This window comes from Diplotaxodon limnothrissa, linkage group LG6 (genome assembly GCF_057381915.1).
Source record: "Diplotaxodon limnothrissa isolate DT_005_m linkage group LG6, D_limnothrissa_male_GT1.1, whole genome shotgun sequence".
NCBI lineage: Eukaryota > Metazoa > Chordata > Actinopteri > Cichliformes > Cichlidae > Diplotaxodon > Diplotaxodon limnothrissa.
This window is the reverse complement of record NC_140601.1, coordinates 20,802,367-20,933,607: the sequence shown is the minus strand read 5'-3', so window position 1 is coordinate 20,933,607 and position 131,241 is coordinate 20,802,367. Positions and strand designations below refer to the sequence as shown.

The following is a 131,241-nucleotide window of genomic DNA, read 5'->3' as shown; positions in this document are numbered from 1 at the left end:
CCAAATTGCCTTTACATCCCTGTTCTCACATTATTTCAGTATAACTGATGGGACCAAATACCACAGTCCTTGTTCCATGCAGATTTTATCTAAAGTAAACAAGAGACTCTAGCAGCCCTACTTGGACAAATGAGGGCATATTAAAGTTACAGGAATGAAACTGTATGAAAACAAGCTGTTGTATAACAGAACTGCTGTCCACACTGGGGTGCACCTTAACTTTATGTACGTAATGTAGGAAGGAGTAAGAGCAGCACATTTTAAAAAAAGTTCATTTTGAGATTAAAGTTGAAATGGGCAGATTACAGTTATTGTTTCAATTCAAACAACTGACACAATTCCTATACCCTCAACAAATTTCCTTGTGTAGATCAGTTAGTGAAACAACTTGATCAGCTGTGTTATTGTGTATTCAGATACAACATACATCGTCCTTATTGCACAAGGGTGTAAACATCAGTATTCTTGCATCTGTTCATTGCACAATTTCCTGGATGCCCTTATACTCATTACCACACTGTGTTTACGCGTTAAAAGAGCAATAACTTCCTTGCTACTAAAACTGATTCTGAAGTATGATTTCACTAACTCATGTTGTATAATAGATTACTATTTTGAGTAATGACCCCAACACTGAATACAACCTTTGCCATTGTCTGCCATCTTTGCTCTACACCTAGTTTCCCAGTACTCCTGTCTACTTTCTTCATCTCCCTCACTATCCCGCTTTTTCTTTGTTAACCTTTGTTCTTTGAATATTTTTCTTTGTAGAGCACCAAACATCTTGCTGCCAGTTTCCCTCAGCCCTGCAGCTGTCATCTGCTAACTCTTCGCTACTCCTCAGAGGCTGTCGCAACTCCTTCATGAACTCTGTGTGACATTCTTACTTCCTCAACATTCACCATTTAATCCTTGGCTCAGCCTTCACTTGTTTCCATTTCTTGATTTCTAAAGCCATGTGACAGCCTACCATCCACAGCCTAGCCACATTCTCCCCCGACACCACCTTCCAGTCTCCTCTGCCTTTCAGGTTGCACCTTCTGCAACAGATATATGGTGCTATGCATTTACTGCCTTCCTGATTTCTATTTTTTTAAACCAAGGAGATTCTGTTTTTAGTATTGGGTTTGCATACTCTGTTTTCTTCCCATCTACTGGAGAGAGAGAGAGAGAGAGAGAGAGAGAGAGAGAGAGAGAGAGAGAGGAAGTGCAGTTGCAAAGGTCTTAAGCAAACCCTCAAATCTTTATAAAACAGAAAGTTGACACAGTGGTTTAGTGAAATATGTTTAAACAGCCACACTACAGTCAGTGACCAGAGCTGTGGTCCACCATTGCAGAGAAGAAGACAGGACAAACACATCCTGCAGTGTTAAATGAAAAAGAATGAGGTCTGGCTTCCTGTCAGGCTCAGGAAGTCTCACAATATCCGAGCATTGTCTTTTATTCAGTTCAGCAGCTTCTTTGTTGCATGTTTTTCAATGACGTCCACAGAAATGTTCACAACCTGCTCAAGAATCAAACATGCACAGGTTTCGTGTTAGCCTAGATTCTCTCGGTTAAGTGATGTCTGGCTGGGTGGTTGGCATCAATCGATATTTAATTAGCAAGTAATTAATTATCAAAAAAAGCAAGAATGACCCTACCAATTAATCCAGATTGTCTAATAAATCAAAAAAGCTATGGCAAGTACAATTTTCTGTCAATATTACTGTCTTAATTAGGGATGGAAATCGAGAACCAGTTCTTCTAGAAAACTGGTTCCCAGTAGTCCAATTCCTTGGAATTGTTCACCTGCCTATCGATCAGGCTTATTGGTTCTTGCGCTCGCACTACAATCAACCGATATCAGTTCACGTGTCAGAGGAAGAAAAAAGTAACACCGTCTAGTGTGGGCATGGACATTTAATTTATTTTTATTGCACAAAAAGACAAGATAAATGGCAAAGTGCAAAACTGCATCCAGGACAGAAATAACCGCATTATGCTGCTGACACTAACTTCAGTACTTTGCAAGCATCAGCCAAGATAGCATGCTAATGCTAAGCTAGCCAAGAACCCAGAGTGAAAGCTGAGTGAATGCCGATCCCAGCTGCCAGACCCTGAACCTTGACAGGTAACAAGAAGATGAGCAGTTAAGCTGCAGCTTCACTTTCTACCTGTTTATGTTTCTAATCAAAATCCCTGTGGCCCTTTTTGGTGTTGGTCTTCTTTTTCTTTTGGTGTGTGGTCAGCTTTGTATTCTACTACGAGAAAGATGTTAGAGACGTGTGTCCTCATTAGGTATTTGTGTTGGTGTGTATAACCTTAGCCTCAGGTTATATTGTTAAATGGTGATTATGAGTCAGTGGGTTTCAGCTGTTTTACAGAGTAACAGGAAAGTAACGTAATGAGTAGTAAAATGAATTACTTTTTCCTGGCAGTAATTAAGTAACGTACAGCTTTAGTTTTGAGAAAAGTGTTCTGGGTAATATGTGCAGTAATTACTTTTTTGAGTAACACTGATCACAGCAAAGTGAGGAAATACCTCAACAAACATGCACAAATATTTGACCCACAGCAACAATTAATTTGCATGAATGTAATTTAAGTTTATAAGTCTGAATATTTGTAACAAATTATACATAATTATTATTTTTAGTTATTCGGTTTAGTAACATGAACGAAGTGGGCTTATTTGTGTAAACAAACAAAATGATCACGTGAGAAGTTTCAGTTTTGTAAAATCTCCAGTGAAAGCGAATTTATTAACACAGGATATATATGAAACTTTAACAATGGCAGTTCATTCATACACTGGGACACACGAAAAACGAATTCAGTTTGAATAAAATGTTATTTATATGGCACCAAACCACAACACGTTGCTTTATATTGTAAGAAAAATCCCTACAATAATACCAATTAATAAAGACTAAACAAAACCAAAAACCTAAGTATGCCCATGATTCAGTAGCTTGTACAAACCCCTTTAGCAGCAGTAGCTTGACATAATCATTCTCTGTATGACTTTGTCAGTCTGTCACATCATTGTGGAGAAATTTTGGAAGTTGCTTCAGTTTCTTGAGGTTTGCAAAAATTTGTTCATGCACAGCTCTCTTAACAGCTCAGCATTTCAGGTAGATTGTGGTCTGGACTGTGACTGGTCTCAGTGCTACACCTTCATTCCTTTCTTACTCAGCCATTATGTTGCAGATTTGCTGCTGTGCTTGAGATCATTGTCCTGTTGCATGAGCAAGTTTGAGTCAAACTTTAAATGTCAGGCAGATGGCCTCACATTTGACTCTGGAATATTTTAGTATACAGATGAGTTCAAAGTCCACTCAGTGACTGCAAGTGTTGGGTAGATAGCTTGTACTGGAAGGACTGTAAGGTGCTTGTTCAGGTTTGCAGCTACCACTCCCCGGAGTGTCGGCCAGAACACTGCTCAAGGCCCGGATGAATGTTCAGAAGGGAGACAATGAAGACACCGAGGATAGTGCAGACTCTTATATTGACTTCACACAGTTGAAGGTAACAGGGATTGTCAGAGGAGCAGGTATTGCATACAGGTTTAGGTGCGTGGGCATGGGTGTGTGTGTGTGTGTGGTCTGTTGCTCATTAACGCACACTTCTCACGGAATAACCAATTCTCTGCCGGTAATCTGGAGCAGAAAAGCTCAGGTGCTTTGCCCACGTTTCTCCCTGGACATAGTCTCTCATACAAAGCGGTGGGGTGACCTCTACTGGCCACTCTAAAAACTACAGGTGAACTAACAACTGAACAGAATAAAACCATAACTACGGGGCCTTTTGTACAGCAAGGTTCCCAGGTCCTGTGACTACAAAACAAGCCAAAGCAGCTTTACAAATCTAAGCTGTGCTTCATGATGTTTTTAGATAGAAGAAGCTTTATCCTGGCAAAACCTTCAAACAACCTTCATACCTGTTCAGAGTTTTTCTAATTGTCCTAAAGTTTAATACAGTGGAACCCTGACTTACGAATACCCCGTTTCACGAAAAATTCAAGTTACGAAGGCACTGAACGGCAATATTTTTGCCTGCCTGCCGCCAAGATGCGGTTTGTGATACATGTGGCAAGAAAGTGAGGTGTTGTGGCGACACCATTTACCTCGTCAAACACCTCAGAGTAAATCATATCACAGAATATGACAAGCGTATGTTGAGGCGAACTAAAGACGAGGAGGGGGACAGGTGCTGCTAGGGCGAGACAGACGACTCTCGAGGAGTCCTTTAGTGCTGCAGGCAGGCAACATGCTCAAATGGCGCACAACTTCAGTTTTCTGTATGATAATTCTGCATTATTAAGTGATAAGAACAAGTAATCTGACGTCCTGTAATCATTATGAAGCTATAATTTGAGATACAATAAAAGATACAGTAAAAAAAAAAAGTTTTTGTACAGAGTATCGGTATCGGATCAGTATCGCCGATACCACCCTGAATTATACTTGGTATCGGGTCGGAAAGAAAATCAGTGGTATCGCACATCACTACTGAATGCCACTTACCCTAATCAGTAAGGGCGTATTTAGTTTAGTCCTGTGAATCATACATTAAAGTTTTCCTGAAAGTCGTTTATGTTGTAATATACATATATTAAATATAATATACAATCATTTTCCAGAATTGCATTAAAGAATTATTGTATTTCCATTGTTGAATACTTGGAGGTACACCAGAAGCAACTGTACCAAACCTTTATTCTGACCTTATCGACACATATCGGCTTTTTTCATTCCCATCACTCATTTCCTATAATCATTTTAAAGGCATGCAAACCCTAACAAGAAATAATAAACACATACTGTATATATATTTCAAGTATGCTGTACATTTTTCTAGCGTGCATAAAGAAAATAAAAACTGAGTTTATAATTCATAATATATGACAGAAGCAGAAAACTGTATTTGACTATATTTTGACACAATACTGCAATACTGCAATTCACCACAATCTGCCAAATAAAGACCTAAAAAAAGGTGTATGAATAATCAAAGCAATATTGCAGATTATAAAACCCAGAAAACTCTGAATGATAACTGTTTTTGCTAAACAGCTAAAGAAACAGAAGATAAGGCTGCAAGCACTGATACAAGCCACAGGGTGGCGACAACAGCTGGAGGAGACCTGAAGACATGGGAAAAAAGCATATTATTATTATTATTATTATTATTATTATTATTATTATTATTATTACAAAAATAATCATTAATAATAATAGTTTACCTGTCTCGCTCTGCAACAGCTGTGGTAGTCTCCTGACCTACTGACATCCTGGATTGATAAAGGAGAGAAAATACTTTAAGTAAAATCTACTGACACGTGGTTTTATTTAAACCACACTCAACCCCAGTGGAGATGTGGAGAGCAATCCTCACATTTTAAAATCCTCTTTTTGCTACTTTTCACATCACTTAATTTTACATCATGCTTTCCAGAGTTTATAAAAGCTTTGATAAGCTGAGTATTCCCCAGTTATTACTGTGTACTTACAGCAATAACAACCACTAAGTTATAACAGAGTAACAGACTGTTTCAGACACCAATATTTCCCTCTTTTGATTTATGGGGCTTAAGTATTTTAGTATATGCAACTAGAACTTTTTTTTTTCAAATACATAAAAAACATATTTATATATTTAACATCACACTGAAAGATACATTTGTAGTTCTAAGTTTAATTTCTGTAGAACTAATAAAAAAAAATTCACTTTACTTGAGAGAATATGAATCTTACCGTGAAAAGATGTAACAGTTGTGTGAGCTTTTCAGTCCCGACTGTTTCAAATCAATCTCAAGGTATTCGTCACCATCCGATGTAGTTTTTGTTTTCACTTGTTCCACAGTGAAAACTTCTGCTGGAGATAAGAGTATTTCATCCTGTTCTTGACCGCACACATAGTCTTTCAGGTTGACAAAGAAGCAAGAAGTGAGATGTAAAATAGTACTCTCATTGACATGTTTAGGTCTCTTTAGCTCTTCATAGTCTGAATAAGCTAAAGTGAAACTTGTAAATCTCACTGTGGAGCCTTTCTGTGGTTGGTTTTTACCATCTTGAAAAACATAAAAGTTCTTGCACTCCTTTGGCTTCAGCAGCCTCATGGAGTCCATCAGCAGGAAATGAAGAGACTTGAGGTTGAAGTGGTCTTCATAGATGCTAACATTTCCACCCATTGTCTCTATTGCTTTGTTCAGTGTTTGTATGAACGATTTATCCTCATTAATATAGACTGAAAGTGCAGCACTATGCTCTTTTCGTCCTTGAGGGATCTGCTTTGAACACTCAATACTTTTATTCCATGCTTTCTGAAATCCTTCACTGTTATTTAGTTCTTGTTTTAACACATCTGACTCGATGAACTTCTTCATGGCCTCTTCACGGCATCCATAGTACAGATCATCCACAACATTTGTGGTCTTTTGGACATCCAGTAGTCTTGTTTCCTTCGCGGTCACCTAATTGATATATCACATTTAAAAAGACATTTAAAAAGACATTTTTAAATGTATAATTTTTTAACCTTCTAATATTTGTTTGAATTATGATTCTTACTTTGTAATAGACAGCTATAAAAATTATTGCAGCAAGAAGCATTCTTCTTTTCTGCCCCATTTTTCTGCCTCTTCGTCTACAGACTGCAAGAAACCACTGCAGGATCAAATGCGGATAGAAAAAAGTTCTTTAACACTTTACACAGTCCAGAAACATGGAACTGACAAGATGTGAATGATCAATTATTTGTTTAGTTTCCTTTGAATATGACAACTTCAAAGTGTTAATGTTGAAAAGGCTGAAAGGCACATACCTGAAACAAGGAGAGTAAACTTGCCTTAGCACCTCACAAAAAAGGGTGCAACAAACTGCAGGGAAGCCACAAGCACAGCAGGCTCCAGGAAATTTGGAAAATATATATTATGCAGCAGTAAGTGTCATAGTAATCCAGAAGTTAATAAATTGCTTGTAACTGCATACGGTAAAGTTTGAACAGGATGTGAAACTCGTGATCATGGGCCTCATAACGAGAGCAACAGGAAACAAAACAGAGTGAAAGAGCGTTGAGACTGTAAGTGAGGTGTGAACATTACTGCCTTAGAGGGGGATGAAGTTAACTGTCACTGTTGCATGATAACATACTTTGCTTATGCAGACAGTGCGTGTTCAGCCCTTTAAAATAGTGAAGCCTGTGTGCTTCCAATTTGAGATCTACCGGACTGCGCTTTGGGTGGTGTCGTGTGGATCTACCACATATATGTGCTTAATAAATAATTGTTGTTGACCGGACCTGCTCTGAGTATTTGTTGTTTATTCTCAGCCCATCATAAAAGAATCGGGACAGAAATGAAATACATTATCTTACTATGCAGTTCTTTAGTCTTTCCTGTGTTAGGAAGTAACTTCTCACTGGAATACCTGATATCCAGTCATCCTGCTTTATCCACTGAGTTCCTGTAACCTTGTTCAGATTTGTTTTATAACCAGAGAAATCGCCACAGCGCTGTGAAAAAGTACTTCCCTTTCCTGAGTTTTTCTTCTGTGTGTGTGTGTCTTTTTCTCACACTTACATGTTTCAGATCATCAAATAACTTTTAACAATTCTGTTTTCAAGGATTCAAGGAAGCTTTATTGTCATTCTCATCGCATGTTTACATGAGATGGAACGAAATTACATACCCACAGGTTTTCCACAGGTTTTCCATAAAAACAACAGAATGACAGGTAATAAAATAGTACCAAATAGTAATAAAATAATACAAATAAGTAATAAATAATACAGATAAGTAATAGAATAATACAAATTAAGTAAAGTGCAACAACCTGAGTAACAGTATAAAGTATAGAAGTGTAGGTATAAGTATTTTAGCAGCAAAGTATCTGTAGTGATTACACCACAGTAGCAGTTTCTTGTCCATTATGTATTGAGATGTCTCACAGCTTCTGGAATGAAGCCGTTTCTCAGTCTGGGGGTTTTGCATTTAATGGTGGTTTTGTTTTGAAACAATGATTCCATATAAAAGAAAAGAAAAGCAAAGTTATCCAGCCTACTGTGTAAAAAAGGTTATTGCTCCCTAAAGCTAATAACTGGTTGTGACACCCCTGGCAGCAAGAGCTGCACACAAGCATTTGGCAATGAGGCCTTCACATCTTTATGGATGAATTTTATCCCACTCTTTTTTGCAAAATTGTTTTAATTCAGTCACATTTGACAATTTCAAATCATGAACAGACTTTTTAGGACGTTCCAAAGTGTCTCGGCTTATTTCAAGTCCAGATATTGACTTGGCCACTCCAAACCCTGTTTTGATGAGCCATTCAGAGATGGACTTGCTAGTATGTTTCCAATCATTGCACTGCTGCATAACCTGAGCTCTTGAACGTCAGGGCATAAACTGATGGCCGGTCATGCTTCTTCAGAATTTTTTGGTAGAGAGCAGAATTCATTCATCCATCAAGTCGTGCAGGTCCTGCATCCTGACACAAGGATGGATGAATCCATTGTTTTATATCCAATTCTGACCCTAGCATCCAAATGTTGCACCAGAAATCAAGATTTGTTAGAGCAGGCAATGTTTTTCAATTCAATTCAATTTTATACAGCGCCGAATCACAACAACAGCCACCTCAAGATGATTTATATTGTAAGTTAGACCCTACAATAATACATACAGACAAAATCCCAACAATCATATGACCCCTATGATTAAGCACTTTGGCGACAGTGAGAAGGAAAAACTCCCTTTTTAACAGGAAGAAACCTCCAGCAGAACCAGTCTCAGGGAGGGGCGGCCATCTACCGCGACTGGATGGGGTCAGAGAAGGAAGACAGGACAAAGTCATGCTGTGGAAGAGAGCCAGAGATTGTAAAATACTACCCAATCTACTTATTGTTGCCTTCCTATCAGCTGGAGACAGTCTGGCTATTCTCATCTGACCTCAAAACACTTTCACTCAGAGAACCGCTGCTCACTGGGTTACACAGTTTTGTGCAGGAAAATCCCAGCAGACCAGCACTATCTGCAATATTCAGACCACGTTCAGTCACTTGGACTTTATCAGGTTGTTTTCACCATGACTACATATCTAAATGCTTTGAGTTGGTGCCATGTGATTGGATTATTAGACATTTGTATTAACAAGCTAAGTATATCTAATAAAGTGGCCATAATGGCTTTGTTCGCCTTATGGTGATGGATACATCACACCCAGTATTTCCCACCACAAACAACGCTTACCTTTTATAGAGAGGACTACATGTTTTTGTGCACTTAAGTGCAGCCTCACCCAAGGCCACTTCAGAAGAACCTACAGCCATGTTTTTGGACACAGACAAGCCTCGGCAGCAGATCCCAACCCTTCCAACCACTGTACCACCACAGCAGCCAGGCGGACTGGTATCTTTTCATACAAAGACAAGACAAAGGGGATTTCTGAAATTCCAAATTATTTGGTTTTTATTTGAAAGGTGTATAAAGGTAAATCAAACTCAGAGTGCATGTAATGTAATGTAAAAGAATAAAAGCAGCAATCCCGCAGTAATTTAAAAATACAATAATTCCCTGATCTGAGTTTTGAACAACAAAGAAAAAAAAAAAAAACAGCTTTCAGTGGCTTTCACTTCATTCCCTTTTTGAAGAGGAAAAAAAAGTCTGTGAATTTGGAATCATGTGGAATCAGTGAGGTAGAGAAACCCGAAGTTAATGTGCTGATAAAAAACAGGCTAAAATAATTCAGCAAAATGCACAAAAACACACATCATTGATATTATTTCCCAAATTTAACCACTTTTCATAGTTTAAAAAAAAAAAGAAAGATTGTTGAGGTGACCCAACAAGTGCTAAATCAATGAGTCTAAATGTGCAAATAGATCCCTTTTGTGCAGCGGAGAGTTTTCTTATCGTCACAGTAAATCCTCTTTAACAACTGTGCTGTTTGTAGTCAGACTGGACTGTTGCATTGAGGATGGGGGTGTTGGTGAACTCCACAGTGCACGCTTTAGAGCCGCAGAGAGCCCCTTCAAGCTCCAGGACGGTCACATTGTTTGGTGCAGCTGTACTGAGGATGTTAGCAGGGACAAAAAGTGTCATCTGAGGCCCTCGAGTCGGCCAGTAACGTCCTACATTAAAGCCGTTTATCCAGATCTGTCCCTGAAAAACACAAAATCACAAAGACAAGCTACTTAGCCCATTTTTCATCAAAATAAAATTAAATAATTAACAAAAATTAAAAATATCTTGGGTATCTATCTAGATGTCAAAGGTCTAATACACCACCTGGTCCTAAAAAATTGTACACAATAATTTCATTTACCAGGATGCAACTAAAAATGAATATTCAGTCTGTATACAGTCACATAAACACATGTACTTTGAGGTCAAACTGTCACCTTCTATCCAGCAGACCCTCTAAAACCAAAAATATTAAATGCATAAGAACATTCAGCAGAGAAAAGCAAAACCTGTCTTTTGACAAGTTAGCACCAGTGCGTGCTATAAAACATGTCACATGCCTTTCTCCAACTGCTCAGCTTGATGTAGGTGTCCTGAGGGAGGTCTGGGATGCCGTCGGGTATCACGAAGCTTCCCCCGTAGAAAGCTGGAGGGGAGAAATCAGCTGGCTGAGGTGGATCAAAAAGTGCAGGCTCTTTTTCTCCGAGGAGGCCCTTCATGACTGCTTCATCAATACTGAGACTGTACATGGTCCAGTCGGTGAGAAGGTCCGCCCCCAGGGTCAGATTAGACACCAAGCCCTGTGATAAGAGAAGAGAAGATCTCACGGGACTGTTTTTTTAAACAGCTAACAATAATAATAATAATAATAATAGATAAACAGAAAATAGTTTTGTTTGTGTGTCAATTATTATGTTTTATTATCTGATCTCTGATTGATGAAACTCTGAAGAACCAAAAAAAACCCTACATGAACCTCTGGACAATTTTTACAAAAGTGACCAAATTCCGCATGACCATAGACCTGGGATACTTACACAAACACTAAAATGTCCAAAGGACAAACATCAGCACGACATGTTGTAGCACAGAAACAAACCTTGAAATCGTTGATCTGTTTTCCGTAGTTTACTCGGCCCATGTTCTCCACCAGTATGTCCACCTGACTTCGAGCCTTCCCGGTTACATTGATGCTTAAGACTTTATCCCTTTCAAGAATTCCTACAGCCAGCTTGAGAAGAAATAAAAAAAAAATCTGTAAAAAAAATCCAGATTATAGCAGAAATAATCACATTTTCTTGATCAGTGCAAAGCAGTTTTTGGGGAAAAAGTGGAGATTATATCAAGTTTAAAAGCTTAACCTGTTTTGTTTACTAATCTATCTTATTATACTACCTGTAGTTTTAGACTTAAATGAAAATGTAAGAAAGATTAAGAACCACGAGGAGGTAACGGAAATGGCACTTTTAAAATATTATTTTCAAAATAATAATAACAAAAAACCCCACACCAAGTATCACATCTGAAAAAGATTTTAAAGGAAATTTGAGGGAAAACTAAACATCTAGAGCTCCTTTTTCTTTTCTTTTAATTTTAGTTCTTTTGAGATGAAGGAAGAAGAATCCAGATGCAAAAAAAATAAATAAAAAAAATAAAACCTACTCAGTGAAAAAGGAGAGAATGATTTAAAGGTCTAATATATATATTAGGGGTGCAACGATATTCGTATCGATATTGAACCGTTCGATACAGTGCTTTCGGTTCGGTACGCATATGTATCGAACAATACAAAATTTTTGATTTATTTTATCAACTTTCCTTCTGACGATGCTGTCTGTGTTGAAGCTCAGTGAATCTGCGTTCGACTACTCCGCCTAGGCTCGACAGTGCAGCCTAGGCGGAGTAGTCGAACGCAGATTCACTGAGCGCTCAACACAGACAGCATCGTCAGAAGGAAGAGCGCAGGGCATTCAGATCTGGCGTTTGGAATTATTTTGGTTTTCATGTGACGTATGACCCTGAAGGTAAGCGAGTCATGGACTAAAGTAAAACAGTATGTTTGCCATGCAATGCTCAATTACATGGGTGGGAGCTAGTGTGTTAGCGCAGTTAGCTCGTTAACATGTTGGCCATCTAGCCCCATGCACGGGGCGATCGGCGGTAGCTCGTTAACGGAGATTTGCCGTGTTGTGGCGTTAAGGTCATTTCAACGAGATTAACCTGAAAGCACTAGTGGGAACACAACGAATATGACTCGACATTTACGCCGACATCATCCTAGTGCAAAGACAAGTGGAAGCAGAAAAAAACAAGCAAGCATGCTACTAACTTTAGCCGAGTCATTTAGACAGCTGTTGGCACATGATTCTCCTTATGTGTTTAATATGCTGCTGAGAATATAGCCCAGAAGAAGCGGATAGTATAGCTTTTATTTTGGAAAGAGCCATTTCTCTGTAATAAACTCTCTTTTCCAAAGATGAGTGATTCCTCAATCAGATACAGGGCTCGCAATATCGCTAGCCCGACGTCCCGGGGCTAGCGATCTTTTCAGTCGGGCTACCAAAATCTATCTCTTCCCTGCCCGTCGGGCTATTGTAGGAAAAATATATGTCAATGCTTTTGCATTCTTTCAGAAATGTAGCTGGGTAATTATGTCATTGGCATCGGTGAGCCACTGTCAATATGTGACATATTGAAATCGCGTTTGAATTTGCGCTTGTTTTTTTGCTTTCACTTTGCAATCGTGCGAACTGTGTATAGAGAGCGACAGCACTGATCTGTGAGTGATGATAATTTGTGCACCAATTCCTCTGACATCGTCTTATTAATTGTTAGCTTACTATGCAAACATGACAAGTGAAATCTCCCGCAGCAAGCTTAAACATGTGAGAGGTTGATCGCGCAGAGAATCGCTGAGCTTATGTAAGTGCGCGTGTAAAAGCAGCAGGATATATATTTGACTACGATGACCTGGATGACTGAGAACCTTCACAGACAGATATATATTTTAGTTCTGCTGAGCCAAATAAGACAGGTCAGGGTGAAGAAGTGACAGCCAAAGAAAAGCTTACCACAAAACGGAGAAGTTATGACAAATCAGACTATAAGGCAAAAAGAAAGTGCAGCTTTATGGTTTTATGGACAAAAGAATTTCTGTGGCTGCAATATGACGAGCTAAATAACCAGGGCTGCACATAAGTGGTCCGCAGGTGCGCATTCGCTGTCAAAATAAAAAACACGCACAAGGGTTAGGGTTAAATTTAAAAACTGTACTTTTGAGTTAAAATATATATTTATAATTTTAATAAATGACAAATTAAAAATGCATGAACATTTTTTTTGTATCGAAAAAATATCGAACCGTGACACCAAAGTATCGAACCGAAAATTTTGTGTATCGTTGCACCCCTAATATATATATATATATATATACACACACACACACATACATATATATACACATATATATAGCCCACCGATGCCTTCTTGTTCCAGTAGCCCACTTTTCGTCAGGGTGCCCTGGTTCCTCAACACCTGACGCGGACCTTGTTGATCCGGGCGACGTCCGAGCCGGCATGCCTTCATATTTATCTGTCTCGCTCATGTCTGCGGTAGGCTTGCTTAGCATAGGGGGTCTAGCCTTAGGACCCTTACTGGATACAGACGCCCCAGGCAGGAATCGAACTTGCGATCCTCTGTTCCAAAGGCGTGTAGTCTAACCACTACGCTATCCAGCTGCTTGAAACCTGTATCCCCCGTAGTCGGTTACCAAGATTACGTGAAGTACCCTCAGAAGGTCTGCTAGATGATGTTAATGCAGCACTACGGACGATACCTACAACCACGATTACCGACACTAACAAGCTGATCTACAATACGGCAGCAGTGATCAGTGAGATGCTTGGCTACAAGTTGAACAGCCACAAGGGGCAGTACCCTCCATGGAGAAGGAGGCTAGAGGGCAAGATCAAAGTAGGAGGGAGGTTAGCCAACTAACGGAATTGCAGAAAGGTGCGACACAGAAGGTGCATAAGAAATACAGCAAGCTGTCCATACCTGAGGCCTTGGAAACTGCCAAGCAAAGACTCACAGCCTTGGCCAGCCGCTTGAGGAGGTACACCAGAGAGATAGAAGGCAGGAGAATAAACCAGCTGTTCTCCACAGAACCAGCAAAGGTGTACTCTCAGTGGCAAGGGAACAATAATAATAATAATAAGAGAACAGCACCACCAAGGCTGGAGACGGAGCAATACTGGAAGAGCATATGGGAGAAGGACGCAACCCATAACGGCAATGCTCAGTGGCTAGTGGATCTGAGGGCAGACCACAGCGACCTCCCTGAACAGGGTCCAGTAACCATCACAGTGGCAGATATCCAAGAAAGGGTCTCCAGTATGAAGAGTTGGACAGCACCAGGGCCCGACATGGTTCACGCCTACTGGCTGAAGAAGCTGACTGCACTCCACGAGCGTCTGGCAGCACAAATGAACCAGCTGCTAGTTAACGGGAGACACCCGGAATGGCTAACCGAAGGTCGGACGGTCCTGATCCCCAAGGACCCCAAGAAGGGACCGGTCCCCTCCAACTACCGACCAATAACCTGCCTCAGTACTACATGGAAGCTCCTGTCAGGCATCATATCGGCTAAGATGAACAGGCACATGGGTCAATACATGAGCGGGACACAGAAAGGGATTGGCAAGAATACCAGAGGCGCAAAACACTAGCTACTGGTAGACAGAACAGTCAGCCGAGATGCAAGACCAGACTGACCAACCTGTGCACTGCCTGGATTGATTACAAGAAGACCTATGACTCAATGCACCACAGCTGGATACTGGAATGCTTAGGGTCCCATTGATCTTGTACAATTCTAAGAGCCTTTATCAGGAACTCAATGGGGATGTGGCGTACAACACTAGAGGCCAACTCCAAGCCCATAGTACAAGTCACCATCAAGTGCGGGATCTACCAAGGAGATGCTCTGTCCCCACTGCTGTTCTGCATAGGCCTGAACCCCCTCAGTGAGATCATTAACAAGACTGGCTACGGATACCGACTACGGAACGGAGCAGTTGTCAGCCACCTCCTGTACATGGATGACATCAAGCTGTACGCCAAGAGTGAACGAGACATCGATTCACTGATCCACACTACCAGGCTATACAGCAATGACATTGGAATGTCATTCGGACTGGAGAAGTGTAGTCGGATGGTAACAAAGAGAGGGAAGGTAGTCATAACTGAGGGGATTGAACTACCAGAAGGCAACATTGCAGACATAGAGGACAGTTACAAGTACCTGGGGATCCCGCAGGCGAATGGGAACCATGAAGAGGCCGCTAGAAAGGCTGCAACCACCAAGTACCTGCAGAGGGTCAGGCAAGTCCTGAGGAGTCAGCTGAATGGTAAGAACAAGATCCGGGCCATCAACACGTACGCCCTGCCCGTGATCAGGTACCCTGCTGGGGTAATAGGCTGGCCAAAGGAGGAGATAGAAGCCACTGACATAAAGACAAGAAAGCTCCTTACCATGCATGGAGGGTTTCACCCCAAGTCCAGCACCCTGAGGCTGTACGCTAAGCGGAAGGAAGGGGGCCGGGGACTGGTGAGTGTCAGCACCACAGTCCAGGATGAGACAACGAACATCCAAGAATACATTGGGAAGATGGCCCCAACTGACCGAGTGCTCAGTGAATACCTCAGGCAGCAGAAACCCAAGAAAGAGGAGGGAGACAAGGAACCATCATGGAAGGACAGGCCCCTGCACGGTATGTACCACCGGCAGATAGAGGAGGTGGCTGATATCCAGAAATCCTACCAGTGGCTGGACAAAGCTGGACTGAAAGACAGCACAGAGGCACTAATCATGGCAGCACAAGAACAAGCTCTGAGCACAAGTTCCATAGAGGCTGGGGTCTATCACACCAGGCAAGACCCCAGGTGCAGGCTGTGTAAAGATGCCCCAGAGACAATCCAGCACATAACAGCAGGGTGCAAGATGCTAGCAGGCAAGGCATACATGGAACGCCATAACCAAGTGGCCGGCATAGTGTACAGGAACATCTGTGCCGAGTATAACCTGGAAGTCCCGAGGTCAAAATGGGAGATGCCCCCAAGGGTGGTGGAGAATGACCGAGCTAAGATCCTGTGGGACTTCCAGATACAGACGGACAAAATGGTGGTGGCTAACCAACCGGACATAGTGGTGGTAGACAAACAGAAGAAGACAGCCGTAGTGATCGATGTAGCGGTTCCAAATGACAGCAACATCAGGAAGAAGGAACACGAGAAGCTGGAGAAATACCAAGGGCTCAGAGAAGAGCTCGAGAGGATGTGGAGGGTGAAGGTAACGGTGGTCCCCGTGGTAATCGGAGCACTAGGTGCGGTGACTCCCAAGCTAGGCGAGTGGCTCCAGCAGATCCCGGGAATAACATCGGAGATCTCTGTCCAGAAGAGCGCAGTCCTGGGAACAGCTAAGATACTGCGCAGGACCCTCAAGCTCCCAGGCCTCTGGTGGAGGACCCGAGCTTGAAGGATAAACCGCCCGCAGGGGCGTGCTGGGTGCTTCAACTGTGAGAGACAGAATGTGAAAAAAAAAATCCATGAATTCACATGGTAGGATTTGTAAAGAATTTATTCGTAAATCAGGGTGGAAAATAAGTATTTGGTCACCTCAAACATGGAAAATCTCTGGCTCTCACAGACCTGTAACGTCTTCTGTAAGACGCTTTTCTGTCCCCCACTCGTTACCTGTATGAATGGCACCTGTTTGAACTCATCATCTGTATAAAAGACACCTGTCCACAGCCTCAAACAGTCAGACTCCAAACTCTGCCATGGCCAAGACCAAAGAGCTTTCGAAGGACACCAGGAAAAGTATTGTAGACCTGCACCAGACTGGGAAGAGTAAATCTACAATAGGCAAGCAGCTTGGTGTGAAAAAAATCAACTGTGGGAGCAATCATCAGAAAATGGAAGACATACAAGACCACTGATAATGTCCCTCGATCTGGGGCTCCACGCAAGATCTCATCCCGTGGGGTCAAAATGATCATGAGAACGGTGAGCAAAGATCCCAGAACCACACGGGGGGACCTGGTGAATGACCTGCAGAGAGCTGGGACCAAAGTAACAAAGGTCACCATCAGTAACACACTACAACGGCAGGGAATCAAATCCCGCAGTGCCAGACGTGTTCCGCTGCTGAAGCCAGTGCATGTCCAGGCCCGTCTGAAGTTTGCCAGAGAGCACATGGATGATACAGCAGAGGATTGGGAGAATGTCATGTGGTCAGATGAAACCAAAGTAGAACTTTTTGGTATAAACTCAACTCGTCGTGTTTGGAGGAAGAAGAACACTGAGTTGCATCCCAAGAACACCATACCTACTGTGAAGCATGGGGGTGGAAACATCATGCTATGGGGCTGTTTTTCTGCCAAGGGGACAGGACGACTGATCCGTGTTAAGGACAGAATGAATGGAGCCATGTATCGTGAGATTTTGAGCCAAAACCTCCTTCCATCAGTGAGAACTTTGAAGATGAAACGAGGCTGGGTCTTCCAACATGACAATGATCCAAAACACACCGCCCGGGCAACAAAGGAGTGGCTCCGTAAGAAGCATTTGAAAGTCCTGGAGTGGCCTAGCCAGTCTCCAGACCTCAACCCCATAGAAAATCTGTGGCGGGAGTTGAAAGTCCGTGTTGCTCGGCGACAGCCCCAAAACATCACTGCTCTCAAGAAGATCTGCATGGAGGAATGGGCCAAAATACCAGCTACTGTGTGTGCAAACCTGGTAAAGACCTATAGTAAACGTTTGACCTCTGTTATTGCCAACAAAGGTTATGTTACAAAGTATTGAGTTGTATTTGTGTTATTGACCAAATACTTATTTTCCACCCTGATTTACGAATAAATTCTTTACAAATCCTACCATGTGGATTCATGGATTTTTTTTTTCCACATTCTGTCTCTCACAGTTGAAGTGTACCTCTGGTGCAAATTACTGACCTCTGTCATCATTTTAGGTGGGGGAACTTGCACAATCGGTGGCTGACTAAATACTTTTTTGCCCCACTGTGTGTGTGTGTGTGTGTGTATATATATATATATATATATATATATATATATATATATATATATACTTAACACACTGTTTGCTGCTACAACTACACATGTTTCTTTTCCAAATATTTATTTATAAGTGACTTATGTATGTATGTATGTATATATATGTATATATTGTACTATTCTTAGTTAGCGTATTGTCTGTCTTGTCTTAATGTTGGTTTAAAATGGAGCACTGTAACAAAAAATAATTTCCCCCAGGGATCAATAAAGTATTCTGATTCTGATTCTGATATATAAAATATTTATAAATATATAAATATATATATATAAATAAAGTTCAGTTAATAAACTGAACTAATAAAGACGAAATGACTTTATTAGTTCTACCTTAATTGTGGAATATCTCTTTTTTATTTATCCTGCTGTTGTTTGGCAGTAAAGTGTGCCGTCCTTGTCGTGTCATTGTATGCGGTTGTACTTTGTGCTTATTGCAGATCAGTTCTTTTCAGTGTTTCATTTCTGTTTTCATCTTTTGTAACATATCCAGCTGCATCTTTAATGATTTTATTATGATTTTTTTTTCTTGTTTTATCCACAGCGGTTACTGCAAAAAAAATTATGGGTTTTGATGCAAAAGACATCGAAGTTTGTTAATGAATAAATAAGTGACTTACTAAACATGAACACAGGAGCCTAATCAAAAAAAACAAGACAACAACTTAATGAAAGCAAAAGTTGTGTAAGTTTAATGATGCATACGTTTGGCTTCCACCGAAATATTTAAGAACAACAGCTAGTCTAAACTTGAACTGACTGAGCGAACTGTGATAAAGTCTGGCTTCATATGAAGAAGAACCTCCACCTAACATCTGATACTCACCCCGTCCACTGACACGTATGCTCTGTCATGGACCCCATTCAGTGGAGATGACAGTGGAGTTGGTGTGGTGCAGTCCATGGGCAGGATGGTCCTATAGAGCATAAAACCAAAAGCCTAGAGGAGCATAAGAGACTCGTTAATGACAGTACAAAGTTATTATTGCTGATAAAACGGGAAAAACGGAACAATTACTGGTACCTGATTCAAGTCGATGAAAGTCTGAGGATGGATGCTTCTGACAGGGCCAGAGAGAGACAGTACGTCTAGGGCATCCGACACGGTCTGGAGCTGCAGGTGGCACAAGGTCAAACTTTAATCTTTAATTTTCATCAGTCCATAAGCTTCATTATCCATTTTTTAATAAAGCAATGTGAAAATCATTATTAAAGTGCTAAAAAAGTAGCTGTTTGTCAGAGATTTACAGTTAACAAACAGTCAGGTGAATAAACAACACTGAGACACTCGAGATAGTTAACGTGCTGCACGGGTGAATCTCAGACAGAGCGACACCACGAACTGCAGCATTCGTTTATTTTTATAGGTTACATCGTCAATATGCAAATATAATCACATTTCCTGTTACGCAGGTCCTGATGCTGTCTGTGTGTAAGCTGTGTGTGTGTGTGTGTGTGTGTGTGTGTGTGTGTGTGTGTGTGTGTGTGTGTGTGTGTGTGTGTGTGTGTTACAAAGTGTGTGTGCTAATAATGTCACAGGGTGAGCTTCCTGTTTCTGCAGAGTTGGTACATTGTGTCTGGTGAAATATGTGAACATAAGTATAACATAACATTTGAAGCATAATCCAATAAAACAGTAAAAACTAGGGCTGAACGATTATGGAAAATAATCTAATTGCGATTTTTTTGCCCCAATATTGCGATTGCGATGCGATATGCGATTATTTTTTAAGGTATTTGTCTTCTGTATTATTAAACAAAGACAAGCAATACATCATATAGTATGGCCAATACTATATTACATTAATTTTAAACTGTTCTTTCCTGGAAGACAGACCTCTGTTATGATGACATGAGGTGATGCATGAATTGATGACTGACATTTTTATTTAACTTCTTCAATCACAACAGTATATTTGAACATACACAATAGTTTATTTTTAGCTTACAAACATCTGAGCATAAAGTGCTGACAAGGAACCCTGGTGTAAACATTAAAATGAAAGTCAGTACAATGTGCAGATTGCAGAAATATACATAAACAAAATCAGTGGCTTTACCACACTCAGTTTTTCGACATCTGTGAACTACTAGACAGTCATTCAATTAAAAAATAATATTAAATAAATAAAAAATACACACATCTTACTGATCTCTGCAGTCAGTAACATTACACATAAAGTGCAAACATAATAGCAATTGTATAAACACACACACAAACACGCCTTTAAAATTTAAAGGCGTGAAATTGGACGGTCTAGTTCTGATTAGCGTCACCGCTGTCTCGGTGGAGTTTAATAAACTCGGCCGTCTGCTTCTTGCTATCTAAAATATAACCAGACACTGGCGTAAATTCTCGACTGTCTCATACTTCTGTTTAATAAGTTTTCTGTTTGACGTTTAGTCAGCTGTGTGAAAACCAAGGAGGAACCCACCCGGGGGATTAATAAAGTTTTATTTTATCTAATCTAATAACTTTAATCTCAGCCAAACCGATTTACTCACGAACAAACAAAACACTGAAAAAAGCCCAACAATAACATTTTTAGGTTGTCTAAGTGACTTATATATTACGTTTAACCCGAGCAGCGAAACTCCGCGGTGATCTGAAAATGATGTGCCGGGAGTTGTGCCGTTCTCGGCCGCATCAGTAACCCTCGAGCTCCCGGCTAGCTGTCGAGCTGGTGGGTAGCAGACGCCTCTGAAAACGTCGAAGCACTTTTGCAAATATGGGATATCTTGATAAACCGAGCAGATATTTGATGTTTACACAACTACTTTCTCGCCTGAAAATATGTTAAAAGTTTATTTTGTGACCCAGAAAGATTAGTATGAGTAATTTTAAAACTTAGTAGCGGCCGCCATTGCTGGAAACTGGAGTTTGGCTGGGCCGCGCTATGAATTCTGGGATATGGTAGTAATTTGGACAGCCTTCGGCGCGTCGCTGTGACGTAATCGGTCTACAAATGCGGCCTCAGGAGGATGCAGCCCATGAATTGTATAATATAATCGCAGTATAATCGCAGCCTTTGCGGTTAGAAAATTGCACTTGATCATGTCGCGATATTATCGCAAATGCGATATATCGTTCAGCCCTAGTAAAAACTCTATAACACTGTTTTAATGACTTTATTAAAGGTGATGAGTATCACCCACCTTCTTCATTGTTACGGCACCATACGCATACTTTGGAGTTGTTGGTGGTATCGGCCCTTCTGGTACCTTACTGTACTGTTGGAAAAATGCAAGTTTGTCAAAATGGCTTATACAAGAAAACCATACTCAAAAGAAACAATGAATTACTTATTGTAACTACAGTTAGCGTATGCTAATGAAATGCTGCCACAGTGTTTTATTACCTTCACAGATATTAGACACTGTAAAAGTAGAAGCTTACGCTTGTTCGTACCATTTTGATCACCTCTCGGATGGCAAAATATTTCTCTGTGAGGTCTCCGGCTTCTGTGAGCGGAGCATCGTAGTCATAGCTTGTAGGCTGTGCAGCGTATGGCATATTGGCCCCTGAGGGTATTAAGTGACAGTCAGACAAAAGGCAGTGTTTTGTCAGAAGTCATGTGAAACAATCATCATCTCAGCAGATCAGTTTGTCAAAGTGGACTCACCATTCCAGTATCCAAAGTTGGTTCCTCCTATGAACATGTACCTGTGTGAGGAAGAAGGAAGGTGAGTACCGGTATATAAGCTAAAATATGCACCTGCTGTATTTGCAAATGTAGAGCAATTAGCTAGTATCCAATTATTTTACATAGCAATGTGTATATTCTTACAATAATTTAGCCCATTTCAATCACTGTTTGCCATAGTTGCAAACTCAAGATGGAAATGTTCAAGTGTGGATTTAAGATCAGACTCATTATTAATCACACACTACACAGAGTAATAATGTTTTACAGATCTGCTTCTTTTCACCTGCTCCCTGTAGATGTCACCTAAGAAGCTCATATGCCTCTTTGTTACCGTTATTCACAACTGTGTTGTCAAAGGAGATGTCTTTTTTTTTTTTATTGTAGAAGAAACATTTGGCTGAAACTTTTTGATCACACCACCCTGACACACTGTGGAAATGTAGAATGGTGTATAAACACAAGAGAATGAAAAAGGTAAATGAAGGAGAAATGCAAAGTGCATTATGGGATTGGGTGGTAGATCGGTACCAAAGATTTTTGTCACTTAAGCCTGTTGCAAGGTTGTTGCTAGGAACAGCTAATTTAATGTTTGTGTGGCAGTTGTAAAATTAAAACGATACAATACCAGTGCATAAATCATTTTAGCATCTTGCTAAGTGGCTGCTAAGCAACATGATGCTGCCATAATGTCTGATAGATAAGAACCTTCTATCATTTACCTGTGCACCATGTTTGGCCAATCACTGTATTAGGTGGCAGTTGTAGCAGTGGATTGATCCCTGGAGGCATCACTTCACCAATACATTTCTAGCTTTAGATGATACAGCCCTTCACTGTCTCTAACAATCAGTCTCTGAGATCCATAAACTCACAAGTTGACGTTTGCTCCCATGAGCAGCATCTCGCTGAGGACCTTAGCCACTCGAGTGGGCGACACAACCGAGTGATGTGATCCCCAGTGGTCCAGCCATCCAGTGTAAAATTCAGAGTTCACCTGTGAATTAAAAACAGCACCGTGAGCACCTAAAGAGAAAACGTACCATGCTGTGAGAACATTGTGAGGGCGACCCTTACCAAAGGCCCGTGAGGTTGAACTTGTCTCTGTGCTTTAAAGGCAGCAGTAACATTAGCACCTAGCAAAAGGAAGAGACAATAATAATCATGCATTTGTTTTTGCTACTTCCCTGTGAATGACTAATGAAATGTGACAAGGAGTCAGTGCAGAAAAAAAACAAGAAGTTTTCAGCTTAGAGTGTTCACCTCACTCTGCATTTTACCATTGACAGATACCTACCCGGCCCAAAATCCACAGTGGCATAGAGGTCTTGTATTGAGCCACACTTGAGGTAGCCCAGCCCAGCCCCATCTGTAGTGAACAGCACCACCTCATCACCCAGGTAAGAGCGGAACAGCTTGGACAGGTGACGCATGTAGTTGTAGTCACAGGCAAAGTAACTGCCGTATTCATTCTCCACCTATCAAACAGGTATGTAATGATGATGTAAAACATAACAACAGCAGCTAAAGCAGGTACAAATCCAAACACCAGGAAAGTACTGGACTCACCTGAACAGTGATGATCGGACCACCATTCTGATAGAGATACGGCTTTATCATAGGCAGCAACTTCCCCATCCATTTATCCACTGCTGCGATGTAGTCTGGAATACACAAATGACTCTGTTGCGAATTGTGCTGTATATACAATTTCTACTGGTTACATTACCATTTGCTTTTGTTTCTCACCTGAATCTGTAGAGCGCAGTACGATGTCTTTCTTTTTGAGAAGCCAGGCAGGCAGACCACCCTGGTTGGCAGAAATACACAAAAATAGATAACGTGAAATAAAGTCCAGTGAAACTTAAACAGCAGAAATATAACTTGCAATTCATACTAATATTAAGAAATTTTTGCTAAATGCATGTTTAAAGCTTTGAGGCATGGCATAGCATAGAAACTCAGTTTCTATTCGTTGCTAAAAAAGACAATTACTATGGGGACCACAGAGTATGTATTGCAGTAGAGGTTAATTATGAGGCGTGATGGGTTTCTGGGAATGTTATGATGCTTTGCACCAAAGGTTGGGAAGCTTTGCAATTCGGTTCATCCAGAGGGAAATATAAAATTTTACAGCGGTGTTCCGGGTCCCGAGAGGATCAACTCAACACTTGAAATTTGTTACTTATCCTTTTATCCATCAATTATTCATCAACAGTTTCTGACCAAACATTTAAATAAAAAGAAAATCACTGCTATCTGATTCATAAATTTCTGCAGATTTCAGATGAAGATGATACTAAACTGCACAGTGCTTCTGTTATAACAGCATGACTTTGCAGCCTGGATGATGAACAGGCTTGACTGCCTTCCAGACTTCTCACCATCTAAAAGCATTTAGCTTTAGTAAACCAAAAATACTGCAAAGAAGACCCCCAGGGCTGTTGAGCAGCTAGATCTGATATGAAACAAGAGCAGGACAATAGTCCTCTCCCTAAAGTTGGTCACATCAGTTCCCACATGTTTAGAGACTGTAGTTAAAAGAACAAGGGATGCTACAGAGTGGTAAACATGGCCCATCCACAACCTTTTTGAGGCATATTGATAACCTTCAAATCCAAAATTACCTTTTTTGTGCTCAACTGTGAATAAAAACATCACCAAATCACTGCACTATCCGGTTGTTAAGTCTGACGTCACTAGCAGTGTCTGGACCTAAACTCCGCTGCAGGTCCATATATCAAACGATCACTATGGCATTACTGAGAGTTGAAAAACTGTCTAAAGTCTTTCATCTTTAATAAAATGATCAGCGTTCTGCTCTACCAGGTGTAACAATTGAGTTTAACATCCAGGCATCCATGAAAACGGAATTTATGACATTTAACGGAGTTAGAAGTTAGCAGGGAGTTAGCTCGCTAGCTTCTATCTAAATACAATATAGCATGTCCTGACTGCGGGGTTTTGGAAACAAATTAAAACGTACAGCTCTGTTATCACTTCCAACATAAATGAAGACAGAAAACTAAACAGCAGTGACGTTTGTAGGGTTACTGAAGTTGGGCTAGCTGGTATATAATGATGTGCTACGTGACCGCTAGCGACACAGCTATGTTAGCATAATATAAACAAGCTAACTTTTTTTCCACTCGATAAAAGTTAACGTGAGTGTTCACGGTGGTCAGGAACAAATGTAATCGCATGGCAGGATGCTGTAAAAGGACCAAACTTCAGCCAGGAGAACAACTGAGATAATCCATCCACAATACGAGGTTAGTCATTCATATACTGCTGCATGGGCTGGGCTGTAGTTACATCCTAAGGTTTTAAAAACTGAGCTTAAATAAATGATTAGTGGTAATAAAAGCCGAGGGAGGTCAACAGTGATCACTGACTGTTTTTTGAGATTAAATAGAAGAAAATACATAACATTAAACATGTTAACAACACAAAAGGCATATTAAACGCAGACTACTTTAGGCCCGGAAGTAGGATTCGTCACGTCATCACTTAACGACCGGATACACGGCGTCCCAGCTTTTTTGGAAACGACTGTGTAGATGACCAGGTAAGAAGCGGTTAAGGCTGATGGAGGGATTAGACTCTCCACATTATTAATAAAAGGCAAGTGCATGTTTTAAGTGTCCTGTAATAGTTTATTATAAAAACACAGTCAACAAACACTTTCACTCACCATGTCCCACTCTGCACATATGTACGGTCCTGGCCGGAGGATGACCAGCAAACCGATGTCCTGCGCCAGCTTAAGGAAATGCTCCAAATCTCTGTCTCCACTGAAGTTGTACAAGCCTGGAAGCGCTTCATGGTAGTTCCAGGGAATGTACCTGCAAAGTGACTGAAACGTCAGTGTCATCCAAACAAACAGGAAACCTGTCAGATGTGTTTGTGCTTTCATTAACATGAAGCTTTAAATCAAATCATACATCCTTAGTTCTATAACTATTTTGTCATGATTGCGCCATAAATTAATTTGGATTCACTAACATGTAATCTATTTACAGTTTAGTTTATAGAGCATCATAGTGCTAAGATTATGTGTTTGTTTGCATCAACAGAGCAAAACTGCCACAGTTATTAACTTATAAGCTGAGTTCATTCGCTTCAGTTTCCACATCAGTTCCACAGATATGTGAAGATTACAGAGAGTGAGAGGAAGTAAGCCTACGTCTGGATGGCGTTCAGGCCTGCCATGTACATCTTGAGCAGCCGATCTTTCCAGTAGACTCTGGGTATCCTGTTATAATGGATACTTCCTGATATGTATTGAAACTTCTCCCCATCTTTACGGAAGCAGTCATGCTGGTAGTCCACAGTGAATGAAGGAGATTCCCCGAGCTGCAGACAGATCACAACACAACAGATTCACATCTGAATCTTTTTTCCCCTTTTTTTTTTTCATATTTGTCACACTTAGATGTTTCATATCATTTTACAATTAGACATGGATAACCCAGCCACATACAAAATATTCATTTTAAATGATCATTTAATTTCTTAAGGGAAAAAAGTCATCTAAACCTACCTGGCGCTGTGTGAAAAAAGCTATTGCTCCCTAAACATAACTGGTTGGGCCAATCTTAGCACTAACAGCTATAATCAAGCATTTGCGATACCTGGCAACATCACTGTGGAGGAATTCGGCCCGCTCTCCTTTACAAAATTGTTTTAAATCACACACATTGGAGGATTTTCGAGCATGAACAGCCTGTTTAGGGTTGTGCCAAAGACTCTCAGTCGGACTGAAGTCCAAACTTTGACTTAGCTCAACAAAAGAAACCTTCATTTCTTTTTGTTGAGCCATTCAGAATTACTGGTGTGTTTCAGATCACTGTTCTGCTATGTAACTCCGGTGAGCTCGAGCTTCAGATATTCTCCTTCAGAATTTGCTGGTTGAGAGCAGAATTCATGTTTCTGTCAATTACAGCAAGTTGTTCAGGGTCTGAAGCAGCAAATCAGCCCCAGAACATAACAATAACACCACCATGTTTGACTGCTGGTATTATGTTCTTTTTATGCAGACCTTCCAAAAAGTTCAGATTTTGTGTCATCAATCCACAGAATATTTCCCCCAAAGTCTCGGGGATCATCAACATGGTTTTTCAAATGTGTGCCTTTGTGTTCTATGTGTTGGTGGTTTTCTCCTTGAACTCTCCCATGGATGCCATTTTTGCCCAGTCTCTTTCTTATTTATGGGGCGATCGTGGCTCAAGAGTTGGGAGTTCGCCTTGTAATCGGAAGGTTGTCAGTTCGAGCCCCGGCTTGGACAGTCTTGGTCGTTGTGTCCTTGGGCAAGACACTTCACCCGTTGCTTACTGGTGGTGCTCAGTGGCGCCAGTGTTCGGCAGCCTCGCCTCTGTCAGTGCACCCCAGGGTGGCTGTGTAGCTTGCCATCACCAGTGCGTGAATGTGTGGATGATTGGATGTGTAAAGCACTTTGGGGTCCTTAGGGACTATTAAAGCGCTATACAAATACAGGCCATTTTATTTCTTATTCTTGAATCATGAACTTCACTGAGGAAAGTGAGACCTGCAGTTCATTTGATCTTGTTCTGGGTTCTTCTGCGACCCCCTTCATGAGCTGCTGATGCGAGGCCGTACACTCCTGGGAAAGTTCACCACTGTTCCACGTTTTCTCCTTTTGTGAATAAAGGCTCTCACAGTGCTTCACTGGAGTTTATGTGTTTCTTTAGATTGTCCCATGATGTGTTACTTTTGGAGATTGTCAGACTGGTTCTGTTTAAGTGATTTCTTGAATCAGCAGGCCTGGCAGTAATCAGGCTTAAGTGTGGCTAATGAGTCTGTGTATATTCATAATTTGAGAACGAAGGACATTAACTTTTTCACATAGTGCCAGGTACATGTGGATAACTTTTGTTTGTTTGTTAAAAAAATGAAATGATCAGTTAAAAACTACATTTTGTATTTACTCAGCTTATCTTTGTCTAACATTACAAATGTGTTTAATGATCTGAAACATGTACGTGTGACAAATATGCCAAAATATAAGCAAACCAGGAAGCGCTGTTTCTTAGCACTGTATATTGCAGTGGTCATAATTTAGCAAGTTCGTGTTTTTATGGCACAGGGCTGACATCTCAGGTGATCTCAGGATGTCTCAGTAAAAGATGTCTCATTAAGATCCTGTAGTTATCCCAACATGGTTTTAAATGTTTCAGCTCTGCTAGACATTCCAGTGTAACCTATCGACCATTCATCTTTATAGTCTAAAACTCTGACAAACAACAACCGATACATGAGCCTGACACTACTGATGTTAAAAACCTTTATGATCTCACATCACAGCACCCAATTTCATGTTCGTGTAATGAGGCTGCAGAGTATGCACCAGACAAGTTTAAAACTTTATCTTTAAAAGCGTAGTCTACTCACTGATCGTCCAAAGAGCATCAGCAGAAGCAGCACGCTGCCAGTTTTGAGCACCAACATGATTACGAGTCTTCTCAGGAGTCCTGCTGCTCTGTTTCAGGCTCGGAGCGCATCCAAAGTTACCAAAACATGCAGAATTTATCTGAACACGGTCGGCGACAGACCTTACGTCCCTGGATCTACTGCGCGTGAGTCGTTTCATTTGGGCTCGCGGAAGTGAAATCATGTGATATGCTGGTGGAGTGTGGACGCTTTTATATCAGCAGAGGGCAGTGTTGAGCTTTTTATTCAAAGGGTTTGAAATAATGACAGTCACTGTTTTGAACTATGGGATAGAAGCCCTTTTTTTAAATGTACAATCTGACAGTATAGAGTAAAAATACAATATACAGCAGAAGGAAATATGGGTAAGAGAACGACAATGTATTAAATCCGCAATATTTTTATGTCTGGAAATCATGAGAGAGGTGAGGAACAGATGGTCTGGACCTGTGCGGAGGAGGGACAATGAATATACTGGATGAAGGATGTTGAATAAGGAGCTGCCAGGCAGGAGGAAAAGAGGACGTCCTAGTTTTATTTATTTATTTTTATTATTATTTTTTAAAATATTATTATTATTGTGCCGTATGGTGGCGTATGGACGCTTTTAAGCCAGCAGGTGGCAGTGTTGGGCCTTTTATTTAAGGCACTGAAGACGTTTTTTTTTTTTTTTTTTTAATATTCACAATGTAACATTTTACTTTAAAAGGTGTGTCAAGTAAGCTGTTTCATTTGGACTGTGTGTGTGTGTGTGTGTGTGTGTGTGTGTGTGTGTGTGTGTGTGTGTGTGTGTGTGTGTGTGTGTGTGTGTGTGTCTTTTAGTTACCTGCATTTTTCTCTACTAAGTAAAACCCAAGCAGATGAACCTATGAGGGACACTGTGGGGTGGCCTACAGATACTTGGCCTTGTCCTCGGTGTGAGCAGGGACACTGTGTGAGAAAACTGTTTGGATGTGGTTTAACTAGAGATAAGAATGTGGAGATAAAGACTTTGTGCAAGTTTTTGAGAATTTTGTTAAAAAATAAAAACAGTGGAGGTTCACCTCTGACAGGTGAGATCCCACCCTGAAAAACTTTAGAACAAAGTCAGGCAGTACAGTCACGAGTTCTTGGCCCTAAAGTTTTTACACCAATTGGTCAGGCACAGTCTAATTCTACTTAAAGCTTCGATCTTATCGCAGTTAAAACAAAATATTGAATTCTTTATAAGCAATATAATTATATAGAAGGCTGATGAGCCTATGAGCGGTGGGATGGCCATGTGTGTGGAGGGAAAACAAGTTCAGGTTCCCCTGTGATGGGCAAGATTCCCCTACAAAACAACACCCATGAACACTTGAAAACACTTGGCCTGTTTTCTGCTGTGAGCAGTAACATGTGCAACAGTCTATCTTCTGGGACCTTGCAAAAAAAAATAAAAAATAAAAAGCTTTCAAATTTACAGCAGATAGAAGTGAGAGGGGGCAGAGCTGTGCTATTTAAGAAGGCTTTGGTACGCTTTGACGTGGATTGACTTTATTGATGCCCGGGGCTTGGAGTGGCAACTTCTAATATGCTTTTTTCAGGTGATGCATCCTTATGCTGAAAAATACTGACAGTTAGTGTACCAGAGACTTGGATCAAATACAATTATTAAATTAAATTACAATTACAACAGCAAATTAAATTACAACAAGCAAACCTGTCTCAGTGTTCCTGTCAGTACCTGGTTAATAATCGATTAACATGCCCTTTATGGTTGGATTAGACAGAAAGGAAGCTTTGGGAAGGTCTAAAAAGGTGAAAGGTCAAATCATGTCATAGTTTCCTGTCCTCCAGGTGCAGTTCTGTTGTCTAGCTCTATAAGTTGCATGCATGTTCTTTTCCAGGAGTCGGTGTGGTCGAGGGAAGACTCAAGCAGGCAAACCTGTTTCGCATTTCCACTTACTGACAGCACTTTCCTGTCCCAATTCCTCAGTCTCATCGGAGACTCCTCTGTTCTGGAAGGTTAACTGCAAGCCTTACCCTCCCAGTTCCTATGGAAATACTTGTCTGAATCCATGTTTTGGTAACACTTACCTGAGGGAAGTCCTGGTCCTTGGAAAACTGCTTGTGAACATTGTGTGCTGTTGCACATTCCTGAAACTGTTCACTGAAACCTGTTAAATGGTTCAGCTGTCTCCCGTCACTGTGGATCTTGGGTAACACCTAAACACTAACACACTTTGCCAGGATAGTGATGAAGTCACTCTGGCATTAAAGTCAGACTCTTCCATCAGGGTCTGAAGGGTGACTAAATGTAATCACATCAATGAAGGAAGAGGATTTTTAGTTAAGAAAAAATGTTTTCACATCTCCCACAGTTAAGGCTCGGCTAAGGTTAAATGGCATGACTGAGGTCTCAGTTTTAATATCTGCTTCTAATAACTTCTGGTATTTATACCTGTCATAACTGCACTATGAAATATAAAAATACAACAAATCAAAAAAGGGGGTTGCAAGCTTTACTACTTGCATGGGTGTGATGTGATGAATCCAAACAAAGCCCTATTCCTTCTTTTTAAACTAAATTTGCTGCCCTTAAGGAAAAAAAAGTGTAAAATTGTTAGCTTATTTAACTTATTCAGTTGCATTTCTGAAAATTAAATCAGTAATAAGTTTGTAAATCGGGATCAGGTTGAGATCAGTGAAGCGCAAACTGATTCTGAGGGTTCAAATCTTTAAGGACCTCTACTGGTCTTTTTGGCCTCAACCCAAAAAGCTCAAAAAGGCCTCACAGCAGCTACTTACATTACTGAGGTTTACATGACATTTGATTTGAAATCCCCCTGTTTTAAATTTAGTAAAATATGAAACAAATTAAAGTTTACATATGAAGTCGGCCTATGAGGTTCTTCAGCCTTCATCAAATACTTTGACCACTTTCCTCTTGTTTGTATTTTAGCGTCATTTCAGGATCTTTCTCTCTGTGTTCTGTGGTTCACTTCCAGCAACCTCGCCTTAATAAGACATGCAACCAAAGACACTGACTTCTCAAATTTGATTGTGGCTGTAAAGAAAGAAGACACCCAAAATCCAAGTGTGTTTAATTAGTGTATATGTGAACTGTGACAAGCTAAATTCACTCACTATCTAACTCTAGAGGTATCTCTGAGACTGACTCACTGATGGAGCTAACTAAGCTACACATTGATGGTGTCACATTTATATGAGCATTATTACAAAGAGCAAACACCACAGTTTTCATGATAAAAGCTAAAGCCAAACAATGGCGCTCCTTAGAGGAAGTTCAAATTTGTAGTTTGCCCTCCAGAACTGGAGGTGGCGGTAATGTGAAGCCATGTTGTTTATCGTCGACACCGGAAATAACGCGACGTACACAACGCTGGGAGAGCTCACACGTGGAAACAGAAGTACGGTTTAGTAATGAGCTGTTACTTTATTTAAAAATATGCCAAAAAGAGGAAAACCCGTGTCAGAAGAGAAAGCCGCCGATGAGGCGGAACCGGGAGCGGAGCAGGTCCAGGAACCACCGGCGGAGGGCAGACGGACCCGCAGCGGCCGCACGTTCCGGACTCCAGCACCGGTGCTCGGCTCTGAAGCCCCGGTGAGGACTCCCAGCCGGAGGAGCAGGAGGTCAGTCCTCCAGGAGCTACCGGTAGAGGTGGAGGAAACAAATACAGAGGAGAAACCTGTGAGTCCGGCCGAGGACAGGTCCAGCATGCCAGCGGAACCAGAGCCCTGTCCCGGGGCAGAGCAGCCGACACCGGAACCAGCTGAGCCACAGACAGTGACTCCAGCGGCGGATACAGAAAACAAATCCACAGTTAACGGCAGCGGAGACGCTCCTCTGTCCAGACCTGTTCCAGCAGAGCCGGTCCCGAAGAAGCCTCACCTAGCTCCCAGTGAGAAGCCCCGCCCGGCCATTCCTCTGGGAAAACCGAAATCTGGAAGAGTGTGGAAGGACCGGAGCAAGGCGAGGTGAGGACGATTATTATTATTATTATAATAAAGTACTGTATGTGAATGAAAAGTACGTACATGGCAGTTAATGAGGATGGTGATGAGAGTTCTTGGTAATAAGGTTTCGTTTATAATGAGATGTCTTGTACAGATCGCCCTAAAGTTTGTTGGTAAAACTTTAGTGTGAACTTTTTTTGTCTTCTAAGGTTTTCAGCTTTAGTGAGAGACAAACAATTGTGCTCCTCTTGGGAAAAGAAGATGGAGGCCAAGCGGGAGAAGGCACTGGTGAAGCAGTATTCTTTGCAGCTTAAGGATGAGAAAGCTCGGCAGAAGGAGGTAAGGAGGCAGGCTGTGTGAGTGATGCAGGTCTGCTTGACCATTGTGTTGTCAACGCTTTGCACCTCACTTGTTTTTGTGTTTTTGCCTGTTTTAATAGGAAAAGAGGAAAAGAAGAGAAGAAAACTTAAAACGTCGAGAAGAGAACGAACGCAAAGCTGAGATTGTTCAAGTGGTATGTCGACTTGTCTCCAGCTAAAAGAAATACTGGCATATTCTTCAGTCCCTCGTGTGTCAATGCTTTCTCGGTTTATTGTAATATTCCAATCAGCTCATATTTGACTTTTATGTCTCATTTGTTTCTCAGATCCGGAATACGTCAAAGATCAAGAGGATGAAGAAGAAACATCTCAGAAAGATTGAGAAGCGAGACACGCTGGCTCTGCTGCAGAAGTCACAGAAGCAGAGCGGCAAACCCACAAAGAAACAGAAGAACTCTGACCAAGATTTAACTTAAAGTCCAGAAATAAATGTGATAAAATTTATCTGTTCTGGATTTTGACTCATTCTTGTCTTCCACTCATTTATTTATTAAAACTTCACTGAGGCTGAGGGGGAGCACTGGTGGCTGACAGTATTTTTATATCACTACAAACTCATTTCAGTGCAACTATAATAATGCTGGTTTTATATTTGTGAAACTGTGTTTGATGATTAATGGGCTGTGAACTGATGGTTTATTCAGAACTTCAGAAATGGGAGTCTGAGATCATTTATGAGCAGATTGTCCTCCAAAAGTACATTTTTGAACTATAAAAGCATCGCGTTCTTAAGATTTAAAGTCTTGCTAGTACTGAGTTTGACCCCCTTTTTGCCTTCAGAGCTGTTTTAATTCATGGCGTAGATTCAACAAGCTGCTTGAAACATTTCGTCAGAGATTTTGGTCCATATCATTGTCATGTCCTGTGGGACGCAGCCATCTGAAGATAGGTGCACTGTAGTTTTTTTTTTTTTTTTTTTAAAAGAGTCCAATTCAATCAAAAGATTTTTCTTTGTGTCTGGAGTTTTTGTTCTGGAGGAAGAAGATCTAACATGTTTTTCTCCAGACAGCCTAAGAAAAATAGAAGTTGTTTAAGTGCAGTTAAAAAATGATTATATGAATAAAGCAGAATCATCCTGCTGTAAGAGATGATGTCCACTGGATGAGTCTGTGGGACTTTTCTTCTAACCTTGGTCGTGACACGTTAACGTCACCAGTAAGTATGCATACACAAGACATGGCTTTAGCATGTTGAACACACGCCCTGCTTCTCTTCACCTGCGACCAACCCGATTCCTTTGTAATCTGTCAATAATCTCACAATCCTGGAGATGCACGCATGAACAAAGCAGTTTGTTAAACTTAGGTGACTGCTGTGAAAGGAATGGCCATCCTTCAAAGGTGTCTCTTTCATGTCATTCCTCATGTCTGCCATTCACAGTATAAAAGACGGGAAGAACTCACAGCTTGAGGCGAAGTTGCTCATCTGAGGTGCAAGAAGACTCGGCACTGAGACAAGTTCGCAACTGAGCTGAGAGAAATTAAAATACAGGAGTGTTGTAAGTAACACACTTTTAATAGGTTGTTCAGCTTTCTCTTTTAGACCGTTTGCTTGTTAGACAGTAATGTTTAAAGTCAAAATATTACAATTTTCCTTTTGGTTTTCAGGCATTACAGAGATCAAAAATGCTTCTGACCATTCTGATACAGATCCTGATCATCGGCGAGTAAAACACAGTTTCTCATTTATTCTCTTTCTGTCTCATACGGATGTTTTACTCATCAATCAGCAGCATCAGCAAATGCCCAGACAAATTCCACTGTAAATTCAACCGCTCCCACCTTTGCCACTGCCACGACTGCAACAAACATGACAAGCACAATCAGCACCGCTACTGCGAACAACACTGCAACAACATCTAACAGCACTTCAAGCAACGCCGCGGTGGCCTCTCCCACTGGGATCATGTTCATGAGCAGTCTGGCTGTGTGCTACTTCACTGTCTCACTCTTTAAGCGCCTCCTTCCTGTTTAGCTTCTTCTTGTGTTGCCTTCATCTGATCTTTGTTATTCACAGAGAGGCATCGCACACAATGTATCCTTAAATATCAAACAGTGTAATCATGACATGAAGCACTTCTGTTGACAGGTTTTAAGATCTAGGTGATGCAAAGTGGTCACGTTTTAATAAAAGTGATCAAACCGAAAGTTTGTTGTTCTTTTCTCTTCCTTACTTTAAATATATGTTGAAATGACCTTTTTGATCACTTTGACTCAGATGGAGTTATAACACTGTAATAAAAAATCTTATTATTTCCTGAAATAATTCTGAAAATCGATTTTTATGTAATTGACATAAAGTAAGGAAGTCTACCTTCGATTATCTGAATTCAAGAAGAAAATAAATCAGATCATGGAGTCTTTTGAAGCAGATTTTAAAAACAGGATAGACAGTGGAAGACCGATCAATAGTGTGATCCCAACAAAACCGGGACATGAGGTAAAGTGGGCCATCTTATCGCTTTAAAATTCAACAGAGAGTAATTGCAAACCATTTCAAACTGTTGCCAAAGCAACACTGGACGTTCAGCATTTAATTGATTTTGGTCTGAGGTGGCTGAGAGGACCAGGCCTAGTCCTCGATTTCACATGAGTGGGCTGATGTATCTATGCTAACTTGTCAGTTTTAGGGTTGATAATTAAAAAAGACAAACAAACATCTATCTATCAAGTAATACATCATAATCTATGTCAGGACAGCCCCTTGTTAAATAAAATACTGATATTATACTGATAAACTGCATTTTACGAAAAAGCATTTTTAGACACTGGACCAGTTTCCCATCATGGGTCAGATCAAATGAGTCGTCTATTGGAGTTTTCACAGATATTCTGATGGTTTCTCTTCTTAAAAACAATATAAAATATTTGCTAGCACTTTATAATAATGTCACACTATTAAGTATTAAATAAGGTATTAGCAAGTGCTTAGTTCATCTTTTACAGAGCATTACTCCTCCTTAGTGTGTCATTTATAAATATATAATCATAATGATGTATCTGTATTTATAAATGTCATCATAAATGATGAATGAAGCTCTTACTAGCACTTTACTAATATATTACTAGTGCTTAATAGCGTGACATCATTATAAAGTGCTAACTAATATTTATAGATTTTAAGTTTGTGGGTGCTAGTTTGTATGTCGTATGACCCAAATTCAAACGCTCACTAAAATGTGCACACAAGACATGAGTTCACAGTCAGATAAAAGGGAGAGGCTGAAATAGGAATGCTGACATAAAAGTGATTGGTGTTGAAGTAAAGTAGCATTACACTAGCATTAGGATAACAATGTCCTCAAACTTGAGACCATTTTACAGGGTGACAAAAACAAGCCACACCAGTACTTTCTCAGCCTGTTCTCTCTGTCAGTTATTAACATGTGTATGAGCCACTGTTTACTGAAACAGACACAAAACAGACTGAGTGTGCTGTGCCCTGATGAAGGGTTTCTAACATGAGTTAAAACCAGCTGCTGTGTCGAAATGCCGTGTGGCCAGATGTTACTGAGTGCTCCCATTTGTTTAAGTAGAAACAACCTTATAGTAGCCACGACAACAGTGGATGAGTCCTGAGGACGAGAGGCTGGGGACAGGTTAATTGAATTTTGACATCATCCCTTGATGCAATAAATGCATATATTCTTACTGACAGGTAAAAATATTCAATTTAAAGCACAAAGTGAGACTGTTAGAGTGTCCCTGGCTGTAACAGTGGTTGGGAACATTTTCCACTGTATTTCAAATAAAAGGACACCTACGAAGGGTACTGTAAGTCCAAGTCTTATGCACTCAAACCACTTTTAAAAACCATGCAAATCAATATTGAAATTAATATTTTAGATAGACTGAAGGCCACTATATTAGGTAAACCTGTTCAGCTGCTCATAAACCCAAATATCTCATCAGCCAGTCATGTGGCAGTGACTCCGTGCATTTAGGCATATAGACATGGTCTAGGTGACCTGCTGATGTTCAATCTGAGCATGAGAATGAGGAAGAAAGGGGATTTAAGTGACCTTGAATGTGGCATAATGCTGGGGCCAGAGTATTTGTAGTCTGATTATTGTAGTAATCTGAGTATTTCAGAAACCAATGATGTGCTGGGATTTTCCTGCACAACCATCTCTAGGATTCACAGAGAAGATTCTCACAAGCAACAGTAACTCCAATAACTTAATTGGATATGCCTAGAAGCATCTCTGAATGCAAAACACGTTGATCCTTGAAGCAGATGGACATACCGGGTGCCACAACTAAGGACAGGAAACTGAAGCTACCATTCACACGGGCTCACCAAAATTGGGCAACAGAAAATTGGAAAAATGTTGTCTGGTCTGATGACTCTCGATAACTGCTGAAACATTTGGATGGCAGGGTTAGAATTTGGTGTAAACAACATAAAAGCATGGATCCAGCTTACCTTGTGTCAATGGTTCAGGCTGGTGTTGGTTTAGTGATGCGGGGGATATTTTCTTGGCACCAGCTGAGCATCATTTAAACACCACAGACTACCTGAGTATTGACCATGTCCATCCCTTTGTGGCCCGGTGTGTAGTACCCATGTGTGTGGAAGAAAAATGTTTGCAGCCACATCAAAAAAATGTATCAATTTTGTCAAAACTTGTTATTAAAATTGTCCTGCTTCCTTTCATATGCAGGAAGAATCCTACTGGGCATGCCCAGTGTCATGATTCTAGTTTATTTCTTTTTGGAGAAAATAAAAGTGTTACAGTTGCCTCTCGTCTGTCCTGCTCAACAACCAGGACCGCATCCACCTGCAATACCAGGAAGTATGCAGTCAGCAAAAAATTATTATATTGTAACTGAAAATGCAGTTTAAACATTTGAGTATTTAACCAGAAGGTGGCGCTGGTGCATCATATTTACTGGCAAACAGTCCCAACAAGGAGTAAATGATATCAGTGAAGAAAAAAAAACCCCAAAGACTTAAGCAGAGGTGGCCTTAATTTTCTGAAGCCATTGTCAGTCACCAGGATAACAGTGGAACATAATTTTTATTTATATGTATAATTTTGATTTAATTCAAATCAGGTTTATTTATATAGCATCAAATCACAATAACAGTCGCTTCAAGGTGGTTTAAACTGTGGGGTAAAAATCTCTAAAATATTCTGGAGAAAAATTTAGACAACTAAGCATGAGCAAGTTTGTGGATTTAACAGGAAGCCAATACAGAGAATTTCTAGTGTCACAGTATAGTTTTGGATCAACAGAAGGCTTTCAGGGAACTTTTAGAACACCCTGCTAATACTGAGTTACATCAGTCCAGCCAAGAGGTACTGAATGCATCTTGAGACAGGACATACAAACATTATTTTTCCTGAGTTGTCAATTTAGTGATACATTTTGACTACATCTGGAAGAGGAAAAGACAAAACACAACAAACATCCTTCCAAAACTTGGAAACTTTATTTACAGTTCAACTCAAGTCACATGCAACATTTTCTTGAAATGAATACCCATGAAATTAGCAAAAAACAAGAAAAAAAAAAGCATATTATTTTCTCCAAAATAACAATATACAAAAATAGAGCTTACAAATACTGACTGTCTCCAAAAATATTCTGGCTGCAGAATTCTTAGTTTTACAAACAAATGTCTGTGAAAGTCCACAAACGTAATCAGTGTTAACAAAAAAGAGGCAAGAGGGTGTGTTCAGGTACGCTGCTCAAGCTGGGAGGTGGGAGGATTTGTTTGGACATTTAAAATAAAAACGGGGGGAGGGGGGGAGTATTGGTGGGTAAGGAGGTCACTACTGGAGCAGTGGTGAAATAAATAGCACACCATACAAACAAGAAGAAAGTTCACTTCAGGGCGTCAGTGATAGAGATTTCAAAATAAAATTAAATGGTCTGGTCGCTAAAATCAACCACGGAAATGTAACGCAACCCTCATCTGAAAGGAAAAGGTAACAACTTGACTCTTTTATGAATAAAACTGAGTCTGTCACATTCCCCCATCAAACGCCTTGCCCTAAAGGGACAATAATAAAAGTGGCTTGTGAGGCCGTCATTCGGAAGCTCTCCACTCACAATACGAGTAGATTCTCGGTGTAAAACTGTGCTCCTGACTGTCGTCTATTTATAGCCCGAGGTAACTCAGGAGCGGCGCTGATGTCAACGGTGATTTCAGCGGTGGGAAGTCGTTCATTACTATATTCATGACTGGCTCAGCTTCCAGCCTCTTCTGCTCACAGCCTCACAGAAACTCCCTCGTATCTCTTTGCTCGATCAATCTGATTCACCGTGGGTTGGCGCGCTCTCTTTTAGCGGGATCGGGACGGCACGCGGGAAGGAAAAAAAAAATCAGGTGGAAGGTGTTTTACAATCGAGCAACATTTAAGATAGAGCAGACTGCGGGGAAGTGTCAGCTGCCGTTCAGTTTACAGGAAGGAGCTTTTTCTTCTTTGTGCACCGTGTGTAAATACACTATTTACGTTACTAGCATCTACATACATCTAACAGTGGTGAAACAAAGTGGCAACTTGACTACGCAAAATAGCACATTTTCACATTAAATCTCTCCTTTTTCTCCTGAAACATACATTCAAAGACAAATCCACTAGCAGGAACAAAGCATTAAGACTTGTGTTATTACCAGCGTCTATCGGGGGACAATGGAAGAAAGATAAAGTGAAGATCTGGGATTAATAGAAGTGCAGAAAAACAGTCACAGCCTTTTTGTAACCGAAACCGAGAAGAGAGAAGGCAACAAATTCTGCCCGTCACACGCTGCAGGATTTGATGCTGCTTCATTTGTTCAACATAAAACTCTTTTGAAGTGGAGATGTTGTCTGATACACGCCCTGCTCACCTAGTGTCCTAATAAGTCTGTTTGGGATTGGCCAATACGTTTCAATCAGCCTTAACATTTTTATGTAGCACCGTGCTGCTTCCATGCAGGAGGAGTGACCGTCACACAAGACAGAAAAATAACCCTGTTTTTGTTCTTATTTAATGTCCACAGAGGTCAACACTGCGGTGTGTGTGGCCTGACATTCAGATCAAAGCAACAATGGAAGAAGCATCGTCCACGTATTGTGAACCTCAACCTTTGTGTAATAATTGAGAAAGAAAGCAGCCAGAAAACAGAACAATCAGTTAGCATGTTAGCCCTGACAGAAAGCTCACTTTTTGTAGTGGGGGCTCATTTTTTGTTGCTGTTGTTTGTGCTTCTAAAAAAGGTAACACACAGCTGTTACTGAATATCACACATCATTGATAAAATGACTATCTCTAATTCATCTCAGAGTGATGAAGCTTTTTTCTTTTAGCCCAACAACATATTAATAGGAGACAAAAACAAAAACACAAAGGTCAGGGGTTCAGGGTTAATGTATGTGTGGCACGAAACAAAAGCACCCTGTACTATACAGAGAGAGGCGAGGGGCGAAAGCGCCAGAATACCACGGCCAAAAAGCTGAACCTGTGTGCGCGTGTGTGAATGAAACTGCTGCTTCATTACAACCTGCTGACTGCTACCTCTGTGGGTGGGGGCCAGAGGGGGGTTCGCGGCTCGAGCCCCTCCCAATGTATGTGTGGAAATGTTGCCTGAAAGCTATGCTGAGTCCACTAACTCGTTCTCTCTATGAAGCTGTACCGAGATATCACAATAAATATATATATATATATATATATATATATATATATATATATATATATATATATATATATATTTTAAAAAAGCATAAATACTAGAGCGGAAGCAAAAACAAATTGAGCGGTAAAAGCAGCGTGCTTAAACTCAGAAGTCATTCAGATTCAGATTCAGAGGGACGTGCGGTGATATTTCGAGTGACGCCGACTCGACCGTATGACACTTTGTTTCTGTGAAATGTTTGCGAAGACGAGTCTCTGCGGCACCCGCGCAGCTCGGCTTCAATGAAATAAAAACGCTGCGAAGCAAAGCGCAACATCTGTGTTAGTTGGGAAACGTCTGAGTGCTTGATTACTTCCGTTGGGTCTGTTTAACTGTTTAAAGATTAAGCATCAGTGCATACACACCAACACAATTTGAGGTTAAAACAGTGGGCACTGTGAAATGTTGATTTCCTGTGACTGATCCCAACTGTGAGTAATGCCTGGATTGTGGAGGGCTGACAGTATCCACACATGGCTGATGCTATAATTTGTTCACTGCATCATCTTTATGTGTTTGAATCCTTACAAAAAAGGAGAACTGTAACATTATGAATGAGTAATGATGTGGGAACAAATTCTTCATGTTTCAACTGAATTGTGTGCGTGTGGGTTGTGTGCGTGTAAAAACCTTTCACATTCAGTCAGACATAAAGTCGAGGATACTTTGACTTCGGTTTCTTGTGTGTGTGTGCAGCACAAACTAAACAAACTTTCCAAATTTTCCCTTTCTGATGTGTATGTACATTTTGTTTGTTAACAAAAAAAAAATCCAAAATGACCTAACCCTGGTTTATTTGTACTGTACATGGAAATGAGCGTTAATGATAAAATATATTGACCTTGGGACTACGAGCCACATGCAAATTCAGGTTTGCCTTTCTCATAAAGTGCTTGTTAAATAAAAGAAAAACTATTGAGATTTTAGTGTACTGTAGTTCTTTTGTCTTTTCCTTCTTCCTCCTGGTCTTTCGCTGGTGTCCCCAGAAAAGTGCTTTGGTTGTGAAAAAGTTATCGACCGTCTCGGTCGAAAAGGAAAACTTCTTCGTTATCAGCTCTTCTTCATTGTCCGTGAAAATAAAAATACATGAAAACACATGACTCTCAGTTAGAGCAGATGTCAGGAAATCCTTTTGTGAACCGATGCAAAAAGATACGAGAGGTGGCGATGGCGGCAGATTCGCAGCTTTTGTGTAGATCTGAGCATTAGCTCCAGTTTCTCCAGTCTGTCCACGCACTCATACCAAAAGTGTACCTGTACAGGTAAGAGCATGAGTGTCGGGATGCGTGTGTTTGTAGTGTACTGTGAAGGAGGCCGTCAGTCTGCTACACCAAGTTCTCAATACCAGGCAAAGACTGCTCTATCTGCACAGGAGGGTCTGTGCTGCCGGCCTGCTGGGCGAGCTGCAAGACGGGCATGTTGCACAGCGGGCACACTTTCCTCACCTCCAGCCACTTAATGAGGCACCTGAAGGAAAGAAAAAGCACAGCGCTTATAGTTAAAGGCAGGGATGAAAGAAGTGAGTGATTCAGAGGGTACAGGAAATATAGGATAGCAGCTTGTAAGCAGGAAAAAGCATCAAAATCAGAATCAGCTTTATTGATTATTATGGGTTCACATACACGGAGATGGGCTCCGGTTAGCTCTTAGCTCTCAATGTACGTAACGGAATTGATAACTGACAACAGCAATACGTATGGCATATTTATATTTACATGTGCAGTGGTGCCACAATGTTGTAATAAATTATGGAATAAACAAAATGTGGTATGTTTAAATCAATTTAGAGAATGTGCCATGACAGTTTTTCCACCAGTGGGCGCTAATAAATCGCATGATGTAGCCGTTAAAACATTTGCTTTACGGCAGCGGTCCCCAACCTTTTTTGCGCCACGGACTGGTTTATGCCTGACAATATTTTCACGGACAGGCCTTTAAGGTGTCACGGATAAATACAACAAAATAAAACTAGAACCGGTACCGAAAAAAAGAAGATTTATTCATAACACACATGAAAAGATCCAGGAAAACAGAGTTAACGATAAAAACGATAACAAAATAACGCTGAAAACCGATAAAAACCCTGAAAACCACACATTTCACACCTGAGCCTCAACTCTCGCGGCCCGGTACCGGTCCGAGGCCTGGGGGTTGGGGACCGCTGCTTTACGGGGGTTACACTTCTTTATTAAATCTACCCCATAGGGTACGTCATAACCACAGACCCCTTTGATGGAAACGAGATGGTAACGAAGTATGAAGAACTATGAAGAAATGCACTGACACTTTTGTAAACAAATAAAAACAAGACAAAATTTCTCTGGAGAGACGAGATCCAATCAGAATTAATCTCCTGCAGTAAGGTTAGACGCACACGTTTGATCAGCCCCCCCATTTTTTAAAACCTAAAACTAGACCAAAACTACAAGAATTTAGATGCCTAAATTATGACTAAAACTAAGTATGAATTAAAGACTTGCACATGAGTCTCAGGAGGGGTCACAAGTTAGTGATGTTTTACATGATAAATTACATCTGGAAGACCATCTGGTATAAAATCTATCCCAAATTTAAACAAACAAACAAACAAACAAAAAAAACCCACGCAGAGTGGAAAATAAAGGGGGCAAATAAATATAAACCTCATATACCAAAGACAACTTTTTTTTCTGGGTTTATCCTAAAATATTTGTGTCTGCATGTTCTCCACATGCTTGCGCGGCTTTCTATCCGGTTGTTCAGTCTGACGTCACTAGCAGTGTCTGGACCTAAACTCCGCTGCAGGTCCATATATCAAACGATCACTGTGGCATTACTGAGAGTTGAAAAACTGTCTAAAGTCTTTCATCTTTAATAAAATGATCAGCGTTCTGCGCTACCAGGTGTAACAATTGAGTTTAACATCCAGGCATCCATGAAAACGGAATTTATGACATTTAACGGAGTTAGAAGTTAGCAGGGAGTTAGCTCGCTAGCTTCTATCTAAATACAATATAGCATGTCCTGACTGCGGGGTTTTGGAAACAAATTAAAACGTACAGCTCTGTTATCACTTCCAGCATAAATGAAGACGGAAAACTAAACAGCAGTGACGTTTGTAGGGTTACTGAAGTTGGGCTAGCTGGTATATAATGATGTGCTAGCGACACAGCTATGTTAGCATAATATAAACAAGCTAACTTTTTTTCCACTCGATAAAAGTTAACGTGAGTGTTCTCAGTGGTCAGGAACAAATGTAATTGCATGGCAGGATGCTGTAAAAGGACCAAACTTCAGCCAGGAGAACAACTGAGATAATCCATCCACAATACGAGGTTAGTCAGTCATATACTGCTGCATGGGCTGGGCTGTAGTTACTTCCTAAGGTTTTAAAAACTGAGCTTAAATAAATGATTAGTGGTAATAAAAGCCGAGGGAGGTCAACAGTGATCACTGACTGTTTTAGGAGTTTTTTGAGATTAAATAGAAGAAAATACATAACATTAAACATGTTAACAACACAAAAGCCATATTAAACGCAGGCTACTTTAGACCCGGAAGTAGGATTCGTCGCGTCATCACTGAACAACCGGATAGGAGTTTTATTTCCACCTGGCCTAATGGGGGCGCCCTTTTAAAAGCGTTCTTTGCCACAAGTTTCATCTCATAAGTAAATACGTGTTTTGTTTCTCAGTCTTTTGGTCATTACCCAGAGCTCATAATAATAATTAAGTGGTCAAATGTAGATCACCAGAGGTTTGGCTTTCTGTCTTCCAGTGGCTGTGTTCAAGAGGAAAATATGAAACATATATCAGCTCATTAACCAGCAAAAAAAACAACACATACATTTGCAAACCGTCGCACATCTATTCCTAGAGCCGCTCAGACCCAAGTGTAGCCAAAATCCTCATAAAGAGACAGCCAGGTGAGAGGAGATTTATTTCCAGCTCTCAGAGTGCAACACTTTAAGCCGTTAATAACCACAAACAACATCTACAACTGTATGTACACATCCACAAATCTTGATACAGATTTTGATTACATGCAAGGATCAAGACAAACATATCTCTAAATTCACAAATAATTCTGCACTTGCATGACTCACTAGCACTTCTTTTATTTTATTTCTTTTTCATTAACCAAACATTCACTGGAACCCTATTTTTCTTGTATAATTTGCCTCTCTTCTCATCATTTGTAAAAAGATCTACCCAGCAATACCCTCCTCAATAAACCTTTTCCTCTGCACAGCGGCATGCCTTTCCTTACCTTGCACTAGAGCAGAGCAGTGTGTATATATAGAGGTGAGAGGTCACTACTCTTGCAGCAACTGCAGAGAAAAACTAGGCCAAGGGAGGCATCGTGCTGTTATAATGAACTCAGTTGAAGTAGGAGGCCATGGAGGGAGGTGTGGGACAAACAGGCTGAAGCAATCCAACATGTCATCTGCAGTTCCCAATTCATAAACACTGGGCTTTAGTTTAGTGTCCCAAAAACATGCAACTCTGAGGCATTTGTTATTGTTGGCTTCCACACAAACGCAACAAGCTTGACAATAATTGTTCACCCTAAGTCTCTGAAATTGCAGAACATCTAGCGATTTGTATTTACTATACCTAAAAAGTGGGAAAATCAATGGAAATACACCATCCAGATAAAGAAATCTTTAATGACTTGTTTGTCCTTGACTGGATGTGTACAAACGTGTGTGTCTGTGTGTGCTTGTGCATGTCAATAAGACCGTGTACTTACTTCCTATGAAAGGCGTGTTTGCATGGACAAATCCCCAGCTCATCTTTCTGTTTGAACTCCTCCAAGCACACTGCACAAATCTGAAAGAGATCGGGGGAGTTAGGAGGTGCTTTCTGTATAAAGCCATGCATCATTTTAGCTTTGTGTTAGTGAAAAGAACAAACACACACACACAAAAAAAAACTTTTACCAACAACACCAAAAACTTAACAAAAACCCACCCCAGAACAGCCTGAAAAAAACCCCAAAACCACGGAAAAAAGTCCAACTGACCAACTATGCCTGTTGTATAACTCTGATGCAACACTCATGGGGACTTGTTCCGTTCGCGGCCAAGAGGCCACACATTACAGTAGTTTTGGTTTTCCCCTTTTCAACAGGAAAGCAATCAACACTGTAATGCAGATGGTGAGAGATTATCAGTTCATTTCTGGAGTCGTAAGTTAGAAAAGCTGAGAGATCTTCAGATCTGGTTTGAATGAAACAAGAAAGCATACTAAAGCCCACACTATGACTACAATTCAAGACTTTAAACTCGATTGTAAGACAGTAACCATTTCTGGGCAGTTCAGCTCAAGTTCCCTGAAAAAAAAGTCCTTGTCAGGGTCATTGAGAAATTCCCGATGAGCAGGATGTGGATGCCATTTTGGTTTAAACAAAAACACTTTCAACTAGCGTAACAGGTCACCTTATAGTTTTAGCTAACTGTTGTGGTTGTGTGGAATTCTTGGAAATTAGGAAGTGAAACATGTGGGGATGGAAAAAATAATATTCCACTGATCCGTTCACCCCTCCACCGCCTGCAAATTCTATTTTGGTGGCTTTAGATGAGCGTGATGATGAGCCCTTGGCCTTTAACTGGGTTAAGAATAGATCCTGGGTTCGTAATGTTGTCACAATCGATTGCAGTAATATTATGATAGCCTATTATGAGCAACACTGGCTCAATCATCCCCTTCCCCCTGACTTTGAGTAACTGCAGGCCTTTCATCAAAGAAACAATGCAGCCCTTTCATGTAGTCGCTGGAATTCAGCGCTCATCAAAATTCCCCTATGAGAGACCCAGCAGAGAACGTTATTTCTAAAACTCCTACACTGTAGGAGTTTTAGAAATAACGTTCTCTGCTGGACCTACAGCATCCATCCATCTATACATTTTCTTCCACCAATCCGATTCAAAGTTGCAGAGTTACTATAGCCTATCCCATCTGTCATAGGGTGGAAGGCAGGCAATTAGTTTTCCCCCATACAATACTGAGTTTAAATTAACTGGCAACTCAAGAAAGCATTGTTAAACCCAGATTTATCTTCATTACAACTGCTTGGGAAGGCTAGGAGAGCTTCCTAGCCTTCTTGGTAGTCTTGGTAATGTGGCCAGACTAATTTAAAAACGGTTGCCATTACTCCCCAACTGTTTTACATGGATTACGACTTTTCTGCACTTAGAGTAACAGGTTTTCTTCACTTCACCCATCTCTTTTTTGCTTCATTTCATACATATGGAAGGGAACAGACATAAGTATATTACTCCAGAAATAGAAAACTAGACTCTGAAATCACATTAGCTTCTGTCTATTTTCTCTCTTTTTTGTGTTTGATCAATGTAGCTGACTGACACGCACGCTCATTTTAAATTTGTGCAGAAGTGCAAGCATTGAGCGATGCCTGTGCATGACCGTCGGTGACGCAGGTCTTATTATGATGGAGATGCTGACGCGAATCTATGGTGGGGCAAATTATACAGTTCACAAACACCCAAGAACCACACGGCACACTAAGCGCTATTTGACGTGCTACTTATTTCAGGCATGCTGGCTACATTTGATCAATTCAGATGCAGATGGATTTCTCTTCCAGTAAGAAGAGTGCTCTCTCAATTTAATGTTGCTTGAAACAAATTAAAATGAGAAGTATCCTGCAAGAGTCATCGTTCCCAACCGTTCCTATAACTTGCAGCAAATCTTACTACCTATCCATGCCATCAATGGCCAGCTGGGATGATTTCACAGTGGAGGTAAAGTCTAGGGAAGTATTGTGAACTCTGAAATAGATAAACTGTTGGTCTATGAAGCCAATTTTCATACAGCCTTTACAGTAGAAGCTTTTAATGAGGGGCTCACTGGCTATTCAAACTCGACGACATTTTCTCTCTAACTTCTATTTTACAAGTGCTGAATGGATGACTGTGGATGAAAAGAACAGTATGGGGGGCTTTAGCTTCCACTCCTGAGGAGTTTTGGACACACAACACTTCTCTGTTAAGATGTCTGCTTTGGTCTCTTGATTGGTGAATAGATCAGTGTTCTTGTTTTTCTCAGTGCCTTTTTCTGTGGCGTCACCCTCACGGCTTAGATGTGACACTGTCGGCCAACTTTTGACAGAACCTATTTTTTCACTGTTAAGTGGATTAATCCTGCAAGCTTCCAAAAACTGTACAAAAAAACCCCAAAAGACACTCTACCCTCTTGTTGATTTTATTGAAGCAAGAACAGTACATGAATGCCAAGCAATGCTCTGCACGTACAAATTTACCAGACAAAGAGCGTTCTTCATTCAACTCAGCCAAGCAACAGAAAGAGATCAAATTAACAGGTAGAGAAAAAGACCATCCGAGGATCAGCGTAATGCTTAAAACGAAATTGTGAGAAAGAGCAGACGTGTGAAGGACTCCGATCTCCTCATCTCTAGTGATGAGAACATGTTGCCTAGCACGCTGGGACCACAAACTGTAATTACCACCCACAGTCTTACCACTTTCTACTGTGTAAAGAGGTACTAAGAGGAACATTAATACCAAGAGTTTCACAGTTTCCCCATCTGCAGACGTTTACTTTCATTTCAATCTCTGCATGTACACTTTTTAAAATTAAAAGTTTAGAGGAAGCTGAAGTTTATGATGATGCACTTACATTAAAATCAGGTTACTAACCTTTAGCCATCATTTTTTAACAGGAACACACAACATGTAACATACAGTTAAAAAAGATTTTTTTTAAAAAGCTCCACCAATGTGTAAAAGAAACAAAACACTCGCCAAAACCCATCAGTGACAAACAAAATGACGCTATAATGTATTAGATGTATTCTTTGAATTTAATGCAGCAAACATCTCTAAAAGAAAAGAAAAAAAAAAAGCAAAATAAACTCCTCACAAAGCAAAACGAACCCTTACAATGCCAAATATTTGCTACATGAGTTTATGATACCTCCATATTATCAATCTAATTCTATTTTTTTAAAGATACAATGTAAACAATAACTTGCCCAAATTCCAAATAACACAAATTAATTAATTTCGTATTTGTCAGAAACTTCAATAAACACTCTAGTTTCAAATAATTTTACTTTTCTGGGCTTTTACACGGTTAAAACAACTGAATGTTTACAATAGGCAGTTGCTGCCACTTGCTAACTGTATTCTTGCATACATATTCCCAGGCTATTCATCCAGCTCAACATCAATAACTCTCAACATATGACCAACAACCATATCAAACTGATAAAGCAAATTACACAGCACTAGATAAGATGAATGAAAGATAAAGATATGAAATCATTACCTCTGCCCTACATAGATAGGAAAATGCAACCACAGCAAATAGACACAGTGTTATGTATTGCACTGCTGGAACATGACAGGCATATTTCATGCAGGTCTCAAAGCGTGACTTTTAGTTTTTTTTTAATCAAAGTCATTCAGCACTGATGTGTTTGTGCAGCTTTTCCTATTTTAAAAACGTCCCAAAAACAACACGATACACTTGGGAGTTGGGGGGAGGGTTTCCAAGCATCTGGTATATTTTTAGATGTGTGCACTTGTTTATAACTACAAATACACACACACACAAAAAAAAAAAGTCTGAGAAGACACAGAAGCATGAACTTCATGTGATGCTATTACGACAGCCACTCTTTACATAAAACCGACATAACATGTAAGACTGGGATCAAAGCCATGCTAAAAACAGCACCAGCTTAGGATGGTGCTGTTCAAGTTACAGACTTATATAAACACTCAGTGGGTTCCATATTACACTGCTATGCTATATATATAAAAGACCAAATCCACGTAGCTTAGGCTGTGCTCATTTCCACCGGGTAATCCTGTGAGCCTGGAACTGGGTCAGCCTTGTGTGCATATATATTATTGTCCTTAAACACAGCTTGGTTACTCTGTCACGCGCTTCATTCACACGACACTTTGTGATGCTTTCTCCCTCGATTCCTAATAACATAAATAAAACCCCGAAGCCTGATGGGACAGCAGGAAATTCCAGCACGGCTGATGAGAAAATATGGCCATGCCTGTGCCAAAGCACACACGAAGATGCTATTTGTTGACATTTCATTTTCGCTGCTCTGTTAAAAGGCTGTCCGCAAGAAGCGATGCAGCTTTACTTCTGCGTTTGTAATTTTCCAACCACACTGAGCTGACACCGAGCATTACATAATAATAACAGGGAGGACGTTAATGCCTTAACTACACCTTTTCACATGACAATGAGTGAAGACACATGTTGAATGTTGGATGACAAACAGTGCGTATCAGTCATCACTGTTGTCAAACCAAATCTTAACAAACCCTGTTCAAACACGGTGAACGTCTGTTCGCGATGTTTATTGCATAACATCTTTGCGGACGTCGCACTCGTTTTACATTGTGGGCCACATAGGGATCACTTTGATGTTAATCCCAGAGATATCTTAATATAAAAAAGACATGCAATTCCAACAGCATGTGTCAGTTTCTCTACACGATAAAAAAATAAATGTTTGAAATTACAGATAAAGTTTTAGTTAAAAGACTAAAATCTCTGCCCTCCTTCACTTGTTCCAAAGCCATCCAGTTGGCCAGATTGGAGTCTTTGCCAGGCCAATTCTAGCCCCTGGATCTTATGTTTGATACCTCTGCTCTAAACTTTTTTTGTAACATTAAATTGTTGCTTCACAGGCCCAGAGCTCTGGACTTTGTTTTAAATTAAATGACGACCCAGGACATCTCCTATGCAAGTACAAAACTAAGAGGATGAGATTTAAAAACCTGAATAAAAACACACGGTGGGGCTACAGCTAAGACGTTTGTGACTGACAGGTTTAAAATTGACAGAGAAAAGTGTCTGCTGCTGATACTGCGTGACAAACTGTTGCAGTAGACGCAGCAAGCCTTGACAGTGATGCCTGATATTAGCCAACGAAACAGAAAAGCACTTACCTCATGCAAATTTAGCTCTTTGACTTTTTCCTTCTGAATGACCTAAAGGTGCAACAACAGAAGAAGAACCATTAGTTAGATTAACACTGTATGAGAATAATTATAACCAGTTCCTGAACAGAAACATCACAATATTATACACTAAAATGTGTGATTAACAATCAGAGAGACACAACGCACAAAACATGTGTTTATATTCTGTGATGCCATGTTTGGATGCTTTTTGCATGCTGGTAATACGCAGTATTACATAATGTAAGTTTGTTAACACCTTCCATCTCTCTTTCTTTCTTTACACGCTATTATCTGCTCACATCTTTCACATAACCGTGACTTTTCCGGAAGTGCTGGACGTGCACGCGTGCTTACAAAAAACACAAACCCTTTAAAATTCTTGCTGCTGCCTAAGGAGTCAGCAATGGGAATTTTAAATGATGGCCAATGCACAGCTGATATAAACTAGACACTGCAATGATACTTCATTTCTGCGGTGCATTTAGCTACAGATGATTTCCTATCTCTGAAGTAAGTGTGTGTGTGTGTGTGTGTGTGTGTGTGTGTGTGTGTGTGCGCGCTTTTTCTTACTTGTTTGTAAGCATATAGCTCTTTGTGCGCCTGGTGCCGTAACCTGGGGAGAAGTAAAGACAAAACACCTTTTTGATTAATAATTGGCCTCCTTCACTTGACTCTATAACACAGAAACAATCCACATGTCCTGAAAATTTTTTTTCCTAGAGTCAGTCTACTCTAGTTTATCAGCAGGGGTGCTTTAATTAAAATGATAAACACTGTCATAACTTGGTGTACATAACTAGTTCAGAAATTATTTCGCTAAGAGACAGAGCAGTGCGCAACCATGAGATATGTTTGGGTTGTGCATTTTTCTCGTGAGTGCACGAGTCCTGCTTCTGGCAAGCTTCACCCCCTCACACAGGGTAAGTAAAATATTTCTAAAGCAACATGTTTTTAAATCTTTTTGACTAGCAATGCAGAAGCTGAGAGCAGGGAAGAGAGCCTGGAGAGCTGGAGGTATGCAATGGAGAGGAGAAAGAGTAAAGGCAGCAGAAGCGAGACAGAATACACGTGTGTGAATGAGAGGGCAAGTGCAGGAAAGGAGACCATGCAAGGATGAAAGGCAGTGAAGGTCGATGAGTTTAAATACATGGGGTCAACCATCCAAAGAAACAGACAATGGATAAGAGAGGTGAAGAAGAGAGTGCAGACACGGAGATGTAGTGAGACCTACTATGATGTATGATTTAGAGACGGTGGCACGGACAAAAAGACAGGAGGCTAAGCTGAAGATGCTAAGTTTTTCACTGGGAATGACCAGCAGGGATTAGAAACGGGTACATCAGAGTTTGGACACAAAGTTGAAGCAGCAAAGCCGAGATGGTTTGTTGCAAAGGAGGGCTAATGGATATATTCATAAAAGGGTGTTGAAGATGGAGCTGCCAGGCAGGAGGAAAAGAGGAAGATCACAGAAGTTCATGGATGAGCAACAGAGGACATGCAGAGGGTTGATGGAGGCAGACGAGTCGCTGTGGCGACCCCTAAAGGGAGCAGCCGAAAGGAAAGAAAGAAGACGATGAAGGAGAACGCAGTAGTAAGCAAATTACATATTAACAGATACTCTTGGTTTCCTGTCAAAACAAGCACTGAACCTAAGGTAAAATATCAACTCACATCACCAAAAACACAGCGGATCATACATTAAAAGCATTACTGCAGGTTCCTGAGGCACTCTATAAAAGCACAACAAGAGTACCGGTCGATACAACCCGAGTTTAAGCTACAAAAAACATTCAGACAACAGGAAGAACACTGGATAAGAGGTTCTAGGTACTGAGAGGCAGAATAGCATATGCAAAAACAAACAAACAAATAAATAAATGAAATAAAAAATTAGGGAAGGAAAAAAAGAGCAAAAGAGATAGGAAAAATTCATAGGTTTGTAAGATTTACCTCCATTACAAGTAACCTTAACCTCTCGCAGCAGAGTGAGAGGGATCTGTAAAACAAGCAGCACAGTCTAGGAGAGAAACTGACATTTTGAAAGAGGTCAGCAGGTAAAGGTGCAGAGACTCCCAGGGGTAGGGGACAAGATCATGGGAGGGTGGGTCATAGGTGACTGATGGGGGGGAGGGAGGGGGGGGTGCTCATTAGCCCACAAGTACAATGTAAAAGTGGGCAAAAGTGGGAGAATACTTAATATGAGAACCAGGTGCCAAATAGGATAGAATTACGCTGCAGTCAGTGCCACCTACATAAAAACATGTATCATCTGCCCTGTGGTATCATGAGCACGTAATGAATATTATAAACTGCAGTGATGACTAACAGATTCAAATATACTTGCCGCATTTGTTCAGTGCTCCTTTTCCACATTACAGAAACACCCAATACTTAAGACTCTTTGAATGTTTGTGCAAACTGAACTGCATATTTTGCACCTGTGTGTGTATGGATTAGAGACTCGCTGAGAGATGTGGTTGCGTTTCTCTGTGAGAGTCTGCCTTCTGTCAAAATGTATCTGCGAGTATATGTCTGCTGGAATCTTGCGAGTGAACTCTAACGTGTTACTTCATCTCTCCTTTCTCGCCCCTGCCGGTGATGCTTTACTGCACAGAAACCTTAAGATTCCCCCTTCATGGTGGTGTGAGCCGTGTCCACAGAGCTCCACAAAGTATTTCCCAAATATGGAGCAATCGTGTCATTTTTTTTAAATTATCGGACACCATGAGAAAATTTATACATATACTCATAACTGATTCACCCTTTGGGAGACTGCATCTTTAGAAGTCTTTTTATGGAGCCAAAATCGCTCATTTGCATTTAGAGAGTGAACCTGGCAATGTCAGCTTTTAGTACTGAATCATGGGACTGCATCAAAGTCATTAAGTGTCTCTTTACAGTTAGATGAGGAATTGTAAGGACACAAGAGGAGTTAATCTACTTACCATTTGCCCTGCAAGACAGGACATGACAAGACGGCGAGGGGAGAAATTTTTGAGCAACTGCTGCTTCTCACTGTTTTAGATAAAAAACGCTGGGCATTATTTGTGTTCAGTCTGCTGCTGCTAGGATAAAACCCGTGTTGCAACAGCAGCCGGGACAATTTGATTAGGCCAGTCGGCTTACAAAAGGAGCTAGCAAGGGAATGAAATCATGTCCACACTAATACGTTTTCATTTTAAAAAGCAAAACTTTCTGGATGTTTATAGCTAGTGTCCACATGGCCCTGACTCCTACAGCAAAGTTCTGAAAATGCTGCTGGACACATCTTAGCTTGTGCTTTTTTATTATTCAAACTAGGAGCGCCGCAGATCAAACACAGTTTAATGTCAAGTCCAGCTAATTAGGATCTTTTAGCTAACGGCCCTGCTAGGTCATTCCTAGAATAGCTTAGTGTGTGGGATAGGGCTGTTCGATATAACGATATATATCGGATGACGATATAAAAACGTCTATCGTTTCATTTTACGCTATCGTTTGTTTCGTGGTGTCGCAAAATAAACTGTTTATGGCAATATTTTTTTATCGTTTTGATGGTCACTGTAGTGGCTATATTAATTTCTTAAAGTTTTCTCTTTCTCTTATATTTTATATAACCAGTGTTGGGGAGTAACGGAATAAATGTACCGCCATTACGTATTTAAAATACAGAATATGAGTAACTGTATTCCGTTACAGTTACCGTTTAAAAAGGTGGTATTTAGAATACAGTTACTTTGTTGAAATAAATGGATTACACGGCGGTATTTTCCTGTTTCATATTGTGGCGGGTCAGGACTGTTTGGGTTTTGTTTGACAGCTACGTTCTGTTGTTCCAGGCGGCAGCGTTACGGTTGCCATGGTGACGCAGTCTCTCTGCAACTGTGTGTTTCCTGGGTGAGAGAGCGCTTTTTTGTTGTTGTTGTTGTGCTAAGCTAATAGGCCTAATGAATGTAGCCTTATGGCAGTGTAGTCCGTGCTGCAGGGAGAATGGACTGCCATACCAGTTATGTGTCTGTGAGCGCGAGGAGGGAGAAAAATGTGAGTGGAAAAGTACGAGCTGTCACCGAGCAGAAACAATAATAACCACTTCAGCCAAGAAGAGTGCCTGACGAGCCCAGTTGTAAGTTAACTATTAAGACTCGACTGTACACCGTGTTCGTGTTTTCCTCCGATACAATAAGTTCCGTTGGAGCAGCCTTTCAACGCCTCTCTCTGTCTCTATTTTTCGGCTACGAGCCCGACACGGAACCAACGTATTAGTCAGAGGTCCCTTTACTACGGTTCGGAGCCACGGACCTTCAGTAATAGTAATAAATCACACAGCAACAGTACATTCATGCAGTTGTAAAAAGCATGATAATATATCCAAAGTAATCCTAAGTATGCAGAATACGTTACTCTCATTGAGTAACGTAACGGAATACATTACAAAATACATTTTGGGGCATGTATTCTGTAATCTGTAGTGGAATACATTTTAAAAGTAACCTTCCCAACACTGTATATAACCACACTACGGACGGACAAGCGCCTGTTTTTATGCGTTGTCGTTAGCAACAACGACGGTAAAACCATCGCGTGTCCGCTTGTTTATGTTCCACATAAACCTTTCACAATAAAGCTCAAGATCCTGTTGAGACTTTTCAAAATAAACTGAATCACGTGAAAGAGCAGATTATTTACGGATGAGAAGTAAAAAAGAGCCAGCAGGTGCTAAAAAAATAAACCTTAGACTCAAACGTTAGAACAGGCAACCCGCAGCACGCCGTGTAATAAATACAAAGAAAACGGCGGCCGGTACAACTTATGTCTAAAAATGTATCGTTTCATGCATCGGTTAAAACACTCGACTCCGGGTAAAGGACGCGCAGCTGGAAACACTTCCCGCAAGTCGAGCTGCCCGAGATTCACAGAATTTACAGAAAATGTTACATTTTTGTGATTTATATCGTTATCTGGACGATAAAATTCTTATATATCGGGATATGAGATTTTGGTCATATCGCACAGCCCTTGCTGGGGATGTTTTAAACTCCCCAAAAGAAACATCCTGTTTTGTTCTTCTGTTAAATGAACATTACGCTGTCTCTTCACATTACAGACAAGCGGGACTTGCCATGCTCCAACATTACTGCTATCTTTCTATTAACTAGCTACAGCCGCTAACTCAATGATAACTTAACGGAAAAGACATGTGGCTGTGTGGTAACATTTAACTGTGTGCACTGGCCTGGTTAATATGTACGTTAACAGTTGGATACTTGTCAGTGTCTCAGCTGCTTTGCCAAGTCTGTTGCGTTGCTGTGGCTGCGTGTCCGTGAAGATCGCACCATTAGGATGATTGCAAACGAGTATCTAAATTTTGGTACTAAATGCTATAGTAAGAATTGGCCTCATCTGGACAGCCAGACACGCATTTGGAAGCAGTTAGTATTTGCTGTCCTCTACCTCATGACCTTCTCTAGAGAACAAAAAGACATCAGCCCTGGCTAACTGGACACTTCAACATGGATTATGAATCACAACACGTTCACGCCACTTCTGTCAACACAAACAGTTATGCGATGTACGCTTTTAACCATTTCAGTAAGTCCAGAGATGGTTTTCGTAACGTTACTAAACAGATGAGTGTTCATCTGTTTAGGGATGGTTTTTTGTCAAAAGCAGCGTATCAAAATGAAAACGTATTAGTGTAGATGTAGCTGGTAAGTAGCAATCTCTGAATTTTCCTTTAAAGGAAATAATTACACTAAAGATGCTGTGCTTACAAAGGGGCTTAAAAAAAAGATTAGTTACAAGCAACATGTTTAAACACCAGTGGAAGTTTAATGCATATCCTAAAGGTTTAGGTTAGGTTAAGTGGCAATAAAGCAGCAAATAAATAAATGAATAAAAAAAGTTATTACTAGTTTCTTTGACATGTAGTGCCATGATCATCATAATGTATCAAAAAACCACTTTGGATATCAGCCATTTTTAAATATTTTTTAAGATATCAAATTGTTATATATGTATATCAGAGAAACTTTCTCCAAACTGTGCTGTTGAAACATTTTCCCCCACTTGTGAGAAAACTATTAGCAAATGCTTATTAACACACATTTCTCAAAAAAAGGAAGAAAACAAGAGCTTTTTTCTTTCCCCACAAAATCTCAGCCTAAAGTGACAAGTGCCATACAGTATGTTGTTAAAGGCTACAAGGTCATGTTATGTAACCAGCTCGCACGTATGCACAAGCATTTCCATGTTTCTGAATTACTAGTTATAAAGAACTCATTAACATTAAGCCATTTTCAGTACTCAACATCTCCTCACATTATGCAAAAATATGGACAGAGCTAAAGTGAAACAGTACAAGGGGAATTCTGAATGAATGTGAGGCAAACAGACCTAGAGAAAGAGCTATCGTGCCGTTGCATAATGACAGTTTTCAAGTGTCAGATGAGCACTGGCGCTGATGGTTTGGTGGTCAAGTGGTACGCTGTGTTCTAAATCACCATCGTCTTCGAAAACAAGCTTCACACAACCTCTTCTGGACAGAGCTGTGTGAATTACAAATGTGCGCGCAAATTCCAAGCCTGCTGGGGCTGATTTACAGGAATGGGAGAGTAATGATTGGAATTTGCTTCCTAATTTGCACATGTAAATGAATTTGTATAGGCAAATCTGGGAGCCTTCTCAGGTTAACTGATTTACAAATACCAACACAAAAATCAATAAATAATGAATGTATTAAAAAAAATACAACAATGTGTCTCTTTAAATGATTAATAAATGTTTGTATCTTCCATCCTAGCTTTTCAGAGACCACATGCGGTACTAGCACCAGATTAATCTTATGCACACACTAATGTTGCCTGTATGACACTTTATGCCACAAACCCGCATGGCAAAGCAACCATTTCTCTCTCACACACAGACACATTATAAAAATTCCAATCCTCCGCTGATACCAAGCTAAAGTCTGCATGACTCTTACCTTATTAAGTAGCAGCAGAAGAGGAGGCTGAGGATGAAGACAAAGATGGCTGTCCCAAACACCACAATGTAGATGTTAAGGGGAAGGTTCTGGAACCCTATATTTGGCATCCTGAAACTGTAGTGTGGGAAATCGGAGCTCATGGATAGCCTGGATGGAAAGACACAAATGGACATAAGTACTTCCAGACACCAACACAGTCCACAGAAAGAAAACCCCTTTGTACCAGTAAGAAAACTAAATGACTCTAAGGAGCTGGAGCTGAGGGCATGTCATCATTTTAGAAGTGCTGCTTAACTGTAATACCATATATCTACAAGTGTTACAATTAGTTAACCTTGATGAAGTGATGTAAAATACAATGTAATGATAAAACACGGGTTAACTGGGACTTGTTGTCCAAAGACTAAAACCATCCTGCATGAAGGTAAACTTAAACCTCAGAATCTGCAATGAAAACAAACAGCAGGGCAATGATGCAACGAGTAATAAAGGGCAACTCAGAAAGCACAACTGTGACATTATAGCATTCACGACCTCTTGGTATCGAACCACTAAAGCTTTGTTTCTACCAAAACAAGGCAAGAGAACAGAGAAAATTGTTTATTTATGTAATTTATATAATTTAAAAAGAGTGTAAACACATGTGCAGGCAACTTTTGTTTAATATTTTCTTCCATGTTTGTACTTCTGATAAACTTAATCCATCAAATCCAAGGAACACTAACAAGGATAAACTGGCCAAGTGCTCTTACTCAACTTATGAAAAAGGACAAGACTGGGCATGTCTGAGCCTACCCACAGAAGATGAGGAGGGGGGACCGGAATAACTTTTGCTCCTTTTGGACCCGTGTCTTGTGCTCCTCCCTCTTCCCTAAAGGCTTCATTCCTGTACACTTCCCGAGTGGAAAGTTTTGGAGGTTTTACTGAGGCCATTAACAATCCCCTGCTCACTGTATAACTGTCCACCCCCCTCCCCCAAAAAAAGCTTTCTATTACATAACAGAGTCACCTCCATATGGTGGGCACTTTCTTAGCTTTATTTCGAGGCGCTTCTACATGACATTACTCCAGCTGGTATTAGCAATCATGATAGCTGCCTTGCTCCAGAGCTGCAAGTCATCCATACATAAACGTGGTTGGCACAGCGTCTCTTTCTAGCTTTACACAAGAGCAATGCAAGGCACATGGTTTATGATACAGGAGAAGTAAAGGACCTGATGTTCTCCTAACAAATGTTTCAGTGGCTCAGCATGACTTTGAAACTGTCAGATTACAAAAAGACTGTAAAAGCTACGAGGACCGAGATTTATCCCTTAAATATAAAGAGCTCTGAGTGAACTGAGCACATGGAGTCACCAGTTTAAAGGGGGGTGAAACGGGAAAAATGTCCCAAATATTAGGCACAACAGCCAGGTCAAGCTTGAGTAGTATCTCAGAGGAAACTGAGCCCAAATTGTATGTGTAAGTATCACATCCCAGAGGATGGAATCCGGCGTTTAAGATAAGCATAGCTTAGATAAGGAATGAAGCTAGCGTGCTGTCTTCAGAAGAGAGGCTATTGAACTCAAAAGCTAACTGAGTTTTTTGTTTGTTTTTTCCTCCAAAGACACTTTGAAAAGACAATTGCTGACTCAGAATAGAAATGAAATTCTTGTGACTTTAACAACAGTTTCCTCTGCTGGCCTGCAAAACATTGTGGTGCATGTAGAGATCAGAGTATTACATGAACATCAGGGAAAGTCTATTATATTCAATTTCAAATATCCTAAACTCATAGGGCTCCCAGTGGCCCCGTGAGTTTAATCATTCATGAACGAGCAGCAAAAAAGACATTTCAGTTTAGAATTTTGCCAGCTAACTGAAGCTTGGTAGCCTCGCATGTGCAAAACTCAAGCCCCAAGCTCAACTGTCTTCTTCACAAACAAAGTCCAGGCAACTATGCTCTTGTTATCCGATAACAAACATGCCTCTGTGCTGCGTACCTTTGATACAATGTGAGAAGCACCTCCAGAAACACCTCCAAAACTTGAAAACAAAACACACACTTTCATTTACAAGATTAGTCCTCTGTTGCAATCTTGCGTCAGTTCACACAGTTAGAATAATTTCTTCGAGTAGTTCAAGCTACCAAGTTACACAACTACATGTTAATGAAATTATCTCCAGACTGCATCACTTATATTTTTGTTAAATATAGAATAAAGAAACTCACATATACATACCCTATTGGTGCTTTCATGCTGAAGAGCAGAAAAGTGTGCATCTATCTGTAACACAGGCCTTTACAAAGTGCCATGCTGTGTCCTTGAGAGCCTTTTCACTGAGTGCATCTGTTTGGATCATATCTGCGCCCTGTTCATAAAGGCTCCCTGCCAAACTCGAGCCCCTCTCTGCTCTCCGACTCTTTTTGGCTTCTCTGTATTAACAAGAGCTGAGCCGAAACTGAAGTTTTGGGGCCAATTCCGACTTACAAACTGTAGAGATGGAAGGTTGGAGACACGGCTCAACTCCAAACCGCATTGTGACGCATGCTCTGTTATTTGTGAGACTCTTGTAAACAAAGGAGCCAAAGTTGGCAAACTACTGTAACTACTGTAAGACACAGTTCCTTTATCTGCATTCAAGTTCAAAGAAAAAAAAAAGCTTCTGTCTGACATATCAGGCCAATATTGGTCAACATTGTCCAACCAACACAGCCGCAGCATCATACCCGAGCTTAACTAACCACAGAAACATGCTGCGCAAACACCTCTGGAGAAATCTGAGTGCGACACACTGACAAACCTGTTCCTCATAGTAGATAATTAGGACAGAGGTCTTCAGCACAATCTGGAAAAACAGACGCTGGAAAATTGGAATAAAACTAAAACACTACAGTTTGGAAAACTAGTATTTAGTCGTATTATATATTTTTATATGTCTAGTATTATTTTTTATTATTAAGTTTTTAAATGTCATTCATAAAGAGTGGCATTTTGTCAATGGGGAACAGTTTAAATACAATAATGAGTTTCCACAGTTCCACAGTTCTTAAATATCGCAAAGTAAACAAAAGCACATAAACTGACATGTGACCCAAGCGCTGAACTTTAACTCTGTTTCTCTGAAATCCAGCACAGATATGGTTTTATTGCTTGCTATATGAGAGACACGTAGGTCAGGGATCTGGTTACTGGGATGTGTCTATTAGGTATGCTGGTCACGGCTAATACGATCACACTGAAAGATAGGTTTAAGAAGTCTTTTGCCCTAAACCATGAGGCTGTGTCTTTCACTCTGTGCAGCATCCCTTCAGTATCAAGATTCGCTGACTGACAGGGTCGTGGGTACATCAAGATCTTGAAATATAACCCCCTTGCAGTCAACAACTTACATACCTCCAATTTTGTTTGTGTGTGTGTGTGTGTGCGCGTGAGGGGGAGCGGCATCACGTTGTCAAACACAGGAGAGTATTAGAAAAGGAGCCAGTGTGAACTGGGTGATATAAATTATTCTTTTTGTATTAAATGTATCTGCTCTCCTCATTCCTCCCTTTCTTTCACCACCTGCCTGTCTCCCTCAGACATTTTTACACGGCCTCACCCTATTACGTAACCAGCAACAAGGCTATGCACACTGCAGATGCATTGGAAATGAAGATGAGTGGGAAAATCTTCACATTCCTTGTGCATGGCTTTGTGAGACATGATTGAAGAAAAACAAAGCAAAAGTAATTATTCTATTTTCATCAAGAGTAAAATAGAAAGGAATTCGTGCAAAGTACAAATGAGGAAAACATGACTTTTGATGTTCACCTTTTGTCTGACCTCTGATATTTTATTGTCCAGATTCATGTGCGATGGGACTAGAAAGAGTTACTCCACACTGAGCTCCTATATGTGGGTTTCCTAATGATAACAGCATATTCTTGCACAGAGTTTATTTCAAGAAGTTGCATGATCCACACGACCAACCACAATTCTTCAGTTTAATGTCACATCTTGGGGATGAATACACACAGGAAGAGGCATGACAAGCAAAGGAATTCCTCATAAAATGTTCACAACTGAACACTGAAATGTCCAGTATTTTGCGTTAATGCTGAACACACGTAAGCTTGTGACACGTGTCACAAGCAGCAGAATCACGCATCGCTATCGTCAAGCGGTTACATACACGACTATTTTAGCGTAACTGACTGCACAATGCCCAAAGTACAGTGCCGCAGCACAATGACTAAAGGACACAAAGGATACATTTTGCCTGCCGAATCATGGGATTAAAAAAACAAACAAAACAACAACATTATCGGGGTGTATCTGCAGAATTTGTTGTTTTTGTGTCAGCAGGATGTACTTAAACACAATACACAGGGCACATAACATCACGAATGTCAGCAGCAGACTGTAAAAACAACAACCATGTAATACGTGACAAGAGGAACAATAGCTAGGTTTCATTTGACGTAGACGTGACGTCGACGTAAAGCGCGAAATTTGACTGGCGGTCGGAAGTGAAAAAGATAAGCGCAAAATCACAGACAGACAGTACGCAAAATGCCTATGTCCTGTTGTGTTTACGGATGCTCCAGTAGGTCGACCAGAGAAACTGATAAACGGTATTTTAGGGTACCAAAAATAGCCCAACGAAGAGGAGAAAAATGGAAAATTCTAACCGAAAAACGTAGGAAAAAATGGATTTTAAATTTACGTTTACAGTCGGGAGGAGCAGAGTCTGCCAATGCCCGTGTCTGCAGCGACCACTTCGTCAGAGGTAATGTTATGTTTGCAAACGAACTTATTAGCATTAGGTTGTCGTTAAATTCTCGTTTACTTAGTGCTTTTAAGTTAGTAGTCTAATATTGACTTGATTGGGACTATAGGCTGCCCAAGTGCTTTGGATGACGAAGAGTCGGAGGACTGGGCTCCGACGGTCAATCTCGGCTACGAACGAAAACCCAGATCGGAATCAGTTCTCAAATGAGAGAAAAGAATGAAGCTTAAGGCAGAACAGCATCGATGTGCAGAGGCGATTTTGGATATGCAACAGACGGCTGAGAGCCCGGATTTGAGCCTAGTGACAGTGGAGAACAGGCTACTAACCCTGCCATACAATTGCAATGAGCTGCAATCACTTCTCCATCCTCCTTTGCAATTACCCAAGTCTTCAGAGGTGTCTCGTTAGACCGCTGAGAATGGTTTACCTTGAAACAAACAACTGTCACTCTAACGAAGTCCTAAGGATGTGGCATGTTTGTTGACGTTAAAGCCGCTACCGCTAACTGTTAGCGTGTTTAAGATAAAGCAATATAAGAACAAACACTCACCCTTGCAAACACCAAACTGTATCCATCACGGAGACGTTCTGTTCCAAGGTTGTGGACCCACCCGCTGACAAAAAAATTGTACGCCTCCAGACTCTTGAAAGCTTTCATTTGCTGCCTAGTGTAGTAAGAAGTCTGGAGGACCAAGTAGTTGGTGATATCCACAGCCTCGATAGTAGGCAAATCCTTTACTTCTGTGGTGTATTCGGACATTTTCAAAGAATACGGATCACGTCCGATATATTTTTTAACTATCTGTTTATATCTCTCCCGAGAAACGGGGTCTAAAGTTGCACAATAGCTGCTCTCCTGACTCTCCACAGTGTCCTCCATGTTTACTTCCGCCCTCCACTCAAAAATCGCGCTGCCTCCGCACGTCATCAGAACCACGTGACCGCAACCCAACTATTACACGCAAATTAAACTTGTGCGTCAGATCTACGTCGTAACTTACACCATAAGTGCAACCCCACCTAACCCTACGCCGCAACCTTCTACGTAACCTGGTGTGCACCTCCCAATAAATGTAACTACAATCGAGTCCATGGTTTGTTTGTTTTTTACATTGTGTTATGGTTATACAAACATAGTAAAATTATAAAGCGAGCACTGATAAAGCCAGCCAGCACGTGCAGAACATTTCCCTAACCAGAGAAAACTGAAAAACGTAACTCAGATTGTTTCCACAGTTTTATATAATGAAGATAAACATGTGTTGCCTAACTTACTGGGAAGTCTCCAATCAATTTTCTACAAAAGCAAGTCATCATAAGGACACGTGAAAAAAAAAAAAAAAAATCAATGAAACTTCAGATATTTGTGTACATTTGTAGTCTGTGTTTGTTTTGTTCCTACCTACAACTGAGCCTGATTCTGATTTGATCACAAACTTTCAACTCCGTTTAATTTGAAGCAACAGCTCTCCTTAGACCCGAGACAAAAACAAGCCGGAAAAAATAATGGGAGAGCTGTTGCTTCCCATTTGTCGGAACACTGTGCTTCTCCTGGGGATAACATCAACTTCCTAACTAAGAGAGGAGCAAAGACAATGTCTCAGACTGCACTTTTTCATCTCTGCTGGCAGGCAGTTTCAACTTTTAAACTATTTCATAACTTTTTTGGGATTTTTTTTAACTGACTGCAGCCCATGAAGAAACTTTTCCAGTAAGCCAGTGACTCATGATTTATCTGTGCAACAGACTGAAAGCAAAACAATGTTATGCAGTTGTTTCACACTGTAAAACATTCACATCTACTTGAGTCTGATAGGTCAGCCTGATAGAAAAATCTACACGTACGTTAAACCCACTAAAACAAACCAGATGACAATGTAGCCACTACAGAATAAAGTCCTTATAAGAACGTTAAAAAGGGTCACCCTTGGATACAGACCTAATGTTTTCAATGAACAACCCAGGATAGGAACCTTCCCTTTCCATTCGCTCATTACCACACCTCCTGATGAGCATTGTGTAACTTATTAATGATATAACTCACTGTTTGTAAACCTTAAACGTAAAGGACACACCCCGCCTCCACCACCCACAATCCTGCCTTGAACTTCTGATCAATAGAAGCTGAACCTTTTTGAACGAGTACCACATGATCCCTCTATGTTTCTACTTTCTTTTGTCCAGCAGCTGGTGAGTTTTACTGCTACTGGGTTCCAAAGAGGAAGAAGTAGTTAAAACCTTAACAAATTAAAAAAAAACGTTACCTATATAAATAAACACCAAACTGCTTTTAAAACAACGCCTAAACTTTTAAATCTGTTGTACAGTTTCTTATTATCAGCCGTCAGCATTATAATACACAAGATGCTGTATGAAGAGAAGTGGAAATTTCCACTAGCAGCCATGAACGGCCATGAGGTTTGCACATCTGAAACTTAATATGCCAAAGGGCAGCAACAAACACCAGGGCCTCACAGGCAGAGTAAGGGGCTCTTTAAAATGTGCTGGCAGCGAAAAGTGAAATGTCTGCACTCACATGACACTTCACTTACATATCATATTTTCAGCAGTTTAATGTTCAGATAACTGAATCTAAACACAGCTGATCCTTATGCCTTAAGACAAGAGTATGATACAAGCCTCAGCGTGAGAGAAGAAAGCTTTTAAACAGTAATTCAATGAAAAAGATGGATTATGTTTTGCATGCAGCAGATAAAGACATGGTTGTGCATCTTACTATTTACTTTTGGCTAGCAGTGCCCACAAACGCTTGCTTTTCCAAAGTTGGACCAGGTTCTACAATAAGTAGGTCACTGTAGCTGTAAATCTAGTTATGGAGACGTGGGAGACAGGGTTGTCAACGGGGGCGAGCTCATAGCAACTGATGACACCTAACAGAACTGCATGCGCACTTATACATTCAGAAACATGCATGAAATCCACACATATAACAAGCAGTCTTCGTCATCATTAAGTTTCCCTAGAAAGTGTTAACTGTAAGGCTCCTTTTCTAGTGCCGGAAATGTTGAGTATACTTTGTCACTAGCAAAGACGCCGCCCCTCATTTGCTGATCGGCTGTTCGATACGGTGTTAGCCTTACTTTTTAATCTACTTGTGCATATTTACCGACTCAACACATGTGAATCAGTGAGGAGGGCGTTTTTACAATAGGTAACCAGTCATTTGTAGACTCCTCAAAATAAATCACTCTTTATTAATTTTATCTCCCTGCAACAGAGACAGAAAGCCAGGAACAGTTTTATAAAAGGAAGTCATTAAAGAGACACTGGGGACTGGTGTGATTACTTAATAATAATAGATGAAACATGAATGCAGTAGTACAGGATTTTGAGGATTTTCTGGCATGTCCCAGTTCAAAAGCCAAAACGTTTACAAACCACAACTTTTAACCATCATTAACCAAAAAGAAAAAAAGTCTGCAGCATCAACAACCTCGTATTCACTCGACTTTCATATTCATATTTTTTCCCTGCTTGTCTGTACTCTACCTGCCTTGCCTCCACACCACAGCTTTAGAACCACTGGTGTAGTATACGGAAGGGCTGTATTTGCAGTAGGCTAATTAGAGTTTTATGATGTCAGTACAGCCTGTTCCCATCCCGCCAGCATTAATTACTGCATATTTGTCAAAGCTAGTGGCTCAGTCAGGTACAAGGTGGCCTTGGAAATCTTTGCTCCTGAAACACTGGGTCAAAGCACGAGTGAATCAGAGTGGTCACTCCCACCTCATCGTTTGTCACATCTTAAACTGAACCAAGCGGCTGTCAGTGCTGAAATATAAACAGCAAAATTAAAAGGCCTTGACAATTTGTTACAAGAAAACCAAATTTAACTATAACTTCAAGCCACAAGTGAGACAAAGGCTCATAGTAGAGGTGTCATGAGCGGGGAAATAACCTACAGAGAGCAAAACCACTTGTGTACCAGGCTGTACATGGGCGTCTGTAGTCTATAGGGATTGACTCCCTTTTGGCACCAGCAACAAATGGCCATTTGAAGCTTGGCATGTTTTGGCACTTGTGCTTTGGCTTAATGTTCAAACCCCAAAGGCTCACTTGTTTACAAGTTTCTTTGAGCGTTCTTTCACTTTCACTAGTCTACCACGCTGTAATTCACTCCTGTAATCGCAAAGATTAGAGTTTACCTTTATGGTTTTTTTCTCTATGGTGTTTTGCGTGCGGTGATAAGTTGTTATTTTTCACTCGGTTTAGTCTCGATAGTGTTGCTTCTAAATGAGAAAATCTGCTGCCTACTTCATGCTAACTTTTAGAGTATGTTTTTTGAGGCTATATTCAAGCCATACTTGAACATTTGATTGATTTCTCTTCCTTTTTAACCATTTTTGTCTGTCTCCGTCTCCATGAGCTCATCATCGTTCCTCAGTGGACTTTCACAGTAACACAAGACGACACAAATACGAGAAAACTGACACACACAGCTGCCTCATAGCACTCTTGCCCCTGTGCTTCTCTGCAGTTTCTTTTTTCACCCTCCTTTCAGCACTCCCTGCCACCTCATTAACCAGTTTCCATTTGACTGTCAAAGTTTTACTTTCTTTTCTGCTCTTCATTTTATTTGCAACTTCTCGGCTGTTTATTTGCCTTCTAAAAAGCAGCATGATCGCTGAACAGGCTCGTGGTTAAATTGTAGCAAGCAGCGTCCTTTTACAACTACCTACTTTAGGGAAATGGGACCCTTGGATGTGCAAAGTGCAGGGTCACAGCTAGTATAAATAACCTGTAGTCATGTGAGGGTGAGTAAGTCAAGTAGAAACATGAAAACAAGCTGAAGTCATATCAATTCTTAGCGTTATCTGCTATTGACCCACAGGGAATCAACAACCAGCCTATGTCAAGTGCAACTTTTGTAAAGAAAACAAGCTGTAAAACTAGTCAGTTAACCCATAGTTAGTATCAGTGAGTCCATACATAAGTGAATTTAGTACTTAGCACTTAAGTACTTAGTTGAGGCCAAGAGCCACAAGTGAATGATCAGTGGGTGAAATCTAAGCATTAGATGATTTTCAAAGGGGATCATAAGTATCTCTCTTCACCATATACTCACTAATAGAAACCCTATATTTTGGTTTATTTACTATAATTAAATTGGTTATCATTTGTGAAGGCTTATTGTGATACAGATACATATGAGCACAGGAGCGTACACAAGGATTTGTGGATCAATTACATCTCAAGTGCTGCAGCCATCAAGCTTGTATTTCCAGATCAGAGAATATTTGGAACATGTTGGACAGGCTTTAAGCATACACCATGAATTTGTTAAGTCACTAGTCTATTTAACCTTTCCCTTAAGCATTAGAGCACTTGTGGGATGTGTGTGTGTGTGTGTGTGTGTGGGGGGGGGCCTTCCCAGCTTAATATGACAATGCTCATTTCCTGTGAAACAGGACAATTACACAAGAAGCATTAACACACTGTAAGGAAGCATTTAGCAAGTTGACTGGAGTATAACTACTTGCTTCAATTCAATTCAATTCTATTTGTATAGCACCATGTCACCCCAACAGTTGCGTCAAAGTGCTTTGTATTTTGAGGTAGAGACTCTACAAAAATACAAAGAAAACCCCAACAATCATATGACTCCCTACAAGCAAGTGCTTTGGTGAAAGTGGGATGGAAAAACTCCCCTTTAACAGGAAGAAACCTCGAGCAAAACCAGGCTCAGGAAGAGGCGCCATCTGCCGCTACCGGTCGAGGATGAGCGGATGAAGACAGGACAAAGGCATGGAAGAAAGGCAGAGATTAATATTAACAAACAATTAAATGCAGATGTGTGTAGACACATAGTAGGTGAAAAAGGTGACTGAAGAAGAAGTACTAAAGGCATCATGGGAATCCTCCAGCAGCCTAGACCTATTGCAGCGTAACTAAGAGATCACAGGTGGATGTTTTTGTATCTGTGACATAGAGCTGGGCGATATATCGAGTTTTTAAAAAATATCGATATATTTTTATACGAGATATAAGATGTGACAATATCCTTTATATCGATATAGTCTATGTTACGTTATAATTATACTTGCGGAGCCGCAAGTTTGCCTCTCTTTCGTCCACTTTCGTCTTTACGCAACGTTACTCGGCCTCGCCTCTCCTTCACTGAACACAACTCCCCCTCCTCCCCCATCGCTTCACCTGCAGGAAGCGACAAGATGGACACGGCAAATCCGTTAACGAGTTACTGCGCATCGCCCCGTGCGTGGGGCTGGACGGCGTCAACGTGTTAGCTAGCTAACCACGCTAACGAGCTAACCACGCTAACGCCATGCAGCCCAGAGGTGCTGCACGGACTAAAATCCTTTCATTTTCTCAAAAGTTGACAGCGCGCCTTATGTATGAATTCTGGTTGTGCTTGATGGCCGCGCACCGATTTTATGTGGAACACGGCGCTCAGCAATCTGTCAAAAAATGTTTTAGTACGACTTTGGTAAGCTACGGAGCTGCAGCGCTTGATGGATTGTCGGAGCACTACGGCTGAGCCTCGCGGAGTGATACGTACTGTGCTTCAACGTAATATTACCCTACTGTGTATAAGGACCATAAATGGCACCTGTTAAGAGACGTGGTTGCGAAGCGGATTTCAAACTCCAGGTTGTCAGTCACGCAGTACAAGTTGGGAACAGAGCAGCTGTGAAATCTGTCCTTGTTATAGTGCTCGTCTTTTAGTTTACATTTTGACTGCACATATGTGAGCTTTTTGTTATGCACAAAAACAACATTGTTTTCTTTTATTTATGGAGCATTATTATTTAATAAATGCTCATAATTTATTTTTGAGTAAATTTTATGTACATCTGCTCTATGTTAATAAAAGTGCCTGTGTGACATCTGGGACACAGCTTTGACTAAGAACTCTCTTTTTGTTCTTACTTTATGGCTTTAAAAAAAAGATATATCGAGATATATATCTTATATCGCCATCCAGCTAAAAAATATCGAGATATGAATTTTGGGTCATATCGCCCAGCCCTACTGTGACACAGCTTTGCCTAGTTTTTCTGAGTATCTAACAAGTCTTCAAAGAAGGCATTAAAAAAGCAGAACGGCCATTATTGATGCTCTGTCAGACAGTGAAGTAAGAGGAAGCCCAACCCCTTACTGTTACAGACATCCAGTGTTGCATCACCAGGTGCCCTTGAGGAAAAAAAACAGCCCACTTTTTAAGTAAACAGGCATGGACTTCACTCCTTCCCTCATGGAAAATTTCTGTGTAATCGGTTGCACCATCAATTCATTTCCTCTAACTAACACTATTTTTCATAGACTTACAAGCTATTACCATCATGGACTGTTCGCTGCCTGCTCTCACTGAATATTCACTTACATTTTTTGGTAGTAAACTTTTGTTACAATGTTTTCTTTTCTTTTTGATGGCTGAAACTGCACAGAATCAAACATGCTACTTCGAATGCTTGAAGGCTGTTAAAATAAGCTTTATTAAATGGATTTCACATTTATGAGCAGGTTAGTGTTAATGTACAACCAATCCACTTGAAGACTGAGTGATTGCTAATGCTACTATCTTTATCAATACGCTAGATATAGGCATTATACATACGTAACCCAATTATTACATTGTACAAATTAAATATCCCTGCTTGCCTTACTTGTAGAGGAAAGAAAAAATTGGGGGGGGGGGGGACTGCCAAGCCATTTTTACTCAGTTTTGTACGTATCATTCAGTCACATGCACCAACCTGTCATTAGTACTGGTGGATAACGTCTAAACTTTTGGAACAAGCCATTTAATTACTTCATAGCCCAAAGTCACAAAGCAACAGTTCATACAGCGTGCACAAGGACTCTATTCTTAGACCCCTGAACGTCAGGGAACAGTTGAAATATAAACTGTTCAATGCTGCGACTGCATGTTTTCTTTTCCTAGAATGAGTGGGTGATTACAGCGTTGAATGTGTGATTACACTTTACATTGTCTCGAATTGTCTACTTCACAGCTGAGACCACAGCTGCAAGTCAGGTTTGCAAGAGTCAGTGCAATACTGCAACATTGCATCTAGAGTTCACAAACGAGTTCAGCACAAAGACAGCATAACACTTTTTTTTTGGCCACAATCACCTATGAGATGCTGAACCATTTACGTAACCCATGTTAAACACACTGTAATAGCAGAAAAAAGTTAAAAATATTGTTTAATATTAAAATAAAGTATAATATATTGCTCATTAATCTTTTTGGAATATGTAGATAAACAAATCATTGCCTTAACGTCTTGGAAATTCACACTATTTTTCCTCAGTTATAATCAAAATGTAGAGTCATATGTGGGTGACCAGATACCAAAAAAATTTGTGTTTGTGTGGGGCCGTGCTGCCAGGTAGACTGATATTTTCATACTGAACTTAAAAATAAAAATACATATACTCTGCAGGATGCCAGATATGCACCTAAAGGCAAAATAAATTACATCTGAAAGCTACTTATCCAACTCTCTTGATGAGTAAAAACAATAAGCCTAAAAGGGGGAGTTGAAGTTTGCTCTTATTGTCTCATACTCTTTATATTATGTGCATTGTCTGTATTTTCAGCTGCTTTTCTGTCTGCTGATCATCACTGGAGCTCAGCAGGGATGCACCCATCAATCGTTGTGCTTTTTTAAAGCCATATCTGATGATTTTGATCATTTATGTGTCACTTCAGGCCACATTTTCCTCTGTGTGAAATTGAAGAAAAACTGTATTTCCCACTGTCGTTTCATTTTCTTTGAAGTAGTTTCTGTTACATTCATTTCTGGTGAATTCTTTCCCTGATGGGCACAGATAGGCTCAGACAGGCTAACCTCTACTTGAACATAGTAAAAAGCCTTCCCTGCTTTCTTCACATGCATTAAAAGCCAGACTTTAGAAAACTGCAAGTACTGCAGAGCCAGGAAAAATTTAGGACACTGTCTCAACATGTGGAACAAAGGTGACAAGGCAATAAAATGCTGTGCAGTCCCACATAATGAGGGGCATCTGGTCACGCCCCTGTTACAGGGCCAATAACTGTGCTGCTGTGAGAAGTCGGTGCAAAGCGAGCATGATCTCTCCCAATAAAGGTGGGCTTGGGCCTCATTTTTGATCACACCACGATGATTCATGAAAACGCAAACTAAATGAACATGCCATCTAAACAGCCTCATAAACTACTACAAGCTACACCCACTTGCACTGATTAACGTGTCGGATGCTTTTTCACACCGTGTTATCAGTGTTGCCGGAAACACTGGCTACCACGCGAGGGTTATTACTATCCACGATACAGCGAAGAAGTGGGTTTACGATTAACCTGCGGTGGGTGAGGGGAGAGGGAGACCACTGCGATAAGCACAAAGTGGGAATTTCATAGAGATAGGAGGACATCTCTGAGCTACTTTACTTTGGGTCAGCCGTTGAGCTCAGATAGACAGATAATGTTTTATGTATTGTTATCCACACGAGGCTGGGATCTCTGTGGTGTAACTGAGCCATTCATTATATGGTTGTTGCTCATTAAAGAACAGGAGACCAGTTGGGCGTGGGCTCCCAAGCTAGTAGCCGTCAGGCTAACCTTAGCTTCAAATGACATAGCATTACTTAACGTGAGCAGCCCCCCTCCACCCCCTTTCTTTTACTACTGAAAAACCATTTAAGTTCACTTACACAAATTCATGAACATTCAGTCATTTCCCTGAAACATTTTAAGTTGTTTTATAATAACTTGAAGAGTAATTTAGTGCAATACTGTTAGTTTTGGCTGGTTTTGAACTTAAATTGGGAGCATCAGTGCTTTTTACCAAGTTGGGCTCATTGGATGTTAACAGTTGACAGTAAGCTAGCAGCTACAGATAACAGGTTAATTAAAATAAAAAGAAAGTACTATCAACTCACCAGCGATCCCCCCAGCAGCCCCAGTAGTAGCCGTGCTTTTCTACAACGTGCTTCTTCTAATAGGCTTTAAAGAAAAGGCGACAAGTCGATCCAAACCGAAACTCGTCCTGGCAGCAAAGAGCCGTCTTATCTCTGCGTTACCAAATCCCCGCTGTAGGGCGACGATCTCATCACACAACCCCCCCGGCCTGCGGTGTTCACGACTCCTGGCTGTTGTGGTTATCACGATTCTTGATTCATTTGATTCAAAATCAGCGATGAGTAAGAGAGCAGCTTGCAGTGGCGAATAACTGTCTCAGAGGCGGGCGGTCTTAGTTTTTTTCCAGAGAAAAAGAGCGCTTATGGGAGTGGTAACCGAGCTTGGCAGTCTGCACGGTTCGCACGTAGTCGTTTGTTAGCCCACTACCACAATTAGCATATAGATCCCACCTCCTCCTGCTAGTCGGATCAGTGTGCACAGACCGAGACGGGCAACGCCACTGGAGGTTTTGAGGACAGCCTGTACGAGGGGAGTGATGCTAGGGATGGAGGGAGGGGGGATGCTGCACATGATGGTCACGTAGCTGATTGCAAAGCTGCACTCACAAATAATGGTTGGAGTCAGAACCGATGCTAGTTCTCTAAATGTTCATAGGTTTCATAGAAGTGCAGTCATTTCCTGATTTATCGACATAAATATCTTCTGAATTAACTAGGTTTTATGTTTTCTAAATATTTTCTTGTAAAAACAGAATATCGTCTCCAACTAAGTTCTGTTTTAATGTTTTAAAGTATTTCTATTCCCAAAGAGCAAACAATTACTTGAAAACTTTAATACAGTTTTTCTTGGTTCTCTCGGTGTTCTTGGTGAATTACTAAATTCAGTTGTAATAACAACACTTTGAGTTTTGTAACAAAACTTGTAATGGTTGAGTAAACTTCAAATACATATTACAAAATTGTTTTAGCTCCGGTCAAGCAATAATATCTCCATTTCTGTACATTCTGTAACCATAATGACAAAAAAGTAAACCTACACTTATTTTAAATTATTATTTATTGGCTTTGGTTTATTTTATACTGAGTATTATATGCATTGTAGTTCATTATATACTGCATGTAACAACTTTCAAAGCTTACTAGGTCACAAAACATTGGAAAGACCTTACATGAATTATATATCTCTTTACATGTTAGCCTGAATTTTAAATAACTAATGAACCGTATTATAGTGCACATTTGCTTTTAGCTACAACATATTTATTTCCTTTTGCTGTTTTAGTGCCCACAGGTGATATTATTATGTGTGTTTTACTTTGATTTGGTTGTGGAGGTTGTGCTCAGATCCTCAAGGTAGGGTTAGACTTAAAAGAATTTAAAGTAAAAATGTCCACATGGCCTCATATGATCAGTCTTTATAATCTGATCGTCGATTAGTTCTTTCAGCGTTTTACTCTTACAGGGATGAAACTGAAGCTTACTAGCCTGCATTTTATTTACTGAGCACAGCTGGCTCACAGATTTTTGAAGTATTTAAGTACCTTAAAGTGAGAGCTAAATAAATGCTCATCACTACAGATGAGGGTATGAGTCATAGCGTATATACTTAACATATTTCATTAAAAGCATACAAAGTTACTGAGTGAAAATCCATTAATTTACATGCTACTAACATGTTTAACTATAGTGACTCAACTGTTACCATGTTAAAGAAGCAGACACCCTTCAGTATTATTTAATGTTATTCAAACCTACAATTGTTTGTAATCTATCTCTAAATATCTAAAAGAAACAACTATTATTAGTCATCAAACCATCCAACATTATACTTTATTAGAAGGTGAAATGTTAGTAGTTCAATATAATATATACATCCTAAATATTTTTCACCATTGCTAGCCTAAAACATTTACATAGGATTCATTATTTTAAGAAGCAAATCAAAAAGACAGAATAATTTTTTTGCTGTTAAGAACCAGCACAGGTTCTAAAGTGAACCCTTGTTTTAAGGGTGGTTGTAAGCAGACATTGTTTATTCATGTCTGCAGTAGTGAACTGCATGCTCGGGTTTTTCTCAGATTTAAAAATAAATGTGGTTCTTGTCCTTTTTTTTTAGTGAGGGCAGAGAAGCAGAGCCGTAACTGGCAGTAATATCTTAAAATCACCTAATTTGGAGATCAGTGCCTAATTTTAGGTTCATTTTTACCGCACAGAAAGGCAAGTGGGGATTTTCTCTGAAATCAGTTTTATTTTAATGAAATCTAAAATGATAATAATACATGACAGAGCTTTAGAGACATTTTGGTAGGTGATTCATGCTTCATCAGATTACTAACCTCTTGATTTCCTTTGCTGCTAAAGCACTGACAAGCAAAACTTGTTGCAAGGGCTCTTCTTTCTTTGTTCATTTATTTTTATAGCAAGTCTCATCCTTTCTTATCAGCCAATGTTCGGCCTGAGGTCCTCAGATAAGATCATCTTTGAAAACTACTTTTTAAAAGATTCTTTTTAGCAGTTAGTCTATGTTTGTGTTTCCTTCTATATTTAGCATATTGCAGATGTTCAGTTTTTATCTTGTTCCTCTTACCCTGGTTTATGAAGTCAGTTTATGAGTTTTATCTACATATCTCTGTTCTGTTTGTTCAAATTGATTTTTTTTTTCATTTTATGGCAAATACCAGATTTGATTATTAAACTTGAGCACATAAAACTAAACAAAATATGTCAAATTTAAGGTTTGTTTGTTTGTTTTTTACATATAAAAGTATATGTATTTGCAGGCTAAGAATTATTTATCCACCCACAGGTGACAAAATGCTGTCATTGGCAGAAAAATGAAATTTAAACACAGCAAAAGAAAATTTGTTACTTTAACTGTAACTCATTCTACACTCTTATGGTATTAACAAGACTATCGTTATCGTCATTGCAATTTGCCATTCATTCACAGTAGTAACGGAGTTAAAGGTTGTGGGAGGTTGGCATGTTACTTCTGCTGAAACTCGTTGCCAGCTCCTGACACACATTTCAGCACTTCCTTCCAAGAAATATGAACACCGTATCCAGGAAGCCACACTTTGGCCACCCAGCCCGGCACTTCATTTCCTTTGAAACTAGTGGAAGAGCACGACCATTCCCCGATGCACATCACCATGAGCGCATGTCAATGAGGTGCCAATGACAGGGCCGCATTGTGAGATAGGAGCAGAGTGGGAGTGCCATGTGACACTCCTGAATGGGCTGCCGGGGGTTGGCTGGGGGAGGAGGATGGCAGCATCCACAAAAGCCCATTGAAGGATTGCAGACTAGGTACAAGTCTGGCACTGGTCCTCCTTCCCTTCCATGGGACAGCAGGAGGAGGCTGCTGCTTGGTACTGCCTGAATGGTGGGATTATTTCGGAAGAATTGGAGAGAGGAGGTTTATTATCACCGTATTACACTTCCTCCAGTATGTCGATGACCATTATGCCCAGATCTGCATATACACTACTGTCTTGTGTGCTTCACCAGCATAGAAAAGACTGTTGTGTTAACGTATTTTCAGCAGTAAATGGCCCATAATGTGAGCCATGCACACACACTTGCATACATCCACCCTGTACCAAGGGCTTAAGTAACTGTGACACTCCTGTAAGTCTACTTTTAGCCATAAAATCACTTTGTTCAATCACCATAAACTGATATGTATGTTTAATGGCTTGTAAAACATGCCTGAAGTTTGATATATTTTTTGTGAAAAAGTACATTTACCATGGTTTACTATGTCTAATGATCCTGGTAGTGTTTGTAAAACGAAAGCTTGCATAGAGGAAATAATAGTATAGTAAATAATATAGTAACTAATGGTTAATGGTCTGCCATTTATATAGTGCCTTTCTAGTCAAACTGAGCACTCAAAGTACTTTTTACTACAAGTGTCATTCACCCAGCCACACGCATGTTTCATGCAGCACTTTTATATGTGCCTAAGCACTTTGTCTAACATTCACACTCTCACTCCGATGGATTCAGTATCTTCAGGTCTACTTGGTGTGCAGAAAATCATAGCAAATCTCAAATCTACTGTAGCAGCGGGAACTATGACATATTATGGAGTTTGCAGATTGCCACAGCTTTTTGGATAATTAAGAATGAAAACCAGAGTTAAGTATCAACAAAAAACAAAACAGATTTATTACAGTACGTGAAGCCTTTATATATTTTTCAAAGGTTTTCATCCTGTTTTATTTCTTGAGGTTACAGGAATCTATCACAATCCACAAGTCCAGTCCAGGGCAGAGAAACATACCTTTGCTTGGTGTAACTTGTGACTGGTCCTCATGGCAGTCTTATTAATGCATATTTGCTTCCCTCCAGTGGAGATGATGGTGAATTACACAGGACCCAACATATTTCACATGTGAAGACGCTGTACATCCACTGCACAGAAAGACTGTCATGCTGACTGTACGTGAGAAAAATACAAACAGGAAAACACCAATTATTATCTGACATAATACCACCTTTCAGAAAGGGATCAAGACAAACTGTAAAAACACAGGCTAATTAAATTTCAAGGGTTTATCATATAGCATATATGATATATGATAAAAAAAGACCGTTTAAAGTAAGGCAGCACTGGTTGATAGCGGATTAAAAGCAACAGTAAACAGATAAGCCGTAAGGCCCAGTTGTATCCCAGATACAGTGCATTAAAAACTTAATGTGTAGTTTTGACTCTTAGAGAAAGTAAGCAGACCCGTCCACATGTTATGCTTCATAACAGATCAGCACGATTGGTGCTGTGCTTTACTGTATAAACCAAAAACATTTAAGACATTTAAAGTCAATGTGAGAAAAGAATGGGGCAAACTAACTGTGTTAAATTAATAAAAAGCCAAAGTTCAGTATGATGTCACTTCATTGTGCTTTTATTCTTACCAGCAATTACAGTGCCAGTGACACTTTAACACAAGGGAAGCTGGGACTTTTACACAGAGAAAGTCATCTCAAACATACCAGAAGGAAGGTTAGAAAACATCAGTAGGAAACATGAAAGAAATGTTAAAGTTATTGGACGGATTTATCCACAGCAATGCTGAACTTTGCCTGTAGAGGGCAGAGTTGTGGTTTTTAGGCTGTGCTGCACTCAAAAAATGGGAAACCTGAAGGATTTAGTTTATGTTGGATCTAAAATATTTTTGAGAACATTAATGCAGTATTTCTATATTTCTGTGTTTGAGGACAGACCATATTTTCTGTCCTCAAACTGAAATACTAATAAAAAAAATATAATTTTTGTGTCCTAAAATGCTTCAGTTAAAACAGCCACGTGTTATATGTTACATACTGTTGCCCTTGCCCTCTGACATTATAACTTGCTGCATGTATCCTTTTAGAGGATGAAAGTGGGTGTGATGTATTCATTCAAAGGTGCTGCTGTCACTCCGTGTTTACATTTCAGAGACAAGTTGTTCTTGTACTTGTGCAAGTACAGTTGCCCTGCCCGCTTGGGTGTGTTAGCACTATACAGTCTTGTCGTTTACATGCGTAGATATTAAAATGCAAAACTTAGAGCAGCAATAAAATAGTTAATTTATACATGCAGTTTAAAAAATGTGCAGAATATAAACAGATGCCTGTATTTATGTAGCATATTGTCCATGGTAGCAACAGGAAAATGAATGTTGCTGTATTTTAATGGGATATAGTCTCAAGATGTTAATAATAATACTTTGGTATTTCTTAAGCAAAACAAACATAATTCATTTGAACTCAGAATTTCACCAAAAAAAATTGCATTCCTGCTACTTTGATGTAAATAAATATGGTAAAAATTTGATATCTTCTTTCCATAAATGATTTATCTAGTGAAAATAGACGGTTTGTAGTTGTATTAAAGGTTTTCAGCAGTGTCAGTTGTGCTTTACCATCACTGGCATCATTGATAGTATACTGTATGTTAGTTGCTGGGCTGTCAGCTACCTCACAAAACAAGTGAATCGAGTCTCACCAGCTGTCATTAAGGATGCCTGAGGCTAGGGTGGGGGGATTCCCATTCCTGCCACTCCCCACTGGCCGTAAATAAATAAAATAGAAAAGATTAACAAGAGGAGCCCACAGAGAGTGTATAGTGCTCCTATTGGGAAAACCAATGTGTTTGGCACAGCAACGCATTTTGCTGTGCCAGCAAGCAGGACGGTGTTTAAAAAAATGAAATAAAATAAAGGATGCCTGGGGAGCAACTGAACTTAAACTATGATAGGATGAAAACTGTGCCTTCTTTTTCAGCATCCCAAACTTGCCCTAATGGACTGTGATTTGGTGACAGTGGAGGACATCTGAGTACTTATCATACTGGAAGCAGCCAGCAGAAGATGGGTAAACTGTGGTCCTGAAGGGATGGACGTGATCAGCTCCAAGCAGTTGACCATTCACATTTGACCTCTGGCATCGATGAGGCATTTTTACCCATTAGAACTGCGGCTCACTGGATAATTTCTATTTTTTTCCAGGCTATTCCGTGTAAACCATAGAGATGGTTGTGTGGGAAAATCCTAGTAGACCAGCAGTTTCTGAAATGGTGTGTTTACACCATACATCATGCCACATTCAAAGTCACTTAAATCACCTTTGTTTCTCATTCTCATGCTCAGTTTGAACATCAGCAGGTTGCCTTGACTACGTCTACATGGTCAAATGCATTGAGATACCGCTATATAATCCTATTTTATATGAGGTTTTAAAATGTGTTGTGGCTCTTTAATAACGCTGTTATTGTCCAACTTTAACCTCTTAGGAGTCCACCTTCTTTTCATTAAAAGTTTGTGCTGCTGTGCAGATCACCCATGTTCAAGACTTTGTTTACAAAGCCGACGAGCTGTGATTAAAAACTTGAAGAACATGCAGCATGTGAGAGAGTCAGCATCTCCTGCAGTTTCTGTGACATTTAGAATCAGCAAGGTTGTTCAGCTGCAGTGCGTGTTTTGTAACAAGAGAGGCCTACAGTCAAATAACTCCCCCAGTGCTCCCAGTGGGATACACATAGCAGAGTGGCTTGTAACGAGGCAGCATATCCAGTGACAAACACAGCAAACACAGCCCAGATGAAAACAACAGTGTGTTTGTTGACCTCACGTGGATCAAAGAATGAAGGAGGGCGAGTACTAGCGATGCACAACTGTAGCTGTAATCCTTCTGTCCATTTTCTCTTGCTTAACCAATTCAGGCTCGGGAGGGGGGCTGAAGACTATGCCAGCTGTCATAGGACGAAAGACAGGGTACAGAACAGCCTGTAGCAGGGCTAACAGATAGAGACAGGCAATCATTCACACCTACGGCCAATTTAGAATTGCCAGTTAACTCATGCATGGATTGTGGGAGGGAGCCAGAAAGCCCAGAGAGAGCCCACACAGGCATGGAGAGAACATGCAGCCTCCACACAGAAAAGCCCCAGCTGGCCATGGATTCAAACGCAGCACCTTCTTGCTGTGAGGCGACAATGCTAACCGGCATTTGTAGCTATGAGTTAAATCTAATTCAGAGCCTGCAATCTATTTTTTGCATGGCTTCATTTTGAACATGTTAAAATACAATAACAACAACAATAATTACAATAATAAATTTAATAAGTTCAAAAAGGAGTAGGAAGCAACATGTGCTTATTTAATCCCACCAACTTTCTACAATTCAGTAACTACTAATCATTACATTTGTTTCCTTGTTTATGCCCTATCCTATCACAAATCCTTCTTTTCAATTTGTTACATTTATTTGGCTTTAATTCCAAGTAACATGCCAAGAGATAAACAAATATATAATCACATACAAAAGTATGCACACACATATACATACACATACATGTCCATACACACACATATGTCAGAACACTCAGTTTCCTCACTGAGCCTGTTCCTTGGCTTCATTTAACTTTTGAGTGTGGTAAATTTAATTCCCCCCTTAAATTGTATCCACCATCTCTTTTGGACAACAAAAGGATGACATTATGAGGAAGTAGGTTGTTTACTGTTCCATAAATAATTTGTGTCATAATTTTAGATGCAGCACATCATACCACTTTTTTAGGCTTTATAGCAATTGTTCTGTTTCACTGGATTCCAAATGCAGCAGGTCACTGCTTCTTCAGATAAACTCTACATTTAATCACTTCCAGTCAGAGACATGCTGGCAGGATGGAAAATGAAGACATTATTCTTCTAGACATTGTCGTAAGTTGAGCTGCAAAAAAGAAAAAATGAGTTAGTTAATTAGCTCTATACACTCTTGTCTTTTACATGGGTAGAGATATAGATATATTCAAAAGGTTAAACATGGAAGTTTTCCCCGCTACTGAGCATTGTAGGTTCACATATAGTTTATTACCTCGGTATTTTTCCATGACAGAGCACCAAAAATAACTGCTTTAAGGGGAAAAATATAGTAATTATATTTTAAATCCTTCTTATTTGTAATATACTGCCCTCCCAAACTTTTTGTCTGAGGTGTTGCTTCTGTTCTTAGCTGATGATTGGAAATGGGTTCACAGCTGCACTTCAGTGAAACACTGCATCTGGGTGTTGGTCACTCATCCTTTTCCTGGACTTCTAAAATAACCTCAACATGTGTACATGCCAGGTCAGCAGGTTACCGCTAGCTTCCCCCTGCCCTGTAGGAGCACCGGATGACTGACTGCAAAGAGCCTGGATGCTAATGTGATTATCATGCGTCATTTTTTTGTTCTTCAGGCTAAAGATAAAGCAGGAAATTGTATTCACTATCATTCCCGTCACTCTACATGTCTATCTTTGTCTACTTCCTACCTCCTGAAACTCAACATCCATCTTAGTGCTTATTTTATCTTTATGTAGCGACCCATTGAAGTGATTGTATCAGGAACCGCTTTTTTCACCTTGATTTATGCTGTTTTTTTCTACTGATTAAGTAAACAAGAGCTATTGTTTTAATAAATTAATTTATAGAGGTGTTAGCAGAAGGATGCAGCAATAATCTTTGGACTACCTAGTGCCAGTTGCTTTATATTTAGAGTACAAATAAATTTGTACAACGTTACTCAAAAAGCAAGCCTTATAGCACGATCTTAGTTTCTTCAGTTTGCTGTATTTGCTATAATGTAGATGTTTTGATTTTATAAGCCATGCCAACTTCATAGGCTGCAAGCCCTGTTGTTTGACAACAGGGGTGTCAAACATAAAGCCCAGGGGCTAGAATCGGCCCAGCAAAAAGTCCAATCTGCCCCGCTGGGTGTCTTTGGAAATTGTGAAGGTACAGATTTTTTTACTTTTAACTGTATTTTGATAAATTTTACAGCTTTTCCTACTATTAAAGACCTCTCCTGTTATTCATACCACACCAAAGAAATTAGAAGTCTTTCTGGCATCTCTTCATTGGCACCCTGTTTAATTTAAATGTTGGGAGGAATTATTATATAGCATTTTTCTACTCTCCCAGAGGATTCAAAACATCATGTATATATTAACATTTTTCTATGCTTAAGAGCTTTTATCTAACAGTCACACCTGTTCATATTCCAATGGGTGTCAGTATCTTGCCCAAGGCATCCATACTGGAGCCAGGAATCAATCCACTACCTGATTAGTAGATGCTTTAGGTTAGGCTGACTGGTTTGTGAGAGCAATATGACAGCTGTGAAGTTGAGAACGACGCTGTGAGCAGGATTTGAACCTGCGCAGGGAATCCCCATTGGATTTCGAGTCCAACGCCTTAACCACTCGGCCATCACAGCTGCAAGCCAGCACCCTTCCCCTCACATACAAGGTCTTAAATAATGAGGTTTTAAATAATAAGGCCAAATCTTGTCTTGAAGCGCTCATAGTGCCATATCACTACAATAAAGTACTGTTGGGGCTTCCCATGATGCACCGAGTGTTTCCTGTTCACTCACCTTTTTTCATTCACTATGCGCTTACAAACCTCTTCATTTAATCAGTAGTTTTTATTTCTATCTGGCTCTCTTCCACAACATGTTTTTTGCCCTGTCTTTGCTCCCATCATCCCCATCTGCTTGCAGGTGGCTGCCCTGCCCCGAGCCTGGTTCTGATGGAGGTTTCTTCCTGTTAAGAGGGAGTTTTTCCTTTCCACGGCCGCCAAAGCTGTTTCTCAAAGGGGGTAATTTCATTGTTCAATTTATGTAGACTGTCTGGGTAATTTACAATACAAAATGTTGCAGAACATTTTCTGTAACTTTACATGTGTTTATTCGTAGATACAGCACCTGCTTTTCTTTTACTTTTTTTTTTTTTTTCCCCTTGTCCCATACCCAATGGATTTACTTTGCCAAATGGATCATCGTGGCATTGCCGTATTGGTCCATTTGGTCGATCTTTGTTTTTATTATTTATTATATTTTATTTTCAGATGTTACAGACGGGACAGACATGAGTGAGGGATAGGAAAGGGAGAAAGAAAGAGGAAAGAAAGGAAAAACAGAAGGGGAGAGGGACAGTGAGAAAGGGGGGGAGAAAAAAAAATCTCCTGGATCACCTGTTGAGAGAAGAATAGAAAACAAGCAAAAAAAGACAAAAAAAAAAACACAACACCATCGCATTAATCTAGCTAAGTGTAAACAGCAGTAAATACTAAATATTCAATGTTGTTGTGCAGCACGCAGGACAGATGTGCTTCGAAGTAGCAGCCAAGAAGGGTGTAATTTGGGTCTACGAGCAGTGAACACCCGTGTGCATACCTGTGTGGATCAGCGCGCTTGTATTCCAAAGGTTTCTCCATGTAACGATCTGCTAGGGAGTGTGGGGGGGCCACAGCCCCGTCCTCCAGGGTGTGAAGCAGGTATGGAGGAGATCAAAACTCCAGACATCCAGAGGCCCCCAGAACACAAGAGACCAAGGAAGACCAACAGAGGGGCAGCCGCGCCACTGTTCCAGTAAGAGCTGAGGAGAGTCCCAGATGAGGGCTCACTCAGCAGCCGCGGAGCAGAAGCCAGGGGGAGTTGCAGTGACGCGCCCATGAGCTCCGCCGGCCGCCAGCTGTGCCTGAGTGACCGAGCCCCAGGCCGAGAGGCCGGGGGCACCCCACCCCCGAAGGGGCCCGAGCGAGCCCCAGGCTCCAGGCCCCGATAAGCGGCCGCCAAGGAGTGAGCCGGTGTGTACCTGGACGCCCACCCCCAGACACAAAGAACCACCAACGCACCGACACCTGAGGGAGTCTGCCACCGGCAGGGGAAGTGGTGGTGGGTGGAGATAGGCCTCCAAACCTTGGAGGGCCTGAGATGTCCCCAGAGAGGTGGCGTCTGATACCCAGCCTGACATATAGACACAGACATACAGGCACACACAGACACAAACATCCATTCCCACCCTCATGCTCTCATATACACTTACTCCACACTCAACCAACGTGGAGACAGACATAAAGAGACGCTGTACACACGATCACACTCCCCAAGCGTACTCTACAAACCGGGTCTAGGTACCCTTGCCCCTGGAAGGGGGAACTGCACCCAGACCCAGGTGGTGTTACCCTTTTCCCTGCGGTGGGGAGAGGCAGACCACCCCGACTCCGTAGCAGCAGGGAAGCCCCACACTCCAGACCGCAGTCGGACGGCCAACTCCACCCAGCCCTCCCGCTCCAGCAGGCCGCAGAGAATGGGGGTGGGAGAAGACTCCAAACCTCCCTCCACCCGCTCATTGTAGTGTTGATGCATGTGTGTTCTAAGGTGCAATTAAAACCCAGGAGGGCATGGAGCTACCTGCCAGAGAGCAGCAGGTAAGCGCATGGTCCCTCCTGCTGGCCCTCAATGTCTAAGTGTATTTAAAATTGAGAGGTGGGCAACGACGCCAGGGGTGAGGTGTACACCCTGATGGTAATTTGGACTCCGTGATTGTGCCCACCCCCAAGATCCTATATGTATGTGTAATGAGAGTGTGAGTAATGTGAATGTCTAAGTTGTGGGATAAAATTGAGGCAGAGGCAGCCAGAAGGGGACAGAGGGGGGGGGGGGGTAGCCTCCTCTGCACCCTGGTGACATACCCCTACTCCAAGGCCCTGCATGTGTGGGTGGTTGTGGTGGCTCCCCCGCTGACCCCAGTAGGCACTCCCACACTCCGCGACCCGCCAGGGAAAGGGGGCCCAGGCCCATCCAGACCGGGGCCCAGTGCAGCAGCGCCTTCCGGCCCCACAGAGCCCGGGACAGTCCACCCAACCCCACCACAGAGAAAACTGCACCCACCCCACCATCCACTCATCTTCCAGACTACATAAGACAGTAAACGCCCAGGCTGAGATCTTCCTCCACCTCTCCTGTATCTCCCCCTCCTGCTTTTCTTTTACTAACTGCAATTGAATGTGTAATTAAACATCTTTACACCACAGAAAGGGAGTTTCGCTGGTTGCGCCCACTTAGGTTTAGACGGGGTTTAATATGGCCCTCGATGTAAAATGAGTTTGACATCTCTGCTCTAGAATTTCTTTTTCAGAGATTCAAAGAGATAAAGAGTTACAGAAAGTTGTGGTTATAAGGTTAAGAAGCACAAAATAATAATTTTGTTCTTCACACTTCAGCAATTGCACCACCGGAACTCTTAAGGGATTTTACCTGCCAATACGTTGAGTAAGCTGCAGACATTTGAGTCCTTGCTGCCTAAAGGAGGGACTGGTCACCCTTATCATTCTGTCAAGCTGCTACGTGGGATCCCATAAAATTCGGCATAGACAGTCCAGTTGACTGAATAGTTCTTGCGTGGTTTAGATGTTTGCTTTGGGTCATTGGGTCAGTTATCAGGCTTTACTTTTGTCTCAAATCTTCTTTTTAGACAAATGCACCAAACTGTGACTGTTGTGAAAGCAACCCTGTTTTACCCTTCTTGTAAAGAAGACTTTTACAGCTCTGCAAAGAAGCAGCATCGTCTTTATTTCTAACATTGTCACCGGTGTGCTGCTATGGCTGTTATTAGGCTAATATTTGAGGAGCTCCAGAGTATTTGTTTCTCTATAGACTCTGACATATTGTCTCTGTTCTCAGATTTGTGCAGCACCTCCCACTTTACTTTCTATTCTGGTTCGAGCCAGTTTGTGCTGTCCTGTGAAGAGAGTAGTACAAACTGTTCAATGAAGTGGAAATTCCTGGGAAGTTTTATCTTCTTTTTTTTCCATTTCGTGATCACATTCAAGCACACACCGTCTCTGAAAGCTATATCTTCCTTAATCAGTACAGCAGCTTTTAGCTGGGTTAACATAAATGGAAAAGTGCCTTTTGATTGCTTAGTTGGAGTAAAAATGTGACAAAATCATCCTCCAGAATACAGGAGTGATGCTAAAAACGGTCCCATTCATTAGATGTTTTATTTTTTTAAATAATTAGGAATTTATGATAAATGTTCTGTTTTGGTTTTGGCTTTTTTCCATTCCTAAAGCTAAAAGGAAGACACAAAGAAAGAAATGAATTACATGACAGCAGTTGGAATAATGGGAATGTAAAGAGAAAAGATTTCCACTCACAAACAATCCATTATAGGCACAAACCGAATGAACCATTCTGTTGTTTCAGATGAATAAAAAACAAAAAGCTAGGCTGGATGTGTTCCTCTTCCCTCAGAATTTCCCTTATCCTGTTTGCTTTTTAGTTTGGGTCAACAGACATCTTTAGCTTAAAAAATGCATCATTGCAGCATGTTCCGCTGATTCAGCTGGAGAAGTAAAAATGGGCCAAGGAATTGAATATGCTGAGTAGAAACAAACATCCAAGTGAACAGACACTGACAAAGTGAGCAGCTCAGTGTTACCACAGTGCACGATGTATTTAGAGAAATCCATCCATGCTTCTATGCTTGATTTTCTGGAGCGCAAAAACAGAAGCCTTTAAAAAAGCCACCAGCTGTTAGACTGGAACTACCAGATTAGACCAAAGAGAAACAAACAAACAAAAAATAGAGTGAGACAAACCACATACAACACTGTATAAGAGATTGCAGCTGTTCATTTGGTGCAAATCTCTGCTGGCATTATATCAAAAATGTCAAAAATATCCTTATGTAGATGTAGATTTTTTTCACTATGCAATTTTTAAAAAAACGAGTGGTATTGTTATTATTTTATTGTAGGGGTGCATATAAATACTAAAGTATTGTTGGTAAGAAACACAAAGTAGCCATAATATCTGATATAGATAAAAACCTTCAGGGATTTTGTTTGCTAAACTCCTGATCATGTAGGATGAAGTTTGAAATTTCCCCTCATAAGAGCCATTTAGTTTTGTCTCTTATATTTTTGTTACATGTGTGTTCCCTCACATGTAATATGACATTGTCACTTTTCAACAATGCTTTCCTCCAAAACTCCTTTTGTTTTAATTGCAGGGGAGATCATTACTGGTTCAGTGTAGACTCCTTCAATCCTGCAGCTTCATAGATTCATAGGCTCTTTGTAAATGTATAGTTTTTAGTATTGTCGCATATACCGTCTTTATTCTATAATCAAACCTGCAATAACCTGAAGCTGTGATTCAGAGATGTTCATGGCTGCCATGCCTTTGTTTGTTTTTGGCCATGGTTTTCTTTGCTTGACAGCGACTTAAAATGGGAACACCGTGGCCTCTAAAGCTAAATTAAATTAGCACATCGAGATCATGCGGAGAAAATAATCTTAGCACAGACGTAGTTCAGAAAAGCAAAGCGGTACATCTAATGGGAAGTCTTTATTTCCAAAAGCATGGATCTGGAGACAGCCACAAACCTGATGAAAACAGGTTAACTGTAGAAGAAATAAAAAGAAATAAAAGAAACTGAGAAATAACAAATAAGAATCTCCCACCCTTTCACTCATAGTTTAGCTGATGTTTAGAAGCCCTGATGTGCATTTATTGAAAACACAGTTCTAAATTGGGTAATTTAATCACCCCTTTCGGATTCATGTTCACTATAAAGACTTCTTTTAGTAACACGTCTTTCACTTCCTATATCCTACTAAGCACATGTCCTTGCTTTATGTTTTTCTTATGAAATAAAAAGTAAGAGGGAGGGAGGCCAGGACAGATTTTTACAGCTCTGGTATAATAGTCTAAACTGAGCTGTGTTATTCTTTTGGACCTTCTCAACAGGCAGTTTAATAGTTAACATGTTTGATATAAGGCAACTTGAGACTAGAGAGAGCTGAGGAGGAGGGAAGCATCAGTTTCAGCGAGCAGGGAAAGATTTGGCCGAAACACTTCGTCACAGGGCTCCTTGTTACACTACAACAACAGAAAACTCAGACCTCTGGCCAAGACCTGTTGCATAACCGGTGGTGTGATAGTATACACAAAAGGGAGAGTAAGGGGAAGCAGGGATGAAAGGATACAAAGGAAAATGGAGCTGACAGTGAAGTCTCTGGAGAATTAACGCCTGCCGTGATTAGCACTTAAAACTTATACATTCCCATAGATGCTTTAACATGCTGTGGTGTGATTATACGATATTACTTAACTCAGCCTAGTCATGACATGAAAAATATCTATCTAAAATCTTCAGATGTCACTTTAAGTTGTGTAAATGTATGCAAAGAGGGTCATTCATTGTGTGAACGTGTCTAATTTTATACTGTGGTAAGACACAGCGGATGCTCTGCTTTGTTCTTGGACCACTCGTAAATGCAGCGGAAGCATAATCTGTGCAGGCAGCGGTCCAGGTGGGAAATGTTGCTGAATGCTTCCAAACAGATGGGGCTACTTGGAGTCAGGTCACACCTCTGCAGATGTCATTTCAACTGTTTTTTTCTGCCATTCTTGGCTCGGATGCAGGCCGATCTTGAATGCTGATATGATCTGACGCGATAACACAAATGAAATATCAATTAATTAGTAATTTGGAAATACTTACATTTACCAAAAAAAAGGCACTTTATTGAGTGGCTCACATTAAATTACACCCTAATGTTCTGTGACATTCATATTGTTATATATCATGCAACATAACGTTACAAAACTACACCATGCTAAGTGCTCTTTCAGAGAGAAGAGGTTTTCTCCTGGCAGTCCTTCCAAATAATCTACACTTGTTCCATTCTTTTCTAATTGTACTTGAACTTTAATGTTTGACACGCTAACTGAGGTCTGTAGAGTCTGAGATGTAGCTTATGGGGTTTTTACAGTTTCTCTGAGCATTGCTCAGTCTGATCTTGGGGTGAATTTGCTGGGACCTCCACTGTCAGGAAGACTGTGGCAATGTGATGACACACACCTGAATGCTCCAGACCAGCAAACTGACCATTCTTGGTCTTTTACAGACACACACTTGCTGATGATTTGTTAATAAAGTCTATTTTAGTAAGATCAGCTGTTATTTAGCTTCTTAACTCCTAATGGAAGCAATGAGAATCAGAATACTTCATTAATCCCTAAGGAAAATATGTAAGCATTTTCTTGCAAGAAATGTGTTGTCAGAAGGGGGTTTTGAAGCCACACCTCTAGGGGAGACTGCAGGCTAAACGCAGCGCCTTAGACCTTGCAGCCAGAACTCTTTTAGGGGGCTTTAATAGCAAATGTGAGCTGGATATAGTGTCTTCAAGCTTATCTTACATATCTAATAAAAGCAACAGTAGTTGAGGTGGGTAGGGCTTGTGACAAGGTAAATTACAATTGGACCCGGAGAATCCTCAGCTACTGTCGTTATTACACTGTTGCCTATTAATGATCAATCTGAATGTTGAATTAAGTCTCCCAATGCTAATAAATGTGCTAATAAATAAAATACAGCTTTTATAAAGGCCGACTTTTCATTTATTCCAGAAAACATTCGGGCCTCTTACATAAGTAAGGAAACTTGCTTTTCAAAATGTTCTGCACTGAATGCCCCGAGACTCAGTAGCGAATGCTCGTTTGAACTCAAAGTAGACCTTGAAGTCTGACCAAAGAAAAGTTACACTACAGCAATAAAGCCTGCTAGTAAAGATTGCACTCTGATTGGTCTTTTGCACCCTGGTCACTGCTTCCTGGAGTCACTCTGTAGTGTTCATGCAAGTTGCTTGTTGCTGGGAAATGGCTCAAGATCATAAAAGGCAGTTGTAGCCAGCTGACTGGCTCCCCTCTTCATTGAGTTCCTGTGCATGCTCCAAGTTACCCATGAATGAAAAGCCACTTTCTTCCTCTTCTCTGGTGCGTGGCTACGCAGGAGAGAGAAAGGGAGGTGGAAAAGCAACGGACAATACAGTAACCCAGCGCTGGCCTGACACACAATGTGAGGTCTCTGTGCCCTGGTGGACCAACACACAGAGAGGCCTTTCTCGTGATCCAACTGCTTCTCCAATCCCACGCCAGCATTTCTGTGCACTTTAATTACGCAGCAAGCACATGCATATTCACGTGCTAATCACGTCACCTCAGCAGAGACACCCTGTAAAGTAATTAAGACAGCAGAGGAACATGTGATCAAAGTGGATCAGCACAAAGAAAGGACATTAATTGTTTGGCGCTTATATAATACTGTCAGTCAAAGCAGGCTGATTGTTCTGTGTTGATATGTTTTGCTGTGACCAAAGGGTTTCCTGCTGTGTCCTTCAATGAGCTAAAATAGCAAAACAGTGATCTCATCAGCCCCCGTATTCAAGAAAGTGTGCAACATAACGTCCATTTACCTAAACTGCTGTTTATTAAACTACAAATTATTTGCACTTTGCATTTATACTGTGAGTTTTGTGCGAAAAACCTAAATTTCAATAACGCTGGAAGATGCTGTACAGACAAATTAAGCAAAGGCTGCTTAGTATATTACACAGGAACATATGTATGCATGATACACACAGAGCATCCTTCCATATAATATTCCACTAGACTGATTTTCTTGCACAGGCTGCTATTTTCAGTAAAGTTAGAGGACAATTCAGTGAGATGCTTCTATTCTCCTTTCATACAATAGAATATAAAGCACCTTACTTTATAACTTAATGGTAAAACAGCTCATCATTGGTGTGGCATCTGTTAAGGTACTGCTTTTGAAGTTACTTGTGCCTTTGTGATCAGTGTAAGGATTTTTACAACAAATTAACCATTTAAAAACTTGGGCACCCATGAAACTTAAGACATACGTATGATCATTCTTCACTGTAACATAGAAATATGTTAAAATGATATAAATAAAAATTGAAGCACCGGTTTTGAAGTTTTGTTTGCCTTGATGTACAATAATTAGCCACAGAGAATAGATTATTGTCTGTAGGAACAGAAATGAACTTTTACTGCATCCCTCTGTCCAAGATGTTTGCTACATGACTGAAATAAATAATAACATAATAAAAATAAACGAACCCTTAGATTTGCTCATGCTCAAAAAACCCTGCTGGAACCCCAGCACACAGCAGCACAGAAAGGCTTGTTCAGCAGAAAAAGCAGAGTAGTGTTGTGGCTGATACTTGATCTTTTATTGGATTTTATTTTCTGGGCTCGCACCCAGTTAGAAAAACAAAGACAAAATGTTTTGTTAGCTTGATATTCTGCAGGATGACAGCATGAAGTAGCAACACTTTGCCCTGAAATTTAATAGTACCATTTATATGCAAAGCCTCTTAAATTGAAGGCATTCACACAGTGGAGCTCTTGAAGCTTTCTGCTTCACAAGTTTCTGAAGACTCAGCTGAGTTGCAGTGCTTTGTGGGAATATAGCTTTGATGGCACAAGCTGCATCATTCCAGTAGACTTCTAGTGGAAGAAATTGTTGCACAAGTTTTAATTTTGTAAAACTTCGGGGGGGGGGGGGGGGTTCTCTTATCAACACAGGGTAAAAAAATATATGCCTATAATCCTATCTGCAAATATAAACATCCCCATTATTATTTGTTTTAATGTCCCTCAGAAAGTTGCACCTGAACCAGATGCTTCCTATAGGCATCAATGAGACTCCAGTATAATCGTGACTGGATATTTGAACACGCTTCTTGAAAGAATTTGTAAAGTTTCATTAAACTTGGTTGGCACAAACTCAGTCCTTAAGCATAGTCCACAAATTTTCAGTATTTTCAGGTCGGCGCTTTGGGAAGGCCATGGGAAGGCTTCAATGTAAACCTTCAGTGAAAGGCTAGGCTGGGGTCGGGTGGTTTCTGGCATGATTCAGTCATTTCAGTTCTTCAGAAAAAGGAAATACCTAAAAGAAACTAAGCCAAGACTGTTGGAGGTGCCTGCTGATAATTCCACAAAGCATCTAAACTGAAGGTTTCAAGGTGAGATTCAGGGAACAAAGTAAAGTAAAGCCTTAAACCTCAACAGGAAAGAGCAAGTAAACCAATTTAATGATTAACGCACAACTCCAGTCAGACTAGTTACACTTTCACCAAACTGTCATTGTTTCACTGGCACAAAAAATATTGCTGGAAACATTTCTGAGTCTGTGTAATCCATTTCAGACTTGGTAACTTGGAGCATTGTTAAGAGAAATACCTCGCTGTCATGCACAGAGAAGCAGTTTCCATTTTTTCAGCAGCATGATCATGCTTTATAGTTTATTTATTGAGGTTCTACTGAGCCATTTACTAATGGTGATTTACACACAGGAATTAGTCATGTGGTGTTAAACTATGTCAGATTTATTTACCAACATATTTTTGAATTATATCTCCACTTGTTTCAATAATGTCCTAAGAGTCAGCTGATATTTTTTTGGACTGGGACAATGTGCCTGAAATACTAAATCAGCACATTATGAATAATCTGCTGATTATTCAAAAGATTCAAACTTCCGTCTTTCGACTAAGCACCGAAAAAGCACAGCACAGGAAGGGTGGCATCGTGCAAGATCAACGTCTAAAATTATCAGCCTGAGAACAAACGCCGAAGACATCCGAGAGGTGCACAACTGAATCATCAGGATAACTTCCTGTTGACTTTTGGGTTTGGACTTGTGGACAAAACAGTCAGGGGTGGTCTAGAAGTTAAACTAAGGGTCAATCCATTAAACAAACAGCTCCTGCTTCCCATGGAATTTCCTCCTCCACAAGTCCACTGCGGGGACATTGATTTATATACTGTGTCTTGTCACGGAGAAGACAGTCTCCACTGTGTTTAACGGATGTCTGTAAACCTCTCTCTTCTCCCCCTTGTGTACGTACTGATAACAATTTGAGCCAAATTTTGGATTTATCACTCCATAACAAGTGTTTCTACTGATTTTCCACCCAGTTCTAGTGTAATTTGCTATACCTCAGCCTTTTCTCCCTGTTTCCTGTCCTTAAGAATGGCTTCTTGACAGCCAACCTTCCACTGAGACCATTTCTGATGAGGCTTCAGTGAACAGTAAATGGATCATCTGAAGGTTCAGATGCATCATCCAGGTCGTGTGTCAGGTCTTTGTTTGGATTTTTCCTATTTCTGAAGGACAGGACTTTCAGATACTGTTCATCTGCTGGATATAATTTTCTAGGCCTGCCACTTCTTTTTTTGTCCTGCACTTGTCCAGTTTCCTCAAATGTTTCTAAGGCCACGCTGTACACCACACACTGAGATATGCCAAATTTTGGTTATAGCTTATATTTCCACATCACTCTGATTGATACAAATACTTACTGACCTTGTATTGATTATTGACAAATACTACCCTGCTGCCCTTCAGTTCCTAAATTCTTTTTTGATCTCATCATTGTTTTATCACTGGTTCAATATTTCACCTCCCTACAAACAAGACGAACTGGTCCCTCTGTGGTATTTAAACCTCTGATATCTTTTAGTATTTACTCGTGGTAACTACAGTAAACTTCCCAGTTGTTATATAAACTTTGATTTTCTTTATGCAACTCAAACCCTGACCAAACTGGTTTTAGGTTCATTAAATCTTTCTTATGAAATGTAAGATGCTGTAGACTAGACTCAACCTGTGGGCATTGTGTAGATTTTTTAAAGGTTACATTAACCCCTTAACTGTGTTAAATCTGTTTGTTGTTTGATACTTTTTTCTTATTTTTAATGTTTTACATGCTCCTATTCACACCTTAAGAGGGAGTGCAATGGAAAAATGATGTTAAAGGGTAATAATGCACCTCTACTCTGCAGTTGTTTGTTTTGACTATTTTTATGACCAGTTCTTTGTGCACCACACATTATTGTGTACTTAATGATCCTGGTCCTATCAAAACAAATTAATCTATTTTAATTATAAAACCATGCTGGATAAACACCCTATTTATCTGTCTAATCTCCTATCATGTACCAACAGATGTTATAATTCACCCTCCTTAACCCTTTAAGACCTACCATAGAACCAAGTCCGCCAGAGCTTATATTATATTTTTACATGCTGTGGAGCCATTTTTGGGAGCATTTCAAGTTGCTATACATCAATACAACCATTATAGCCCAAACTTTAATAATATGCATGCATTAGGTGCATAGTAATTACATAAATTGCAAAAAAGTGCAATAAACTACAAAAAAATTGAAAATCGTTTTTGTTTTTTTAACATATATTTCTAGTTAGAGAAATTTAAGAGGCTCATCCCTCAAAACTGTAAATACAAAAAAGTTGCACAAACTAGTTTCCCACCACAGGAAATTTATTTTGAGTGTCTTCATAGTTTTATTTTTGAAATACACCAATTTTTATACACTGCAGGAAAAACGAAAATAAATATTATAGTGCAAATTTGCAAAATAACAGCATATGCATCAAAATAAAGGTTATCTTATCTTAATAAACTATTTCCAGCAGTGCAATATGAGTCCTAAGCATCCCAGAAACGACACAGAAAGTCATAAACTCAAACATAACTTTTTAAAACACAAGTATAGGCTCATAAGGCCCCGATCGTAAAAAAACTACATTTCCGCAAAATGACGTCACTTCCGGTTTCGGGCAGGTCATGCGGTCATGTGATAGTTCGCGCTGATGGACGTAGGAAGTGTTACAAACAGCTGATCGGATCGGCGGTGTTTCTGGAATATCATGTTTTTGTTGCTGCAAGTGATTTTTATGCAGTTTTTGCAAAGCTATATGTGGAAGGAAACTGTGACCTAGGACAAGCTGATGGCATAAGATGTAAGTACAACTCCTCCGGTTTCATATGCAAAAAAAATTATTGTGCTAGCTTACGTGGTTGCAGAGCTACCGGGATTTAAAAATAGTTACGCAAAATGGAGCGTGCCCGCTCCGATCGGCTGTAAAGGGTTAATAGCCACTTACCCTGGATTTACTCAGAACTATACAACATCTTTTTGTTTGCACACAGGTCAGGCAATAATCTTTAAAACACACACACAGTGACCTCCTCCATTACAGTGTAAGTGGGATGGACTTGACCTCCTGACTATGACTGATGTAGATGATAAGGTGCTGACTCTAAGAATCCACAATCTCAACAGGGTTGTCCGATAAGAACAGATGGCATATCCACAAAATCCACTGCCACTCAGGTATCTGTCGTTCACTCATTTATTTAGCAAGAATCCGAAGCACACATCCATAATGTGAGTGAGGGGATTTAACAGACTGTAAAATGCTATATGCCGTGTGATGAGTGATGGTGTGGTTTAGTCTCATGGACGCACACCACTAACAGCATTAGAAGGAACGAAAATCCACACGGTGAGTAAACTCTGCTGACTCTTCCCACCTGCAGCTCCGACCGAACTCTCTGCGTCGACGTGTGCGTAGTGATGAGGTAGAATTGTGTCTTCTGATTGGCGAAGAGAATGGGTTGCCTCACCGCTCATTGGCTAAACGGCAGCAGTATGCTGATATCTTACTCCGCAGATGTGGCTCCGTTCATGAGTTCTGCGAACTGGCTGGCCTTTTGTACAGCCGCCCCTAGAGCAGGGCGATATGGCCAAAAATATTTATCACGATATATATTTGAAAATTTGCGATAACGATATAACCGACGATATAATTGATGCGAGACAAAATACAACTCCACAACATTACTAGTGCAAAAAGACAACCTTCCATTTATTTTCACATAAACAAGAAGCTGGTTTTTATGTACATTAAAGCTTTATAAAAATTTAACAGTGCAAATGCAAATTCCTTGCTGAAAGTTTAACCAAAAGGCATTTCCAGTAGAAATGGGCTGACATATCCTGAGCATAACCATGTATAATATCCACTGAAGTTAAAAAGAGGTGCTTTGCAACATTAAACTGCAGTGTGCAGTATGCATTTTTCGGACCATAAGGTGCACGGGATTATAAGGCACATTAAGCGAAACAAAGCAGTCAGATAAATCAAACTTTATTAAACTCATTCTTCTTGCTTCCTCCACTTCTGTACCATTGATTCATTAATGTTGAATTCTCTGGCAGCTGCTCTATTCCCATGTTGTTGCAGTATATTAATGACTAACCTCGTATTGTGGATGGATTATCTCAGTTGTTCTCCTGACTGAAGTTTGGTCCGTTTACAGCATCCTGCCATGCGATTGCATTTGTCTCTAACCATGAAGAACCTTCACGTTAACTTTTATAAGTGGAAAAGTGTTAGTGTTCGTCCTCCAGCTTCACTGTTTATGTTATGCTAACATAGCTGTGTCGCTAGCGATCACGTAGCACATCATTATATACCAGCTAGCCCAACTTCAGTAACCCTACAAACATCACTGCTGTTTAGTTTCCTGTCTTCATTTATGTTGGAAGTGATAGCAGAGCTGTACGTTTGATTTTTTTCAGAAATCTCTCAGTCAGAACATGCAATATCATGCTTAGGTAACTAGCGAAACTAGCGAGCTAACTTCCGCTAGCTTCCTGCTAACTTCTAACTCCGTTAAATGTAATAACTTTTGTTTTCATGGATGCCTGGAAGTTAAACTTTATAGTTACACCTGGTAAAGCAGCAATGCTGATCGTTTTATTAAAGATGAAAGAATTTAGACAGTTTTTAACTCTAAGTGATGCTGCAGTGTTGTTTGACCTGAAGCATACGGAGTTTAGGACCCAGATTACTCCCAGATTTAAGAGCATCTTAGTCCGACAAATATGACAATAACAACGGCCGCTTGCATGTTCTGCAAAAAAATGTGCTTTGTTGTGTATCTGACGGACAAACACCAAACCAGTTCCACATCACGGAAGTTGCACCATTTTTACAAACCAATTCTGGATCATCTGTTTCACTCAACAATCGGCCATGTGCGTATGAAAACAAAGGCACCGCGCATGCGCGTTTTACTCCCATTCTATCGCGATATTTCATTTTCCTATCGTTGCCTAACATTATACCGGTATTACCGTGAACGGTATAATATGGCCCAGCCCTAGCCGCCCCCAACTTTGCGGAGCAAAGGTGCACTTCACTAGGAAGGTCAGGCAGTAGACTCCGGTGGAAGAGCTGGAAGTCTGATAAGTCGTGCCACTGATCGTGTATATGTCTTGTCTCCAACCTTTATCTGAACGGTTCGAACCCTGCCATCTGCTCCAGGGATTACTTGGCTGACCTTACCAACTGGCCATAGGGCACGAGGGAGCTGCTGGTCCACAATGAGAACGATAGTGCCAACAGTCAACTCATCTCTTTCCTGCTGCCATTTGTGCCGCATCTGGAGTGAAGGTAGATAATTCCGGATGTAGTGGATCCAGAATTGATCCGCCAAGGCTTGACATTGTCTCCACCTACGACGGCTCAGGAGTTCTGCTTCTGGGTAGACGACCTGTGGCATACCGGAATCAGGCCGCCCCATCAACAACATGTTTGGAGTGATCGGATCAATGTCTGCTACGTCTGAGGAGACATAACCTAGCGGCTTAGAGTTGATGATGCTCTCTACCTCGCTGAGTATCGTCCTAAAGACTTCCTCGGTGACATGCTGCGAGCCGAGAATAGTATGCAGCGCAGACTTGATGGAACGAATCTCCCGTTCCCAGGAACCACCGAAATGTGGAGCCTTTGGAGGGTTGAAACGAAAATGAATCTGCTGGCTGGCCAACTGTGACTTCAGAGCTGGGCCGAGTGCGTTGAAAGCCTCCTGGAGTTCAGAGCTACCACCTCTGAAGTTGGTACCTTGATCCGACAGCAGTTCGAAGGGCTTCCCATGTCTCGAGATGAAACGATGCAGTCCCATCAGGAATGAGTCAGTGTCCATGCTGGCAAGCAGATCAAGGTAGACTGCGTGGGTCGTTAGGCATTTGAAGATGATCCCCCACCGTTTCTCTGTACGCCGCCCCATCTTGACAAGGTATGGGCCAAAGCAATCCACCCCAGTTGAATAGAAGGCTGGGCGATGAAGTCTTAAACTGGATAATGGAAGGTCAGCCATCTTGGGAATGACCGGCTGGCTGCGCCACCTCCTGCATTCAGGACAGTTGTACTGGTGCTTCCGGACGGCCTCTCGTCCTCGAAGTATCCAGAATCTGCGCCGGAGCTCAGCAAAGACCCTCTCGGAGCCCGGGTGAGCAAGCTGGCGATCGCAATCCTGGACGATGAGCTTTGTGATAGGATGCTGAGGGTCAAGAACGACAGGATGCAAGATGTCTTGACTGAGGGTTTCACATCTGCGAAGCCGCCCCCCTACCCGAATCAGTTGAGCCTCTGGGTCATACTCAGGAGCTAAGGCAAGTAGGCGACTGCTGGCAGCTACCGGTTTGTGAGATGACAGCCGAACAAAATCTTCAGGGAAACTGTCTTCCTGTACCTTCCGGAGGAGTGCTAACTCCGCTTGCCTGTAATCCTCTGCCGTGGGTGTCGAGTCAGCAGCTGTCCCATGGACAGCTCAAACGTAAGCTTCCAGCAAGGTCTGGTAGCCACTGAAAGAACCAACATCAGGTAGATGTGGATCAGGTATTCTGGTGATGTTCCCACAGAAGCTCTCCTTCCGCAGCTCTGATGAATCATCAAGGGAAACGTGGTTCGGGAGCTCCGGGCAGTATGATGCCGCCTGCCAGAGAAAAGGTGGGCCCCGGCGCCACCGATGATGAGAGGTGAGCTGTGAGAGCCGTAATCCTCGAGTGATGTCGTCGGCAGGATTGTCGCCTGATCTGACATATCTCCACAGGCTCCCTTCAGTTAGCTCTTGAATATCTGCAACTCTAGAGCCCACAAAGATCTTGTAGCGGCAGGATTGGGACTGGAGCCAGTTCAGGACTGTAGTGGAGTCGGTCCAATAGACAATGCTTGAGATATGAAGGGTGAGTTCCCTCTTGAGGACGGCAGCAAGCTGGGCTCCCACATGAGCAGCACAGAGCTCCAACCTCGGAATGGACTGTTGACGGACGGGAGCAACTCGAGATCGGGCAGCTAGGAAGGCTACCTGGATTCCCCCCATATGATCTTCTGTCTGAAGGTAGGCTACAGCTCCATATGCCTTCTCAGATGCATCGGAGAAGATGTGGATGCTCTGCTTGCAAAGGGATGGGTCTGTCTCTGGCTGCACGTAACAACGTGGCAGGGAGACATCAGGGAGCTGAATCAATTCACTTTCCCATGCATGCCACAGCTGCAGCAGGTCGATTGGCAGATTTGGATCATCCCAGTCTCTCCTTTTCCTCCAGAGATGCTGCACCAGGATTTTGGCCCGAGTGGTGTAAGGAATGAGAAGGCCAAGCGGATCATACTGCTTGGCCAGAACCCGATAGATGTTGCGCATTGTGGGCTCCACCAACTGCTCAGTGTGCCGAATCTGATATCTGAGCTCGTCAGACTGACAGTGCCATTGCAGGCCCAGAGTCCGCTCTGGTACATCAGTCCCATCGGGGGAAAACCACAGTTCACTGCTCTGTGAGACTGATCCAGGTGGCATATGACTGATGAGTTCTGGGTAGTTGGAAGCCCACTGTCGTAATTCGAAGCCACCGGTGAGCAGCAACTGCTGGATTTTGTTAACCAGTTGCTGGGCTTCGGGAAATGATGCGAAGCTCTGGAGGAGATTGTCAACATAGAAACATTTCTCCACTGTGTGACGGGTATCCTCGCTGGGGCTGCTGTGATCCAGAACGTGCCGCTGCAGAGCATAGGTGGCACAGCAGGGACTGCATGTCGTCCCGAAAGGCAACACTTGCCATTCGTAAACCTCTGGTTGCCTCGTGCGATCCATATCTCTCCAGAGGAACCGGAGGAAGGGCTTGTCCTGAGTCAAGAGGCGGACCTGATGAAACATCCCCTTGATGTCACTGCTCACTGCAATGGGATACTCCCGGAAGCGAAGTAACACACCCAGGAGCGTCGAGCCCAGGGTAGGACCAGGTAGGAGATGCTAATTCAGGCTGTTACCATTGTGCACGAAAGAACAGTTGAAGACAACGCGATCCTTGCCATTATGCTGAACCATGTGGTGTGGTATGTACCAGGTGCTACCATCCATCTCCATGTCTGCGATGGTCAGTTTACTCACATAGCTTGCATCCACCAGCTTCTGAATTTCCTGGTTATAGGTGGCTGCTTGTACAGGCGTCTTCAGGAGGCGCTTCTCCGTAGCTCGCAGGTGACCCAAGACAGAGTCCTTAGTGGAATGAAGCGGGACTGGTTCCTCTTTCCACAGCAACGGGGTGGCATACCGGTTGATACCATCCACCTCCACTCTAATGGTCTTCTCCTCTAGCATCTTGACAGCCATGGTATCCTGTTTTGAACGTGTGGCCACCTTCTCATTCTGGTATGGGAGAACATCCATCTGCCAGAGCTTGGCTACATTACTGAGAAGTTCAGCACTGGGAGTCAGGGTGCTTGTGAGTAGACACTGAGGAGTGGAGGCTTGATGTAGAAGAACCTTGGCTGGACCCTGCAGAGTCCAACCCAGCCGTGTCTTGAGTGCAGCTGGTCCTCCCCGTGGACCCAGATGGACAGGCTCTATTGGAGTCAGGAGATGTGGGTAGTCAGAGCCAATCAGCAATAATGGTTGAGCTTGGTGGAATGAATGAAGTGGAAGACTTCGCAGGTGGCGGTAGGACCTTTGCAGTGCATCAGCTGGATGTGAGTGTTTGGCAAGCCCAAGCTCAGTGGCAGTGAATGCTCTTTGGATCCGGAACCGTCTCCGAGGGTCAGTGGCGGAGGCTATAGAGAAGGAAACGGAATGTCCTTCCACCGTTCTAATATCTTGTCGGATGGTTCGGAGCGCCAACTCCTCCCTCTTTCCCTGAAGGCCCAGCTCTTGGGCAGCACTGTGAAGAAGGATTGTGCGCTCTGACCCATCATCTAGGATGGCATATGTCTCTAGCTTCATTTTGCCATTATAGAGGCACACCCTGACCATTTTCAGTAGCACACAGCTGGTCCCCCATGTTGGATCAACGTAGTACGTGACGGGTTGGACAGCTTCCTCCGCCGGTCTGTCAGAACTAGTGGATCGCGATGCATTAATCTCATGGAGTGTCTCCAAATGCACCTGATTGCATTGCTGGCATCTAGCTTTCAGGTAGCATTGCGCCTCTGGATGGTCCCTTCCACATCTCCAGCACCGCTTGCCTGTCTGAATCCAAGACAACTTCTGCTCTATATTGAGCTTCTTGAAATCTGTGCACTGATTGAAATAGTGCTGAAGATTATTACAGAAGGGGCAGAATTTCTTTGGCTTCCCCAATTTGGAAACTGGACGTGATGCCTGTTTTGGAGGCTCTGGGCCTTTAGCAGGAGGGTCGTAGCCCAATAAGACGGTTGTGGTTGCCGCTGCAGATCTCTGCTTGGGTCTGGCACCCTTCCCACGATCCACACGTGGCTCTCGAGGTTGCTGATGATGATGGAAATACACATCATCATCTTGGATGCGGACTTCATATTCAAGCCACTCTGCCAAATCTGCTAAGGTTGGGATGGGTGTCTGAAGAGGATTGATGAACCGCTTAAACTGCGCTCGAAGACTGTGTGGCAGTTTGGACAGCAGTCTGGTGACGTGTGACCCACACTCTAGTTCTGCTCTCCCCTCTTTCCCAAGCTGTTCTAACATTCCCACAAGAGCCCTCACTTTCAGGGCGAAAAGACGGAACGCTCGGCTGTCACCACTTCGCACCGGAGACTCTGACAACACGTCAGTGATCCGCTGCAGGGCAAGTTTGTGAGGTTGACCATACAGCTCTATCAGGGATGACATGGTCTGGCTGTATGGATAGCGACTATTGCTGTAGGAATCGGCAATAAGGAGGGCGTCTTCCAACTTGAGGTGATCGACTAGGATCTGGTACTTGAAACGTTCAGTTGCATCGTGAGGCAGGATATTGTCAAGGGCCATTCGCAAACGAGCGAACTGGCTGGGGTCATCAGACGTGAAGTATGGAATGTGTGGTGTTGGTCCCCGGTACACGGTCTCTGTACTTGGTAGAGGTTCGTGCTGACCATATTTCCCCCAGGCTTTGGAATCAGTTGGCGGCCAGCGAGGCGGGTCCCCAGTCATCTCCCAGAAGCTTTCTGGTTGTTGGCGCTGAAAGGTGTATGGCTCTGCATATTCAGGGGTGACCTGCCTCTTCACACATGCTCCAGGCCCATACTCGTCCTTCACGTTAATTTTCCCGACCTGTTCAGTCACAGGAAGTTGACTGTACTGATAAGGTGACGTACATCTGAAAGGACCTGAGGCTGCTGCACTAGCAGGAATTTCTGATACCGGAGGTGGTGGAACAGGGAATGGCTCAGCACTCTGAGGATCAAGTGGAAGTGATGCCTCTGGCCAAGGTAAATCCTGTATGTCATCCTCTGGTATGTGAAAGGAACGTACCGTGTGTGGGTAGTGTCTGGAGGCATGGTCAGGATGAGGAGACTGAGGCATGGAATCAGTCCACAAGGACTGCCTCTGGTCCTGGGTACGGGGGCCTAATGCAGAAGGTTGGGGAGCTGGTGACGTCTGGAGGGCTGAGGACCGGAGAGAGAGGGCACCAAGCAGAGTCTGAACCTCTCGTCTGAGCTGATTATTATCTTCCTGCATTTCTCTCAGTACTGATAATACCACGTCTGAGGTGCCATGCTGAGAAGTCTGGTCAGCTGGAGTGGCTGAGGTGTTGGGATGTGCCCCATGGTCATCAGGGGACTGGTTGTGCGACACATGCACCTGTGGTAGTGATCTCCTCGGCAACTGCACCAAGAAGTCATCGAGGTAACGAGGCCGATGACCATCGCGACGACGACGAGGAGTGGATGAGAAAGCCATCTTGCCTGTGAAACTGTAAATCCGGCTCGAAGGACCATGTAATGGAGGAGGTCACTGTAAGTGGGATGGACTTGACCTCCTGACTATGACTGATGTAGATGATAAGGTGCTGACTCTAAGAATCCACAATCTCAACAGGGTTGTCCGATAAGAACAGATGGCATATCCACAAAATCCACTGCCACTCAGGTATCTGTCGTTCACTCATTTATTTAGCAAGAATCCGAAGCACACATCCATAATGTGAGTGAGGGGATTTAACAGACTGTAAAATGCTATATGCCGTGTGGTGAGTGATGGTGTGGTTTAGTCTCATGGACGCACACCGCTAACAGCATTAGAAGGAACGAAAATCCACACGGTGAGTAAACTCTGCTGACTCTTCCCACCTGCAGCTCCGACCGAACTCTCTGCGTCGACGTGTGCGTAGTGATGAGGTAGAATTGTGTCTTCTGATTGGCGAAGAGAATGGGTTGCCTCACCGCTCATTGGCTAAACGGCAGCAGTATGCTGATATCTTACTCCGCAGATGTGGCTCCGTTCATGAGTTCTGTGAACTGGCTGGCCTTTTGTACACACACGGTGCAAAATCTCAAATAAATTTTAAACTGCTATTCCTACTCTGGATTGTTCATTATGTACAATGAATCCAGCTCTGTGAAAAATATACAATATATTAAAAAAAAAAAAGCCAAAGTTATGAACACTTACAGATAACAGTAAATTTTTACACTGAACCTTCAGGCCTGGTTCAACTAAAGGCCCAGACCTGAATACAAATTGAAAATTTGTACTGATGCTCTCAGCATTTTATTACATGGAGGGCACAAAATTAGTCTCAATAAACACATCCATCAAAGCCTCATCAGCCAAGCTGTGATTAAAACTACAAAAATAAAATAATTTTTCTATGAGTTAAAACTACAACAGCCTGGTTATGTCGATGGGCACATCCTTAAACTAATACTGTTGAAGTACTATTTCATTTTAATAGAGCATTCAGACTGTCTTCATTTAGCCACACTTGCCCACTCTCCCGTGTTAAAAGCGCTCCAGATCTGTCAGACTGTGAGGGCATCTCCTGTGCACAGCCCTCTTCTCACAGCCTCACAGATATTTCTACTGGATCCAGGTCTTGGTGTTAGCCTTGTTCTGGTGACGCCATTCTTTTCATGATTTGAAAGCATGCTTTGGATTGTTGTGCTGAAGGTCATTCAGCATCCTTTATGTAAGACTTCCCTCTTTACGAATAACTTTTTTAAAATTGCAGTTCAGCCAACATTTAAAAGATTTAGATAAAAAAAAAAATCACATGTAACACAGGTCATCAGACACGTGGCGAAAGAAATCACATGTAACACAGCTGACGCGAGACAGACAATTGATCAGACACATGTGGATAAATACCACTGTTATGGTAGCTGTGTGGTGGCCTATGTCACTGTGTTCAGTCTCATGCCCCTCCAAAGTCCAACACACTGTGACTTGGTGCTCTGACCCCCATGAAGTTAACTCATATGTTTATGACAAAATTTCATCAACAGCAAAATGCAACAAATCCTGGTGTAGAACACCAAAACCAATTTTGGCTCAAATTTTCTCTGTCAGATTTGGATAGCCATCGGTTGTAACATCTACCCATTTGTCCCTGTCTGTTCAAGCATGCAGTTATCTCCAGGAACCTTTCAGTGAGTGCATTGGTGCCAACTCCATAATCTCAAACTCATTTGTTAACCCACATACAAATATGAGTAACTAAGGTGTCTAGGGTACAATAACCAAAGGGCTGGATGTGACCCAGGGGCCGTGCAAAGCCCAGGTCTGATTATGTGACTCTGGGGCAAACTGTTCATGTTTTAATGATTATTTTCACTGTTACACCATATTTTCTCCACTTTTAGATGACTGTCTTCACTATCTCACACAGTATACCGTATCTAATGCCTTAGAATATCATTTGCACCCTTCTCCTGACTGATACCATATCTTTCAGCAATGCTTTGTAAGCTCTTTGTAAGATGCAACCAAGTAAAGTCAGAAAAGTCTCAGGACAGCTGATCTTTGACTTTAATCAGCCACACTGGTGGCAGGTGTGTTCTGACTACTATTTAACATGAATTTGAATCTGATTGTTTATTTTGAACACAGTCATATCCTGACAGTATAGATAGATATTGGTGTCTTTTTTTACATCACAAAAAAACTTCCATTATAACAGGGCTGTGCAGATCCTGATGATTGAAATCATACACTATCCATCAGATGCATGTAAGTAAAATCTATTTATATAGCTCTCTTTAAGACAAGAAACCAATCACAACGTGATTTACGGAGGTCTTAGTAAAAAAGACGACTACTACACGGTCAAAAATAACACACATGAACCAAGTAAAATGACGCGGAACGCAACGTTACCCGAATGTCTGTCTGAATAGATGAGCATGTGTGTGCTGTCTGTACAGCCCACAGCTCTATGGGCACAGGCGGAGCGGGGGGCAGGTCTGTCGTCATCGCTCCTGCTGCATTATTAATGAGGAGGCAGCGCCACGGAAAAACTGGCTCCTTCTGGTTTCCAGGCATAAATACAAAGCGCAGCCGGTCTGAGGAAAAAACGGCACAAAGGAAAACGGAGCGCTCTGAGGTTTTACAGCTAAAGACCAAGAGAGTCAGGTAACCAGCTCTTCTACTAAAGGGAAAAAACTGACATATTTGACAAGTTATTATTCAGCAGCGGGACGGTAAAGAGGACCGCCGTGATTTTAATTGTTAACGTAAGGGGGTGGAAAGAGGCTCTGTTATCTGTGGAAACACTGTGACAGCTCAGGGGGTCCTGAAGGCAACCGTACACACAAAACGTGACCCACTTGTTTGTGTTGAGAAAATATGAACGGGCACTGCTGCCTGTGTTTAAGCTCGCCGGTGGACGAGCACATCAGATGTTAGTTGATGTATCGCAGGTCTTTCTCTCTCTCTCTGTGTGTGTGTGTGTGTGTGTGTGTGTCGGGACAAAGTGCTCAGGCTGGAATAAGGTGGGTTTTTGCTTCTCGCTAAATGTCCGCTTTGAGGTGCCTTCAGGTGTTGTATGTTTGTTGTTGTTCTCACCATCACGTGTTGTCTTTCATAGATAATTAGTTAAAGTAACGCAGTAACGGAGTTTGCTTTGTTTCAAACTGCTGCCACTTTGGCATCACAGCTGAGCTATACGTGGCAGGGGGAGGCTTGTACTCCAGCTGATCCAAGCAGGATATCCACCAGGGAATCAAACAGTCTGATTTCCACAGATTTTTTTACCTTCTCTCTGCTCTGCTGCTTTTCTAATGATCTTTGAACTCGTTATCTTCAGTTTATCGGATTTTTTTCTAGACCTAATTAATTTTATTCTTAATCATTTACTTATTGATGAGTTCTATTTTATCAGCTTCTCACTTTCTCGTACTCCCCTTCTTTTTTTAAAAAAAAAATAATAAATTATCAATGAATCCATGAAAATGATTTAATAAATAAAGTTGTCCTTGCAGGTAAAAATGTTATATGTAAATCAAGGGGATTTTTACAGCTCGACAACCCCAAAAACAAAACCTGTTGTTAACCTCTGTCGTGATTTCCTACAAATATAGCTTAAAATACCTTTAATTGGTTTTCTCGCTTTACATGTTTTCTGATTTGTGAATTTTATGCTTTGACTCTATCAGTGGTCATTTGTATACCCTCTTTGTGCATCTCTAATTGATTTCATTAATTATTGGATGCAGCAGCATCTTAGGGCACGGCTCTCCTCTTTATCTGCATTTGGAGAAGAACAGTGTGGTGTATAAAGGGGCACGTCGGTGGAGTGTTTATGTCTTTGTGAGCGGGGTGCCTCCGGTCCTTCCTCCCAGCTTGGGAAATGTAGAGATGGGAGAGAAGTGTGGAATGTCTGGCCTTTGGCAACACCCCCCGCCCGACTACCCTTCATTTTTCTTCCCCCATCTTTTTTCATGTAAGGATTTAGAAATGTCCATTTCCATGCTACTACTCGCATGGGACCAAAAGAGGAAATGCAGATGTGAGTGTGGACACAGCTGGAAAGGGCTGTGTTCACAATTAAAGCGGAGAGGAAAGCAGTAAAGATGAGAGCCACGAATGTGCTCAGACTCAGTGATTTAAGACATTCCAGCCCAAGACTCGCCCTGCAACTTGACAAGTCCACCAGCACGCACACTGTACTGTAGATTGCTATTTCTAGGTCAATGGTAGCCCTACCCCCTCCCCTCCCCGTCTATTCTCCTCACTCCACCCCACCCTCAGCCGTCTATCTACCCAAGGCCAAGCCACACATTAATCTGCTCTAGTGGTGTAAAGCCTGGTGCGGTGACATGTGGCGAGTGTATTACCCAGCCATAGAATTACATGCTACCACGGAGTGATGCGCAATCTGTCAGTTCTGTGTGTGTGTGTGTGTGTGTGTGTGTGTGTGTGTGTGTGTGTGTGTGTGTGTGTGTGTGTGTGTGTGTGTGTGTGTGAGATTAAATGCTTTCCATCAATTAGATCATCATCCGTTCAGGTGAATTTTAACAGTGAAATAGGATTTCTTTTGTAGGTCAAGCCAGATTTCATCAGAGTTATTCTAGATGGGTATGTTGCACTTACATTTCAGCACAAAGAAGAAAATGAACCTTACATGATTTCCAACATGGCCTAAACCTGGTTTGGGATCTTGTTTTAGGCACAAGTTCCCCCACGTCTGAGTGTCTTAGTCCGAGTGTGTGGAGAAGTGGGGAGGGGGGAGACAAAGCCTGTAAAGTCCCAGTTCTGGAATATAGAGGGTAGATAGAAAGCATTTCTGAAAAATTAACAACTGGGACTGTCACAATGTTGTCATATACAACATTGGAAAGTGCTGACACAAGGTCAGCGTGTTAATGTGCGTCTCCTCCAAAGTGGTGGTCAGAGAAGCTGAGGCATTTATCATAATGTAAACAGTAAGTACAAGTCACACATGAAGGTGGGTCTTTATTGGTTGCTGGAGATGATTCACGTAGTTACTTGTGTTTTCTGTGGACTGTGTCTGAGGAAACGCTTGCGTAATTCATCCGTAGAAACTAGTTTAACATCATACACATTTGCATCATGTGAAATAAAGAATTTAGCTTAAAAGGTTTTGCACATACATACATATGATCAGAGGCAATGGGCTGAAGGATATAAACCAAAAGGTACCCAACTAATAGCTCACCAGCATCCTTTTCTCTTTTCTGTTGTTGTCATTGTGTTTTGTTTTCTGCCACAAATCAGTTTCCTGTGTGATGTTCAAACTTAACAGCTGCAGAATTAAAAAAAAATCAAAATCACATAATGCCACAAAAACGCATTTGTACACCACATTCTTAAACAAACTGCCTTTGAAGCAGCAGAGCAAAGAGACATGGTAGTTCCCGACTGGGTTTTAAAAAACCGAAAAAACCAAAAAAAAAACATTTTTGAGTCCTTCATGAATATATTATTGTTCCAGAAATACATAGAGCAGACTAACACCAACCTCTTTTAAAGCCTGTGAATGAGTCCATTCATGTTGATGCTGAATTCATATTTCAATTTTAGATTCTGGGAATGTAACTGATGATTGGTGTCATTGTTAAAACTGTTTTCTTGTTGTTGTTGTTTCTGTGTGCAGAGAGTAAATGGAACATTTCTCAGCTCAAAGCATTCATGGCTGGGATTAGTTTCAGAGAAAAAGGCAAAACTGAAACTCATTTAATACTTACAAAGATCCGATTCAGTGTTTTAATTGGTAGCTTGTTCACAAGTGCTAATGGAGAATGGAGTCAGTCGAGCGTTGTGCATGGATTAACCGCTTAATATTCTTATATGTTAGTAATAATACAGTTTGAGAAAATCAATAGATTATGTGTCCATGGATACTAGGGCTGCCACAAACGATTATTTTGATAGTCGACTAGTCACCGATTATTTATGCGATTAGTCGACTAATCAGATCATCATCCACTGGACGTAAAACTACAGCTTATTGCACCAGCAGCATCTGCTCTTATATAACTATCATTAGCTTACAGCTTTAAGCTTTTAAGGTGCTAACTAAAAATAAATGGTAAATGGCCTGCATTTGTATAGCGCTTTACTCAGTCCCTAAGGACCCCAAAGCGCTTTACACTACATTCAGTCATTCACCCATTCACACACACATTCACACACTGGTGACGGCAAGCTACATTGTAGCCACAGCTGCCCTGGGGCGCACTGACAGAGGCGAGGCTGCCGGACACTGGCGCCACCGGGCCCTCTGACCACCACCAGTAGGCAAACACGGGGTTAGTATCTTGCCCAAGGATATTTGGCATGCAGCCAGGAGGCAGCCTGGGATCGAACCACCGACCTTCTGGTTAGTGACTGACCTGCTCTGCCACCTGAGCATTTACCATAACTAAAAATAAAGACAAGATGATAGTTTATTCAATTTTAATGAAATTTGCAGATTGTTTCGGTAAAGTTTAATAAACTCCTTGCTATCTAAAATATAACAGGACACCGGAGTATATTCTCCAGCATCTCACACTTCTGATGATCAGCTGTCTGCTTGACGTTTATTCAGCTGTGTAAAAACTATAACTTTAATCTCAGCCAAACCGATTTACTCAGGAACAAATAAAATACTAAAAAAAAAAAAAAAAAAAAGCCAAACAACAACATTTTTAATTTATCTAAGTGACTCATATATATTTAACCTGAGTCGCGAAAGACGGCGGTGGGTTTGAAAACAATTTGCCGGGAGTCCGGTGTTCTCACGGCGCTAGTGACCTAGCCCCCGGCTAGCTATCGAGCTAGTGGGTAACAGACGTCTCCGAAAACGTCGGAGCGCTTTTGAAAATATGTGGTGTCCTGATAAACTGAGCCGATATTTGAGGTTTACACAGCTACATTCTCGCCTGAAAATATGTTAAACGTTTATTTTGTGACCCAGAAAGAATAATAAGAGTAATATTAAAACTAACTAGCTACCGCCATTGTTGGAAACTAAGCTGGGCCGCGCTATGAATTCTGGGACACAGCTGCTTCTTCTTCTTCGGGGTTTAACGGCAGCTGGCATCCTTGTACATGCTGTGCTGCCATCTTCTGTTTCAGTCCGTTATTACACTCTTAAATCCTGCTATTATTCCTGCGTCTTTTGCGATCTTACAAAGCTTCAAACGACACGTCGACTATTAAATCAGTCGTCGACGATTTTGATAGTCGACGTAATCGTGACTAGTCGACAAATCGTGGCAGCCCTAATGGATACACAATATTGTTCCAGTTTACAGAGTGTATAGAAAAGATAGACATAGCTTCTTGGTCTGAAAAGTAAAACCAATGTAAATGTGCCTCGAACCTGCACTCGTCAGATTGGGAATTGTGAGTGTGACAATCATCTGATTTCAAAACACGTGAAAATCCCAAATCCTGTTTTTCTAACAGTACGTATTTCGATTGTTACCAGTGAACGACTGCAGAATTAAAGCACTTTGAAATCAGATGTTTCTTTTTGATACACCCTGTACTTTTCTAATTGCTTTATGGTCTCCAGCATCTCAAAGGACAATAAAGAAGCATAAGCGTTATGGCGAGCTTATCTTGTGATTTAGAAGTCGCTGTCATAAGATTGTGGGGTGTATCTCAGTTTGCTATGCCAATCACACCCATTTTCAAAAAAAAAAAAAAAACCCCAGATAGCAGCGGGCAAAAGCTCAGCTTCTAGGCAGGACGGTGTCAGTGGGTGATGTCGTGGCAGCTGCATCCGTCTTTATATACAGTTTATAGTCTAAATCTGTAAATTCCAGCAAAACAAATAAACATCATCCACGGGGGAGAGGAAAATAAGAAGAAAATTATTTTATTCACAGTGTTGCTCCGTGATTTGAAACATTGCTGAAAAAAGAACCCCTCAAACATAGTAAATATTGGAAGAAGCCCCTGTTCTACAAATCCAGGAAGTCTGACCTGTATTCACGAGGAGGATCATGAAGTCAGGCCACATGTCATGTACTGACGGGCAGATTTGAGGGTTTAACGCACATCTGTTTCAGCCGTCGGATACGAGCGTTTCTCGTACAGATGTTCTGTCAAAGCTTGTGGTTTCCTCTCTGACAGCCTTTTTGTTCTTTGATCAGCTGATCTTGCAACTGAACTATCACTGCTCACAACTTTCTTACAACACAGTTCCTCAAAAAAACCCTCCAAAATCAAGTCAAAGTTTAATATCTGTGCAGAGGCCTATTGTGTGTCACAGTTATGTCTTTTTGCGGTCTGCAGAGTGCGTGTACGTCTTTCAGCTGGGTGGCCTCAAGCTAAACGAAACTCTGTCTATTTTCTAAACAGTATATTATGTACTGAACTCTCTCCGCTGTTGCTGTGGTAACAAAGCAGGGAGTTTTTTGTGTGTGTGTGTGTGTGTGTGTGTGTGTGTGTGTGTGTGCGCGCGCGCGCAGGCAGGATATGGGTTACCTCAGAAGACATTATGCTGATGCTTGTACAAGTCAGGAGTAGGAAAACAGACCTAAACGTTATCATATAATGGTGATAACTTTTGACCGATATATCTCCCATAAGGAACTACAGTGTTAGTTTGTAGTGACGTTCAGGAATGTCCTCCGTGCTGTTTCCCACACTCATCCACAGCTGTCCATACATCGATAGCGAACAGCCTTGTGTGGCTGAACAACAAGGTCGTCTGTGTGTTATGTCTTCACAGTCACGGTGTCTCTGAGCAGTTTCAGTTAAATTAGAGGGACTCTGGCAAGAAATGAGCAAGGGTTTGCTTTTGTGCCTTTGTATAGTCTATTCTCTGATGGAAATAACAGGGTTGTCTCATCGCTTCTAATTTGGCCTTGTGCTTAATAATAAACAGACACACTATGGGAAGGCAGAACATTAGCCGCATGGCATTAAGTTAATCACAGGTATAAACACAGCTGTAAATGTTGGTTATATTCACAGGAATGCCAATAAGCAGGACTTACCAGTTGTAAAATAGGTTGTGTGTGGCTTTATTTTTGTGTTAAAACAAGAACATACTTAGACCAACAAGCAGAGCACCAAAGAGGCCCAGATTTGACTCTGGTTTGAGGTCTACTGGTCAAAAAGTTCTGGTTTGGTTGGGTAGTGTGAATAAATCATCGTCTTGTGTATGCTACATTCGCTGAACAAGATCATTTTATTATCTTATTTTCACCACGTCCTTGTTATTCTTGTTATTCTGTAGGTAAAACTGGTGAGAGAGAATTTAAATTCCATTCTTTTTATATGTCTTTTTTTATATTTATCATCAATTCCTCTCCAAGGTAACTGCCTTTAACAAACCCTGCCACTTTTTTCTGTCATCGTCCTGAGGGTGGTGAAGTCATGCCCAGGCAATACGTTTGTCAGGCAGCCAACAGCACAGATGTGCAGGGCACACCTGTAAATGTTTTGGGTTTCGAAAAGTCCTCAAACTGAAATCATCACATGGATAGTCGCCGCAGGCTCTAAAAACAGGGTTTTGGAAGCTAAGAGTTTGACAGACTTAAAGCTGATCTTTCTTGATGTAGAACCTCTGAGCAAATTGGCACTTTACGAACACACGCACGCACAGATATACACATGTTGTGTTGCTGTTACACTTGTTTTACATGTACATAGCAAATTTGAGTTAAATAGCTTTAGACTTTATTGTCCTCTTGGGTAGTTTTGCTCTAAAGGTTCCAGTGTCAAGTAAAAAATGCACTCTCAGTAGTTTCCCTAACCTTTCCTATACATAGCAAAACTACATAATGTGGAGTTTCTGAGTTTTACATGTGTATTTGTCACCCTCCTGTCAGTGTCATCATTTGTAACTTGGTTCTTGTTCTTTGCTCTGTCCCCAGCCTTCATTGCAGAGGAGTTTGGACGGCATGCAAAGTTGTGAAATTTCCTCAGACAGCACTGATGATCCTCTTAGTAGCGGCCTACGTATTCATCGGCAGCCTCGAATAGTAGTGATTGGAGCTGGCTTGGCTGGCCTGGCCGCAACTAAGATCCTACTGAAAAACGGCTTCACTGATGTCTCTGTCCTAGAGGCATCGGACCACATCGGCGGGAGAGTTCAGAGCGTTCAGCACGGTGGGAGGATTTTTCTGTCTTAACCCAAAAATTAGCATCACACACTAATTGGGTTAACGGGTAGAATGGAGATCTCCAGTTGATTAAATCATGAAGTTCTATGTCAAGTTATATTATACGATGGGGCAAAGTCTCTAGAAAACCATTGTGCTTACTGGCAATCATTTGAATGGATCATGGACGAGGTCACTGGTTAAGTCGTTTGGAAAGCTTCTCTGTTTTGATTTTGTTTGGTTAATAAGAAGTCACATTACCCACACGAGTGTGATTAAGAGTCTAAGTTGGCTGTTAAAGATATTGGAAAACAGCAATTTATCAGCCCCGAGAGTGTGATTGAATCAACTTTATCCACTCAAGACAACATTAGAAAGCTGGCTGTTTATCAGCATGAGCAACTAAATTAGCATTAGCTAACAGATCATTACAAACTGTTTTAATATATGAAAATTGCTACATGTTGCACTTTTAAATGGATTTCAGTTTTATCTGTTAGCTAAAATATGAGGGCATCTAGCTTAACTTCACATAAACGGTGAATAAAATAGTTGGGCGTAGCCACCATCTCGTCACTCACACGTAAATGAAGTCCTGTTATGGTGAGCTGAGCATTTTCGCTGCTGCCGTCTTATTGTTCACTAAATGCACACAGTCCTGACCCAAGAAGGCATTTAGAATGAAAATAATTTACAAAATGTTTTATTATATGTAATCTGAAGCTAGTAACTGAGCCAATAGCCAAACAGCCCCTGTAGTTACGCGGCTGTTTGCTCAAAGGTCCTTGCCTGATGACCGTGTAAATGCCATAAGGCACTTCAGCACTGACTTCACCTGTCATACCTGGAAGCTACGTCCATCTTTATGGATGAAGCCCAAAAGCTTAAAAAAATTTTGATGAATGAATAAAACACAAAAACTTGCAAAATGGTTTCTGTAGGTAGCTAGCTACTAGCTTTAGGAAGCCACTTCACTTCACTGTTAAACAAAATGTGCTAATTAGGTAAACTGACCTAGCCATGTTCGTCTTAGCAGCGTCTTATTGATCTTATTTTAAACATACAGACCTGCATAAGGCCCCTTATGAACCCAATAACTGTACAGAAAAGGTTTTGAATTTTATGCCAGAAAAACTAAGTTAATAATTTTGCCCTATTTAGGTAAAAAAAATTTCCAGGTAACAGTTTAAAATCTGCTGAGGTTTTCCCAAGAAGACAATATTTGACATATGGTCAGTTTTTAACTTTGATTGGTTAGTTTCAGTTAAACTGTGCTGTTAATCAGTCATACAGTCGCACAATCAGGATTTCCTGAATATGCCAAAAACCGCACTTCCTCAAATGCATTTCTACATATTTTAGTGACGTTGTTGTGATTATCTTACAAAATCAACTGAACTGTGAGTCTTAGGCAAGAAAAATTTAGCCTTCCACTGATTTCCACCATGATGAATTCTTCTAACTGGCAAGAACAAACGAGCGGTTAATAAAAAGAGCCTGGCTCTGTGCGCATAAAAGGAGCCACATGTAAAAAACATGCACGCATTCGGTTACACGTAAGTCTATATGTTAGGTGCTGTGTTTGTGTGCTTGAGTGCGTGTGGTTACTTCTGTCGTTTTATCAAAAAGTGAACGCATACAGTGGGTTTGATGCTATTATCCTCAGAAAAGAAAATTCATGGTATTCCACTGGGGCTTTAGCTTTGGTATTTTAATTGCGTTGACCTACTTTTGAACTCTATAATTACCCAAAACTCCAGAGTGATTGTGCTTGAGCCAAGAAGACCGTATATACTGCATCACTCAGGGGCACTTAGGAGACCCTGTGTTCTTTAAATTAATCTCTATTGATTTTTCTGTACTACAGGAAAAGCAACTTTGGAGCTTGGCGCTACCTGGATCCATGGTGCCAATGGGAACCCAGTATACCACCTGGCGGAGGACAACGGGCTGCTTGAACACACCACAGATGGGGAGAGGAGTGTGGGACGCATCAGCCTGTACACCAAGAACGGTGTGGCTCACTACCAGACCAATGTCGGGAAGAGGATCCCCAAGGACCTGGTGGAAGAGTTCAGTGACCTGTACAATGAGGTGAGGGGACACATTTGCGCACAATTGGATGCACACATCAGCATGCAAAAATGGAAGTGTGCACGAACAGAGATGCTGGATGTTCAACCTGCATAACAACTCAATATGCAAGTGAAATTTTGCCACATATTGTCGGCAGTAGCCAGATTATATAAGGTCAGCAGTAACCATTGAAAAAACTCACTGTGCAGGCTCACTTTGTTCTAGCTGTAATCCATGATTTTAAATCCAGAATATGTTAGGCTGGATTAATAAGAATGTGGATTAAGTGATGCACAAGAGCAACGCATTTGTGCAGACATGGAAAAACAGGCTGGAACAGCTTCAATAAATTATTGTAGTGAGCAAGGTGATTTTACTGTAGCAAGTCTTCTCACGCTCATTACTTTTTCTTTTTCTTCTTTTTTTTTTACTGTTGTGTAAGTTGTTGTTTAAGTAGGTCACATCTGGAAAAGCACTTACAGAGAGAAGGTATAGCAGCACACACACATTTTTCTTTTCAGCATCTGTGCAGTGACGAATCTGAATTTTACAGCTTCGCAGATATGAGCAGAAAAAAGAGCTTTACATTATTTTAAAACCTGAAGATTTGTGGTGAATTGTCCTCTTACAGTGAAATGAGTCTATGCTGTTCAAATCACTCCAGTTTTCCAGCTCTTGTGAATATAGTGCATGCTTTGATGCACATTTGATTGCACAAGCTCTCTTGGTATTTGTGATGCGTATAAAAAATTGGTTTGACTTTGAAAGGGAAGTGATCCTGTGCAACTTTGCGGCCCGCAAAGTTGCACAGGATCACTTCCCTTTTACCACACGGTGTACTGTGATATCATCCAGCCCAGGCTGAGGAGTGATGTGGACAGGGGTGAACACTCTGTCACCCTTAATGATTATGGTCCGTGTCATATGAAGGTTGCTTCTTATGCCCTGTGCTGGGTTTCTCCTTGAGGTTCAGCATTGGTTACTGTCCCTTTCACATGTGTAATATTGAGTTGTTTCCTTAATGAATAAAGTTGAATATGTTTAATATTTATGTGGTATAGTTTAATTATTCTCTCTCTATTAGCTGTTAGGTCTTATTCATTCACTTGTAATATATTTATGCAGCAATCTAAAAGGTTTTTTTTATTGTATATCAAGTTAAATCAACCTTCATTTTTCACTAGAAAATCACTATGAAATGTCAAAAATCAGAATTTAATAAAAGCCAAATTCAGATCAGTGCTCCTGTCAGTTTACACTCACAGCACCTGCAGCCAGCAAAAAAGAAAAATGTCACAAGCAATGAAAACAAAAATAACTTCAGTGATTTAAGGAGCTTGGAAAGAAAAGCGTCTGGACTTCTTTAGGTTGCTTGAAGATGTTTCACCTCTCATCCGAGAAGCTTCTTTAGTTCTAGGGTCAAATGGTGGAGAGTCCCAGATTTAAACTTAGAGTCCCAGAGAGCAGCCATTTGGCTTTTCTACCTTTAAACCCTGTGGGAGTATCCCCCCCCCCCCCCCCAAAAAAAAGAGGGACAAAAGGGACCCCCTGATGATCCTCTACCTAATCACATGAGCCAAGGTGTGAAAACGGGTGTGGTTCAGTGATTATTCCTTGAGCGAAACGAAAAGTAGTTTGTAACAGTCAGCAAATAGCTCAGCATTGTGCACATGCTGATTTAAAACAGAGCTGGGAGAGAGATCAGAGCTAAGAAAATGACCAACACACATGCAATCAAGCAAGAAACCATCAGGCACAAGGGGAATTTGGGGGTTGGGAAGGTGAGGTAGAGTCAGGAAGTCAGTTGGAACCATTTGTACTTAGGCCCAAGCGTAACATTCAACCTGAAATGTCTAAACTCCAGTACATGGGCTGCATTCGGAAAGTCAGGGATTCATTAACTGGAAGTCGAGACAACAGCTTTGCGCTGTTATGTTTTGACTCAATACATGTTGATGCATAACTGATGTGGTCCTTACTGGCTGTTCTTTCTAGGAAATGGTTCATAATCAACATTGTGGAAGCACATTTTGTCAGCACACCAGCATTTCTTCATAGTGTCCTTTACCGCTGTCTTTGTTCTGCTTTTTACCGGCCTGTAATGTGTTGTAACTTGTTCTGTCTGTAGTGTTTCGCCATGATGCCAGTGTTTAGTCCTGCAAGTACAGAAATCTGGCCTGGACTGAAATAAACTGGTTTCTTTTAGTTCCTCATTTCACAATGCCCTGCTTTCTTTACATCGTTCCTTGCCTTTTGCTCTCGTTTAGGTGTACGAGCTGACTCAGGAGTTCTTCAAGAACGGGAAACCCGTCTGTGCTGAGAGCCAGAACAGCGTTGGCGTTTTTACACGAGACGTGGTCCGCAAGAAGATCATGTTGGATCCTGATGACTCTGACAGCACCAAGAAAGTCAAACTGTCCATGCTACAGCAGTACCTCAAGGTGTGCGTTGTTTCGTTTGAAGACAAACATTTGTAAATTTGGAGTCCTAGAAAATAACTGATACTCATGAACCCCGAAGCTTTGGTTTGTTTCCTTATCGCTGCCTATAATCCATGTAGCTATCAATGGACAAATAAATATTATAAATTAAAAAAAAAAAGGCACAGTGAGCGGCGTAAGTACAACTTGCAGATAAATAAAAACAATCTTGCTAACATACGTCATTTACATGGGAATGGGGCATCTGTCTGGTATGATTGCCATAGCAACCCTAATCTTTCATTCATAAAGTAGGCTAACATTGCTGTGGTTAGCATTTAGCATGGGCTAGCTGCCTGTAATTCACTTTAATCAGTTAAATTGGGGTGACAAGTCACAGCAATGATCACATTTTCCAGTTTAATGTGAGCCTGCATAGTCCACCTCTCAGGATACTGCTTAGTGATCACCCTGGATTGTTTTAATTGGGCTGAGCGATTCATTTTCCTAGAGACTACATGAGAATCTGGGACTGTTACTTTAACCTGCTGCCATTAACGGTCGCATCGCAGTAGCAGATCCTCTGCCTCCATCTTCCTCTTTTGTTACCATCCTCTTCTGTCGCCAATTAGCTCATAAAGGGATGAAGTCAATAACATGGCATAACAGTCCCAGTGTGTCATGTGTCCCCTAGGGAGATTTACTTGACCACAACTAGATAGACAAATAGATCTTGATTGACTGTCGCCTCACATAGTTGTTGAAAACATTAATTTTCTATCAACCCTGCAAGTAGTACAAGCAAAGCTATGCTAACCTAGCTCATTAGTGGCCTAGGTACATCCTCATAGAACTGAAGTTATAGCCTGTATAACTTTATATTTCAAAGTGAATATAAAGTGAGTGCATGTGGAGAAACGCAGCAGGGAAGCAAATGGCAAACATTAGGTAACTGCTGCCATACTGGTTCACCAGCTAATGAGCCAGAAGCAGGTGTAGCTGTCCTCTAAACCCTGTGTATTCCCAGTATGTTTAAACTAGTTAATTCATGCTGATTTGTTGAGTGCAGTAGCTGCAGAGATGACTTGCTGACACGCAGTAAATACTTTAATGGCTGCAGAGGTTTGATTTTGAATGTTAGCATTGCTACTTTAGTGACACCCGATCCTCTATGTTGATGTTGCATCATGTTTCAGGTGGAAAGTTGTGAAAGCAGTTCTCCCAGTATGGACGAGGTGTCCCTGAGTGAGTTTGGTGAGTGGACGGAGATCCCCGGGGCACATTATGTCATCCCTGAAGGTTTTATGAAGATCATGGAGCTCCTGGCCCAGGACATCCCCTCCCACACCATCTGCCTTCGCAAGCCGGTGCGCTGCATCCACTGGAACTACTCAGCCCAGCATCAGGAGGTGATCACTAAGAGCAGCGACGACAACCACAATGAAAACAACCACAGCAGCCAGCCTGTGATGCGGGGTCACCCTGTCAGCGTGGAGTGCGAGGATGAGGAGTGGATCATGGCCGACCACGTGATCGTGACGACCTCTCTGGGCGTGCTGAAGCAAAACCACGAAGCCATGTTCTCGCCCTCTCTTCCCGAGGACAAGGTCCTCGCCATCGAGAAGTTGGGCATCAGCACCACCGACAAGATATTCTTGGAGTTTGAGGAGCCCTTCTGGAGCCCCGAGTGTAACAGCATCCAATTTGTGTGGGAGGACGAGGCCCAACTGGAGCAGCTGGCCTACCCCGAGGAGCTGTGGTACAAAAAAATCTGTAGCTTTGATGTCCTCTATCCACCTGAGCGCTACGGCTACATGCTGAGCGGCTGGATCTGTGGGCAGGAGGCGCTGTACATGGAGCGCTGCGATGACGAAACGGTGGCCGAGACCTGCACTGAGCTGCTGAGGCGCTTTACAGGTGAGGGCATGTAGACGCAGATGTATAGAGCTTGGACAGTTTTACGCTCATAACAAGATATGCTATTCTTATGACTTTTTAAAACTGCATTTAAAATAGGATCTAGTTTAACTAACAAAGAACTATTGAGGACAAATAAGAGATCTCTACTTTTATAATCTTCACTTCTGTGGATTTAATAAACCAGGCAAATTCAGCTGTAACCTCCTTCTTTAATTCTAGTGAAGCCTTCACTAAGAATCAGTCATCTAAAACTAACACGGTTCAGTCTGAGGCTGTGAGTTCAGTGACTCATTTGTACTATGATTAAGGTTGGGTCATTGTACTTCATAGAAAGGAAATGATGTCACCTTTCAGCTGTGATGTAAGCACCTTTTTTTTTTCTGCAAAGAAAGGCTGAGAGATAATACCGCTGAATGACTCTGGTGCCTTCTTTGTGTTCGGTGAACAGCAGCTTACCAGTCTCGTGTCACCGCTCAGAGAGCTGATGTTGCACAAGGCAGAGAGTCATTTATTGTCACTGGGATTTTTAACCATCCCTTCTTTTATACATACACAAACAATCCAGTACTTGCTGCTATCAGTTACATGATGCACGTCACATCTTGCGCAACTGGGGAAAAAACAGAAGGCTGACTAACTGCTTCAAAGTGACTGGAAGCTAAAATGTAACACTCACTACTGTTTGGCAACTTGCATAAGGTAAGAAGTGCAGAGAGGAAAGGTCTCGGATTATATTCTACCTCAGAAGTAGGTCACAGAGACACTTACTGTCACTTCATGATAAGGTCAGTGGACTGTAATTTGCACAGAGAAGCCAAACACATACAGTCACTCCTCATTTAGGTCAGCGTGGTTTAATCCCTTCAGCTGTTTGCTTAATTGCATCACTCACTGGTGCCTCTCTGTTCGCACACAGTCACAAGTTGATTTGTGTTGGCAGATTAAACATCCAAGTGTAAAAGCTAGTCCAGGTTAGCTGCTGGTCTTTCATATAATTTTACCATTTTAGAGGTATCTGAAAAACATCTCAACAACTTGGAGTTGCTTTGAAATTGTTGTACAGACATTTCTTTCTTTCACACCTGATGATGATGGTGGCTCATGAAATGTCAACCATCAGTTATCGTTCTCTGCTTTTGTTGTTTTAGGGATGGTTTTTAAATCTTAGCATCCTAACCCACTGACATGGTAGCTCCTAAACATGTTGGATCTGCCACAGTGAGAGCTGAGACGGATAATAAGAGCAGCTATTGTCGACTTGCTGACTGTCATTGTCTTTTTATCTCAGCTGACTCCTTTGTCTTTCCACCCTTTCGTCCATCTCCAGGGAACCCCGACATTCCAAAGCCCCGGCGCATCCTGCGCTCCTCATGGGGCAGCAACCCGTACATCCGAGGCTCCTACTCCTTCACCAGAGTCGGATCCAGTGGTGCGGACTGTGAAAAGCTGGCCATGCCACTACCTTATGCCAATAGCACCAAGGCTCCAGTAAGAACTGCTTACATTACAGTTGCTAGATATTTAGTTGTCATTTATTGATTAGTAGACATCCTTTTTTTTTTAATGCACTACACAAACTCTTTGAGTAGAACAGTGCCATGTAAGTGCCAGTCTATTGACCATTTTACCACTTTTATCCATATACTGTATGTTGACTTTACACTTTTTCTTTATAATTATTTCCACAGTTCCCTTTCTAGAAAATGTTTTACTGATTATTTTATAGTTTGAAATCTTATATTTTTTACTTAGAAGCTGAACTGTTCTGAGTGTAGACGTTTGGGATGGCAGTGTTTTTGCCCTCATGGTTTGTTTACAACCTTCGGCCACACTCAGAGATCATGTGCCCAGTGTGGCCGCGTCATCACATACATGTCAGAGCCCAGCTGGTGCAGAGCGAATACAGCTGGTGTCAGGAGGGTCCGAAGTGCTGATTGCAGGCCAAAAGTCTAGACCATGAAACTCGATGCATTCTGGGTGAAAGGGAGAAGGGGCTAGGAGTGTGGGGGTGGAGGATCCGTGTGTTCACTTGACACTGCTGAAGGAACGGCATGACCCCCTTCTGCTGAAGTGTACAACCCTGGCAAAGTGAAATCCCGAGCCCTCAGGAAAGTTTCTGTAGCCTCCTACATGTGGAGCACTAACAAGGGAGTGAAATAGGAGCGAGTGCCTCAGGAGAAACAGAAAAAACCAACATGATGACATTGATGGATCGTGATTGAATCTCATTTTTGTTCCCTCTCTGGTTTCCTCTCCTCCCCTCTTTGCTCAGCCCTTACAGGTCCTGTTTGCTGGAGAGGCCACCCACAGAAAATACTATTCCACTACCCATGGTGCTTTGCTATCAGGGCAGAGAGAGGCCACTCGCCTGATGGAGATTTACCAGGACTTGAACAGCGCGGAAACCACGAAGCCTAATATATAAAAATAAATGAACCTCTGACTAGTGAAAAAAATACAAACCTGTTGAGTTGAAGCTTTTCATCCTGATGATTAAGTTATACTTAAAAGCATAGCTCGGGCATTATTACACCTGTAACAAATGACTTTTGTTTCTATTGTACTGTAGATTTGAATCATGCTAAATTTTTATTTGAGATGTACTGTTCAGAAGTTGCCAATGGTGCTGTCATTTCATTTCTTTATCATTCTTTTTTTAATCAGTAATTTAATGTTTATAATAACAGCATCTGTAATTTAACTTGTTTTTGTAAGTGCCTTCTGTACGTAATGCTATGTTATTTCGAAAATAATGAAAATACTAAACAAAAAAAATCGAAGGTTTTAACAAAATAAAAGTTTTATCATCATTTAATACGGTTTTGTTTTGTTTTCTTGATTCATTAAATTTATTAAACACACCAGTGGATGTGCAGATGTTCTCATTATTTTGAGTGAGAGGGAGCACAAAGTGGTGCACGTGGAAAGAAGAGGAAAAAGGCTCCAAAGTGACAGATGGTGTTAGAACAGGCCTCAGCCCAGCCTCCACTTCTGTTGGACAACACTGTCAATCCTCTTAATCAGAGACGGAAAAGACCAGGGAAGGTTTCAATTAACAACAAATGAAAACGGGTTTTAAATTCTGTGTTTACGCCCCACCGATCATCATTTTCCAGAGTCAGGTGGTCGTATGAAAACAAGCCCTCTTTAACTACAAACCCTCACCGCTTGTTAACACACAAATCTAACCAGCTAATCGCATGACAGCAACTGCATGATTCAGGCATGGTAGGTCTGAATCTGTCGCGATTGTTGGTGCCAAATAGGCAGGTCTGAGTATTTTAGAAACTGATGAGCAGCTAGAATTTTACTCAAAAAATTTAAGGGAACTACTTAAAAAAATGTTTTAAAGTATTACAAAGAATGCTCTGAAAAAGAAAATGTCCAGTGAGAGGCAGTTCTGAGGAAAAGTGCCTTATTAATGTAAGAGGAGAATGGCCAGACTGCTTTAATGTTAAGTGGGGGGTAATATTAACTCAAATAACTACTGGTTAGAACTGAGGTATGCAGCAGAGCATCTCAAGATGCACCACAAGCAGCAGAAGACCGATTCACACATGCTGACCAAAATTGGATATTAAAAGACTGAGAAATGGGATGTGTCAGCAACAAAAGTTTCATCACATCAGGAGAGCTAAAATGACTAAATTTTTCATTTAAAAAAAAGTTTTTTAACATTTAGGCTATTTTTCATTAGGGGAAAGAGTAAGTGGCTTTTCCAACACTGAATATGGGAAGCTTTAAGGGGAAAAGTTCACAACATTGACTTTCACCAATTTATGCTAGCCATGTCAACAAACACGCTAACTGTTGGACTTTATAGAGCATGGAAGAAAATAACTTATGTGGAGTCTGGCAGGCAGATGTCAGTTCAGTGCATTATTTGTTTCAGTTGCTTGTAGATTGTTCAGAATTAATCTCACAGAATTGATAAATGGTTCAGAAAAGTGTTTTATTTTATTAAAACATTCACATATAATTAGAGAACTCCAAGACCGGCACAAAAAATAACTGCAGAGGAAAGTAACTCAAAATTGCCCCTCTGTGCTTTAAGGATAAATCGGTGCACCCTGACAAGCACCATGTCACGAATGGTTACCCAGAATCCATTACTGATCACATGTTTGGTTGGAAGTTTCCAATTAAAATCTACTTAGGCTGCAGATCTGTAGTTGTGGTCAGCTTTATTTAAGCCACATTAAGGAAGCAGCCGAAAGAAGCCTACAGTACTACATATCAGTTCTGCACAGAGACTTTTACCTGATTTCCAAAGTATTGCAAACAGTATGTGTTTCAGATTTTTGCCTCAATGTCTCTTTTTCAACCCAGACACTTCTTTTTTATTTTCCTATATGCCCCAAAACTTCTTAGTCTCAAAAACTCACAGAAATCCATGCATCAAACATTTGGCATTACAGGGTTAAAGCACAGAGACGAGATAATTTGAGGGTTGCAAATCTGCACCCTACAGGCAGCTCGGCTCTTATGGGAAACAGCTGAAGCACAGACTGACGACCACATAAGCAGCAAGGACACAGATCCATCTTCGTGATGTAAACTTGCTGCCAGATATGAAAATCAAGCAGCGTCAGATGGTGAACGAGAAGGAGAATAGACTCAAGTTCAAACGTGAGAATGACGTGCATCCAAGAGTTTAACGTGTCAGTGCTGAGGGACACGGCGCGCCCCCCGAAGATGAACAGACGACCCGTGTAGGCTCTTTAATTTTGTGTTTAAACTGTTTGGGAACTAAAGCCTCTAAATGGTCACGGGCCACCCACACAGGTGTTTTCACTTTGTCTGATTAGACCTCGTCTCATTACTGTGTGGGCAAGTGCAGACAGAGCCTGACTGAAGTCGCTGTTATTGCTCCTTTCAAGGTGGAACAATTCGTACTGCCACACAGAAAAAAAAGGGAGCTTTTATTCACGACTGAGAAAAGATGTCTGTTCTCTAGCATGGGGTGCATTCTGTTCTCACTCAGTGCAATCCACAAAGACCATCACGCACACATTCAAAACAACATTTCAATGCATTCCCCAAATCTTGGAAAAATGTAAAAGCAGTAAAATTACAAAGTCGAAAGGCCCATATATAAAACTAGATAGTCGTAATTCCTGGTATCTAATAATAGTGTTGATATTTGTGCACGTTTGCTGCTTAAATGTATTTGAATTTGAACAAAGGTGACCTGCTGCTCAGCTGCAGTCCCCAGAACACGTTTCAGAAGTCATCAGCGGTTTGGCCTTCACAACAGACTTTCTGCTTGTAACTGCAGGAAAACCATTAAAAGCATTAACAATGACTCACTTCAATGCCTCTCTGTGAGCATGCAGGCACACAATGTCAGGACAATCCCTCAGAGAAAGGCAGTAATGGTTTATACATTATACACCTGTGTTTTTCTGCACTGAGCTCGAAGCGTCGCTTGTGAATGATGTCTGATGTATGTGCTGGATCGATGGATGGCTCGGTGTGAGAAAATGAGTTCCTCCTGTTCCTATCGTCTTTTAATTTGAGCAAGAGGCAGAATAAATATTCAACCTTGATCTTTTGTGAATCGGCACCAAGCCTCTGGGCAACTTTCAGCCCATCTAAGCAGAGGTGGAAAACCCCTGAGTGGGTTTGTAATTAAAAATGAGTGAAACCCTTCTTCCTTTTTCAATATTATGCAATTAACTGTATATTTACCTGTACGTGGGGCACTTAATAGATCAGCTAAAGCTAGGATTTGTAAGTAAATACATTTAAAGATTACCAATATATCTACTTTTTATCACCTGTTAGCTTAATTTATATTACATGCATGTATATTGTGCTTTCCTTCCTCCCTACTTGTGGAGCTGTTATGTGGTATTCTAGCTGACAGTTGGGAATGTGTGCCACAATAGCATGTAGAGACCAACACCTTATATTTGGGAAATACCGCTAAAATAGAAACACACTTCCTCATATTGAAAGGTTAGTTCATGCTTGTATTACTTCTAGGCTTGACTACTGTTATTCATTATTATATCACGTTGCTGTAAAAGCTCCCTGAAAAACATTCATCCAGAATGCTGTGGCAAAAGTAGACGTGCTCTCTGCTTTTAGGATTAGGCTTGAACGCTTATAGTTTGGGCTGGATCATCAGGCACTCTAGCAGAGACTAAACTTTTGAAAAACACATATGCCTGTGTCAACTCCACTGCCTGCTGTTCTCTGCTTCCCTTTGCAACAGGATGTTAGTAATTGCTTTCACTTCTTCCACTTAACAGAATTGAAACTAGAAGTACAATACATAAAGAGCAGCGCGGTGGTTAGCACTGCTGTCTCACAGCAAGAAAGAACAAGGTTCAAATTCACCATCTGGCCTGTGTGGAGTTTGCATGTTCTTCCTTTGTCTGCGTGGGTTCACTTCCAGCTTCCTCCCACAGTCCAAACACATGCAGTTAGTGGGGTTAGGTTCAGTGGTGATTCTAAACTGACCATAGGTGTAAATGCGAGTGTCTGTCTGTTAGCCCTGCAACAGACCTGGATCTGTCTAGGTTGTACCCCGCCTCTCGCCCTGCGGTAGCTGGGATAGGCTCCAGCTGCACCTCTGACCCTGATAAGGATAAGTGGAAGAAAATGGATGAAAATGCACAAAGCATGAGCCGGGGGATTTTGTGTGTTTGTGTGTGGAGAAGGCTCGGAGAGCACTATGCTGATTGCTTCACTGATATGCTAACAGCTTTTACCGTGATGGAAAAGCAAGGCTCGTCATCATTGAAGCCAACCTCAATGCAGAGATATTGATGAGATTCTGCAACCAGCAGCAGTCCCATATCTCAACACACTATGACTGAACTCAGTGGGGTTTATCAGAGACTACGTTGAGTTTGGGAGTGGAGAAGACAGATGACTGCCTGCAGTCCTGATCTCAACCTCACTAACACTTGTTGGATTAGGGTGGGCATGCAGTTTGGGCTAGAGTTACCAGTACAACCACACTGGCTGACTTGCGGCAAATGGGGGAAGAAGAATGGGATCCCATCCCACAGCAGTGTGTGACCAAGGTGGTGACAAGGAGGTGGCAGACAGTTGTGTCTTCCACATGCTGTTGAGGCCTCTCTGTGTTAAATGAATAAACTGTTAAATTGCCAGTACCCTCTTGTTACTTTAGACTTCCAATCCTCCAATAAATACGGACACCAAGCATGAATAAGCTGTTCAGCATTGGCAGAGAAGATTTGGGGAGCTTTTCATGGGCTCAACCCACAAATGCATTTTGCTTACAAATGTGGTAACATTTAGTGGAAGTAAACAGGCTTTCCAACGGTATAGGATTTATTGCAAGAAGCTTTGGGACAACAAAGAAATAAAAACCAAACACAAATATCCTTAGTTTTTGTCCTCAGTTTGTTTACATAATGGTTTCTGTGGCAATTTTACTGTTATTGTGGTGTTCGAAGTTTTGATTTTCATGTTTGTTGACCTTTCAGTTTCTTGTTTTTATTATAGTAGATTGTGGTGTTTTTAAATTGTTTTTTACTAAAACAGGGGTTAAAAGAGAGATGTTTCGGGGCTCATGAGAGCGTTAAAGCACCTGCGCTGCCATTTCAGTAAGCGTGGGAAATGCATGCAAGTCCCACACACACAAAGTTTCCTGCCACTGCTTTGCATGCTTCAATAACCTTTCAATAAGAAGTTGTGATTGTTCCATTTTCATTATTTTCTTTAAGAAATAATATATCATTATGATTTAGCTGTTGTAGGAACGGCTCCAGAATATTTATACCATTTTCACTTTCAATAAAATATCCTTAAATTATTATTATTGTCTGTTGTGTTTTTATGTTTTCCTTAACCTTCTGAAATATGAGATTATACCATACTGTAGTAATAAAATCAAAAGCTAAAGAGAAAAAAGAAAAAAAGTCTGTGCTGGGAAATTGTTTGTGTGTAAGAGGCAGCAAAGCTGAAACTTTGTTCTCCGTGTGCAGCGTACTCAGCCTCCTCCTCCTTCATTCAGACTGTAAGAAAGCAGAGAGGAAACATGGGGACAAAGTTCTGGCAGGAGTCCCGGTCCAGCAGGGAACATGTGAGGCTGAAGAGAGAGAGGATTTAACCATTCAGCTACATCTTTCCAGGCCAAGGCTAAAGTGATCTGCTCTGCTGTTTTGAGTGGCTCATTACATGTGGGGACGGTGCTTTTATTTCATTTCTTTTTTTCTTTTCAAAAGTATGCACACGTTGACAAGTCACATCATCGGGTGTTCCTTATCAATTTAAGTCACAGATTTCTAATTTTACAATAATGAATGACATTTTTATAGAAAATAGATGGTAAAATTTGATTTTGGGGTGGATTTAATACAGTCACGTGCACCATGCCCAGAAATGTACCAACTGAGCATCATTTAAACACTACAGCCTATGAGAGTATTGCTGCTGATGTCCATCCCTTCATGACCACAGTGTAGTCATCTTCTGATAACACACCGTGTCACAAAGCTCAAATCATCTCAAACTGCGTTTTTTAACATGATGAAGAGTTCACAGTACTCAAATGGCCTGCACAGTCCCCACATCTCAATCCAACAGAGCACCTTTGGTTTCTAGCAAGGTGTAGATAATAAAGTGGCCTGTGAGTCTAGGTCTAGGTACTGTAAGGTCTTCCAACCGTGATCTTTCTGTTTTGAAGGATTTTCTACTACATAGTAATATCTTAAAATCTTACTAGGATATGATTTTATTCTAAAATGACAAAAAAATTATTTAAAAAATGAGCCAGTACAATTTAAAGCAGTTTTTATTGATGACAACAAAATGAGTGAAAATGAGCAGTAAAACATTTTTATCTATTGCAGTCATCAGAGAAGGCTGATCATGTTTTGGGAAAGTTATTTGGGTTTTTTGTTGTTGTTGTTTTTCCAGCAACAGAATTAATTTCGTCTCAAGCAAATCGGATGAAGTTCATGGATCAGCCGGCGGTCAAAAAATAAAAGGAAAACAAAGATTACAAAGACAAACGGCACACTTAATTGCCCAGTTAAGTGTTGAGGTAATGTGTAAAATACTGTTCAGATGAATGGGCAGAATACAATCAATCACACATAAAATATGTACAGAGAGGTACATGAACACTCAGACACCATTTCTCTATTGCACACTATGATAAACTGGGGTAACTGCAACAGAGGACACTTGATTTAAATAAAACAAACAAAACAAAAGTGAATGAGAAAGTACCTTCCATTTTCAAAACAATGAAAAAACTACAGGATCATAACTCGAACCAAAAGGAGTCACTGGAGCACGCTTGGCACCTCTAATCTGCAGGTTTAGAGGGCAACAAAAGGGCTCTGCAACAACCTCAGCAGGCCAACTTCAAAATAAAGCAACTGATGTACTGATGGGTGCGCGCGTGAAATCGGCAAATAAAAGCAAAACTAAAGCAAATCAATTAAAAACGTTTCAAAATAGATGAGCGTAAGGTCATATCGGTAACCTAAAAAACACTTGAATGTAGCTGAATCAGGGTCGATCTTTTCCCCTTCCCAACATGAAGAGGTATGACAGATGAGAAACCGTATGTCTGTTCACTTATAGAAGATCGTAAAAGTATCGCTTATCGCGTTTCCGAAATCACCTTCCCAATGAAACCGACACGTAAGCGAAGAGTTCCTTTTTAGTAGCCCATCAGAAGGCGCCGACGGGCAGGCCGACCGCCGTCGCTCCCGACACAACCGACGACCGGCCGGCCGATAAAAGGGGGGGAAAGTGCATCATATTTCTGTTAAAATACTGCGAGATAGCTGAACATTAAAAACAACACTCTTATAATAAACATCTGAAATATCTTCTTCTTTTTTTTAAATCCTGTTTTGTTTTTCACTAGTGCAACAACAGACGGGTTGAAATAAAGATTATTAACCTGCAGGCAATCAAAGCTCTTTAAACATCGAATAATTTTCTCGCCACAGTAGCAGAACAGTAAAGAAGGCAACTCAATGACTGATGCGTGAACACAAACATGCCAACAGTATTACACATCGCTCTTTTTTTATAGAAATAAATAGCTGATTATTAACTTTAACCTCTTCTTAAATAATTTCCATCTCTATATGACTCTGATGCACATTTAATATAAAGTATCTAGTACACAACTGCAATTTCAACACTACTGTTATACATAATATAATTCTCTCTGCTCGTCTGTCGTCAACCTTTGGAGAGAAAACGCTTACAGAGTGAACACCTGTAAACTTCAACTTTGCCACTCGTTAGTATGACCTTAATATTATATAACATCAAAGGTTGGTCATTTTTTAAGCAAACATTATGTACAGAGTAGCTGATAACCAAGGCAGGATTGTCTAAAACTGAAAAAAAAATCAACAAGTGCTTTTGTGTTTTCTCTATTGTGTCAGCAAACCTTTACATTTCCACATTTCCTTCACCTGCACCCAGCAAACATTCTGTGACCAGTGTGGGATAATAAATATGCGGTACTGGAAGAACACGGAGAAATGGACATCCACGACTGTTCCCGAATTGTCGTCACAACAATTTGCAGTTATACAAGTCTGCGTACGTATATCTGACTGTGAAGCAGAGCAGCTAAGAGCTTTGTTTATCTGGGAATTTTAAAGAGCTCACGTGACAGACACCCACACAGGGCTCCTTGAAAATGTCAACCTGCTCTGCTCTGCTGCTGTTCCGCCCACAAATGATGCAGCCTGGCGTGGCGAGGCAGGGCCGTCGGGCGAATAAGGTGTGTAAAGTGACAGAGTAGAAGAAGAAGTCATGTTCTGCACGTCTCTTGATTAATTTTGAAACTTGTTACAGAACTGTGCTCGTGATTTGTTTATAGCGAGGGACCTGCTATGCTTTCCTTTCATACTGCTCCTCATAATCGCTGTGAACCAAAAGCTAAGGCTTCAAACTAAACGTTTGGTTTCTGAAAGTTTATCAGGCTACAGAAGACATTTTTATGATGTCACCGAGAGAGCGGAAATCCTTGATACGGTCATCTGAGGCAGATAACTGTGAGCTCAGAATCTCCACCCACCTCTCACGTGACTTTCTGAATCTTTCTGAAGGCGTATTTTGCTTAGATTAAGCAAAATAAGGAGTTACTTTTGTCTGTGAATCATGCAAAGCTACCTAGTAGAGCCCAAGAATAAAAATATGGCGCTCTTTACCCTCAGCACCCAACCGGTGGCAGCAGATGGCTGCCCCTCCCTGAGCCTGGTTCTGCCGGAGGTTTCTTCCCTTTAAACGGGAGTTTTTCCTTCCCACTGTTGCCAGGTTCTTGCTCACTGGTAGGCGGGGGTGTCATATGATTGTTGGGGTTTCTTTCCAATATTGTGGTTTCTTCTTTACTCCACAACATTAAGCGCCTTGAGGCGAATGTTTTTGGGAATTTATATAAAATTGAATTGAAATGAGCACAATAGGTCCCCTTTAAAACTGATTGTGAGCTCCGTTTAGAGATTTAGTATTGCACTTCCATAAAGTCAGGGAACTCATTAGAGAGACATTTAAAATTCAGTGCAGCAGAATTTTGGTCCATAGAATCATCAAGTTTCAAAAACTATAAAAAAAATAAAAAATAAAACAGTCCATTGCAGCACTCCGAAATACAGTTTTTTGGTAACCACCTACATCTTTTTACACCCACAGTTCAGATCCCAGGTTTTCTGTTAGAAATGTGAGATAACCACCAGATCACAATTTCTATTTTCTCAGACAGGACAACGCTCCTGCAGAGCCTCGGCATATATTAAGATACTGTTTTCACAGGCTGTGTTACTGTGTGTATCTCTGTGTGTATACGGGTGATCTGGCTGTATAAAAATCACTGGAGCTCCTCCCTTTTAAGCTATTTGCAGCACAGAAAGTGAACACAGTAAGTTTAACTACTGCAGGTATTGCTACTCATACTTCTTGAGGATTTCCAAAACATACGCTAAACTGTAGTCAGGTCGCTTTTCCAATTTTAAAGGTGACACCGAAGACCTGATCCCGTATGTCTGCAAAATAGTAAAAGGTGATCCTTGTTCCATGCTGCAAAGGGTACAAAGTGTCACGTAACGCCAGCTGCACGTCAGCGCTGCATCTGCATGGAATCACCAGCAGAGGGAGGCAGAGGACGTTAATGTTAAATGAATACAAATGAGGGATCACACAAGAGCTTTGGCCACGAGAAGCTCCGTGAACGGGAATGGCACTGATTCAGGTGGCAAACGAAGAAAGTCGGATGACGTCCAAACTCTACGACACCTGGAGACTTTGTCCCATATGAAACACAACGCCTTAAATTCACACACATTTAAATTAAACGTCAACACTGCTTTTGATTTTAGTGATCAAACACTTGGTCCCCCTTTCCCCCTCGTTAATGGCACATTGGAGAAAACGCTCACTGGAATGAGGACACTGTTACGAATGGCACCGGTAACGTCAGGTATTAAATCCTGCTGTCTGGGATGAAAAGGCCCAAATATTTAAAAACACAAGATTCGTGACCTTGTTTGTTTTTGTTTTTTTTAAACATATGGAAACAGAGGATGTTAGAGAAGAGGAGGCAAAATGCATCACTGCCAGGCAGTGTTTAGAAGACTGAAGGTCTGTGTGTGTGTGTGTGTGTGGCTGTCCTTTGCACTCTGTCCACAGAACCCGCAGCTGGTGCAGCATATTTCTGTTCTGGGTGGAAGCAGTAAGTGTTCAAAGTCATCCATTGTCCAGTTTCAATGTACAGGCTTGATCCAGTACTTTGTCACAATTTCCATTTATGTGTTTAAGTCATCCACGCAGACACAAACACAACGTGAACTTGAATAAGAGAAGTCACATTTGCCTGTGATCATGGTCTGCAGCCCGTCAGCTGTTGGTGTTAGTCTACATCGAGCACTGTGTGGATGCGGACAGCTAAAAAGTGCTGTCGTGTGGCTTCAAGGGTTGCAATAAAAGGGATCTGCTCTGTGCAATGACAGAAACCACTTTTTTGAATGGAAAAAGCAAAAAGGTTACTGCAAAGGAAAATTTAGAGTAAGCTGTTGCGT

The 131,241-nt window shown here is 41.2% G+C and overlaps 5 protein-coding genes and 1 non-coding gene across 11 annotated transcripts; 2 read left to right on the top strand and 4 right to left on the bottom strand.

Moving 5' to 3' along the window:
* Positions 1 to 5,049: 5,049 nt before the first annotated feature.
* LOC146630473 (ecto-ADP-ribosyltransferase 5-like) lies at positions 5,050 to 6,851 on the bottom strand. The gene is made up of 5 exons (XM_085355870.1): positions 6,808 to 6,851; positions 6,555 to 6,650; positions 5,739 to 6,457; positions 5,228 to 5,275; positions 5,050 to 5,128 (listed from the first exon to the last, which is right to left on the bottom strand). Exons 2-5 carry the CDS (start codon positions 6,612 to 6,614, stop codon positions 5,050 to 5,052), a joined length of 906 nt encoding a protein of 301 aa, XP_085211996.1. The 5' UTR covers positions 6,615 to 6,650; positions 6,808 to 6,851.
* A 2,988-nt stretch (positions 6,852 to 9,839) lies between these two features.
* On the bottom strand, positions 9,840 to 28,292 carry glb1 (galactosidase, beta 1). The gene is made up of 16 exons (XM_085355869.1): positions 28,128 to 28,292; positions 25,903 to 26,072; positions 25,411 to 25,561; positions 23,466 to 23,526; positions 23,286 to 23,380; positions 23,014 to 23,194; positions 22,794 to 22,852; positions 22,592 to 22,713; positions 21,696 to 21,736; positions 21,482 to 21,594; positions 21,229 to 21,303; positions 19,097 to 19,186; positions 18,899 to 19,012; positions 11,046 to 11,177; positions 10,507 to 10,746; positions 9,840 to 10,144 (listed from the first exon to the last, which is right to left on the bottom strand). The coding sequence occupies exons 1-16, from the start codon at positions 28,182 to 28,184 to the stop codon at positions 9,914 to 9,916; spliced, it is 1,932 nt and encodes a 643-aa protein (XP_085211995.1). The 5' UTR covers positions 28,185 to 28,292; the 3' UTR covers positions 9,840 to 9,913.
* A 3,227-nt stretch (positions 28,293 to 31,519) lies between these two features.
* Positions 31,520 to 32,903, top strand: ccdc86 (coiled-coil domain containing 86). Its single transcript, XM_085355868.1, has 4 exons — positions 31,520 to 32,126; positions 32,315 to 32,444; positions 32,545 to 32,619; positions 32,752 to 32,903. The coding sequence occupies exons 1-4, from the start codon at positions 31,597 to 31,599 to the stop codon at positions 32,899 to 32,901; spliced, it is 885 nt and encodes a 294-aa protein (XP_085211994.1). The 5' UTR covers positions 31,520 to 31,596; the 3' UTR covers positions 32,902 to 32,903.
* A 5,008-nt stretch (positions 32,904 to 37,911) lies between these two features.
* On the bottom strand, positions 37,912 to 72,202 carry rnf24 (ring finger protein 24). 6 transcript variants are annotated; one of them, XM_085356933.1, is made up of 7 exons: positions 59,295 to 60,073; positions 59,055 to 59,097; positions 57,070 to 57,219; positions 50,679 to 50,721; positions 50,094 to 50,135; positions 44,882 to 44,961; positions 37,912 to 41,617 (listed from the first exon to the last, which is right to left on the bottom strand). In XM_085356933.1, exons 3-7 carry the CDS (start codon positions 57,210 to 57,212, stop codon positions 41,476 to 41,478), a joined length of 450 nt encoding a protein of 149 aa, XP_085213059.1. In that variant the 5' UTR covers positions 57,213 to 57,219; positions 59,055 to 59,097; positions 59,295 to 60,073; the 3' UTR covers positions 37,912 to 41,475. The 6 variants fall into 6 exon arrangements, with proteins under 6 accessions (XP_085213059.1, XP_085213060.1, XP_085213061.1 ...); XM_085356934.1 differs by having other exon boundaries at positions 59,285 to 59,305; XM_085356935.1 differs by lacking the exons at positions 59,055 to 59,097; positions 59,295 to 60,073 and adding an exon at positions 71,734 to 72,202.
* Positions 72,203 to 81,372: 9,170 nt separating this feature from the next.
* trnas-cga (transfer RNA serine (anticodon CGA)) lies at positions 81,373 to 81,454 on the bottom strand. The gene has a single exon. It is a non-coding gene; the product is annotated as a tRNA-Ser (tRNA).
* Positions 81,455 to 104,282: 22,828 nt separating this feature from the next.
* smox (spermine oxidase) lies at positions 104,283 to 120,786 on the top strand. Its single transcript, XM_085356929.1, has 7 exons — positions 104,283 to 104,361; positions 111,567 to 111,801; positions 113,662 to 113,888; positions 116,138 to 116,311; positions 117,487 to 118,207; positions 119,538 to 119,698; positions 120,483 to 120,786. The coding sequence occupies exons 2-7, from the start codon at positions 111,594 to 111,596 to the stop codon at positions 120,633 to 120,635; spliced, it is 1,644 nt and encodes a 547-aa protein (XP_085213055.1). The 5' UTR covers positions 104,283 to 104,361; positions 111,567 to 111,593; the 3' UTR covers positions 120,636 to 120,786.
* The last annotated feature ends 10,455 nt before the right edge of the window (positions 120,787 to 131,241 follow it).

Excerpts from the sequence above, each read along its gene's own strand:
- LOC146630473 (XM_085355870.1), bottom strand. The coding sequence starts at position 6,614 with ATGGGGCAGAAAAGAAGAATGCTTCTTGCTGCAATAATTTTTATAGCT. Across the intron at positions 6,458-6,554 it reads TTATAGCTGTCTATTACAAA|GTGACCGCGAAGGAAACAAG; the intron begins GTAAGAATCATA and ends TATATCAATTAG. Across the intron at positions 5,129-5,227 it reads GCTGTTGCAGAGCGAGACAG|GTCTCCTCCAGCTGTTGTCG; the intron begins GTAAACTATTAT and ends CCATGTCTTCAG.
- glb1 (XM_085355869.1), bottom strand. The coding sequence starts at position 28,184 with ATGTTGGTGCTCAAAACTGGCAGCGTGCTGCTTCTGCTGATGCTCTTT. Across the intron at positions 19,013-19,096 it reads CTTTCATCGACTTGAATCAG|GCTTTTGGTTTTATGCTCTA; the intron begins GTACCAGTAATT and ends ATGCTCCTCTAG. Across the intron at positions 10,747-11,045 it reads AACAGATCAACGATTTCAAG|GGCTTGGTGTCTAATCTGAC; the intron begins GTTTGTTTCTGT and ends CTCTTATCACAG.
- ccdc86 (XM_085355868.1), top strand. The coding sequence starts at position 31,597 with ATGCCAAAAAGAGGAAAACCCGTGTCAGAAGAGAAAGCCGCCGATGAG. Across the intron at positions 32,445-32,544 it reads AGAAAGCTCGGCAGAAGGAG|GAAAAGAGGAAAAGAAGAGA; the intron begins GTAAGGAGGCAG and ends CTGTTTTAATAG. Across the intron at positions 32,620-32,751 it reads AAGCTGAGATTGTTCAAGTG|ATCCGGAATACGTCAAAGAT; the intron begins GTATGTCGACTT and ends TTTGTTTCTCAG.
- rnf24 (XM_085356930.1), bottom strand. The coding sequence starts at position 59,335 with ATGCACACTTTTCTGCTCTTCAGCATGAAAGCACCAATAGG. Across the intron at positions 50,722-57,069 it reads TTCTGCTGCTACTTAATAAG|GTTACGGCACCAGGCGCACA; the intron begins GTAAGAGTCATG and ends ACTTCTCCCCAG. Across the intron at positions 50,136-50,678 it reads AGCTATATGCTTACAAACAA|GTCATTCAGAAGGAAAAAGT; the intron begins GTAAGAAAAAGC and ends TTGCACCTTTAG.
- smox (XM_085356929.1), top strand. The coding sequence starts at position 111,594 with ATGCAAAGTTGTGAAATTTCCTCAGACAGCACTGATGATCCTCTTAGT. Across the intron at positions 113,889-116,137 it reads TCAGTGACCTGTACAATGAG|GTGTACGAGCTGACTCAGGA; the intron begins GTGAGGGGACAC and ends GCTCTCGTTTAG. Across the intron at positions 116,312-117,486 it reads TGCTACAGCAGTACCTCAAG|GTGGAAAGTTGTGAAAGCAG; the intron begins GTGTGCGTTGTT and ends ATCATGTTTCAG.